The sequence below is a fragment of the Malania oleifera genome, chromosome 7 (assembly GCF_029873635.1).
Source record: "Malania oleifera isolate guangnan ecotype guangnan chromosome 7, ASM2987363v1, whole genome shotgun sequence".
Classification (NCBI taxonomy): Eukaryota; Viridiplantae; Streptophyta; class Magnoliopsida; order Santalales; family Ximeniaceae; genus Malania; species Malania oleifera.
Window position 1 is genome coordinate 95,966,242 of NC_080423.1, and position 136,683 is coordinate 96,102,924.

General features: G+C 35.7%; 4 protein-coding genes across 9 annotated transcripts in view; 3 read left to right on the forward strand and 1 right to left on the reverse strand.

The window, feature by feature from the left end:
* Positions 1-14,769: 14,769 nt before the first annotated feature.
* Positions 14,770-31,883, reverse strand: LOC131159239 (pentatricopeptide repeat-containing protein At5g14770, mitochondrial). Of its 3 annotated transcripts, XM_058113983.1 has the most exons (4): positions 28,387-31,883; positions 27,378-28,269; positions 23,359-23,446; positions 14,770-15,738 (listed from the first exon to the last, which is right to left on the reverse strand). In XM_058113983.1, the coding sequence occupies exon 1, from the start codon at positions 31,677-31,679 to the stop codon at positions 28,566-28,568; it is 3,114 nt and encodes a 1,037-aa protein (XP_057969966.1). In that variant the 5' UTR covers positions 31,680-31,883; the 3' UTR covers positions 14,770-15,738; positions 23,359-23,446; positions 27,378-28,269; positions 28,387-28,565. The 3 variants fall into 3 exon arrangements, with proteins under 3 accessions (XP_057969966.1, XP_057969965.1, XP_057969963.1); XM_058113982.1 differs by lacking the exon at positions 14,770-15,738 and having other exon boundaries at positions 23,139-23,446; positions 28,387-31,881; XM_058113980.1 differs by lacking the exons at positions 14,770-15,738; positions 23,359-23,446 and having other exon boundaries at positions 27,088-28,269.
* Positions 31,884-35,042: 3,159 nt separating this feature from the next.
* Positions 35,043-58,813, forward strand: LOC131159240 (uncharacterized). Its single transcript, XM_058113984.1, has 9 exons — positions 35,043-35,794; positions 36,111-36,640; positions 42,547-42,597; positions 42,684-42,791; positions 57,554-57,649; positions 57,780-57,878; positions 57,961-58,020; positions 58,125-58,193; positions 58,380-58,813. Exons 1-8 carry the CDS (start codon positions 35,260-35,262, stop codon positions 58,188-58,190), a joined length of 1,545 nt encoding a protein of 514 aa, XP_057969967.1. The 5' UTR covers positions 35,043-35,259; the 3' UTR covers positions 58,191-58,193; positions 58,380-58,813.
* A 1,390-nt stretch (positions 58,814-60,203) lies between these two features.
* On the forward strand, positions 60,204-67,663 carry LOC131159241 (probable folate-biopterin transporter 7). Its single transcript, XM_058113985.1, has 2 exons — positions 60,204-60,700; positions 66,349-67,663. The coding sequence occupies exons 1-2, from the start codon at positions 60,238-60,240 to the stop codon at positions 67,380-67,382; spliced, it is 1,497 nt and encodes a 498-aa protein (XP_057969968.1). The 5' UTR covers positions 60,204-60,237; the 3' UTR covers positions 67,383-67,663.
* A 46,106-nt stretch (positions 67,664-113,769) lies between these two features.
* LOC131159242 (beta-glucosidase 12-like) overlaps positions 113,770-136,683 on the forward strand; it is a 45,022-nt gene continuing 22,108 nt past the window's right edge. Inside the window, exons 1-13 of one of the 4 annotated variants that reach the window (XM_058113986.1) lie at positions 113,770-114,076; positions 114,403-114,472; positions 114,988-115,046; positions 115,217-115,292; positions 115,435-115,515; positions 115,677-115,764; positions 115,998-116,253; positions 117,018-117,133; positions 117,251-117,468; positions 117,660-117,691; positions 117,993-118,095; positions 118,184-118,295; positions 118,720-119,014. In XM_058113986.1, the coding sequence (XP_057969969.1) occupies positions 113,810-114,076; positions 114,403-114,472; positions 114,988-115,046; positions 115,217-115,292; positions 115,435-115,515; positions 115,677-115,764; positions 115,998-116,253; positions 117,018-117,133; positions 117,251-117,468; positions 117,660-117,691; positions 117,993-118,095; positions 118,184-118,295; positions 118,720-118,888 (1,647 nt within the window). In that variant the 5' untranslated portion in view covers positions 113,770-113,809 and the 3' untranslated portion in view covers positions 118,889-119,014. Of the gene's footprint in view, positions 114,077-114,402; positions 114,473-114,987; positions 115,047-115,216; positions 115,293-115,434; positions 115,516-115,676; positions 115,765-115,997; positions 116,254-117,017; positions 117,134-117,250; positions 117,469-117,659; positions 117,692-117,992; positions 118,096-118,183; positions 118,296-118,719; positions 119,015-136,683 lie in introns of those variants that run through there. The other 3 variants (XM_058113987.1, XM_058113988.1, XM_058113989.1) reach the window with 3 other exon arrangements.

A 136,683-nucleotide genomic window follows, 5' to 3' on the forward strand; every position in this document is an offset into this window, starting at 1 on the left:
TAAGCTCAACTATGTAAATATGCTCGCAATGCATGAGCATAAAAAGTATTGACATATACAATATAAACAGTAACAAATAAGAAAAGCTTAAATATGTTTGATTATGTGACTTGTATTGTGAAATTGTCTTTAGACTATATATTACACCAACACCAATTATTGGCATAATGAAATGCTTTCATCAACAAAATTTACTTTTGCCGTGTGCAATTTTGCCATAAATTATAAGACAATTTCAACTTGTCATAATTAGTGATTTTTTACTATAAATAAGGTGCTCCTATAGATCTTAAAAAGGATTGAAAAATGTAAATCCATGTCATCAACAAAATTTACTTTTGCCGTGTGCAATTTTGCCATAAATTATAAGACAATTTCAACTTGTCATAATTAGTGATTTTTTACTATAAATAAGGTGCTCCTATAGATCTTAAAAAGGATTGAAAAATGTAAATCCATGTCATTGATTGCACAAATATGTAAAATAAGAACATGCAAAATGTGTTAGAAGCAGTGAAATTATGTTTCAAATTTTGACGCTACTAAAGTTTTTCCAAATGACCATTTGAGTCCTACTAAGCATGGATTATGAAAAGGAAGGTAGTCCATCTCTTATAATGTCATGTTCTAGATCTTTTCCCCAAAATTAGAATATAAAACTTCTAATACAAGAATTCACTCTTAACCATTAGCATCACTCTTTTTTAAGTGCCAATACGTCGGTCCTAGAGGCATATATCAACTGAAAAATCAACCTCTTGGGTATAATAGTAGCACAAGGGTTCCTTTGGAGGTTCCTAGATCATCTAGTTTTTGGGATTTAGTGGCGAAGGGAGTGTCCTAGCATTTAGATGAGTGGAGGGGTCCTAGCATTTGGATGAGTGGAAGGGAGGTCTTTTTTCTTTGGGAGGTACGATTACTCTAATTCAGGCCTATCTTTCTAGTATTTTGTTATATTTTTTCTTTCTATTTCTAAAATTCTAATGGGAGTCACTAGTAGGATTGAAACAAACACTTAGATGGGTGGAAGGAAGGCCATTTTTCTTTGGAAGGTAGGATTACTCTAATTCAAGCATGTCTTTCTAGTGTTTTGTTATATTTTTTTTCCTTTTTAAAAATTCCAATTGGAGTCACTAGTAGGATTGAAAGAATTATGAGAGATTTTCTTTGGTTAGGGGTAGCAAGTTCTAGGGATCATTTGGTAAGTTGGAAGGTGGTTTGTAGGTCTAAGAGGGAAGGTGGTTTAGGTCTTGGAAATTTGGTGTTTAGGAACACAACTTTTCTAGCTAAATGACTATGGTAGTTCCTACAATAGGTTTCTTCATTGAGGCATGAAGTTATCAAAAGTAAATTTGGACTTGATGCGAATGGATGAGATACTAACTTGGATTCTAGATGCTCTTTGGAAAGTCCATAGAAAGTTATATCTCATATTTACCCTCTCTTTATTCCCTATACAAAATTTGTTTTGGATAAGGGCTATTATATTCATTTCTGGAAAGACCTATGGATGGGGTATGTTGATATGTACACCTCTTTTCCTCACCTTTTTTTTTTTTGTTTGTTTTTAATACTTGAGCTCAGGGTAAAATAATCTCATTTCTTCGTTTAGTGTAGACTTGGGTGACTCTTTACCTTCATGGGATTTTCACTTCAGGAGAGCCTTGAATGATACGGAAACTATTGCATTATCTTCTTTGTTGGCTATGTTAAATGATGGTAGGATATCTTCCGATATTGGTTGTTGGATTCTTCAAGAGTTTATTCTTGTAAATCTTTCTTTGAATTCTTGGTTGGGACAATTTTCTCCTCTCCACTCTACAAGGTTATATGGAAGGTCAAAATCCCTCATAGAATCAAAGGTTTCTTTGGAATTGGTTGTGTGCTTAATAGAATAAATACTAATGACTTGTTGCAGATAAGGTGTAACAACCCAAATTTAAATTGGAAATTTGAGTAATAAAGAGAGAGGGAAATAGAGACAAAAACAGAAGGAGGCCGTAAACTTCGTCGACGACAATGCATTTGGGGAATAAAATAATTTTAAAGAGATTGCCTAAATTTGTCGACGAACACAGGGTTTCGTCGACGAAGGCTTAAAGGATTTCGTCGACGAAGAAATGCCGAGAGGGGTTTTTGAGCTGACTGAATTTCGTCGACGAGGAGTGGATTTCGTCGACGAAATTTGTGAAGGACTCGTCGACGAAGGTCGGGCTCGTCAACGAAATCCCCTGTATAAATATGTAAAAACCCGATTTTTAATCACTTTTCACGCTTCTCTCTCTCTCCTCTCTCTCCCCTTCGGCCCTCTCACTCTCTTTCTTCGATTTTGGCCCCACGAGTCGCCAGATCGAAGATTTGAGGCTACCACGACATTCCTGACGAAGTTCATTACGAGTTTGTCGGAGCAGATCGTTAGGAAAACGAAGTTGGAAATCATCCCTGGGTTAAGGTAATACTTTTTAAGCCAAATTAGACTTTGAGGTAGTTATAGAAATTGATGTACGCATGAAAATACAGATGTTTAATACTGGAAATTTTGAGTTTCAGGGTATTGAATAGGAAATCTTACGGGGGTCAGGCTAGGAATTTGAGGGGCTTTCTTAGTAACCAGGTAAAGGAATAAACTAAAGCAGATATTTTCCATGCAAGCTATTATAATTAAGAGTACATTTATTTTCAGAAAAGCATATGTTATATTTTTTTATCATATATGAAATGTATGTTCGGAAAATACTGCTATTATGATTAAAAAGTATATGTATGTACGAGATGCTAGAAATGACGATTTTAGAACATGAAGCATGACTTTAAACGGCATATGTGTGGCATGAACATTACTTTTATGTGAAGTGAATCATGATGTGAATGATTTTACGAGCGAAGCATATTTTCAGATATTATGAAACGATGAGTATATGGTGATAGCTTTGACGATTATTTGATGAACGATATATTTTCAGAATGTAACTACCTGAAACGATTGCGGCGCGAGGCCGTATTTATTATATTGTCGGCACGAGACCGTATTTATATTTTGGCGTGAGGCCACACTTATATTATCGGCGCGAGGCCGTATTTACTATGATTTTGGCACAAGGCCATATGTATGATTTCGGCGCGAGGCCGTATTTATGTTGTCGGCACGAGGCCATGATGATGTTATGTATGATCATGTACTATATGTTATTACAACCAAGATGTTAGTTTAGTTCAGACTAAGAGCTCGATACCGTAGCTATGGGTAGATCAGATTTGGCACAAGGCCGTATTAGTGCTAACCATTCCACGAGAGGATGGGAGATGGATAGTCGATGTGGCTTTTAGTAGAGTGTGGACGTCCACCTGGCAGTCTGGACCAGGGTGCGGTGGGCCTATCGTACTTACAGACATATTTGATTCGGCAGTGGTCGGCCAGCCATTGTCGGGTCCCGCCTTCGGACTGCACAACCCGTCATGGGGGGTAATACATGACATTAGCTAGCTATTCATCCTGGGTTGATTTTCAGTATTACGAGTTATAACAGATGTTTATGTATGTTATGATTTATTAACGAATATGAAAATACATGATTATTCAGTATGATATTATGATTATTTCCAGAGTTATGAAATGTATGGTATATGTATAAACACCTTAAATGTTCATGTTGTCACACGGCTGTATTTAGTTTATTTTCCCTTACTGAGAAGTGTCTCACCCCCAACATTGATATATTTTTCAGGAAACCTAGAGAAACCAGCGGGTCAAGGCCGCCGTTGAGTGAGTGGAGCTTCCCTACTAGAAGGGTAAGCTTTATACTAGGATCAGTAGATTTTTGTTATATGGTCCTAGTGTCCTTTTGATATTTTGAGGATTGTATATATGTACAGTACTAAAAGATGTAGTAAACTCTGGTATTATGTTTTTAGTAATATGTTTTATGGATGGATGTTTGGAATTTTCATGTTTACTGCTGTTAGGTTTTTCGCTATGTATAACAGGTGTCCTCGTACCCACGAGTTCAGGTTGACTATTTTATCCATGATATGACATTTTATGTTAAGAAATTGAAGGACGTTACATAAGGAGACCTTTAAAAGCTCTCCTTCCTGATATTTGTATGATTTGCTTTGATTGTTTAAAGTTTGTTTTACATCTTTTCTTCCGCTACGAATTTGCATTGAAGGTTTGGAACAAGTTACTCAATTACTTTGAGGAAAGTTGGGTTTTTCCTGGAACAGTGGAGGAGTTCTTGGCAATTTCTTCTGTGAGGTTTAGGGTGAAGAAGGAAGGAATTGCAATATGGAATTGTGATTTATTTGTAGTGTTTTGGGGATTGTGAAAGGAACATAATCTGCGTATATTTTTAGGAAAGGAGTTACCATATTGGTTGTTATGGTTTTAAGGCCTTTTTATGGTGTGGGCTATGAAAATTTCGAAGGGAATGTGTTTCAAATGTTCAGTGTAATTGATAGTCTCTTCTTAAGGTATCTTGAGTTCCTTTTGTCAGTTTTTTTTTTTTTTTTTTGTGCTTTTTTTTCTTTTCTAGTTTTCCTAAGGATTACTAGATTTTGCTAATATGTTCTCTCTTGATTGTACATTCTTCCTTTATCTAATGAATTTCTTTTTCGATTAAAAAAACAATAGCACATGACAAAATGGTGAAGAAATTTAAGAAAGTTCAACAAAAGTAGTCTTGCTTTTTCCAATAGGACTATTTTTTAATGTGAGACAAAAATATGTAAAATATTTAAATCCACAAAGAGCACAACCATTAAATTTCACATTTCGAAAAGATCATTTTGTAGTGGCAAACATTGTGCTGGCACACACTTACTTTAGGCCTCTTACAAAATCAAACTATGAGTACCACTATTTTGTAATGACAAACATTGTATTGGGACACACTTACCCTAGGCCTCTTACCGAACCGAAATGATGAGCACCATCGGTCTTTTATATCGTAGTCATACATGGTGAGAGCAGAAAGAAGAAACTAGCATAGGGCCCAACCTCTACCCTTCTCACTACTCTCGTCACGTGAGCCTGCGATGAATAGCATTTTATGATACCTTCATTAAGGACAAAATATTAAAATAAAAATTTGAAAAAAAATTACAAAATAGTAGTAATATAAAAGGAATTGAAGATCATCAAACCATTTTTAATCAATTCACAAACAAATGCAAACCACCTTAGAAGATGAAAGATTCACCATATCATATTTTTATCTCTGCATTCAGTTGTCCACTACAAGAAAAATGGCTTTTCAAAAGTCAAAAATTCATTGTTAAAATATTTTAGGGATGGAAAAAATTTGTTGCAACTTCTTTCATAAAAGGACGTTACTAAATATTTTTATTGAAATTTGTTATATAAAATTAGTCTTTTGAGACAAAATAATTTTGTTGCGGAAGATTTTGATAACTATTATCTCTATTTTTGGCAACAAAAAAATTCATTCCTAAAATAAAGTTACCTTTTTTTGTGACGAAATAAATTCGTTCCTAAATAACATAGGTGATATGCCCAAAATATATCAATTAAAAGAAAGTCAACACTTAACAATCACTCCCCAAGTCAAACCCTTTGGCGAGAGGAATCAGCTCCAACTCAATAAAGAGGGGAGAGATCCACGCTGGTGCCTTAAATGCTCTGAGTAATATATGCTGGGGCCTTATGACCCGGGAGCGATCCACGCCCCCGCGTCATAATGACGAATCACCTTAAGGGTCAACCCTCACCACTATTAAGAGGGGGACGCAAACAAGTAAAGGTATCTCATTCTTAACTCACATTTACTGTTGCATTCAACCTCTTTGAAGCATTCCCCTTACTTAGGCATCAGAGTGATCCCCCGGAATACACCCCGGGTCCTCCAAACCTATTTTGCTTTCACCCTTTTTAGGTCGTTGGAAGTCAGAGAGTAGTCTTGTAGGTCATCACCATTTTATCCTACAACAATAGGGAAGGGAAGCAACTTATTAGCAATTATCATGGTACACCGATTAGTGACAAAATATTTTCATCTCCAAAGGTCGTTAGGGATGAAGAAAGGTTGTCGCCAAAAGTTGTTCGGAATAGTAATATCGTTTTAGCGACAATAATTTGTCATCATCAAAACTAGTCTCATTTTGCCCTTTTTTTTTGGTTTTTTTTTTATTTTCAAATGAAATGTAGTTCCTATACAATTTCAATAATAAAAAACCTAAAATATTCAATAAATACTATTAAAGGGTCAAAATGCATTTGATATTCCATTTAAATATACAATCCACAATCAAAAAAATAAATAAATATTGAATAAAACATCCAAAATGTAATTATATCAAAGAATACATAATATTAATAGAAATACTCAAAAATATTATTGTTTTAACATTTCAAAAGAATGGCTACGGTTCTAGCACAATTAATCCACCATATCTACAAAAAGACAAAAAAAAGAAATATGAGCAGTAACATAATGAAGAAACTAAAACTATAGATAAAAGAACTGAAACTCAACAATAAATTGACTTTATTTGTTTTTAACATTAGAAACTATTTGCCCAATTTGCACTTGACTTGTTCCTACCTGACTTGCTTTGCACGACTTGTACCTACGACTCATTTTATTCACGAGAGTTGTGTTGATAGTTTATTTTTTATGCAAATATGCATGTTTCACATTTCAGACATCTAAAATCCCATTTTTGACTTGTTTTGTAGCTCCTACGATTCAAACTTGGGAACTATTGGCTCGTTTCCGCACGACTTGTTCCTACGGGTCATTTTACTTATGGTAGCTAATTTTTTACCTAAAGATACATATTTCACCTTTCGAGTGCCTAGAATCCCATTTTTGACTTGTTTTGTAGCTCATACGGTTTCGAACTTGGGAATCGTCGACTCGTTTTCCACATAACTTGTTCCTCTAGGTCATTTTACTATGCATCGATTGTGTCGCTAAGCAATGTCCCAATGATACTCACAACAATTGCGGTGATGAGAAGATTGTATTCAATATGTCATTGAACTACCATTGTCATCTCAAACAATGTAATATAAAAGCATTTGCACCAAATGTCACAAGAAGATAAAGAACTCACAATCCATAAAAGGGATTGAATTCAAAAGTTCTTTCAACTCAAAAATATCAAACATGCTAGATGCCATATGTGCCATCCTAAAATATAACACAAAAATCGATCCTCAAGGGCTTAAATGAGGTGTTTTGCATGCTCATTCGAGGCTCAATGCATATACGTCTCCATCTTTTAACTTTGACCTTAAATAAGTTTATGAAAAGTGAGTAGCTACGACTAGGGATGTACACGATTCAGCTTGGTTCAGTTCGGTTTGGACCCAAACTGCTAACCAAACCGAAAAAAACGGTTTTCAAAATATAAAACTAGAACCGAACCATACATCGACAATTTTAAGTAATCGTAAACCAAATTTTTCTGATTCGGTTCAGTTTTTAAAATAAAATTTATATTTACAAATCAAAATTAAAGATCTACAATACCAAGAGCCCAACCCAAATCATGGCCATCTGAACATAGATAGTGCTAGGGGTGTACAAAATTTATCGAAAAATCTCAAACCGAACTATTTGAAACTTTGGTTTGATATTTCAGTTTCGATTTTCCATTTTGATTTTGAGTTTATAAAAAACGGACTTTCGGTTTCAATTTTGGTTTCATTTAAAATCGAACCAAAAACCGATTATAATTTTAAAATTTTTATTTTTATTACTACATATATATGTCCTGTGAAAATATTATTTCTTTAATTATATTATTAAAACATTTAATATTTTATTTTATTAATAATTTATTTGACCAATTAAATTTGTCTCTGGTTGAACTTGTTGGGGTAGTGGGAAATGATTTTATATAAGATGCGTGAGATTCATGCTTCCCATTTTAGCAATGTGGGACGAGTTTGGTGGAGTGGAAGATTCGGCTATTGCTTATTGTTTTGGGCCTTTGGGGACTTGGCTATTGGGAAGAATGAAGAGAGATACTCATACTCCTCGTCCTGGTAGGCTACCGAGTGCCGACTGCCATGCCGACGTGCCCTCACAAGTCACAACACCTCCTGCTCCCTCCAACGCTCACGCACTGGTAGCTGCTGACTGTCGTGCTGGCATGCCCTCACAAGCCACAACACCTCCCGCTCCCTCTGACGCTCACGTCAACACCAATGCCGATACCTTTCGTCCTCACAACACCTCTCGCTTCCTCCCAAGTCCCAAGTTCCACCCCTATGCCAGTCGCCAACGCACACATCTTCCATCCTCGGTCGGTATCCAAATTCTTGCCAAGAATAAAGGTAAATGGGACCTACGAAGAGACAGAGATGGAATTTACCTTTGTTCTTGGCAAGAATTTGGAGACCGACCGAGGATGGAAGATGTGGCTATGTGGGCGTTGGCGACTAGCGTAAGGGTGGGACTTGGGAGGAAGAGAGAGGTGTTGTAAGGACAGAAGGTGTTGGTGTTGGTGTGAGCATGAGCGTCGGGGGGAGTGGGAGGTGTTGTGTCTTGTAAGGGCACGCCAGCACGACAGTTGGCACTCAGCAGCTACTAGTGCATGAGTGCCGGAGGGAGCAGGAGGTGTTGTGACTTGTGAGGGCATGCTAGCATGGCAGTCGGCACTCGGTAGCCTACCATGACCAAGAGTATGAGTGTCTCTTCAGTCTTCCCAATAGCCAAGTCCCCAAAGGCCCAAACAAATAGGCAATAGCCGAATCTTCCACTCCACCAAACTCGTCCCACATTGCCAAAATGGGAAGCATGAATCTCACGCATCTTATATAAAATCCTTTCCTACTACCCCAACAAGTTCAACCAGAGACAAATTTATTTGGTGAAATAAATTGTTAGTAAAATAAAATATTAAATGCTTTAATAGTATAATTTAAGAAATAATATTTTCACAGGACATATATATGTAGTAATAAAAATAATAATTTTAAAATTATAATCGGTTTTCATGTTTTTCAGTTCGGTTTTTAAGTGAGATCGAAACCAAAACCAAAAGTCGGTTTTTTATAAACTCAAAACTGAAACAGAAAATCAGAATCGAAATATTGAACTAAAGTTTCAAACGGTTCGGTTTTGGTCTGATTTGTGATTTTTCAATAAATTTTGTACACTCCTAGCTGCGACATGAGAGAAGTGAGAAAACCTAAAGGAAGAAAGAAACATTAGAGTATAACTTACACATCCACCATTAGTATTATCCGATCTATGACCACCGGGATCAGTGGTTGTGACAAAATACTAAGGTATAGATATCCCAAGGAACAAAGATTGACCCAATGCGTAAATGTTTCTCATGGAGTTGGTGTTCGGAACTGAATAAACGAGATCCCAATGGAAGCTACAGAAAGATTGTGGAAAAACACACTGTGTTAAAAAAAAAAAAAAAGACATTTGTGAGGTCAATGTTAAAATGACAATGAGATACTCACCAACGATGCCAAATAGAACACAGTATATGTTAGCAAATATTGGCAAAGGAATTGATGCTAGAAAGGTATCAAATTTTCCTAAGAAAACAAACAAGGTAACATGAACAAAAAAGAAAAAAAATCAATGAAAAACCCAAAGCACCGCCTAATAAATTTAATAATGGAGGGTAAAAAACAAACCAAATATGGTGAAGAAGATCATGAAAGCAGTTGATATCTGCACCACTTTTCTGCTTCCTATATTTGTCAATCCAAGGAAGCCAACATTTTCACTGCACTATCATTTAACCAAATAAAAAAAAATTACCTACTCTTTGATTAGTAATATTAACTTATATATATAAGACAATTGTCATCCCACTAAAATGCTGACCTTTTATTTAATTTGATCTCTCCTAATACTAGTAGCCTGAATTTAAAGAGGTTGCGAGTGTAAAAGAACTATGGCAAATGTATTTCAAGTGCCAATAACCAAGCAAGCACCTCACTATGTTCAATAAACCAGTAAACCATGGTTCCGGATAGAGCTCGAAGGTTGATTAAATATTCATAGAAGAAGGTAACATATGAATTGATCCCACTTATGAACTCATAATAATTTCTTAAACTGCACATGAAAAATTACAAGTGGTCAAGATAACATTTAAACTTGCCTCCCCTTATCAAACAAAAAAAAAAACTTGCAGAATTTCTATAGAATTCTAATTTATAACTAGGTCTGATGATCACCCACAATGGCTCTTGGTGATGGTCATTTTGACCAAATGCTCAAAACGAAGGTTAGCAAGTCTTTTTTACATTTTTCACCCTTTTTACTTTCTTTTTTTTTTTTTTCCTTTTACGCTTTGTTTTTGTCATTTCTAACCATCCTAGGTGATTCGATATCGTCCAAAACTTTAAGGTGGGGTCCAACACCAGTTTTGACCTTGTGCATGCAAATCGAGATAAACCCCATATCATTTTAAGTATTTCTACCCACTTTCTATCAAATTTGACTACGTCAAGTGAACTGGAGCAGTCCGAAATAGTAAGAAAAAGTATAACAATGATTTTAACCTCAAACACACAAATTGAAGCAAAACCCTTGTCACTATAGACTTTTCCAGTCTCTTTTTGTCAAATCTGACTACACTAGGTGATTTGGAGCATTATAAAATGATAAGGAGAGGTTTGACAGTGATTTTGACTTTGGGCATGCAAATCAAGGAAAATGCATGTTAGTGCATGCTTTTCGTGTCTTTTCTTGCTAAATATTACTATATTTAATGATTCGAAGTTGTCGAAAAGGGTAAGAGGATGTCTGACAGTGATTTTAACTTTAAGCATGCAAATCGAGGTAATACTCTATTGTTTTTTACTTTTCTAGTTTTTTCTTGCCAATTTTGACTACACCAGGTGATCCAAAGCAATCTAAAATAGTAAAATAGTGTTCAACAACAATATCACCCTTCAACACAAAAATTGAGATAAAAACCTTGTCATTTTGGATATTTTGGCTCATTTTTTTTTTTTACTAAATCTGACTCATTGTGTGATCTATAGCAGTTCAAAATGGTAAGGGGGGTTAATTTGTAATTTTAGGCTTTTACATAAAAATCGAGGTAAAATTTTTGACTTTTCTATAATTTTCTGACATTTTTTGATACTTCTAAAATTTTTGACCATTTTTAATGGACCCTACAATTTTTTTTCTTTAATTTAATATTTTTTAAAAAAAATTAAAATTATAATACTATAATAATATATTCAGATTTTAAAAAATGAAAATTAAAATATTTTTTCTAGAAAAAAAAAGGGAAAAAAAGAAAAGAAAATGATTCTTCAAAAAATAATTAATTAAAAACAAGATTGTGCGTGTGCGCATATGCCAACACATAGCGCCCCCACGTATGCGTAATAAACAAAATGGCGTCGTTTCATCTTTGTTTTAAAATATATATAAATGTATACAAGGGGGCAAAATGACACCATTTTGGCACAACGCCCCTCCCCGTATTCTTCCTCCCTTGCACTCCGCGAGTGCCTTCGGCGACCCTTTGCCACTAACGCTGACGAGGGGGCCATTTCTCTCCCTTTCCCATCTCTCTGTCTCTCTCTCTCTCTCTCTCTCTCTCCCCCCGTCACCTCTCGTGCCCCCCACGACACTCCACACTACTCCACACCCACCCCCATCGCCCTCACTCTCCCAACACCCCCCCCCCCCCCCCCCCCCCCGGGGACTAGCTACACTGGTAGTGCGGCTCTGGTAGCTAGGGCGGAGCTGCACTGCACCTCCCCCCCCCCCCCCCCCCAACCCAAACCTTATTTTTTTAAAAAAAAATTTAATCAATTTTTCTTCTCTTCTATTGTATATTTTCCTTCCCTTATCCTTAGGCATGATAGGAGTTTGAATCTTTGAGAATCATATGATTTGAGAAGGGTTAGGACTCCGATCAATAGAATTAGATAGAACGAACTATATGTACTTCTTTTTGCTTTAGGGTCATCTTTTATGCCAAATATATTTTCAAAAATCCCCAATATATATATATATATATATATATATATATTTGTTGACCTAATAGGTCACGCTCAATTTTGATCATGACAAATACTCTTAATACTGATGGTTGTACTAAGGCTTGCATGCAGGTTCACTGTGCACGTGTATTCGGACTGAAAGACATATCATAATGACGTGTGGTGTTCGTGCCAATGAATGAAGAAGTTCTGTGTTGTATTTGTATTTCTTTTTCACTTTCTTCATTTTGGGATGTAATATTATTATGGACTGTACACTCATATGACTTGTAATAATTTACATCATGCATGATAGGTAGGTATGCTCAAATCGACCCTAATTGGACTTTAGGTACCTACACAGACCATAGAAAGACCTTAGGGATCATCCTTCGGTTGACTTTAGTTGACCAACACCAAATTTTTTCGGTGTCCTAAAAGAAGACCTAGACTGACCTTAGGACTCCCTATAATTTATAAAAATATGTCCTATCTTCTTAAATATATATGCTCATATGAATAGGGTTAAGGTATAAGAAACTTAGAACCAAAATGTATGTAAAATACATGTTCGGTCGACCAAACTTAAAAGCATAATTTCTCACAGTCGACCGAACCGGCCTAGGTTAACAGTTTGACCATGGCTCGATCGACCAAACCAGACCAGTTCAATTATGTTGGTCGACCGAACTTCCCCTGGTCAACACTTTGACCTTTCGATTGACCGACTAGGAAAGTACTTCAATGCCCTAGTCAACCGAAGGTCCTCGGGAGATGCCATAACTGCCCGGTTGATCGAACCACTCAGTTCAAATTCACTTGGTCGACCAAACCGCGCTAGAATGAAAAATCGCCCTTGGGATACTTAGTGCGATTGACCGAACTCTCAGTTCAAATTTCTCTCGGTCAACCGAACCTCAAATCCGGTCGACCGGTACTCTCAGGTTTGAAAATTTGTTTACCACAGTTAAATTTTTTAAATGGGGTTAATTGTGCTAAAACATTTTAAAACAATATTAATAATATCCTTGGTATCCCCAGCGGTCATAATTTTGCCAATGCCTATATATATCTCTTCATTTGCAAAATTAAGGCAAAATTAGCAAAATCATTAAGGCCAAAATTCTCTCAAATTCAAAAATCATTTTATAGCCTATACTACTCGCATACACTTCAAAACTTCATTCTTCTTTATCCTTCAAGTGTTGTGAGTATTTCTAAAGTGTTTGTGCTTAATCTCACTAGCTAGTACTCTCATTTGCTATATTATTTGATTGATTTTATTTGAGAGTATAGTCTTAAGTTATTTAACCGATTTTATTTGATAAATCTTGTGTGGGAAGACTTAGAAGGTTGTGGTTCTTGCATTGTCATTGTAAGACACCTAAACTTATATTTTTTGTGTGCAAAATCATTTTCAAAACGTGTATTCAAACACTCCTTATGCTTAGTTCATTGAGAATATCTTATTGAGTTTGTTTGAATCAACTAGCAAGCATATTTGAAACCTTGATATGATTTTGTGATATTCACATACTGTGTTTCAAATCTTGCTTTGATGTACACTCTAGATCTAGACTAATAATCTATACTTATTTGAGTGTTTAGCATACATTAGAGCACTGAGCATATTTACATATCATACGTGCTTGTAATATTGCTTGAGCTATACTGGTGTATATATCTGTTTGTGAAAAAACGCATTTCCATGTACAAAATTTCATATCATTTGTTGTATTCCAGGCGTGAGCCTGAAGAGGGAGATTAGTCATATGGAATAGTCCTGGACTAACTTAGACCTGATTAGGAAAGCTAGGTGTGCCATCCTGGTTAAGTGTGTTGGTTGAGGTCAGCCTCTTGAATTGACCTGATTGTAATCAATGTCGCTCTACCCATTAAGTGAGCCATAGTGAAATATTTGTACTGGTGTAGCTGACTCGTTCTGAGTTATGCTTCCAAGTGCAGAAGTGTCAAGTTGTATCAAGGATGAGTCCAAGATCGTATTCCACAGGGACCACTGAGTATCAAAGTGTTTACGCAAGTTTAGTGAAATCCTGTTGCTGAAAAATGGAGTTTGAAAATCTTTTTGGTCTTTTAAGATTTTGAAAACAGTAAACAAGTGAGAGAAGGTTGAGTAAACTATCAAAATGAAACTAAAATTTTATCAATTTTCTAAAAATGTAAATCTAATAATCCCACCAAAACTAAACAGATTAACTGAAACTGTTTTACCAAACACTCGGGTTATGGGTCAATGTCTGCTTGCTTCCATAGTCTACTAATTCCCTAGGCCTTACTCCTCTTCTTATTAATCCAATCAAGACATTAATAAGATGAAATTTTATTACTAAACTCGAGTAAATTTGTCACATCCAAATGGAAGAAAATATAACTCTCATTAAGCATCAACCGAATGTCGTGTAAATTAGTTGATGAAAATCCTAGATTAAATCAAGGTTTTGATGTGCCCAACGTCAACAACAAATCAAGAAACAAGAGCTAGCGTTTTATCAACGATGCCTTCAATTTTCGGTTTTAACTAAATAAAAGTTTAACAATGATATCATAGGATAACTAATAAACCATGAAACGCAAACGACATCGACCCACAACCCGAGTTACCGAACTTAGTCACTCATGCTTGCAATAGAAAAAAAATGGAAATCCTACGTCTAATCGAGCAAGTATCAAAACACACGTTAACTAAAAACAATAACTTTGAACACAAAATTAAAACACGCACCAATAAAAACTCAATGAAACACATACGTAGACAATAAAAACCGAACCTTTAACAAAAATTACGAATAAAAATAATTAATTTAAAACGAATAAAATTCACTGCTAATATTACTTGAGAATTCAAATAAATAATTGAAATACAATAACATTCAAAATCAATTTTTTTCCAATTAACTTCAATAAATAAAAACATTAATCATAACCAACTTAATAATAAAAGAAGAAATAAAAGAAAAACAAAGGGAGAGAGAGATAGAGAAGGAAAAGAGAAAAAAAACAGAGGGAGGCCTCGGTGGAACTCTCGGGTTGCTGTGGTGGAGACTTGCCGGAGTTCTGGCTGTGGCAGTGATGCTCTCGGGCTAGAGATTGGCTTCGAGGAGGCTGGAATCACGGCTGGCCGTAGGGGCTGCTGTTGCTGGGCTAGAAAATAGAGGGAGGAGCGCTCGGGTTTGCTGTTACAGTGCAAAATCGCCGAGATAGTGTTGCCACTGGTGGTGGTCCGTGGAGTTGCAGAGCTGCTGTGCTCTGCTGTGTATCTGCTGGAGAGGAGGCCGAAGGGACGGGGAAGGATAAAACAGAGAGAGAGAAGGATAAAGGGAAGTAAACAGGGGAAAGAGAAGAATGGTGCCGGGGGGTCGTGGCCGCTGGCTCACGGCTGGTTGGCTGGAAAAAAAAAACAACAGAATGAAGAAAGGTTAGGGAGAATAGGGGAAGAGAAGAGCGTGCCTGGAAGCCCCCAATAGAGGAGAATTTAAAGGGGAAAAAAAAGAAAAACCTAGACCCGGCTAACCCAACCCGACCCGACCCTGCATGGCCGGGTCACATCAACACAAATATTTACATGTATATTTATATATTTTCAGTTTTTGTTCTTCACGAACACGATCTGTTTTGACCTTCCTGGAGCCCGTTTCTCACAAAATTCAAAAGATGAAAGTTGTAGATAATCCTTTCCTCTTTCTCCAGAAATTTGAATCATCTCGATCGGAGTTCGGATAGAAAAGTTATGCACAAAATATGAAAGGTGTCGGTATTGGCTCCCGGGACTTTTCCTGCGACAAAAAAATACCAAAAATTGTGCAATGAAACTCAAGAATACTAAATTCGACACTTTGTTAAAATATTAGATATAATTGGACATTTAATTAAAAATATAAGCCGTAAAGTCCGGGTTAAAGTCGTCCAATTACGCAGTTTCGGCGTGTAATCAGTAGCCAAGGTGGGGACGTAGGCAATTTGGCTGAACCTCGATAACATATTGCATGTATTGTTTACTTTTCTGCACTTTACTTTTACTACACGTGTATGTTTATTTGTTAATTGCATACACTGACCCTAGGTTGTGTAATATTGCTATTAAATTGATTAACCAATGTGATAATTTTAAAATTCTCGTTTCACCCCCCCTCTTGGGGCTGCACCAAAGCTAACAATATTTTGAAGTGTTTTCTTAATTTTCAATAAGGTTGATGATGAAGCCCTAGAATTTCAAAAACTCATACATATTACTACACATTTCAACTCAAACTCTCATTTGCAAACTCACTTATCTCACTTACCCTTTTTCAAATACTGGTAATACAAGCTCAATCCCATTTCCTAAAACTTTGAATTCTTGTTGAACATTTTTCAAACAAATAGTTTTCTTTTCATCAATCACTATCACCATCATGATGTTTTCTTGAAAAAAAAAAAAAAAATTGGGTTCTAAGGTCAATCCCTTTTAAAACAATATTTATATTGAAGTGCTTGGACAATGATCCTACCATTGGATGACCAAAAGGGATCTTTTCCCTCTTCTATTTTCTTTTTCTTTTCGTTTCAAAGGCAACACATACATAATTGCTATAAGCATTCTACAAATAGGTATTGTTAGGAGTGCTAAGATGTTAATCATCACTAAGATGAGTGGCTAATCACCTTCCTTATGCATAAATGTACTCACGAACTCATTTTTTTTTTTTTTACAAAACCTTTTTGCAAGGTTTTTCTTTATTTTTCCTGTGTTTTTTAAATATATATATTAGCACCCTTGGACAAAATTTGGCATTGACAACTTGACAACTCGGCTAGGAAATACTTTGAGAGTCAAACCGCTTGTATATATTGTCTTCGTTCTATTTGTGTTTGTTGTGAACAATTGCACATGTTTAAGTTGGTAGTTAGCTTGATACGCCCTGTGATCTTTGCCTATTTTGTAATGTATATGTGTTATCATTGTGCACTCTTGTATTTTCTCCTTTTCTAAATTGGCTATTCCTTTATGTAGTAGAATTATCTTTTTTTTTTTCTACATTTTTATTTGCATTCATTCATTCATTTGCTCCATGCACACATTATACACTAACACTGCACAAGTTCTATACCTGAACTCTAACCTATTAAGAATTAGGAGAGATGAGAAGTAGTGAGACCTCCGTGGGGCATTGTCCTCCGTATAGATTCTTGGGACATAACAGATAAGTAAATAAATAAATAAATGACATCAATGTGACCCATGGAACAAGGTTAGAAAATGAAAAGGAGAACATATTTAAGAACATGGGAAAGCACATATAGAGCTTCCAATATGAAAAAAATAATATTAGATTTGAGAAGCTGAGGCCTTCGGAAAAAGCAGGGACCATCTGCAAGGAAGGGATTGGAGATGGTATTACATCCTCTGTAATTTTGACAGGTTTCCATTTATTCTGCATAACACTAGCCAAGATAAGTTGAAAAAATTTCTTTACACAACTAAATAATTTGAGTCAATGGGAGAATAAACCAAAGTATTATGTCAAACACATAAGGGGAGGGATCCCACTGCCTAAGGCCTTTTTGAGGTTTAAAGCTTTCCGTTTTCACCCCCAGTCCAGAGCACAATGATCTTTGTAGTAGAGACAACTCATGATCCCCAAATTTAATCATCCCAAATACTAGTATAACAACATTTAAAACCAAATCAGAGTTCAGAAAATCCTACAAGCCAAATAACCCTTAAATAACCTACTTATCTTGATTTTAGGATGGTTCCCAAACTTCTCAAATCGAAATTCTGTTCCGGTTAAATTATAGAGAATCTCCTCAAGATCATCGTGGTAGCTTCTGATCGTCGAACCGGGGAGAAACGGAGCCGAAAATCTAGAGAGAAGTGAGAGAGAGAGAGAGAGAGAGAGAGAGAGAGAGAGAGAATTAGCTAAATTTTCGCTCAAAATTCAAATTTGCGTATATATATATATATATATATATATTGCTGCCACGTGGCTTCGTCGACGAGACACATGGACTCGTCGACGAGTCGAAGAAGGAAGTTCGTCGACGAGGATAATGAGTTCGTTGACGAACCAAAGGGTCTGCATGTCCCCCTCTCGGTATCTCTTCATCGACAAGACACTAAACTTTTTCCACGAACCGTATAAGGGAGTTCGTCGACGAAGTCAGGGCATTCGTTGATGAACCCTGCTTTACCTCCTTAAATTTTCCTTTTCCTCTTTATTTAATTATTCTTATTTTCTAGGTATTTACATTTTCCCCTCCTTATAAAATTTCGTCCTTGAAATTTGCTATCTGTGTTATACACCGTCCTCTAAGGAAAATTGGCTACCTATTTTATAACTTACCCTCACTTATAGCGGAGGAATACCGTGATTACAACTAAAGTTATGGGAGATTATAAATATATACATAAAAAGAAAATTCTTTCATAACCAAAAACACTATCTACCCTTTAATCTAATATACATTCATACTTTAATTACTCCGCATTAAAATAAATAATACTAATTTTCTCTGAATTATCACCCCTGACTACTTTTGATCCCCACCAAACAGTTGTGAGTATTTCTGTCGTATCTCCTCTTCTAGCTCCCACGAGGTCTCGTCCATCGCATGATTTCTCCACAAGATTTTTACTAGTGGAATTCTCTTAGTACGCAACTCTTGTTCTTTTCTATCTAAGATATGCACTAGTGTCTCTTTATATGCTTAGGTATCCCTGAGCTCTATCTTCTTGTAACTGATCACATGAGAGGGGTCCAGGACATATTTCTTTAGCATGGAAACATGAAATACATCGTGCATTCTAGATAGAGCTGGTGGTAAAACTAACCTATAAGCAACTGGACCCACTTTTTCTACCATCTCGAATGAGTCTATAAACCTAGGGCTCAGCTTACCCTTCCTCCCAAATCTCATAGCCCCTTTCAACGGTGCTACTTTCAAAAACACCTGATCTTCCACATCAAATTCTGATTTTCGAAGGTGAGTATTTGTGTAGCTTTTCTGCCGACTCTAAGTTACACTGATTCTGTCTTTAATTAGTCGGACTTTATCATATGCCTGCTGTACTAATTCTGGTCCAAAAACTCACCTCTCACCCATTTCATCCCAGTATAGCGAAGAACGACACCTCCTACCATACAATGCCTCGTAAGGTGTCATCCCAATGCTAGCCCGATAGCTATTATTATACGCAAACTCAACCAACGGTATATACTGGGTCCAACTACCCCCGAAATTAAGCACACACGCTCGAAGCATATCTTCAAGTACCTGAATTGACCTCTCTATCTGCCCATTAGTCTGAGGATGAAAGGTTGTACTGAATGATAACTGAAACCCCAAAGCCTCCTGTAAGCTCCTCCAAAATCGTGATGTGAAATGCGGGTTTTGATCTGAAACTATAGATACTGGCACTCCATGACGTTGAACTATCTCCTGAATGTATATCTCTACCAGTCTGTTCATAAGGTAGCTGACTTTAATAGGTAGGAAGTGGGCAGTCTTCGTCAGCCAATCTACAATTACCTAAATGACGTTCTGTCCATGTAGCGCTAGCGGCAAACCTATGACAAAATTCATAGATATATGGTCTCACTTCCACTCGGGGGTGTGGAATGACTGCAATTGTCCTACCGGCCTCTGGTGCTCATCCTTTACCTGCTAGCACGTCAAAAACTACTCTACGAATTCCACTATCTCTCTCTTCATTCCACTCCACCAGAAGGTTTCTCGAAGATCCCGATACATTTTAGTACTACCAGGATGAACTGTGTATAGGGATCTATGTGTCTCCTCTAAGATAGCTCTTTTAATCTCAATGCAAGAATGCATAGTCTAGTACGAAATCGTAGGGCTCCATAATCTAATAAACTAAACTCCTCCTCATGTCCGTCCTGCACCTTTTCTATCAACTCTACTAATTCTGCATCATTTCCCTGAGTAGTTTAATTCTTTCTTGTAAGGTAGGTTGTATCACCAGGTTGTCAATAAATGCCTAGTGACCACCCTCTACTAACTCTACACCGAACCTCTTCAGGTCCATCCGAATCGGGTGCTGAATCTCCACTGCTAACAATGTTGTACTCACTGACTTTCGGCTCAGCGCATCAGCTACCACATTTGCTTTCCTTGGATGATAACTGATCGTACAATTATAATCTTTAATAAGCTCTAACTATCTTCTTTGCCTCATATTCAATCCTTTTTGAGTGAAGTAATATTTCAAACTTTTATGGTCAGTGAAGATTTCACATCACCTACCATAAAGGTAGTGCCTTCATATCTTCAGAGCATACACCACTGCAGCTAACTCTAAATCATTTACCGGGTAGTTCTTTTCATATTCTTTAAGCCGCTGAGAAGCATAGACAATAACTTTCCCATGCTACATCAACACGCACCTGAATCCCTTTTGGGATGCATCACTGTATATCATAAATTCATCCTCTCCTGATGGTATAGATAACACTGGTGTCGTGACCAAACACCGCTTTAACTCCTGGAAGCTCTGTTCACAATCATCTGTCCATTCAAACCTCACATTCTTCCTCGTGAGTCGTGTCAGTGGACCCGATCATCTGGAGAAACCATCCACAAAACATTGGTAATACCCTGCCAGACCTAGAAAGCTCCTAACCTCCTGAACATTAATTGATCTCACCCAACTCACTATTGCTTCTATTTTACTCGGATCAACTGATATGCCATCTCCGGAGATCACATGCCCAAGGAAAGTGACCTACCTCAACCAGAATTCACATTTCTTGAATTTTACGTATAACTTCTTATCCATTAACACCTGCAATACCATCCTTAGATGATCCTCGTGCTCCTCAAAACTCTTCGAGTAGACCAATATATCATCAATAAATACCACAACAAACTGATAAGTACTAATGAAACACCCGATTCATTAGGTCCATAAACATTACCGGTGCATTAGTCAATCCGAACGACATTATTAAGAACTCGCAGTGCCCATACTTGGTTCGAAAAGTTGTCTTCAAAATGTCCTCTACTCTAACTTTCACCTGGTGGTAACCCGACCGTAGGTCCATCTTAGAATAGACTTGGGTCCCCTAGAGCTAATCAAATAAATCGTCAATTCTGATAAGAGGATATTTATTCTTAACTGTTAGTTTATTTATTTCTCTATAATCTATACACATCCTCGTAATCTCATCTTTCTTTTTCACAAACATAACTGGTGCTCCCCAAGGCAACACACTAGGCCTGATAAACCATTTATCCATCAACTCCTGCAACTGGTCTTTTAATTCTTTCAGTTCAACTGGAGTCATTCTGTACGGTGCCAGGTAATTTCTCTGGAAATACATTTGAAAATTCTCTGACTACTAGAATGTCAGTCTGTTTCAGTTCTTCCATCGGCAACTCCTTTATGTAGGCAATATACCCTTGGCAACTACCTTGAAGTAACTTCCTTGCCTGAATTGTCGATACTAACTGTGGTGAGGCGTGCACACGTGAACCTGTATATCTGAATTCTTATTCACCTAGGGGTCTGAAAATTACTTCTTTTTTATGACAATCTATGCTAGCGTGGTTAGCAGTCAACCAGTCCATACTCAATATCACATCGAACCCTGCATATCTAATACCACGAGATTGGCTGGTAGTACTTTCCCCTGAATTCCTACTGAAAAATTTTTAAACACTCTTCTACACCTCATTACTGATCCAATCGGCGTGGCTACTAACAATTCAACATCTAACAACTGTGCCTTAACTCCAGCTAATTTAGTATATCCCAAAGACACGAAAGAATGAGTGACACCCGTGTCAAATAAAACGACAACTTTATATGGTAAAGCAGTAAGAATACCTGTCACGACGTCTCTAGCAACTTTAGCATCTCCTGACGTTAATGCATAGACCATTGCCGGTGTTGTGTTCCTCTGCTGGTCTCCACAAGGTGTCTGGTAACCACCCTGGAACGGTCTACAAACTGGTATATGAACAGGCGGTCCTTGACATGACCAAGCCCTATGACCGAATCTCCCACACCGATAGCAGACATTTTCTCCTATCCTACACTCACTTTGATGCCTCCAGCCACATCCAGGGCAAATGGGATAAGTCTGCTCACCCTAAAACTCTCGGTGTCCTGTCATCTGCCTCTAGCCCCTTCCATGCCAGTTTCCTCTCCATGGGCCCCGACTGGAACCCGCCTGAAATCCTGGTGGCGTGGACCTCTTCCTCTGGCTCAATACTCCCACATCTGTCTGCTTACTCTCCTTCACTACTGTGGCTCTATCTACTAACTCAAAGAAGTCATGTATCTTTAGAACTGTCACCTACTTATATATATCTCGTCTACCATCTCTCGGCTTCCCCTGCCAACTTATACGTGGCATAAAGAACCCTCTGCTCATCGATGCAGTGGAGCACCATCAATATTTTCTCTATCCCTTGCATCCAGTTCTCAGCAACTGCAGGATCAGCTACTCCAACTGCAGGATCAACTACTCTTGAAAATGTTGGAGGGTTCATCTTCGTGAACTTCTCTATCGTACACCCTTGCATCGTGTATGGACCTCCCTGCTCCTTGCAGTTTCGTGCAATCTCAATCATGACCTGCTAAGCAACGCTGCGCAAGACAGCATCTGAGTCCCCGCCTCCTATGCTAGACGACCCTCTTCCATCATTGCCGCTAGCATGGGCACTACTACCTCCTAGTTTCATCCTACAATAATAACAAATTATTCTAAGAACCTGAACTTCATAGTGTTATTCTAACCAAAATATCTCTATACCACCTATTACTAATTTAAGGTCTAGTTCTACCATATGGAAATAGGAATCGACGATAGTTTGCTATGGTTTTCCTGAAATCGTTACCCCAGGAAAATCACGAAAACCACCCCAAAGTTCCTGCTTCCAAACTATAGAACGGAACCCTAAATTCTCATCTTACTTCCCCAACATTGACTCACTGATATTATGTTCTATCCTAATTTTTATCTTTCCTCAAAATTCATTCCTATATTTTGGTATTGTTTTCTGTTGTACTCTAGAGTTTGCAGAACCTAACAACCTAAACTCTGATACTAAAATGTAACGACCTCAAAATTCATAGCATTTTTTTTTTTTAAATATAAACTATAAATAGACTAATAATCATTTTACTCTGATATTCCTGTAATGACTACTGAAATACACCTATGCAGCGAACAACATAAAACTGTACAATCATATACATTATACACAATACCAGAATTCAGTATCTCCCCAAAATATACATACACAAAAACATAACTCTCCAGTATCATCTATCAAAACTCCTGGAGTCTACCCAAAAATACTTCTCTCTGAAAACACTTAGTCTCAACTAGAGTAAAACATATGAAAAAGACGGAAATTTTTACAAGAGCATAGAACTATGCATGTACCTATAGACCAATGCTTCAGGTGAGGACATGTGTTGGAGGTGGTGTAGCACCTGAAAGCCTTGCTACAGCAAAAATATGTTCCAATTAACTGCATAAGAAGTCATTAACATAAGAGGGAAAATCAATGTTAAAAAAATGGATTAGGGGGCTTGGATCTAAATTTCAGTTTCTGCATCAGCTAATGAACTATCAATTTCAAATTTCATCAAATTTTAGAATTTTCTGTGCGTAGCAAGAAGCCCAACTTTGTAAAAAATACAAAACAATTTTACAGTAAAAGTTTAAAACCAAGAGTCATCTTTTCAAAATTGTGCATAAATTTAAACCTCTAGGATAGTGACTAAAGCTCTGCCAATGAAACAAGTGTTGCCCCCATCTTCCAATAGGCATGGCTAGCCTTAAATACAAGACTGAAATGGATATAGAATTTTGATCCTACATTATAATTTACAGAAAGTAGTGTGTCAAGAAGTGACTAATCTATAACCCAACAGAAGAAGAAGAAACTAGCATTCACTTGATACCATGGAGCGGATGACATAAGGTAGGAGCAATTTGTGCGGCAAATTTGCTTAGTCACATCCCAAGCATTATTGTAAGCACCAACCACATTAAGGATTGCAGCAAAAGCCTAGACAATTCCGACATTTCCATTATGACATGGGCAAGGGGGTGAATGCACTTCAAATACTACACTAAAATATCCACGCTTTCAAGTTCTTTGTTTCATTTAGAGAGACAAATATATAGGTGTAAAATGTAACATTTTAAAGAATACATGTTGGCTAATGACCAACCGAATAAGCATGGGCAGGCTAATCTCCGCACAACTATTGAGTTGTAGAAAACAGAAGAGTGCCAAATAATGGTCTTGTCAACTAAATTTGCAATATTACAGGAGCATGAGAGATATTTGCGTATGGGAAACAATGCCTGAGGAAAGCCCCTCACAAACAGGAAGACCAACCACACAAACCACGGGTACATAACAAGAAGACTGGATAACCTAAGGAGAGGAGGGTACGGTGAAACAATTAGAAACCATGAATGAGAATTTGGATAGTTCTAAAGTATAATGTTTTCAAATACTAGAACCAAGTCTAAAGAGGGTAGGTAAAATGAATTAAATTCAAGTTCATAATTATATTACCTTGTAAGATTCCCCCAAGTTTTGCTAAATCCGAGGCATATGTTAACAAAGGAAGAAACAATTAGGGAGCCTTGGATGGTGCTCATAGTGTGGACAAACCTCCATACATCAGAGTCATAAGAGGGAAAATTGTGTAGGATTTAAAAATTACAAAGAGAATTTAGGAACCGGTGACACCATTTGCACTATTTTCTGCACAAAAATTCATGAAATCGGAAATTGTTTCGAAAATTCATGCCCAGTATCCCAAATGGTCCCATATGCATCACACTAGCAACCACATTTAAGCAAAGAAGACAAATAAATAGCCAATAGTGTATTTTGTTGCTTGCACATGAATTTCCTTTGTGATTTACCTAAAAAAACCAAATAAAAAACCAACACCTGTGCAAGTCAAAAGCCATCATCTAAGCACAATACAACAAATGCAGCAAATTTGATTAGTAGATACAGCAAATACAACATATTGTATGCTCAAATACAGCAAATACTGCAAATACAACATACACAACAAATAACAAATACAATAGACACATTGGGATGATATTGTAGTTGAAAAATAGTAGAACAGCCAGATAAACAAATACAGCAGAACAATTTTGTACGTGGCAATTTGATAAGTTCATGGGCGCAGTCTATACAGCCACATACAGCAGAATAGCAGAACAGAAAAATAGCAGCATATAGTTTCATGGCAAATTTACATTTTATGGTTTCAATCTACTATTAAAAGAGCTGAGGTCTCAAAGCTTTATGCAACACATAGAAACTATAAAGCCAATAATACAAAGATTATTAATGGGCAGGATCAATAATGGCCCTATATAACAAAGGGGGAAAACAAATGAAACCAGAAAGGTGAACAGCCCAATCACCCAGCTTCCAATTTAAGAGACTCTATTTCAGACCCAATCACCCATACACCACTATTTTTTTTTTTTTTAAATTTATACTACATCTCCAAATAAGCAACCCTCGACATATTCATAACACAACCCCGAGCATGCCATAAACTATGATGAGAGGGACTGAGAAAGAAAGGGTGTAATTTGCAACTTAAACAAAATTACATTTGGTTCAGAAATGCCTACTCCTAGGAATAGATTAGTTATATTGAGTTAGTTACAATTAGTCTTATGTTTTTTAATTTTTACCATAAAGAAAATAATAAAGTGAAACTTTTTTACGAACACATTACAAAGAACAAACAAAGAATAACTATTCAAAATTTTCACCATATGAATGTCTATTCCTTTCTTATCACAAGTTGGATGAAATAAACTTAAATTTTTATGTAAAACACAACACGCCGCTCAACTTTTGCTAGACTATCAAAGATGCACTAATTATCCTTCAAGATGCAGGCAATCTCAAGCTTCTCCTTGCTGGTTATGATAGCTCCAGAGGATTGCTTGCCTTCGCACAAAGTGGTGTTGAATACGTGGACAAAGGAGATGTAGCTGGGGAAGTACTCTGGGCAGCCACGGGGAGTGGAGGCATAAGTTATGGTGGTGAAAGAAAATGTTTTTAGAAAACGGGATTGCAAAGGTGCTGCCAGTGCTCACAATGGTAGCAGGGTGGCTCGGGGAAGAGGGATTTCAGAGGGAGAGAAAGCACCTTGGGGGTGGGGGAGACAAAAATGAATAGTGAAATGGGGAAGAGAAGCCACGCAGGTGGAGAGGGGAAAGATGTAGATGAACAGTGAAGTGGGGGAAATAGGCTTTTAAAACACATTACCAAACAACATTGTTTCTTTCTAGTGTTATTCAAAAGGAAAATGAAATTGATGTCGTTTGGTCTCATCTCTTAAGAACTCTTTGGCAATGACAAGATTTCGTCGCCTAAACTATTATTGGAATTGCTAAACAGATTCCGATAACCCGTGAAATAAACTTTTGTTTCCTGCCCAACTTTCAGTGACAAAGTTACAAAACTTGTCACTAGAGGCCTCTGTTTGTAAGGTTTTAGCGATCTGTTTAAATTTTGTCACAAGAAGTTACTTTTACTGATGGAATTCAGTTTGTCGCAAAAGAACAATTTTCTTGCAATGCGCATCAAATCTATGTTTCTCATAAGAAGGAAAAATAAGAAGAATAAATAAAGACACAATTGATAGACAACCTTGAGGAGTGGAAGAGACCAGAGACAATGGAGATAAAAAGGGGGGGGGGGGAATATATATATAGTAAAAGCCAAAAACCGTTTTTGGGTGGGAATACATGCATCTTAAGCATGAGTATGAATGATACTACTGCAGTTAGAGATGTATAAAATGAAATGAGAATTATATCATTTCAAACCAGAAAACAGGTTGATTCAAGTAGTACAGGCATGGTGTTTTAGAACAAAAGTGAATCAAGTCATTTCAGTTATCATGGTACTAAAAGTGAAGGTGTTAATAGTGGTGTAAATGTAACTAAGTCCATACTTGCCCCCCAAACATAGTGGTGTAAATGTAACAAAGTCCATACTTGCCCCCCAAATTTCTTCACATTTATAATTCATCAAATTTCATATGGGATTTAAGCCCTAATCACATAATGGACATGAGCAGACATAAGCATTTAAAAAGATTTCAATAACATAAAGCCAAAATTGATTAAGTTGAACCAGTTAACACTCCAAGCTAAACTTTAATAAATATACAACTAATCTCTCCTTTTGTATCATTCCGGTCATTTACATACTAGTGCACCAGCATAAAGAATCAATGATTTGATATCCTTTACATAAATAATACATGATCAATTTTTTGGGGGCACTTCAACCATACCCCGTAGTTAATAATAAGATAATAATCTCTAGATTTTATATTTTAGTCGTGACATTTTTTTTATAGAAAGATAAGATTAATTAAGAGGAAACATACTTAACAGCAGACTGTTGATGAAATCTGGAGGATTGACAGTCCAAACAATGTATCATCAAATGCCTCCAGCAAAAGCCACGAGACAAGTCGCTACCTCATTCCCATCTCTAGCAATATGGGTGCAGCAAAAGATGAGATATCTTCAAGCAAAAACTTGAATATTTTCCACTAACAATACCACCAGATGTAAGCATACTGAACAGGCATTAACAAGTTTAACCACGTGGACCAAGTCCCATTCAAGCACCAACTTCAGGATACCAACCACAATAGCAAGCAGGGCGCCATAGCAGAAAGCACATTTCCAATATGTGAAGGGCTGATGAAGAGTGGGGAACTAGGAAATTTTCACTGCTGCTGTTGCCGCAAACGCCCCTCCGCAAACTTGAAATAATTATGCCCATAGTCCCATTCCTCTTGAGATATTGGTCAAACTCCAAGAAGCATCGACATTGGTCTTAATCCAGCTTTCCACTGACCTTCAAACTGAAGCTGCCAGCCAAGAAGATGCAGAGTTCCATTGGCTTTCCTGGACTTCACAAGACTGCTCATAGCTACATCCACCATTCTCTGAATCTTAAGAATGCTACTTGAAAACAACATTGTTCTTCTTATTTAATACAGATCTGAGGACTGTCTAAAAAGACCAAATCCAATTTCTCTGAAGACTGTCCACCAAAGTTGTCATGAAGCCAACCTCCGGGATCTATATCCAAATCCAGGATCCATATCCAAAAGGCTTAAAAGGATGATGCCAAACCAAAGCAATGCCAGATATTTGCAGCCCATTTACAAGCCCACAAGCTGCACTCCAAGGTCTCTGAATTGAAATTACATGAGTCACAGGAAGCCTCTTCTTGCAGTCTTTACGAAGCTTCAAAAACTATAATATCTATCACAACATGGTATTAGTAAGTTAGCAACAGGCAGGCAAGAAATAGGTTGCTGGAAACAAACCAAAATTAGAACGATTGATCATGGCTGATGCCAACATATCAAGAATTCTTACCATTTATGAAGCTTTATAGCAACATATCACAGTGATGCATTAGACTGGAGTAGGCAGCAGCAGAACTGTATGCCAGTGATGGATTAAACTACCAGCAGTTGAATAAACATTAATAGTGCAGGAAAGACTGTCTTGGAAACTAGAACAATATTTCCCAATCTTTGCTTTGTAGCCAACTATTAAGTCTTCCCTCCCCGGAATAGCGCATTCACTAATTTCTGAGCATTGCGTTTCTTTCCTGGTCTTGCAAGGGCAGAACTTATACACAAAAGGGTACTTTTGCATGGAATAAACCCTTTCTCATTCATCTCTTTTAGTAACCTTTTTACCTCTGCCTGATATGATGCTCTTGACACCCTATCTAGCTCTACCTGATTTGATAGCTTGCACCAGCCACAGATCAATATGTCATAAGTTGAAGAATTAGGTTGTATACCTCTTAATTGCATCTCATTCACAAGCTCTCTGGCCTGACTCATCTTTCCTACCTTGGCAAAATCACTAATAAGCACATTATAGGTGCTAGCTTTGGGAATAAAACCTTTGGTTACCATTTCACAGTAAAGTTTCATAGACTCCTTTATATTTTCAATCTTTGCATGGCCATAAATCAATATATCATAAGTAGTAGCGTTGGGTACCATGCCTCTTTGCTTCATTTGTTCAACTAATTCAACTGCTTTTTGCATCAAACCAGCAAAGCAGAGACCCCTTAGAAGGATATTGTAAGTTGCCATATTTGGAGAAACTCCTTCAACCAACATTTGAGAATACGTGCTGAAGGCCCTCTTTAAATGACTACTTTTGCAATATCCATGTACAAGGGCATTGTAAGTGATAGTATCTGGTAATATGCCTCTTCCAGTCATGTCTTCCAATATGGAAGTGGCTTTCCTGGTCATACCCAGCCTGCAAAGGACAATAATGAGAGAGTTATAAGCTGACTGATTGAGATTAAGTCCCATACCTACAAGCCGCTCGTGCATTCTCAAAATTATTTCAGCCCTTTTTGTCTTTGAAGATGCATCAAGCAATAATCTATGAGTAGTTGCAGAAGGGCAACACCCCATAACTGACATTTCCTCCAACAAGTTCATTGCTTCATCAATCTCACCAGCTTGACAAAGGCCACCAACTAGAGTGTTGCACGTGATTGAGTTTGGCATGAATCCGCCACTCTTCATTTCTTTCCAAATTTTGAGAGCATTAGTCAAATTCCCCTCTTTGCAGTATGCATTAATCATGGTGTTGTATGTAGAGCGGTCTGGTGCCAAACCCAATTGTTTCATTTCTGTAAAGATAGATTGCACTTCATATTTGCCAAGCCTTGAGAGACCATTAATTAGTACATTGTATGCAACAACATCAAAACCTAAATTTTTCTCTATCATTTCCTGAGCCATCTTAAGAGCAGCTGAATCCTTTCCCATTTTGAAAAATCCATCCACTAAGGATGTGTAATTAACATGGTCAGGCAATAAGCCCCTAGATGTCATCTCTTTAAATAGTCCATGAGCTTCCTCCATCCTTTTACTTCTTTTCAAGTTGTTTACAAAAGCATCAAGTATGAAAGTGTCATCATTTAATCCCCTTAATTTCATTTCCTCGTAGAGATTGACAGCAATATCCAGTTTCCCTGCCTTGAAATAGCCATCAATTACTGTAGTATAAACATGAACATTTGGGAAGATGTTTTGGTGCTCCATCTTCCTCATAACATTAACAGCTTCATCAAGCACCCCCTTCTTCGTGTAGCCATTAATGATAGAGCAGTAAGTGAAAACATTTGGATCAGCATGGTTCTCCACCATTTTTTGCAATACTTCTTCTACACCATTTATGTCTCCCAACTTGCAACGACCATCAATCAATGCAGAATAGGTGACATAACTTGGAACTAGATCAAGCTTCAAAATTGTCTCAAACAACTCCTCAGCTTCATTGGCCTTTCTGAGCTTGAAAAGCCCGTCCATCAAAGTTGTGCAAGCAACTGTGTCAAAGGAAATACCGCGAATTACCATTTGACTTTGAAGGCTAAAGGCTCCTGCAGCACTCCCTTCCTTAAAGAATGCATCCATAATAGTAGAGTAGCTGACATGATTGGGATCCACCCCCATCTTTGCCATCTCCCTAAAAAGCAATTTGGCTTCGGCTAACCTTCCTTGCTTACAAAGACCATATATAATGGAACTGTAAGTAACAACGTCTGGCAAGAACCCATTCATGACCATTTCCTCGTACAAAGACAATGCTTCCTCAAGCCCCTTCTGCCTACAATATGAACTAATAAAAGTGGTGTGTGTAATTAGGTTGGGTTCAAATCCTAGGCTCCCTGGAACAATATCCTTGCCCGCATTATTAGTCCCATACTCAATATCATCGTTTTTCAGAAAACCACCACCATCACCACCCTGGCCCCTCAAAACTTCAACCATCAGATTCTTGGCTGCAGCAAAATCACCCCTCTGGCAGAAACCATTGATCATAGTATTATAACTAATAATGTCAGCGCACACACCCTCGCTCCTCATACTCTGCATCAACTCAAGCGCACCGCTCATATCTCCATCTTTGCAATACCCATCAATCAAGGTGTTCATTCCCACAACATCCCGCCTGATCCCCCCATTAACCAGGTTATCCATGACCCACTCTGCATATCCCAACCACCCAATTCGGCAAAAGCCCTTAACCAAAATATTGCAAGTAAAGGAATCAATGTAAACACCCTTCTTGACCATTTCAGACAAAAACCCAAAACCCCGCTCAACCAATCCTTCTTTACAAAACCCCCAAATAACAGTATTGTAAGTAACAGTGTCGAATTCAACAGTCCGAAGCAAATCTAAAGCCGGTGCCAACCTACCCACTTTGCAGAGAGAGTGAACTACCAAGTTGTGGGTGAAAACATTTGGAATTACACCACAGGAGAGCATCTCGGAATAGATCAACCATACCAGTGGAATCAACCCAGAGGCGTTGAATTGGTACAGCAGCTGATTCCAGGAGGGTAAGTTCGGAACGAAGCCGTGAGTTCTCCGCATGGACAGGAAGGCCTCGGATGCTTGGGAGAATCTTCCGCAGGTTAGGTAGAGGTGGATGAGGGTGCAAAAGAGGGAAGCGTACAGATGGGTCTTCGAAGGAGGAGGAATGGAGGTGAAATTGCTATGGTGGGAATGTGATTGGTTGGGGAAGTGAGGAGATGAGGTTGATAAGTACAGAGGGCGTGAGGGGGGAAGGTGGTGTGCCAACAAAGGGAATCGCTTCAGTTGCTGCTTCAAATGCTGCACCATTCTCTTCTATCTCGAAGGCTTTTGCGGATGCAGTTCAGCTGTGGCCTATGGCGGAGGATTCATGCCTGCATGGCTAATTGATCACAGAGACAGAGAAAGAGAAAGAGGAATGGCGTCGAAGGCAATCGGTGTCGAACGATCCTGTCTGAACGAGATGATGGAGTGGAAAAAACAAGAATTTTCCGTTCTAAAATTCGGCAAATTATCGATTAAATTTGATGTATGGGACTAAAAAAGAAAACACCACATTGTAGTGATGGAACCGGTCCGCATTTTTTAAAATATTAACGATTAAAATAATGTTGGAGAAGATGAATGAACATTAGTGTATTAGAATAAAATTTTATATTATAATTTGCTCAAATTTAGACATAACTAAATTTAAAATTTGAAATTCGCTATTTAGCTAGGTGTTTAAATAATTTTTGTAAAGATTTTAATTGAAATTTAAGAAAATATTCTTCATATTTTTACCCATTATACAAAACATATTAAAAATAATTTCATGTTAAATGTTTCAATAAACTTTTTTTTCATCCTCCTAATGGTGACAATATTATTAATTAATATTTCATAAATATTAATTTATAGAGTGATCGAGTTTTATGAAGTTCAAACCTAATTAATTTTTAGATGACTTTGAAAATAGATATGGATTATGGAGTATGTGCATTTAGTGTTTAAAACATTACAAAGTAGATATTACATGCTTGAGAGGAATTCTAATATTAATTAATGCTTATTTTTTGTACCTTTTTTTAAATCATGATAATGCATCACTCGTGTGATTGAGTTACTTGTTTTTTTTTTCCCTAATTTTGGATCATCTTTTAAATATTCATCAAAATGTGATGTATGCATGTGATAAGTTAGCAAAAAAATAAATAAAAATAAAAAAATAAAATAAAGAGTTAATCATTTGGACTAAAAGAGATGACTTTAATTACCAATTTTTTCTTATTTTATTATGAATTATTGATAGCAACAACACCTGGATGATTTGAATTGCTAAGATAATATGGATTGATAAAATCATCAATGGTTGATGATGAAGAAGGAGATGATGAAATTGGAGCATCAACCATTTGAGAGGCTTGAGAAAAATGCTCTAAAATTGCTCTGATACCATATCAAAGTTTGTGAAAATATTTCTATTGCATTACAATTCAATAAGAGTTTACAAGAAATAATATATATACAAGAAGATAATAATAGAAATCTTAACAACTTAATAACTAAACTATAACTATAACTAAATTAGTCTGCTGTTAATAACCATTTTGCTGCTACTGTTACTAACAAACTGTTGTATGCTTAGGCTACTGCACTCTGTTATTGTTATTGCTTATTGCGGCTACTCTGCTGCTTCTATTAGCTTCGACAGAGGATTTAGATATTGTAGTAGCAGCAAAGCAGCCACAATAAGCAGCAGCAACAATAGAGTCCAATCCTACAATAGTTTGTTAGTAACAGCAGTAGCAAAACAGTTAGCAACAATAGGCTAATTTAGTTATAGTTATAATTAAGTTATTAAGTTGTTAAGATTTCTGTTATTATCTTCTTGTATATATATTTTCTCTTGTAAATGCTTATTGAATTCTAATGTAATAGAAATATTTTCACATATTTTGATATATTTGTCAAACTTTTATAACGATTGATTGCTAATTACTGTCCTTGTTATAATATGATGAAGAGTCTTCCATTTATGCAGTAATTACTCAAGTGGATCATTGAATTATGGTTATGCAAGCGATTTGGTTTTATGCATGTACATCTGTGAGACTTGCTTTGCTTTATTCATAGACAACCTAACTTCTAAATGATATAAGGATTAACCTAATTCTAGCCCTTGTTGATGATTTTAAGTAAAATACCAATTTTCAATTCATTGAGATTGTGGTAGCTTGCAATGCATGTGAAACTTGAAAGTGATTAAAAAAAATGTCTACCTCAACTGCCTGTATTAAAAATTACAAATTTACAAAGAATAAGTAAAATTGAATTTTAAGAGTCTAAGAGAATTCTCACAAGCAAATACATTTGCTTGTATATGAATTCTTGTCCTTTAATGAAGTAATTTTTTCTAGGTGGAACTTGGAAAGGCTACTAAAGACAAAACAACATCCATTCTCAATTTAAAACTCTTAAATTTAAGACTTATAGTGTAAGGTTTTTTTTTTCCCTCCGGATGGGAGGAACATTTAGTAAAGAAAGTAAAAAAGATAACAATGAATAAAAGGATCCCATATTAGGTATTGTCATAAGGATATTCTCTCCATGACTGATATTAATTCATGCGCATCTAATGATTTTGATGTGCCCTTGATATATTGTTTTAAATGATTAAAAAGGTTATATTTTGGCCTAGCAACAAAAAAGTGTTTTGAATTTTTATTTTTCATTGGCTCCTTACCTAAGCTACCTCGTGGCTTGTGCTATAAATTATATATAGTTAGTCATCAAATAAAGTGATAATAAAAATAAGATATATATTAAATTAGTGAATAAAATTTTAATTATTAATTAAATCTCATTACTAGTTGATTTTGATACAAAGAGAAAGTACCACAAAAAATTACTATTTTTAAATTTTTTTTTTTCAAACAAAAGGCTTATTCAAATGTAGCCTTAAATTTACCAAAAGATTCGATAAACACACGTTCTTAATTAAAGGAGAGCATGACGGTTTTCAATGTATTTTTTGCCCATTATGCTTCAAACATGACGTATATTTGGTATAAAAAACATAGATATAAAAGGATGAGGAAATAGTGGTGCATAAATCGATTGTATACCACCACTAATAAACATTAGAATAAGCGATATTCACTTGTCCAAGAGCACTCTCTCGAGTAAAAGCTTCCACAGTCGGTTGACCAAAAAGACTCGAGTAGTTTTTTTAAATTTACTAATTATTTTAGTTACATATAAATCTTACTTGTAAAGAGTTATAATTTAAAATTATATTTTATTTAAGTGTTTGAGAATGTAAATTTTTTTTAAAATAAATATTTATGTAAATTTGAAAGAAATTTAATACAATCTTATACCACATTTTAATTTTTAAGTAGGTGTATGTGAATTCAAATTTAAACTTTGATTTTTTCCTCCCAAACATAGAATAGATGTACAAATTCAAATTTAAAGGATCCCGAGCTATTGGATAGGGCCGAATTCCTAGTTGGTTGCAGGGGAGGGAGATTTTGAAAACCCCAAACCCTAAACAAGCTTATAAAAATTTAATATAATCTTATACAATATTTTAATTTTAAATAAAATGTATACAAATTCAAAGTTAAGCTCAATTCTCTACTCTAAACATAAAATAAATACACTAATCCGAATTTAAAAGATCTTGGATATGGGATCGGGCCGGGTCCCCGGCCAATCCTCACCTGGGTTGCAGAGCGGTGTTGGACCTGGACCGCGGGCGAGGGAGGTTTTGAGAACCCTAAACCCCAAGCAAGCTTGTAACTCTGCGCTCTCATGGCGTAGCTGGAGGGGCTCTCACTCGTTTCTTATTATTCTTCTTCCTATTCGTCTTCAAAAGTTCAAATGACGCAATAGCAACAATCAAATGGCTGCAGCAACCATCTCCAAGACGCAATCCTCCACTTGGTCCCGTCTCATTTGCAGCCAACTCCTCACTAAACCCATCAAATCCCCTCCTCTCTCCATTTCCCGGAAAATCTCCACTTCTCCGCGCTTTCCCCCTCCAACAAACGCGAAATTTTCTTTTCCCGGAAAAGACCGCCATTTATCCTTGTCAGCAAGTTCCGCAAGTTCCTCAAGAACGATCCAGGATCTTCTGGCGGATGTGGAGAGGGACAAACAGAGGGAGAGAGAAGAGAGGAAAAAGGCTGGCTTAGACACTGCAGATATCGATGCCGAAGACGAAGAGGACTACATGGGCGTTGGCCCATTGATCGAGAAGCTCGAGAAGGAGAAGCTCAAGGACAGTGTAGACCTTAACTTGTATGAGGAGCCCACGGACTCTGAAAGTGACGACGACGACGAGAGGTTCACTCCCGACGCCATAAGGAAGCGAACTGAGGTGTTCGAGAAGAAGTTCAAGCACCACAAAGAGTTGCTAAAGAACTTTGCTGAATCGGGTATGTCGCCAATGCCAATGCATTAATGATGATTTTTGTTTTGAGTTAAATGTGCTGGGAAAACAATTGCAAACTAGACAACGATTCCATTTCACTTAGCGTGATGCTACCATTTCACTTACTCGACTTGATTTGTTCCCCTCCCTGCTGGATAAGAACGTAAGATGACATAAAATAGAAAGCCTTTTTCGTTATTTTCTGCATTTTGTAGCAACCACAGCTATTTGCTTGGATCTATTCATTTATGTGGTTCAATTGTAGTTTAGTCTTGCTGTGAGATGAGATACACATATTTTCTCCTGCTTGCCTATGACAGAGACACTTGATGATGCTTTCAAATGGATGAAGAGAATTGACAAGTTTGAGCAAAAACATTTCCAGCTGCGCCCAGAGTACAGGGTCATTGGGGAATTAATGAACCGCCTTAAAGATGCATCTGGAAAGGATAAATTTCTCCTTCAGCAAAAGCTGAACAGGGCCATGAGGTTAGTGGAGTGGAAGGAAGCTTATGATCCTAATAATCCTGCCAATTATGGAATCATTCAGCACGAGCAAGTTGGACCCTCCGAAGATCTTTTAGAGCATTCTGATGGTGAAGAAGAAAAGCAAGTCACACAAGGGGTTGGAATAGATGATGACGATGATGGATTATTTGATGACATGAAGGAGAAAGATGATATATTGTTAGAGAAGATCAATAACATTGACAAGAAACTAGAAGAGAAGCTAGCAGCATTGGATCATACATTTGGGAAGAAAGGAAAGGTTCTAGAGGATGAGATAAGAGATCTTGCTGAGGAGAGGAACTCTTTGACTGAAGAGAAAAGAAGACCACTTTACAGGAAAGTAAGTATATGCATGATCCTTCTGTTTATGTGAAGTTTTTGAAGTCTATAGCTTTCATATAGCAGTATTTATAGGTTAGAAAATGTAGTCTGCCATTGGATTGTTTTTCTTGTCTTACCTTTTCAATTATCATCTGATAAGTATTTAGTTGCTTCGGTCATATATAAATATTTGTCAAATCTCTTTATGTTGCTATTTTTTTCCCTTTAAGAATTTGAAGATTTCAGTATACTGTGGCATTGAATTGGTTTCATCACAAAATATACTTGATTTTTTAATCTTACATCGTACACAAGCACCACAGCATGTGCTTAATTTTTTCATTTTACATTTTATGTATCCTCCATAATTGTCAAATTGAGATTCAAAGTGTGTTCAAATGTTACTTTGTGGATTGGATTAAATGGTAGGATTCAGCACAAATTCTAAAAGTCAATTGTTGCATTTAAAAATGACATCATATTGATGATCATGTATTGTTGCATTAAAAAATGACATCATATTGATGATCATGTGCCCTAATGTGTGTGTGCGTGCGTGCATATGTATGTATGTATGTTTATAAAATGTATATTACTAATTAGATAGATTTTTGTTATATATTGAGTTAGTGGATGCTTTTCCTAGCATTTCTCAAGAGGTTTTTGTTAGGTCAATTTTGGATAATTTTCATCCTTCTTTATTGAGGAATCTTAGGGTACTAGCTTCAGTGAGGGTTGGGAGGTTTGGATTTATGAAGAGGTTGAAAGATCTCAAGGTGGTGTTGAAAAGTTGGAATAAGGAAGTCTACGGTGATGTGAGGATTAAGAAGGCTAATATTTTGAAGGAGATACATAATTTTGATCATTTGGTAGCATTGGTAATGTGTCGGAGGACCTTTGCTAATTGGAGTATCTCTTTTAAGGGCGAGTTTAAAGCTTTATTGCTGAAGAAGGAGATGACTTGGAGGCAAAAGGTAGATTTAAGTGGGCTAAGGAGGGGATTGTGGTACTGTAGATATTTATGAGGAAATTATAGGGTTCTTTAGAAATATGTTCCAGGAGAACACTTGTCAGCCTATGACTGAGCGTTTGGATTAGTGCCCAATTTATGAATGGTATATTGGTTTGGTTTAAGAGACGTTTAAGGAAGTATGTATAGGGATGAAGCTCGAGGTCTGGGTGGCTTTAATTTTGCCCTTTTCAAAGTTGATGGATGTGGTTGGGGTGGATCTGTTTAAGGTGGTTTAGGACTTTCATGCTAATGGGTTTACCCCAACAATATGAATTTGACTTTTATCCCCTTAGGCTTTAGCTCCCAGGAAAGGTCCTTCTGTTAGAGATAGTGATTTTAAACAGATGAGAATGCTTAGATGGATGATTGGTATAACATTGAAAGATAAATTAAGGAATGAACATATTCACGGTAAGTTAGGTGTAGCGTCTATTGAAGATAAGATAGGGGAGGGACGACTCAAATGGTATGGACACTTGCAACGTAGGCCACATAGTCCACCAGTGAGGAAGAGTGAGTTAGTTATTGTGGGGGGCAGTAGAAGTAGTAGGGGTAGACCTAAAATAACTTGGGAGGAGATAGTGAGTAAAGATTTAATATCCCTGAATCTGTCAAAAAAAATAGTTCATGATCACATAAATTGACGGAAAATGATTCATATAGCTGACCCCACGTAGTGGGACTTAAGGCTTGGTTTTGTTGTTGTTGTAGTGTCATTATAAGCGTTTATAAGATTATTGCAAAGATTTTTACTAATGGGATTAATAAGGAGATTGGGAGTATAATTTCTAATTTGCAGTTGAATTTTGTGTGAGTTATTTAGGTAGGTATATTTTGGATGCCATCATTGTAGCTAATGAGGTTGTTGAGGATGTTAGGAGATGAATAAGCAGAGGAGGCGGTAAAATTAAGTGTTGTGCGTTGAATCCAAAATTCCAAATATGATTTTGTTAACGAGTTCAGAATTAAACTTAAATCGGTCACTGAATATAAAATTTGAATTATTTTAACTGTTTGGTACCTAATATTTGAATATGTGTTGTTTTTCAATTTTAACTTTTTCAACACTTAAAGAGTATAAATATTTGATAAAATTAATGAGCAATTACATCAGTTAAAGTTTTTAATTTAACATAAATAATATTTTCTTGTTATATATTTTATTAGTAATTATAAATAAAAATAATATAATTTATTATTATACAAAAATAAAATTCATTATTTTAATTTTAATCACTTGGGTATTGAGTTTTTTGTTATTTTCATTTTTTATAAGGGATACAATTGGAAAAGAGACCTTTGAATTTGAATCAGACATGTTTTCATGCTTGATTGTATTAGAGGAATTTTAAGTAAATTTAGAGTTGTCACCAAATGCTCTAATATCTAATTGGTTCACTTGTTTAGTGAACTAGTTTAGACGTAACCTCTGTTCAGAGGTCATTTAGATCAAACGAACACCCCTAGAATCTAATTTTTAAGCTGGATTGTGAGAAGGCCTATGACAGGGTGGCTTGGCAGTTTTTGGATAAGGTCTCAGATAGGAAGGGTTTGGCGCTAGGTGGGAGGGCTTGGATTAGTGGTCGTGTTTCTTCTACTTCCTTTTCTGTGGTTATTATTGGTCAACAAGTCTGGGTTTTCAGCCTATAGGGGTGTGAGGCAACAGGATATCTTATCTCCTTTCTTGTTTATTTTGGTTGTTGATGTGTTGGTAGGATGATTTAGAGGGCCATTGATAGGAGTCATGTTCAGGCATTGATATGGGTAGAGAGATGGTGTGATTAGGTCCCATTTGCAGATTGTTAATGATATGGTTCTTTTTGTTGGATGATAAGAGCTCCTTTTGTAGTATTTTTAAGCTGGATTATGAGAAGGCCTATGACAGGATCTTAGATATGAAGGGTTTGGTGCTAGATGGGGTTGGATTAGTGGTTGCTTTTCTGCTTCTTCCTTTTTTTGTGGTTATTATTGGTCAACCTAAGTCTGGGCTTTCAGCCTATAGGGGTGTGAGGCAATGGGATATTTTATCTTTTTTTTTGTTTGTTTTTTGTGACTGATGTGTTGGTAGGATGATTGAGGGGGCCATTGATAGGGTGATATCCTCAGGCATTGATATGGGTAGAGATGTTGAGATCAGGTCTCATCTGCAGTTCGTTAATGATATGGTTCTTTTTGTTGGATGATAGGAGCTCCTTTTGTAGTATTTATTCTTCTGCAGGTCATTGAAGTAGCCTTAGAGCTTAAGACTATTTTAGGTAAGTTGGTCTTGGTCTTGCTGCCATTAGTTTTGAGGCCTGAGGTGACTTCCAGTTTGGTTGTTCTTGTCGGGAATGCGATTTGTCAGTGGCCTTTGTCCTATCTAGGAGTCCCTTCAGGAGGGAACCCAAGGTCTCCTAGGTTTTGGGATCTGGTGACCACTAAATTGTCTAAATGTCTTGATGGGTGGAAGTGTACTTTCTTCTCCCTAAAGGTTTGCTTTTCTTTAAGTTAGGCATCTCTTCTTGATCCCTTTGTAATTTATTTCTTTGTTTAAGATCCAAGTGGAGTGACTTGTAAGATGTGGGATTTTATTGGTCAAGGGTGGGTGAGAAGAGGGATCATCTTGTGAGTTGGGAGTTGACCTCCACATCTAACAGACCGCAGTCCTCAACCCTATCCAACCTAGCAGTTTCTGAGAGAATGTTGTTTTTTGACTTTTTAGTACTTCCAAAGATCTCTCTCTTCCATTGTTTCAACTTCATCTTTACATAAACTTTTTCATCAATTTGAATCCCTCCCACCCTTGAATGTGACACTCACCCCACCATCCTTCTGCACACTCTTCAGGATGGGTCCACATTTTCGAAACGAAACGGGGTGGGACCCCAGTCAGAGGGCAATGTTCTAAGGTAGATCTAGGGCAGATTTCCTGAATTAGGTGTGGAAAAATGTTTTTCCAAGTATTACTAAACAGGAATCTATCAATACTGGAGGATGCCTATCTTTTAACACCGAGAAACTACCATTGTGTACTGGAATGTCCCTAAGCACACAGTCACGAATAAAAAGTCAAAACTTATACTTGAAGAGATCCTCTATCCCCCTAATTTATCCATAGGGCTGCATATAATGTTGAAATCTCCTCCTGCTAGCCAGCGTGGACTTCAAAGACCAAAGACACCTTTTGTGAGGAGCAAAGCCACTCAAGATCCATAAAGCATATTGTTAACCTTACCCCACACTTTTTCAGTGTTGTATCTTATTTTTTTGTTGCTTATTTCCTGTGGACAAACTCAATTCGATGTGATTCCACCTTGTTATCATTTTTTTTATTAGCAAAAGAGAAAATTATATAATCAAGGCATCAAAGGAATGGCAACCTGTGTTACAAAACATCAACCACTTTGTAGAGTGTTGCAAATGTCATGGATTACATAATATCATTAAAAATTTTTCCACCAAGCCAGCTGGAGACAGAGCAATCTATTGGTCTTTGCGAGTCTGAAGCAAAGTAGTTAAATCTTTGATGGCTTTTTTATTTCTTTCTTTCCAAGCACACCAAAAGATGGCGAGAGAGATGAGGTTCAAAGCCTTTCGCTTCTCCTTGGTGGCTCTAATGCCTTTCCAAGCCCAATATCCCCTCCCTACTGAATTTTCCGTAACCTTCTGCTGTCCAGTCAAGGAAAGAGCCAAAATCCATTACTACCTTGTCCAGGAGCAGCGGAGAAGAATGTGGTTGATTGATTCTGCATTAACCATACAAAGAAAACACCTATTTGTGACTGTAAGCCCTTTTTTCTGCAGATTGTCAAGGGTTAAAATATTTTTATCTATGAACTCCCAAACAAAAAGGCCACCTTTGAAGGGGCTGCCGTCCTCCAAATGTGAATCCAAGGGGAGTTGTTGCAATTTGTAGCCAATAATGAGAGGAGCTTGTAGAAAGATTTAATGGTGGAAACACCGTTTTTGTCCAAAGCCCAAATTGGTTTGTTGGGAATGTTTTGATAACTGAATTTATAGAGAAATTTGTAAAAGTCCGAGAGTGCATGAAGTTCCCAATTTGCCACATTCCTAGTAAACAGAATATTTTAGAAGATTTCCTGATCAATGGTTTGGAGATGATGACTGATAAGGGCATTTTGTCACAAGCCAAGCTGTAGATGGAAGGAAAAGCAGCTCTAAGATTAATGTTCTTGCGCCACACATCATGCTAAACATTGGCCCCATTCCCCACTTGAAATGTCACAAATTGGAAAAAATCATCCCATCCTTTTTTGATGAATTCTCGAACTCCTATTCCATAGGGTCCTCTTCTATTGTGTTTGTCCAATCATTATGCTTAAACCCATATTTAGAGACAATAATATCTGACCAAAAGTGGTTTTTTTCCTTCATGAACCTCCATAACCGCTTCCGAGGAGGGCTTTATTGAAAGAGAGGAGGGATTTCAACCCCAAAGCTATTTTCTTCGAATTCCCTCCAATCTCCTAGTGACTGAGGCCAGTGAGGGAAGGAGAGACATGAAGTAAATTGGAAGATTCATCAAAGTTCTCTTGATGAGGGTGAATTTGCCTCCTTCATCATGCCAATCTCCTTTCAAACTTTTCAATAATAGGGTCCCGTACTCCTTTGTCTTTGAATTTGGCTCCAAGGGGAGGCCGAGGTAATTAATGGGAAAGGTTCCCATCTTGCAACCTGTAAGGCAAGCAAGGAAGGTCCCACCCTCACCCCCCCCCCCCCCCAACCGGGCGGTGTTCTCTGCAATAAAATTTGTTCAAAGAGCAGCTATATATCTAAACTTTATGGGGAACAATTAGCTGTCTTAGGCTTTGTAGCCATTTTGTGTTTGATAGTTCTCATGCATGTGCTTGTTTATTTGTTTTTATTTCCTTACAATTTTTTTCTTAACTCATGTTGTTATAAAATATTGGCAGGGTTTTGATGTGAAATTAATTGATGTGAATCGAACTTGTAAAGTTACAAAGGTAATATTGACTCTCTCAAAAATTTTTTTTAATAAAAATTTTAATTAGCTTATTCTTTATATTTATTTATATCTTATATGCTTTAGGGTGGTCAAGTGGTGAAGTATACGGCAATGCTAGCTTGTGGGAACTATCATGGTGTCATTGGTTTTGCGAAAGCAAAAGGCCCAGCAGTTCCTATTGCTCTTCAGAAGGTATCTTCTTGTTGCATTTAGCTTTTCATCCAGATTTTTAGGTATTATTCCTGGCGCATTACTGCCCTGGCTTTGGCAGGCCTAAACATGGATCAATAAATGAATCTTGCTCATTTTTCTGAATTAGAAAATTGATTGTGATCTGACAGGTGAAACTTATTTGCTATGATCATGAGAAAAGTTTTAGATATAAGTCAATCCAATCTAGTATAAATATAATATGAGTGGTTTATATATTTAATGAACCTGGTTTCAATGATTCTGTCCGGATGTGGGGATGAATTGGAGTTTTATGGATAGTGTTAGATAGGATGGAGTTTGGCCTGAAACAGAGACACTGGATCAGAACTTGTGTTTCTTTTGCTTCTATTCCTGTGATTATCAATGGAAAACCTAAGACATGGTTTTTTGCTTCTAAGGGAGTGACACAAGGGGATTTCCTTTTTTTTTTTTTTAAATTCTTCTTATTGATATTTTAAGTATGATGATTGATAGGGATGTTAATAGGGTTTTTGTTTGGGAGGGTTGCTGTGGTTTTTTTGCATTGTTAGGTGATAGGTCCTCTTTATGTAGTATACTTACCATTTATAGGTTTTTGAGTTAGTATTGGGGTTAAAAATCAATTTGGGTGACAGGAAGGCCTAGCTATGACTAATTTGAATCTACATGTGATTTCTAGTTTTGCTGCTCTTGTGAATTGTGGAATTTTGCAATGGCCTTTGACTTATCTAGGAGTCCTTTTAGGTGGTGATCCTTGCACTTTTCAGTTTTGGATCCTGTGGCCATGAAGGTTTCTTCGTGCCTTGATTTTTGGAAGAACGCTTTTATTTTCCTGTAGGTGTTGTATTACTTCCAGGATTGTGTTTCTTTGATTCTCCTTAATATTTTGTCATTGTTTAATATTCTTGTTGGGATGGTATCTAAGTTGGACAGGGTTATGAGAGACTTTATTTGCTTGGGTGTGGTGAGAGGAAGGATCATGTTGTGAGTTGGGAGGTTATTTGTAGGTCGGAGGATAAGGAGGGTCTGGATCTTAGGAATTTGGTGTCTTAACAACATCACCCTTGCGAGAAAGTGATTGTTGAGTTTTACTTTTAATTTTTGGAAGAATGCTTTTATTTTCCTGTAGGTGTTGTATTAATTCCAGGATTGTGTTTCTTTGACTCCTTAATATTTTGTCATTGTTTAATATTCTTGTTGGGATGGTAGCTAAGTTGGACAGGGTTATGAGAGACTTTATTTGCTTGGGTGTGGTGAGAGGAAGGATCATGTTGTGAGTTGGAAGGTTATTTGTAGGTCTGAGGATAACGAGGGTTTGGATCTTAGGAATTTGGTGTCTTAACAACATCACCCTTACGAGAAAGTGATTGTTGAGTTTTACTTTTGGGACCAATTCTCCTCGGCATACAGTAAGCAGGAGCTTGCTAGAGAATGAGTGGGATGTTAATGTTGGAACAAGAGTTTCTTGTTAAAGCCCATGGAAATTCATATCTTGTATTTCACCCATTTGTTTTTGTGCACTAAGTATAAAGTGGGGGATGGATATTGGGGACCTTTGAAGAGGGAAGCATAGTTTTCTCTGCACCTATTTCCTCTTTTTTTGATTATTCACGGGTCTTGTGTTCTCTGAGATTTTTGTTTGCGCAAGGATCTCAGTGATGGGGAGGCCAAGGGGCTCTTTCTTTGCTTCTTAATTATCTTTTCAACCTTCTTATAGAGGGGATATCAAGATTTGGACCCTGGGTGTCTTTGTGTGTTCTTTTTTTAGAACTTTTATTCTCATTGATTCACCCCTTTAATTGTTTTCCTCTTTACAATCATCTGATGAAGCAAAGGTTCCCTCAAGGTTAAGGTTTTGTGGATGGCCGGTCTTAGTTGCATAATACAAGATCTTACAAGGTTTTATCTCTTGATGCATCTGTGATGTGTTGTGAGTCTTGTAGTCACTTGTTTCTTCATTGCTCTGCACCTCGGTTTATGGAATAAGCTCTTTCATTTGTTGTATGATTGTTGGGTGTGCCCTAGCTCTTTGAAGGCATAAGGATGTGAGAAGGTTATGGTGGTGTTTAATTTTACTGTTTCATGGGTCGTTTGGTTGGTTGGAGAGAAATGCTCGCATTTTTTAACAATTGCTTTTTGTCTATTGATTTGATTCTGGACAGGATCCTGTGGCGGTTATTATTACTATTTTTTTTTTGCCTTCTGGCTGTTTTAGGCTTTGTCAGCAATAAAAAAACTTACTAAATATGTACTAGAGCAATTATCTTTAGTCATAAGCTCTAAATGTTAGAAAATGAGTATTAATTTGAATAATAAATTGCCTCAATAATTTATTTACAATAAAAGCAAAAGACACCAACTTTCCTTGAGGTTCAGCAAAAAGGCATGGAGCTCGCCTATGGTTTCAAAAATCCTACAGCTTGACATTTGATTTTTGGGACACTTATACCCCTCAAAAATGATTTTGTCTTTTTGCCAAATATAAGGGGAGGTTTGTGTCGTTTTGGTTAACCTAAAGGAAGGATTATGCAAATTTTGAAATCTCAAGAGAGGTCTTGTTAATTTTTGAATCACATTATATAGTTATTTGTTGACAATTTATACTCATATACTCATATATATATATATATATGTATATAATATTATGATATTAATCTAATAGTGCAATATAATAGTATATAAAGATATGCTCATTTTAGTATATTATAATATCATCTATTATGCTGTTGTGCTATAATATTTTTTATAATAATATAACAGTATTATAGACTAATAATTATTGTAACATGTTTTAATACTATAAAACACTTTTAACTATACTATAATAATATTATATATAATAATACTGTATGGTGCTTTAATAATAATAGTAATATTACTATTATAATGCAACAACTGTTTTAATACTATTATAGCATAATAGTTATTCCATAATTTTATTATAATTAATGCAACACATTTTAATGCAATAATATTATATTATTATGAAACAACAAATCCATAATGTGAAAGTTTCCGAAATGAGAAGGCTAAGGTGGATGAGCAGTTAACACTAAAAGATAAATTAAGGAATGAACAATATTTGCGATAAGTTAGGTGTAGCTCCTGCAGAAGTCTAGAAGATAAGATAGGCGAGGGGACTGCTCAGATGGTTTGAACATTTGTAAGTATGCCAAATATTGCATCAATAAGGTGTGAGGTATTTATTGTTAAGGGCAGTAGAAGGGGTTGGGATTGATCTAAAATAACTTGGAATGAGATAGTAAGGATTTAATACCCCTTAAATTGTAGGAGGAAATTGTCCACGATTGTGTAAATTGGCGGAATTCATGTAGCTGAATCCACCTAGTGATACTAAAGGTTTGGTTTTTTGTTGTGGTATTATGACATAAGAATATTTCTCTCTATTGTCAATGTTTTAATTAATTATTATAATTATAATAGCATGTGATAATATTTTTTTTCATGAGAAAATATAGTATTAATTATTTTATTTTTTTATAAATATAATAAGATTATCTATATAATATTGAAATGTAATATTATGTTATGATACAATATGTTATTATACTATAACATCAATATATTATTGAATAATTGTATAACATAAGTATGTATGATTCAACCTCTAATAAGCGACTATAAGCATCTCTAGACTATTGTTACGAAAACCTCTTTAAGAGGTTTGTTTTAGAAGGTTTGGCTGAGGTCTGTATCCCCTGTTTTGGTGCGACCAAAATTGTACATTTGGAGGGATGGTGTTTTTCCGCACGGGCTCGCCTCCCCTCCCCCTTCACCTCGACGGGGTCAGGCCAAAAAAAATTCTACGCTAAAATATTTTGTAAGAATTACAACCAAAAAGATGAAGAAAATTCCACTCATGTCCTTACCCTACCCTTTATAGGTGATAGACCAAACATGGGATATGATAATTATCATAACCAATTGAGTCTAATACTATTCAGTCCATTCTTGACCTGTGAAACAAGTGTACCCTGAAGTTTTAAGTACTTTAAAATGAACCAAAAACTCTTATTTACTGCTAGTAGTTCTTATAAATGATGCAAGTACTTACAAAAGTGGTACTGGATTGTCGCTTTAGTGGTTTTAGTTTCTTTCTTCAATGTGATTGGATGACTTTGTTTGCTTGATTTTTTGTGCGAACTTTTCGCTTCATCTTTCTTTTTTGTATTTTGTTATATTAGAAGAATTTATGTCCTATGTTCTACCTTCTATTACTACAATCTATGTTATTCCCAAAAAAAGAGTATATTTGCGATATATGCATGTGTCAGACATGTGTACTATGTGTTGCATGTCAAATAAAGTGTTGCAGTTCAAATAAAGTTAGGATAAAATAGCCAAGAGAGAATGTGGGTAGAGAGAGGAGAGAAGGTTGATGAGCAAACAATGGTAAAGGTACTGCCCTGGGGAGAATAGGGGATGGAGAGGGGAAGAGGAAGGAAGAATTGAGGAGGAAGGAGACAGTTGGGGGAAACTTACATTCACTTTGTAATTTAATTTATCAAAAATTGGCTCTTACATGGCTTTCACACCCTATTTATGAGAAAGCCTAAATTGTGAGAAATTACACATAAACTCCTAAAGATACATGAAATTACAAATGATTCAAAATAAACCCCTAAAATATACCTCTATTACAAACAAAATCCAACTACAAATAAGCCTACTACAAATTAAACTAAATATGCATAATAATGACTAATTATCTAAAGACATTTGGGTCTAGGACCCAGCAATTCTCTGGCTAAATCAGTCTCCTACAAGGGTCTACCCATGGTCCAACTTTTTGTTCTACATCAACAATTCTCCTATCTTGCTGCTAGATTCACTTTTAGGCTGCTTCTATTTCAGTGGCCAAGGTCCACAGGATTGGACTAGAATGAATAGTACTTGACTGGACTAGCTACGATACTTATCATGTCCCATGTTTGGACTGCCATCTATAAAAACAGGCTAATCATTGAGAAGACAAAAACAGTCTAAATGGAAAGAAACAAGGCAACAAAAAAAGGAAAATGGAAAAACGAAAGGCAGTCCATCCTTTTATTGCTTAGCCATTGCTGACGGATGGGGGAAGACTGGTGACTGGGGAGCTCCCTGCATCTTTTAGGTCACGCATCACACTTAGTTGTAGATTTAGGGAATTGTGTTTGCTTTCTTTATTGTGTAATTTCCTGTTTATTGGGGATTGTTATGTAAATATGTGTTAGTAGCGGGTATAAATACTGGGCTTGTAAGTTATTTGAACAATTATCATTTGAATCATATTGCAGTTTCAGCTTTCCTCTCTCTCTCTCTCTCTCTCTAATGCAGCCTTCCCCCTCCTATCCTTCTTCCTTCCTCCTCCTTTCCTTCTCTTCTGTTGTGTTCTGGCCCTAATCGTCTGCTGCCCAGGAGCATTTTGTCCTCTTTCTCTACTTTCTGTTCCGTTTCTCCTTCTCTTCTTCTACTCTTATTTCTGATTCTCTCTCCCCCCCCCTCTCTCTCTCTCTCTCTCTCTCCTACATCAACTTGGTATCAGGGCCCAACCACCATTTCCATGCCATAAGCAAACAACACACCTTGCAGCCATCAAAGCCAGAGAGCAGAGCACTGCCATTGTTGTAACAGGCCAGACAAATAATTTGGTTCAACTCCAATCACTATAAGGATTGTTGCACAATTACAATTCATATGACGCATTCCAAGTTCAGAAAGCAAGGAAAATTCAAATCTGATGCATTGTTCATCAACTGCCAGCTTTCCAGAAAATTACAGTCGTTCCTGTGATGTTGAAACCCAAATTTCCAGGCATCAATTTCCTACACCTCCTTCACAATCGCAGATAGACACCATCAAACCCCACCCCTGAAATTTCACTCTCATGTGACCACGGTTGTAGCCCCACATGCCACCATAACCTCTTCCAGCTGCCTACTCCTCAAAATCCTGTACTGAAACAAAATACCAGCACTGAAACAATCACTACTCTATATGCCACCAGCTGGAGAACCATAGCCAGAGGCACCTTTCCGGCAGTGCATGCGCTTCATGCGCTGGCGACATGCGCGAGGGAATTGCCAGAATTTCTCCTGCTTCCCAGATTTGTGAGAAGTTGTTCCTGCCATGATAATTGGGGTTTTCTTTGAGATATTGAAGCCAGATGGAGGAAATTTCAAGTGTTAGTGTTTTGTACATATTGTGGAGTAAAATTTCGAAGTCAACACTGGATTCAGGCCTATTTGGTGCTGTTCCAAGGTTGTTTTCCAAGGATTTGAGAAATTGGGAGTAAAGAAATTTTGCATGACTATGCTGAGAGCTTGATAATCATTGCAATTTGTGTTCAAGATCTTTTGTTAGGTAACCAAACTCTCCCATTCATGTTGATTAATGTTTGCATGATTCGGGAAATTAGTAATTTGCATAATTCCAAGTTTCTTGTTACCATTTAAAAAAAAATGGTAGCTCTTGCCACCAAAAAAGTAAAAGATCCCTAGTAGGTCTTCATCTTAGGTGAATGAGTCTCGTCATTCCAAGCCTTTCCAATATAGGTCTATCATCCCTAAGTCTATCCCTAGAGGGAGTTTTGCGAAGCAAGTAGAGTCTCATCAGGTTGTTTGCTTTGGTGGGTCTAGTATTCCTCAAGCTAGCAGCTTATATGTGTAGTGTTATCATTGCCATGCTTAGGGACTTAAATTTCATTTTTTGACATAAATTTTGGTTTCAATTTCAATGTAAAGAAATGACAGAAGTTTGTAGTAAATGATGGAAATTTACTATGAAACTTTAGGAAACATTAAAATAGATTATTATGCATAACTTGGAATCAAAATAAATTTAGAAAATGCATACATCACAAGTTTTTAGTGTATAGGGTAAATATATTGTGTATTGTGAAGCAGGCAAGAATAAAGAACATTTATTCCAATACTAATAGTAGTAATAGTAGTAGTGGTAGTTGTAGTAGTTGAAATTTGACAGTGAGTTTTGATTTGATACCCTTCTAAACTTGAAATTTCAATGTTCCGGCCAAAATTTAAGTCCTTGAGTACTTGGGAGATGAAGGTGAGCTTGTTGATGATTTTGAGCCAAAATTCAAGGCCTTGGCCATGCTAGAGGTCACACTGCTGCCCATGTCCCCAGTGAGCCTTACCTTTAGAGCATGAGGTTGGTGATATTGTGAAGATCAGGTTGTAAATGCCGTTGAGTACTTGGGAGATGTAGGTGAGCTGACAGCCACATTAGTCTGGTTAGGTGCGTCTTATCACTATTATGGACAATAAGAAGTGGAAAACCACTGTTTTTCACATTTTTCTTGATGTGAGGATAGGACTTGCAAGCTAGTTATTGACGGGGGTAGTAGCATAATTGTGGTCTCTAAAGCTGCTCTAGGAAGATTGAACCTTAAAGGTGAGCCACACCCCAATTCATTTAAGGTGAATTGGGAAACATGACAAATCTACTTGTCACTAAGAGGTGTCTTGTGCCTATCCAAATGGGAGATTATAAAGATAGGGTTTATTATTATGTACTCCCAATGGGTGTGGCCCATGTCTAGTTAGGGCGTCCATGGGGAATTGGGGATATAATCATGATGCACCAATCATGGTAGGGAAAACACTAATATGTTTAGGCATAAAGATAAGATCATCTTGACCCCTACCAAGCTCACTCCTAGTATGCCAAGTTTAGGAACAAGATAGCCCGTCAAGTCCCAGTTAAAGAAGCATTCACTTGCTAGATTATAGGGATTTTGAGTGAGAGAGCTTAGAAAACAAGTGTATTTAAGCAATCATCTTGAAGTTCCTTTTAGGGATCTAGAGTTTTCATGTATCCACCTGAGGTAGGAGAATTGTTCGCCGAGTTCTTTGATGTAGTATCTAGTCAGTTGCTGGGTGAGCTACCACCTATGCAAGACATTCAACATGCCATAGATCTCACTGCAGGTTCACAATTACCTAGTTGCCATGTTAGCATGTTGAAGGGGAACTCCTTGACGAGGGCTTTTTGAGACATAGCCTCAGTCATTTTGCAATACTAGCTCTTCTAACTCCAGAAAAAGAGGATGGATCTTGCAGGATGTATGTGGATGGTGGAGTCGTCGATAAAATTTCCATCAAGTATAGGTTCCTTATCCTAGACTTGAGGATATGCTTGATATTCTATCTAGCTCTAGTTGGTACTCCAAGATTGACTTGAGTAGTGGGTATCACCAAATTAGAATTTGATGAGGAGATGAGTGGAAAATGACCTTTAGGACCTAGGATTGGTTGGTCATGCGACTCATATCCTTTCTGGATTTTCCAATGCTCCCAGCACTTTTATAAGGGTTATGACACATGTTTTGCAGCCATTCATAGGAAAATTTTAAGTGGTTTATTTCAATGATATATTGGGCTATAGTAAGACCAGGGAAGAGTACCTAAAACTAGTCTTTATTGCTTTAAGGGAAGCGAAGTATTTTCTAATCTCAAGAAATGCAGCTTCTTAGAGTCTAGTATGATCTTTCTTGGTTTTGGGGTCTCAACACAAGGAACAATCATTGATCTTGACAAGGTTAGAGCCATTAGAGGGTGGTATGAGCCTACGACTATTACTGTAGCTTCATGGCTTTGCTACTTTCTGTAGTCATTTCATAAGGCATTTCGGCACCATCATGGCTCTCATGACTGAGTGTTGGAAGAAAGGGGAGTTTCATTGGACCCTTTGAGTTGATAGAGCTTTTGGAGATGTCAACCAAAAGATGACTAAAGCATTGTACTTGGGCATCTAGACTTCTGTAGTCTTTGAGGAGGTTTGTGATGCCTTTGAGGTAGGTATAGTTAGAGTTTTGAGTCAAGAGGGACACCCATAGCATTCTTCAGTGAAAAAATCTTAGAAAGAGTTTTATGCTATGGTGAGATCCCTTCAACATTGGAGATATTGTTTTTGATAGAAAAAGAAATTCATTTGATAAAGATGGAATGTACAATCAGGAGAGAAGACATCTCCTTATGAAATATGAGAATCCTCTAAAAACAAAACAAAAAGGGAAAACACAAAAAAAAAAAAAAAAACAGCAAACTCAAATCAGCACGCCCTTAGAAGTTATTTCCAATCCCGCTGAACATCTGTTAAACACATCCTTTTTAAAGTTCCACTGCCCACACACCACAAAGATGCCATAAAAAGCACTTTCTCCCACACCAACCAATATGGAATCTTCTTTTGTTAAAAAATATCTATATTCAACATTGGAGATATTATTTGTTACCTAGGAGTTTGTTCTCTTTTCAGATCACCCTGCTGACCATCTTGTTTTGCAATATATGAGTTCATAGAAAGAGTTGAGTGCGGAGCATGCTCATTGGGTAGAGTTTCTTAATGAAAGTTTGAACATTATTCTAGTTTTGAGAATAAACTGGTTGATGGTCTCAGTAGAGTAACACTTAGTCTCCATATCACGAGGGCTGAGGTCATTGTGTTTGATTGAAGGATGAGTATTGCACTTGTCTCGATTTTGGTTAACTTTTAGGAGGTGAGGGAGGGCTATTGTAGAGGTTTTGTATATTTCATCATCCATAAGGGATATCTATTTAAAGGTACTAGGTTATGCATCCCCTGTATTTCTTTTAGATATTTCTTAGTTTGGAATTGCATGCCGGTGGGTTAGTTGGTCATTTGGGAAGGGATAAAATCATTGCTATAGTTGAGGATAGGTTTTATTGGATAGATGTTGCTAGGATAGTGTCTTAGTGTCATACTTGTTGGTTAGCCAAATTTAGGAGAGAACGTTGGTCTTTACACCCCTCCTCCATTGCCACATATACCTTGGAGAGACTTAAGTATGGATTTTGATCTTGGACTCCCTAAAACTACCAGGAACATGATTCTATATTTGTTGTTGTTGATAGGTTTTCTAAGAGGGCACATTTATCCCTTTCAATATGACTTTTCTTCCATTCCTACACATACCTTGGAGAGATTTAAGTATGGATTTTGTTCTTGGACTCCCTAAAACTACCCAAGGACATGATATGTTTTCTAAGATGACACATTTTACCCCTTTCAATATGACTTTTGGTAACATCTCATGTGACTAGAAAAGAGGTTGTCAAATTGCATGCTTTGCCAACTTCAGTAATCCGTAGTGTTTGATAGGGCTATTAAGTTTTTTAGTTGCTTTTGGAAGACACTTTAGGAAATGTGTGGGACTTGATATTTTCTTTTGCTTGCCACCCCAAACTACTGATAATGTTGTGAATCGTAGTCTCGGTAACCAACTTAGGTGTGTAGTGGGAAGCACTGATACTACATGAGATACAAATGTGAAACGATACTGATATGGAAATATGACAATTTTACAAAAACAAGGATAGGACATGGCCATGATACCTTAATTAACATAAAAAAATTATATTTTTAGGTATGCTTTTCCTTTTAAAAGAGAAATATTGAGGTGATCGGCATTATTCATGCTCATTTATGAATTGCATTCTCATTAATAGCACTTGTATTGGAGAACTCAAGGAACATTCATTATTCATCAACAATCAAAAAATGGTCCAAGTCTTGCAAGAAAAATACAAAAATATTTGTCTGACTGACACAATAAGAGTCATAAGACATCCATTAACTATGCACCATCATTTTCATCATCACCATCTTTGAAAAATCCAACCTTACTAATGGAGAAAAATAAGGTAACTGGGACTTGTTGCTACCAACTCTTGAGTTTGTTATAATAATGATGGGGATTAGCATGCCCTACTTATGTCATTTTCAGATGTAACACGTGGACAGCCTCCCGATGTCTACATTTCCTTTGCTGACATGATGACACGTGGACGACCTCTTGATGTCCACATCGGTTCATAATCGTTTTTAGATTTTGAATGGATTATTTAAAGACTTATTTTTGAAGACTTTCCAGTGTGAGAAAGACCCGAGTAGAGATGCTGAAGCAAGTCCGAGTTCAAGACCCATGTGGGCCCCACATGGTCTTGTGGGCCTCACACATGGCTCCATTGGGCCCCACACGGAATTGGGCCTCCCTTTGACTTTTGTTTTGTATTTAATTTGTAAACATGCAAGACAACTTGCTTGCTTGCATGTGCATGTCTTAGTAAGGTGTGTGTGTTGTAAGTTGTGTTAGCATTTATTGTGTCTAGTAAGTTGGAGTGTTAGTAAGTTGTGCTTAGTATTTATTATGTCTTTTAAGTTGTTTTATATACTTTCTTTGTCTCCCATGCTTGTATGGGAATTGTTAGTGTCCCCCATGCTAGCTAATCTTGTCTCCCCATGCTAGCTTATATATACCCCTTCATTGTAAGAACTATGTAGAGAGAGAAAAGTATTGATATTGAAAGGATTTTCCTTTGCTGAAGCTTGTTATAGCTTTGTCCCATATTTGTGATTGTGTAGTGAGAGGTTACGTCGTTCTCTTCGGAGATAAGGTGGTGAGAGATCACTAACCTATCCAGCAATTCCATCTCCACATCCTCCCTCTCACTCATGCGGCCACCACCAAAGCTACATCCACACGACCAGCACTTTCATATTAGCACACGGAAACCATCAATCATTTGCATTGCTGCGTTCAATTGGTTTCTCACAAGTTTGATCCAAGGACCTATGGTGTGATCCAGCTGCGTGTTGGGCAACGTCTAGCATCCATTGAAACTCTTGGTAAATCAGTGTCTTTTTGAACCTTTACTTCTTGTTAAAGCCCTATCTTTGATTTTTGAAATTTCATATTTGATAAGCCTTTGCATCCATAGACTTCAATATTTCAGCTTGCTAGCTTGAAATCAATTGTGGAATATTGCTGTGCTAAACTTAGAATTTTATTCTTGAAATATTGAAATAACATCCTTGTTGCATCTAACTTAATACCTTTGTGAAAGAACCAATTGGGACTAAATTTTGGACAGCATCTTTCAAAATTTTCCAACATGTGAAATGTCCTCTGATTTATTGTGTTTATGTTTGTTAATCTAATTCTTAATTTAAAGTGTTTCGAATGTATGTGCTTGTGAGGGTTGAACCATAGGACATAGGCCACCCTTTCCCGTCCTACATCAAATTATTTTGTGAATAGGTCCATGGGCAAGAGTTCTTTTGAGTGTGTATTTGTTATAAACCCCATGATCCCATAGATCTTCCTTTGCCACCAGATGCCTGTAGTCTTTTGTTCATCATATTCATGAGTTGGACGTGTAGGTTAGGTGAAAACTTGCCATGAGTAATATTGATTGCAAATTTTCTGTAGATTTGCATCTTAGAGCTAGAGATTTTAAGGTAGGTGATAGTGTCATGGTTCACATTAGACTTGAATCCTACCCTATAAATTCATTCAGAAAGCTCCATCCCCTTGCCATTGACCCTTTCTTCATCCTTAAACTTGGTCCTAATGAATATTTACTTGATTTTCCTACTCAAATGATCATTAGTCCAGTTTTTAATGTGGAGGATTTGACCCCTTACTGAGGCACCTTTGAGCCTCTTGCTTTGCCATCTGGTATGCACGCAGGGATAGCAGCTCCTTAGCCTCCTATTTCTTAGCTATTGGGGACAGTGGAGCCTATTTTGGATGATGAGTTCATGACATTTCCTCAGAATTGTTTTTTGAGCGGTACTTGGTTTAGTGGAGAGGTTTTCCCGATTCATGTGCTACGTGGCTTACTCAAGATGCTGCCAATGAGAGTGCTCCTGAGTTGTTAGGGTCATATTTATAGTCACACTCTTTGGAGCAGAGTTCTTTTCAGTGGGAGAGTATGACAGAGGACTGCCTACGTCTCTTAGGCTGCCCATTTGGCACGCTCATGTTAGGTGTAAATTAGGAAATTGTGTTTGTATTAAACTTTTCTTTGTATTGTGTAATTTCCTATTTTAATGGGTTTTAATGTAAATATGTTTTTAGTTAGTAGTGGGTACAAATACTGGGTTTGTAAGTTCTTTGGCCAGTTATCATTTGAATCAGATTGCAGTTTCAGCATCCCCCCTCCCCTTCTCTCTTGTGCAGCCTTCGCTCGCTTCCCTTCTTCCTTCTTATTCCTCTTCTTCCCCTCTCTTCTGTTCTGTTTGTCTCTAATCCTCTACTGCCCAGCTGCATTCCGTCCTCTTTTCTTCTTCTTTGTTCCCTTTCTCCTCCTCTTCTCCTCTTTTTTTCTAGTTCCCTCTATAAGTCTCTGTCTCTCTCTGCGCTCTGATATTCAATCGCTGTCCTAAATCAATGGACCAGCCGTAACATGTAATGGGCTAAGACCCTCTCTCTTAGCCTGTCTTCTCTGAACCTATTTTCGCACCCATTGTCGGAAAGAGTGAGCGGCTGTACTTCGGTCAGGGGTATCCAACCAGGGTACGAGGCCCTTTTGTAAACTTACTCCTTTTGGGGTCAAGGTGAATTTTTAAAATAATTTTTCTATTTGAGTTGTCTCGGATTGTTTTAATTTTTTCCTCAAACCGATCTGGGTTCAAAATAAAAACCAAAATCACAATAAAGTGTAGAAACTCAAATTGCAAGAAATCCTTTTTTTTTTTTTAAATTCAATTAACCTTAACATTTCTATAGTTGCAAAACATGACGAGTCTCACATGACAAATGCTGGTAACACACATGTTTTGTGTACCCACTACACAATATACATCATAAGATGGTTTCAAATATAATTCATGCAATGAAGCCTCGTCATGAACTTCATTGGCACTCAAGCCTGCAAGATAGTAAGAATGAATCTTGCTGTCCTTACCTTCTTAAACATTTTGAAAATATTTTTGGTATACATGTGATATAAATGTATATTAAAACAAAATATTTATCTATGCACTTCTTCCAAAATAGAATACCTCAGCAACTAAGGACCGGCCAGATAAACTTTGTATAACACTAAGATTTTATTTTAAAACAAAACATCAACTGAATAAACCAAATAAACCAAGTCATTGAGGGATAACAGAACTAATTATTCATGCACACAGGAGAAGGTTGGCATTTCTTGCTTCATTGGCACTTAACCCTGCAAGATGGTAAGAAGGAATGAGCTGTCCTTACCTTCTGAACTGTTTTGAAAATATTTTGGGTATGCACATATATATGTGAAATAGGTATATATGAAGACAAATATTTATGTATGTACTTCCTCCAAAATAGAACACCTCAGCATCTAACTAAGGACCAGATAAACCTTACTTAACACTATTATCTTATTCTAAAACAAAACATCAACTGAATAAACCAAGTCATTGAGGGACAACACAACTAATTATTCATGCACACAGGAGAAGGTTGGTATTGCTTGTTTCCTTGTGGATTCTGCAGCAGGGCTTTTAGAGGAATCTGCTTAATGGATAACTGATATTTGATAGGATTGGAAAGTTCTGTTCTTCCAATTTTTTCTTGTTTTCTCTATTTGTTTGTGCTGATTAGGAGCAGGACTTATCCTCTTTTTTTTTGATACTATTTTATTCTTCTCTAATCTTCTTAACTAATTTTTTTATGTATATAATCTCTTATTTTTAGTAGTTTCTGTTGGAGGGCTGTTTCTAGGTGGATCTGATGTTGAAGTCCCACTTAAAAATCCCATATTATCCTCAAAAGAAATTTCATGGCGATGAAGAATGGGTCTTTAAGTTTTCATTTTTAAGTATAGAAATACCTCCATATAATTAATATTATATATATTTTTGATGGGAAGTTAACATTTATATTTCAATATATATATATATATATATATATATATTTCCAAAATGTTGTAAACCGATTTATCTATGACAAGCAGGCATATGAGAAATGCTTTCAGAATCTCCATTATGTAGAACGATATGAGGAACATACAATTGCACATGCAGTACAGACAACATACAAGAAAACCAAGGTTTTCAGCTATTGTATTGATTTCTTCTAGTTTGTTTGTAATTAAAAAAAAAAGCATTCTTATTTCTTTTTCCAATTTTCTTTTGTTTCCTCCTGCGAATGTATATTGGGCTTCACCTCTTCTGTCTCAGGTTTATTTATGGCCGGCATCAACGAGAACAGGTATGGTGGCAGGCAGAACAGTCCAAACCATTTTACATCTAGCTGGTTTCAAAAACGTGAAGTCCAAGGTAATTGAGTACTAAACTAATCCAGATAACAATTTGGTTGCTGTAATCTTGGTTCTTGTTCCTAATCTTTCTGTTTCTGTAGGTTATTGGCTCAAGGAATCCTCATAACACAGTGAAAGCTCTTTTTCAAGCCCTGAATGCAGTAAGTAACCCACCTAACTGAGTTACTGAGGCAATGAAGTAGCTTTTTGTTTCTTTCCAGTGCCTGAGATTTCGCGCGAACCATTTCTGTTTTGGTTTTTTCAGATTGAAACTCCAAAAGATGTTCAAGAGAAGTTTGGTCGAACTGTGGTTGAGTCATACTTATTGTGATAGGTATGCACTGTGGGAGTTTGGAGTTTAGATTACTGAGTTGTTTTTTTTTTCATAGAATTTTCATTATGCCTAGAGGGAATCTTGATCTCTCACCATAAAAGAAATTAGACTTCTTTCTACATGATCCTTATGAAATCTAGGTTTTGCTTCGCATTAATTGACATCTTGAACCGCCTCTCCACGCAGAACATCATTGTGAAATCTAAGTCCCTCCAACATTAGCCGAGATGTACCCGGAGGCCCCGAGGAGCAAAACCTTGATGTAAAGGATGGGGGAACTGGAAAAACCATGCATAGAAGAATGGATGAGGGTGGGAATGGAAATAGCGGTTGAATGGGAAAGAAAGTTGCAAAACTAAGTGCATTCTTTTTTTCTTTTCCGAGGAAGAGAGTAGAAAACCAAAAGCTCTGTAGAATTGAGGATTAGTTGATGAGCCACTTAGTTTCTTCTCCCAGAGAATTTAGTCATTGTATTCTCGATGATTATTATGGTGTCTTCAATGTTATTCACTATATCTCACATAGAATTTGCGGTTATAGATTGAATTTAAAAGCTTAATAGAACAAAAGTCCAATCGTGGGTATTGGCAGTATATGAAATTTGAAAGTATTGTATTAAATTTTGAACTGTCTACAATTTTAGGGATTGAACTTTGTTGTTCGAAACACACTATTAATGTTGGGTAAAGTGCAGTCTTGGAGTCTATACAACATGATGGGAAATGTATGGTAAATATGGGTCAATTAGTGTTTTTAGGGTTGAAAATTTAATCATGAAAATCCCACTAGATTATTAGACAAAGTGTAAATTTACCAGAAAAGTACATAAAAAATGTCATGTGTTTTTTTAATGGGAAATGCATAGTAAATATGGGTCAATTAGTGTTTTTAGGGTTGAAAATTTAATCATGAAAAACCCACTAGACTATTAGACAAAGTGATTCACTTTGTTCTTGAGGGCCAAGTGTCCCAACAAAGGCGGAAAAAGAGGATAGCTTTCGGTGAAATTGCCAGCCCAACATCCACTCTTCATTTATAAGCCCCCCAAAAGTGCAAAGCTTTGCCCTATGGGCTGTGGCCTTTTCAATAAAAATACATTGTAAATTCAACTTGAAGCTATTCCTACCAAACAAAAAACTGCGCCAACATTTAGATTTCTATTAGTACCATGTTACCATGCTCGAGGAGTCCTCAATTTAGGAGTAAAGCTGAAAAACAAATAGTAACGTATGATGGAATAGATATTTATTTGTTCGAAATATAATGAAGTATAATTGGTCATTGTTTTATTTCACTTTTTATTTTATTCCTATCTATCCTATCAAACAAGTTCATAATTTACGGGCTTTTTGTTTTTTGACACCTTGAGTGCAGCCCCATATGTTTTTAGTTCATACACAGTTGAACTAGAACCTTCATGTCACCTAAGGCTTCCTAAAGCCTGCCATATGCTTTTGAGCGCATTATGGCTGTTCATTTGTTAGGTGGAAAGTCATTAATTAGGGTTTATCAAATAAATAATGTTGATGCATTTGATACACAATACTAGACATAAAAATTTTTCACAAAGAGTAGGAAACTTTTTGTATGTTAGGCACATGGTGATGGTAAATACGGAACACCGAACATGATAAAAATTTTTGTAGTATGAAAACCTACTTTATAATGAAAAAAAAAAAAAAAAAAATAAAAATAAAAAGGAAGTGAAATGATTCTTCTAAGCAAAATATAAAATAAATATAGTGGAGCTTATTGGGTCGAAAACATGGACCTTGAATTATTATTGTATCCTAATTCAATGATGAATCTAACCGTGCATCATACTCATCAAATAAATAGTAGTTCATCATTCAATACCAAATCCAAATGCATAAATTTTTTTTTAATGAAACACAAAAAAAAAAAAAAAAAAAATAAAGAGCATGTGAAACAAGTTTTCATTCTTAAAAAAAGGGAAAAAAAAAATCTGAAAATGAGAGACCACCTCTCTGGGCTGATCCATGGAGCTTGGGTCATTATCGCAACCCGACCCGACCCTGTTTACATGATATCATTCATGGCATCATCATCAACGGTCCCTCAGCTGCCCAACGCGCACACTTCCCCAACCAGCTCCGAACTATATATATGCACACAAAAGCCAAAATCAAGTATTACTGCTTGCCACAGGACATTTACATCTCTCTTCACTTCGCACTGTGTGCCGGACACCGCAGAGAGAGAGAGAGAGAGAGAGATGGTGGCGTCGGAGCCGGTGAGGGATGGAAGGAGGAAGGATCCGATCCGGGAGCTGCTGGGTTTGGGGTTCTGGGTACAGGGCTTCAGGTGCTTTCCATGGATGGCGGTTAACTTCTTCCTCAAGGACGGCCTCCGCGTCGACCCCTCCACCCTCCAGCTCCTCCAGAACTCCGCCAATCTTCCCATGGTCGGCAAACCTTTCTACGGCGTCGTTTCCGACGCCGTCTACATCTCCGGCCAGCACCGGATTCCCTACATCGCCATAGGAGGTATTTACCTTTGAATTCTGCCTTGGTCCGTTTTAATTCATGCTTCTGCTTCTCTGTAAGTACCTATTTTTTTAGTTTATTAATTAATAATTGAACGATTCCCAGCTTGATCGAATCGAATCGAATCGAATGGTTCTGGGCACTGTTCCCGTTCTTTTTAATTGTTAGTTTTAATCTCGTTTTATTCAATTTTACGACGAAATGAATCTTTGCTTGGGTTGATTACCTCCGCTTTTCTTTCCCCGGAATCACTCTGCCAGCAAAGAGCCAAAGGAAACGGATGATAAGATGCATTTCTTTTTAGAAGAATATAGAGCTTTTCCTTCCTTGCTCGAGAATAAATATTATTCGTTTCCCTTTTCCCACTTTATTCAATGGATCTCATTTATCTGTTTCATTAGTTAATAAACTTGTTGCTTCTATTGTTTCTTTCTTAATGTGATTTCAAATTTATAGAAATGCTAGTATGAAGGCGGCATGACACCAACTAAACTCATGTAATGAAGTTTTATGCTTAATCCTCTTCGGCTTGACTGTTTTTCGTCCTAAGTTGATCATGCATATTCTTAAACCATCCATTGTGGTTAGATATGGTTTGATGTTGAGTTTTTTTTTTTTTTATAAATTAGTTTCTTTAGAGGTTCAGAATTTGTTCTTAAGTTGTTCATGTTAGTTGCATTTATAAAATTTATTAGGTCTTCTTTCGTACTTTTTGAGCTGTTATTTGGTTACGCTTCCCAAACACGTATACTGTTTATAAATAAAGGGAAATTTTTATTAATGGAAAATTAAAGGCAGATATGAACATGGAATAAATAAATCTTCCGTACCATGTGATAGCACTCTGTGCTATTAATTATGAAAAAGTGGGTTGAGCAAAAACTTAGCCATGTTGACTGTACTATGATAAGGTTGAACATGCTTATGGAGCTGCACAATATTTTAAAATTTATGTATCTCTCGTAACAAATCCGAATTTGATTTTTCCAGATGGGAACTGCTGAGGTTTACTAGATGGTTGGCAGGATGCCAAGGTGTAATTATTCAAACATCAGTGCATAATAAATAGTCTATAAATAAAACTGTTAATAGGAACTAGGATTAATTTCATATGGATAAAGAATGTTTTAATGTATACTAATTCATCACATTGTGAGTACTTTTAATTTTTTTGGGGTGATATTTTCTCTATGGTCTATAATAAATTTCAGTCAGAATGCTTGTTCTCCATTTCCACATAAGTAACTAAATGTTATCATAATTCTATGATAAGATTATTGCAACTCTTCCAACCCTTTTCAAATATGGAATGCAAAATTGTGGGTGAAAGCATGATCTCCAACTAATAGAGAATTACTCTTTTTGTTTTGTTAAGTGAGTTTTGGTAATTAGAATTCTTGGGTTTGACAGTTGAGATGCCACATTTAGTAAAATACTGCTACTTTCGTCCTGAATTTACTAAAATTTCGCTGGATGTCAACTTTATATTTAGATCAAAAGTTAGAATATTTTTGTGTGTTTGTGTACATATATAGGGAATATCTAGATTTCTGGTATTGTAGAACTTTTGAAGACTTTAACATATTCCCTTGAAATTGAAGTGCTGGTAAAATCCAAATTCTTAATTAGTAAATTTTAAAAAGCAACTTTGAATTGTTATCTGAAAAAAAAAAAGGAAATCTCAGTTGTAGATTTCTAGCTTTTGTGAATTCTAGACAAATATGGAAAAAAAAAAAATAGAAGAAAGGAATAAAGAGGTTAGGGCCATTGCCTGGCAAGGTGGTAAACATATTAAGCTATGTGTCACGGACCCCCAGATTAGACTCAAGTAAGGGGCCACTCGGCACTCGTTGAGGCTCTCCCCAACAGAGTCAACCAATAATCACTTGTTCAAACCTGCAAACGTGAGCATCACATAAATCTTGGCAACCACTCATAATCATGAAATATCAATATAGACATCAATGGATCAGGAAGGCAAGAGACATTCGTGCTCAATGATAAAATAGAGACTACTTATTTTATTCAAGTGAGAGAACACTATACAAGCCATAACACAAGTAAGTTGATATTCATTTACAAATCCCTGGAAAATACATGTAAAACCATCTCTCTCCCCCATCAAATCCCCATTACATTGTCGCCCCCTAACATTCTCCCCCACTCAATCTATTGTAAGGAGTCTTCAATCTTCAGGTCCTGTTGTTGTTGTCTTAAAGTTCATGAGTTCTTGGATCTTCTATGTGGGATGTTGAAAGTCTTCTGTCGTGTCATCACAATTCTTCTCCTAACCAAGTGTTGTTGTTGACGGCCTTTATCGTTGTTCTTCTTCAGAGACATGGAGCTCTCCAAGAACTAGGTCTCCAGCTTCAAATTGTCATGGTCATGTTGGTTATTCATCTGTCACCACCTTAACAAGACACTATTAGTTGCAAGATAATTCAAAAGGATTACTGCAGAAGTAATACATCTAATATGAAACATAAGTCCACAAAAAGTTGCAAGTATTTTCCCCCCATTTCACCCCTCTAGTTGGGCTCTTGAGGACTCTCCAAAAGCCTTAGGGCGCCCACCATACACTTCTTTTCTCCCACATCGGTGTTCAAGATTTTTGTTCCCTCTTGGATTGTTTTCAAGGCATTCAAGGCCTTCCACTCAGGGCATTCTGCTACACGATGGGGCCCCATGCACAGAAAACAAGTGGCGGTCGATGCGCCCCTTTCCTTTCATCTTTGTCATTCCACTCTCTCGTTGTTCTGGGTCCTTTATCGCTCAAGAAGCTATTAGATCCCTTGTCGCTCCCCCTGCCTATAGATCTATGCACCTAGGAAGATCTTTGTTCATGATTGTCAGATGTTGAGTATTTCCTTTTCTGAGAACCATTTGGGTAGTCATTTAATTGTCCACTTGTTGCAAGGGTCCGGCTTGAGAAATCCTCCAACCGTTCAGTTGCTGCGACAGTCGAGGGAAGGTCACGAATCCCTTGCCTTCGCAGCTCATTCTTCGGCCATGTTTTGAATCCTCGAAGGAAATGGAAGAGTCTGTCAGAATCCACCATATCCTTAATGTCGAGCATTAGGGCTTGGAATTCCCGTACTTAACTCCCTATCGAGCTTGTCTGCTGTAACTCATATACCTTGCAATGCGCCATGTACTCTGTATTTCTTGGGTAAAATTGTTCTTTCAAGGCATGTTTCAACTCTTCCCAAGTATTGATGGTATATCGGTTGTTTTGCATGTCTTCACATTTGGTTCTCCACCATAACTTAGCATCCTCAATAAGATATACTGTTGCAATGTTAACTCGGTCCTCCTCTAGGTCTATCCTTGAGCACTTAAAGTAGTGTTCCAAATCGAAGACGAAGTTGTCTAACTCCTTTGCATCTCGAGCACCCCCAAAACATTTAGGTTCTAGCACCTTAATCCGAGTTCCCCCACAAGTGTCAGGGATTGGCCTTCGAGACATCTGGGCCACTGCATTTAGCTTAGTACTCACTTCTCGTAAGTCATTCTGAAACTGATCTGTTATGTTTCGAAGATTACGCACCTCCTTCAAATCCTCTTTCATGATGCTAATAGATTCTTTGACATTATCTGCAAGCACATAGAAATCATCAGTTAATTCCCGTAGGGAAGCCTTAAGCTCTATTGGCTCTCCCCCTTGGGATTTAAGAAATGGCATTATGCCCTCAATTTGTTTAAGCCTACTCTCGAAGGCTTCCAATTGCTCAATGTTCCTCTGGAAGACCTCAAGCTCTATTGGTCTTTTCTCCATGGATTTGATATGCGGAATGAATTTCTCAAGTTCCACAATTCTCATCTCAAGCTCAAATACATTATAGAGGGTTCCTTTAGTGTTCTCTCGGGCGGCCTCAAGTTCTATTGGCACGCCTCTCTCTTTTGAGAATTTTGTCACAAATGCTTGGAGTTCGAAGAACTTCGTCTCCAAGGTTTCAAGGTTTGCCACTCTTGCCTCAGCGCCTCAATGCGCTCTATTTTTACAAACTTTGAAGTTTTCATTCTGTCGTTTATGGTGCTCACGCACACCGTGCTCTGATACCAACTGTCACGGATCCCCAAATTAGACTCAACTAAGGGGCGCGCGGCACTCGTCGAGGCTCTCCCCAGCAGAGTTAGCCAATAATCATCTGTTCAAACTTGCAAACGTGAGCATCACACAAGTCTTGGCAACCACTCATAATCATGAAATATCAATATAGACATCAATGGATCTGGAAGGCAAGAGACATTCATGCTCAATGATAAAATAGAGACTACTTATTTTATTCAAGTAAGAGAACACTATACAAGCCATAACACGAGTAAGTTGATATTCATTTACAAATCCCTGGAGAATACATGTAAAGCCATCTCTCTCCCCCATTAAATCCCCATTACATTATCACCCCCTACCTAACACTATGCGTTTTGAGCTGGGATGGCTGGGATGGAGCTTTTTTTGTGATTTATTTTTTCAACTATTCATTTTTTGGGTGAGGGAGTCCTACAGAATTCAATTTAGTGTTTAAGTATTATTGAATTTTCCTGTTGCATTTCAAAAGGGTAGAGAATTTGGGAAAGAGGAGTGATGTTTTGTTGGAAATTTAGATTGACTCATGATCTCATTTCAACTCCAAAGACAGTGCTGCTGTTGATTTTCCATATCTTGCACATGGTATAGGTTCCAGGATTTTTTGTGTGGTTATAATAGATTAATTTTCCATAAAAAAATTCCATTCTTATAATTCATTCTTGGAAACTAACCAATCTTTAAAAAATCGCCTTTTTGTGCTTGTGCATTTGGGAGACTGTTCTTAGTTTTGTATTATGCACTTGAAATGCCTTAATTCATTGCTTTCTATAAATAGGAATTATAAATTTTAGTTAACATCCTACACCTGATTTTTTTTTTCCTTTTTCCTATGGAATTAGAAGCTGCAAATCCTTGCAATCTCATCGGTGATTTATTTTTCCTATTTGAAATTGTGAGAAGTGAACCTCTGTTTTATTGCTTTTGCAAAAACAGGCTAACTATTCAAATCATCCCCCAATTCATGGTGTTTGACTCAAGATTTTTAGTTATAAATTCAAAAGTGAATTTTTTTTTTTTCAATAAGTTAAGAATGAATCCTTTTTTTCAAAATAAAATAGTGATTGGATTATTTGGTTTGTCTGATTGATAGTTGAGTGAAGTAGTATAAATGATAAGTCAGGATTTTCTCCTGGTTTGCTTCTAATCCATCTTGATCCTCCTTGAGCGATTATGGTTTTCATCTGTTAGAATACCCTTTTCTTGCACAAAGGTATGAGAAATTGTTCTGAATTTTTGGGACAGAATATTAGGGCAGTTTGGAACCAATAACTCGTTTTCTCTGTTTTGCATACAGTATTATGAACAGGGATCATCATCATAAGTGTACATAATTGAAGTGGTTATCTCCCTCAGCAGATGATGTTCTGGCCATATATTAGAGAAAAATCAGTAGATCATGTAGGATAAGGGGGAATAGAGCAGCAGGGAGAAAATTTGGTCTGATACTATGACAAATGATGAATCTGGAATCTGCACTTAGTCTTAAACTTGATTTTTACTATTTCCCTAAATTTATTTATTTATCCTAATTTATGATTTTCATTTGCTGGTGCAGCCTTGTTACAGGCAGTGTCTTGGCTAGCTATCTCAATCCTTTCCCCATCAAGCATATCAATTTTCTCAATGACCCTCTATCTCCTCCTTGGTAATCTTGGTGCTTCAATAGTTGAGGTTGCAAATGATGCTATTGTTGCAGAGACGGGAAAACGGCCTGGTTCATCAGGTGAGCTCCAATCATATGTTTGGATGGCTTCCTCTGTTGGTGGAGTACTTGGAAACCTGCTGGGTGGTGTTGCTATTGATCAATTCTCCCCCAAGACAATGTTCCTTCTGTTTGGCCTTCTCCTAACCATTCAGTTCTTGATAACCATTTTTGTCCGGGAAAGCTCCCTTAACCTTCCAAAGAGTCCATCAGATATTGGGGTTAGAAAGCAGCTTTCAGAGCTCTTAGTTGCATTGCGGAAACCTGAGATTGCTCACTCAATAGTGTGGTTTGCAGCCTCTTATGCTGTAATTCCAGTCCTGACAGGCACCATGTTCTTCTACCAAACGCAGTATCTGAAGATTGACTCATCGGTTCTGGGGATCTCAAAGGTCTTTGGCCAGGCAGCGATGCTTCTATGGAGTGTCCTGTACAATCGACACTTGAAGTTGGTCCCTCCGAGAAAGCTAATATCAGCCATTCAGGTCATGATGGCTGTCTTCATGGTTTCAGATGTGTTGTTTGTGAAGGAGATTTATCGGAAGATGGGGGTTCCAGACTCGGTTTATGTTGTGATTTTCTCAGGGCTTTTAGAGGTTCTCTTCTTTTTCAAGATCCTGCCATTTAGTGTTTTGGTACCACAGCTCTGCCCACCAGGGTGTGAGGGATCTTTGATGGCATTTCTCATGTCTGCCATTGCACTTTCCTTTATAGTGAGTGGGTACCTGGGTGTTGCACTAGCTTCATATGTTGGAGTCACAGGTAATGATTTTTCAGGACTGCCACGTGGCCTCCTAATACAGGCAGTATGCACACTTGTGCCTCTCTATTGGTCGTCTTGTATTCCAGATGATGTGAAACCTAAAACAAGGAGGAAGAAGGATTAGACTTGGTGGCAGTAGATAGAGCTATGAAGCAGTAGATCCCTAATTTGTATATTTTCCCTTTCCTATTATTTATTTATTTATTTATATTTTCACATTTGTTGATCGATGCAGGAGCACTCTTGAAGGGTGCAGCAAGGTCACTAAATATCAATGTGGATGTAGGTCTGCTCTTTATTCTTTTTATTCATGCTGTGATACTCGGCATGAATGAATACATGTAGACTTGTAAACATATCGGTATCATTGTGTTATGCAGGGATTTTGCATTCATATAGGTCAAAGCTTGGACTGTTGGAACATGAGCCATAAATTTTTGTTACCCTCTATATAAGTTAAATGATATGAAACCACGTTTGATAGGAAGGAAAGATTTGAGGAATAGAAGCCATGGAAAAAAGAACCGAGTAATGGTTTTCCCTGCTTTGATAAAGTTGAAAGCAAAGGAATGAGAAAAAAGAATTGTAGGAGCATGGCCTTTTTACTCCTTTCAAAACCATTTCAAGGTAGAGGAAAATGAGTAAAAAGTGTGCTGGTGCTACTACTATTCTAGTACAAGCAAATGGCTGTCTATTTTGTTCTTCATATTACATTCTTGAAGTCTAACCATAATGATAGGGTACGAGCTCTCAAAATGATACTTAGAGCATTGACAATGGTACTCAAAAAGAGGAGAAATGTTGCTACTAGGAAACTGCACTTGTCTTCCATCCCTTGTATATCAGTAAATTGAGATTAAATCTGTTCAGATAAAATCCCTATGTTCTTCACTTGACCTTGCTTCTCAATCAATTCGTTGTTGGTTCCCTAACTCATCCAATGGGGAAACGAAGTTCTTGGCCATGAAAGTAAGAAGCATGTGCAGCCATTCAGGCCTTGCTCCCTCGTTGGGTATTTTCCTTTGTGAAAAAATATCTGAGCATCAAAACCAAGTGTATAGAACCTGTTCATGCTCAACAAAATTTATACTAGTAGAGGGGGTTAAGTGAAAGGGGATGACAGCTTGCATCGTAGACGAGTGACAAAGGCTCTAGAAATGGCTCGAAGAGATCAACCAAGCAATACCTAAGGTCAAGCATAAGGGGTTGTAAGATTTTGATGGTTGGAGAAAACTTCCAAATTGAAGGGACTCCAACGTCAAGGTGGATTTTAAAGAGTGAAAAAGAGAGTTTGATAGGCGCACACCCCAATTGAAGTATGTTGGAGTCGTTTTGAATTGAGACTTAAGCATATCTGCATTGGGATCCTCCAATGAAATATTGTCATGTCTGGTCTCACTCCATGAAAATGGGTTGGGTTGTTTGTTAACTTTGTTTAATAGGATGGGAACACATGGTTAGGGCGAGAGGAAAAAAAACAATACATGTCTTCATGACAGAAGTTGGGGATTTCAATACCCTCAAGGGCATTCTTAGAGTAGCAGTTGCATTTTAGTGACTAGTCTTATTAGTATAGGTTTTGGAAAATTTCTATTGGCGACTCTTATCTTGAGCACTTTTCTTACATTGGTCTTCATTTCACTTGGTCTATAAAAGGAGGGGTTTAAATTCTAGAGAACTTTATTGGCCATAGAAGCACGGGCTGAAGTCTATGGTAGACTTAATTTCAGCAACATTATGACTATCCTTCCTAGCCAAGACCAAGAGTTAATAGAAATGATGTGTATGATGGGTCCCTCCATGTGAAGGGAACCAATATGTGTGTCAAAAGTTGGCGAAAGGGGATAGGAGAGTTGTTTTCTTTTGATAAATTTCAGAAGAAGAAAAATTTCTACAGCCTATCCATTTTGACAAAAATAGCAGACCCATTTTGACAAAAATAGCAGACGTGTTTTTTGTTGAAAGAAGAAAACAATCCATCACTACTGACAAAAGCAGAAGCTTCTATACGTAGGCACACTGTCTATAAATAGGATGTTTCATATGCATTAATATATATATTAGAGAAATTCAGAGAAAGTTAAGAGTATTTAGTATACTCTTAAAGATAAATAGTTAGGTAGCCAACTTGTGAGGGACATTATCCACAAATTGAAGAATACGTTTTTTTTTTTTTCGTATTGCGAGTGGTATCCATCTTAGGGTGAAGTTTTGTAGCCCCATTATCATCAAAGTGGAAGTTTGAAGTGGACTACGGTCTCGTGGGTTTTTTCCTTTACGGGTTTTCCACGTAAAAATTCTCGGTGTCATTTTCTTTACTCTATTTATTTTATCGCATTTAATTTTATCTATTTTGGGCTTGGGAAATTTATCATTTCCAATATTTTTTCCCAACAAAGTGGTATCAGAGCGAGATTCCCAGTTTGTACAAATTAAATGGAGGAGAGCACTGACAACATGATCAGATTGACTGCATTTAACTATGCAATCTGGAGGCCAAAGATGGAGGATCTTTTATATATTAAAATTTGTGGAAACCCATCATAATACTAATCTAAAAATCGACGACTGCGATGGATAATAAAGATGACAACAAATCGACAACGCCAGTTGTCACCGATGCTAGTAGCAAACCTCCATCATTTACAGACAGTGATTGGGCGGTGCTAAATTGGAAGTGTGCCGCCCAAATCTGCCAATGGATTGACAAGAGCATTTCCCAAAATTTTGCCAATGAACACGATGCTTACGTTCTTTGGCAAAAATTAGAGAAAATGTATTCGAGGACAATCGCATAAAATAAAGCGAATCTGATGTGACGACTTGTGAACTTGATGTACAAAGATGGGAACAGTATCTCTGAACACATGAGTGAGTTCCAAGGTATCATAGATCAACTCAAATCTATGAAAATGATGGTAGATGATGAGTTGTAGGCATTATTGTTGATAAGTTTCTTGCCCAAGAGTTGGGACACACTAGTTGTGTCTGTCGGCAACTTAGCTCCTGACGACAAACTTACCATGAAAATGGTCAAAGACAGAATGTTGAATGAAGAGTCTTGGAGAAAAGACGAGGGATATACTCCTGAGTATGACGCGCTTGCCATAGAAAATCGAGACAAGCTAGAATGGCACAGGAGAAGCAAAAGTCGAAATTCTTGTGGCCAAAGTAAAAAAGGATGATCAAAGTCAAACTTCAGACACGACAAGAAGTGTCATCATTGCAGTAAGCCTAGACACTTCATTCGAGAATGTAGGAAATTAAAGGTGGAATGGTCCAAAAATAAGGACTGAAATAACAAAGATGAGCCTCGTACAAATGACACCACAACCATCGCTGATAAAATTGTCATTATAGGAGATGACAATTGTGTTAATCTTGCAAGTCAAGATTCAACATGGGTAGTTGACACCTGTGCTTCTTACCATGTAACCCTAAGGCTGGATTTTTTCTCATCTTACACTAGCGGTGATTTTGGACGCGTGAAGATGGGAAATGAAGGTATATCCAAAATTACTGGAATCAGAAATATTGATTTAGAAACTAACCTTGGACGCATATTACTTTTGAAAGATGTGAGGCATGTTCCTAACATCCGCCTCAACTTGATTTCGGTCGGAAAACTTGATGATGATGGCTACGGTAATTACTTTAGTGAAGGTAAGTGGAAACTCACAAAAGGTAATTTGGTAGTAGCCAAAGGCAAGAAAGAACCATCTCTCTATATTACAGAAACTAAGCTATTTAAAGGAGAGGTAAATGCAGCAAGAAAGGAGGTTCCCACTGAGCTATGACATAAGCGACTTGGCCACATGAGCGAGAAAGGGATTAAAATCCTTTCTAGGAAAGAACTCTTGAGTACACCCTTGAATACCTGTGTTGACTATATCATGGGGAAACAACACTGAGTTGCTTTTCATAGCACCCCACCATATAGATAAGCTAATATTCTTCTAGATTTAATACACACTAATGCTTGTACAATGCGATCCAAAACACTTGGAGGCGCTATTTATTTTGTAACATTTATTAATGACCATTCTAGAAAGGTGTGAGTCTTTGCCTTGAAAACTGAAGATCAAGTGCAAGATGTATTCAAGCAATTTCATGTAAAAGTTGAAAGAGAAACTGGCAGATAGTTAAAGTGTGTACGTGCAAATAATGGCGGTGACTACTATGGGCCTTTTGAAGAATATTGTAGAAGCTTTGGAATTAGACTAGAGGAATCAGTACCAAAGACACCTCAACACAATGGTGTTGCAGAGAGGATGAACAGATCCATCTGTGAGAGAGTTAGGTGTATGCTCTAAAATGCAAAACTTCCAAAACCTTTTTGGGGAGAGGCAATGAGGATAATGGTTGATTTAATCAACCTTTCTCCATCAGTTCCATTGAATTATGATGTATTGGAAGCAATCTGGACAGGTAAGGATATTTCTTACAAACATAAAAAGTATTTGGTTGCAGGGCTTTTGTTCATATCCCAAAAGACGAAAGGTCAAAGCTTGATGTAAAGGCCAAGCAATGTATCTTTATAGGTTATGCTCATGAAGAGTTCGATTATAGACTTTGGGATCCTATCAACAAAAGGATCATTAGAAGTCGAGATGTGGTGTTTCTAGAAGATCAAACAATTGAAGATTTCGAAAAATTAGAGAAGTCATAGACAGATGAAGCTCCAGTCAATCTGGAGCCTGTATCCCCATCTACAAGTTCTGTTGATGGGGGAGCAACATCAGAATCTGATGATCATAGTTTGACAGATGATAGTGCTGAACCAGAACCAATCCCAGAAGAGGTTCTAGTAGAACCACAACCTAGAAGGTCCACTAGAGAGCGAAAACCAAGTTGCTGATACTCTCCCAGTGAGTATGTGATGCTCATTGACAAGGGAGAACCAGAGAGTTACTAGGAAGCCATTAATGATGAACACAAGAATGAATAGGTAAAAGCCATGCAAGAGGAAATGAAATCCTTGCACGAGAACCACACATTTGACCTGGTAAAGTTACCCTAAGGTAAAAAGGCTTTAAAGAACAAATGGGTATTTAAAGTTAAAAATGAACAAAACAATTCACAATCATGGTACAAGGCAAGGTTGGTTGTAAAAGGTTTTGGTCAAAAGAAAGACATTGATATTGATGAGATATTCTCACCCGTGGTAAAAATGCATTCGATTCGAGTTGTTCTTGGTTTAACAGCTAGCCTAAATTTGGAAGTTGAACAACTTGATGTGAAAAGTGCCTTCTTACATGGCGATCTTAATAAGGAGATCTATATGGACCAACCTGAAGGGTTCCAAGATAAACGTAAATAAAAACTTGTGTGTAGATTGAAAAAGAGTTTATATAGATTGAAACAGGTATCAAGACAGTGGTATAAAAGGTTTGACTCATTCATAGAGCAAAATGGCTACAACAGAACAACTGCTGACCACAACATTTTCACCAAGAAATTTTCTGATGGTGACTTTATAATTTTGCTACTATACGTTGATGAAATGTTAATTGTTGGTCATGATGTTAGCAAAATTAACAAGCTAAAAAGGGAGCTAAGCAAGTCCTTGCCAGGAAAGACTTGAGGCCAGTTAAGCAGATTCTTGGCGTGAGAATTACTCATGATAGACATAAGCGAAAAATTTGGTTATCTCAAGAACAATATATTAAAAAGGTTCTTGAAAGGTTCAATATGAATAATGCTAAATCTACAAGTTCCCCACTTGCTAGTCATTTCAAGCTGAGTGTTAGATAGTGTCATTCAAATGTGAAGAAAAAAATCAGAAATGACGAAAGTGCCTTATGCATCAGCAGTCGGCAGTCTGATGTATGCTATGGTACGCACAAGGCTAGACATTGCTCACGCAGTTGGCGTGGTGAGCAGGTTCCTTTCAAATCGTGGTAAGAAATAGTGGACAACTGTCAAATGGATACTCAGGTATCTTAGAGGTACAACCAGTCAATGTTTATGTTTTGGTAATGCTAATCCTATACTTGAAGGTTTTACAGATGCATATATGGCTGGTGATGTGGATACCAGAAAATCCACATTTGGATATCTAATGACATTTGCAGGGGGAGCAATTTTGTGACAATCACGACTATAGAAGTGTGTTGCTCTACCCACCACAAAAGTATAGTACATCGCAGTTATTGAAGGCTGTAAGGAGATTTTGTGGATGAAGAAGTTCCTAAAAGAGTTAGGAAAAAGCCAAGAAAGGTATGTCCTATATTGTGACAGTCAAAGTGCAATCCATCTATGCAAGAATCCAGCTTTCCATTCCAGATCCAAATACATTGATGTCAGGTATCATTGGATACATGAAGTGTTAGAGAAAAAGCTATTACAACTTGATAAAATTCACACAAATGATAACAGATCTGATATGATGACAAAATCTCCACATAAAGAAAAACTAAAAATTTGCAAAGTTACTACATGACTAATGGAACCCTCCACATAGTCGGGAGAGGGAGATTTGATGGGTCCCTCCATGTGGAGGGAACCAATATGTATCAAAGAGTTGGCAAAAGGGGGTAGGAGAGTTGTTTTCTTTTGACAAATTGTAGAAGAAGAAAAATTTCTGCAGCCTACCCACTTTGATAAAAGTAGCAAACGCGTTTTTTGTTGAAGGAAGAAAAATAATCCACCATTGTTGACAAAGGCAGAAGTTTCTACATGTAGGCATACTGCCTACAAATAGGATGCTTCATATGCATCAATATATGCATAAGAGAAATTTAGAGAAAGTTAAGAGTATTAAAAACTAAGGTGTAGTCCCAAGAGGAGGGGGGTGAATTGGATTTAAAAAATTTCTTTTAATTCTTTTCAAGAATCCTTCACTTCTTTTTTTTTTTTTAATGAATTCTTTACTTCTTGTTGATTTATTTAAATAATAAATACTTAAAAACAAAATTCAATCCACAACCAACAAAGTACTTAACCAATCAATCAACCAATCAACCTTCCAATCATTCACAATATTCAAACTAAGATAGAAGATTCAACTTGTGTTTGTTTGTAGCCCCGTGGTTAATGAATTTGCTTTCTTAAAATGAGATGCAAACCAATACTCTTTCCAAAAACTTAGACGTTAAATAAACTTTCAGTTTAATGAGTCTTTGAGTGTTTCACCAATCAATGTACTCCTTTACAGTTTCCGCAAAGAATGGATCAACTAACATACTCCTTTTCGGTTTTCACAATCCCAAAAACAAATTAAGCTTAAGTTTACTTAATATCAAATCCACGTAATGTTTATGATTAACGAATTTAAAACATCCACGCAGTTTGTATATGCTGTAAGTAAAGAAAGTAAGGGAAAAAGAGAGTGAGACCACAGTTTTTACGAGGTTCAATTTATACCCAGCCTATGTCCTCGCCTTTGGTAAACCACCAAAGGATTCATTAAAACCAATTTCTTTGTCGGGTGGAACAACACCGTTTACACACTCCTTTGATTAGGTTAGAGCCCGCCTCTCCAAACGATATACCTTCGTTCAGTCACTCATTCAATTAGGTTAGAGCAGCACCTCTCTAAGGGATATCCCCTCACTTAGCCAACGACCCAACAATCCTGGAATCGTCACAATCTACAAGAGATAAAACAAATAGATGTGTACAAAAAGTGCTCTCACAAAGAGCTGATTAGTACAAGTTAAATCTATATACTTCAATCAAATTCACAATATGAAATACAATTGAAGCTTAAAAGAGATTTAACCAAATTTTCCTTCTAGATGAGAATCAACAATTCAGAAAGACAGAGAAGGATTGATTAGTTGCTTCCAAAAAAAATCTTAACAATTCAAATGTGATGAGGGCATGAGAGCTTTTAAGAGTGAGAGTTTCAGGTTTGAGAATTGATTTTCAATTGCTTGGTATAATTTAATTGACAAAACCATGTATTTATAGAGTGAGTTTCTTTGTCTCCCAAGTTGCTTGAAGTATCCCCCAAGTTTTTATAACTTTTAGATTTAAAAAACAAACTAATTTTTAGAATTTTCTCGTTAAAGTTCAAAATTTAAATTTTCGTAAGGTTAGTTGCTGACTAGGTGACTGGGTGGGTGTTTATACAAGGTCAGCTGGCTGGACAGGCGACTGAGACCTTTCTGTCTCCCAAAAATTAATTCTGTTAATTGGTCAGTCGGCTGATTGAATACAGTTCATTTCGGTCAATTAGCTGACCAGACAATTTGCTAAGTTGCTGACAACTTCAACCCCATTTTAGTATTTTGGTCATAACTTTTTCTATATAACTCTAATTTTGATGTTCTTTGTGTCAAAAGAAAGGTAAAAGAAAATACTACAACTTTCATGTTGAACACTTTTTAAAATAATGAGTTTTTGATAGAGAAAAAGACATATCAATGCAGATGTAAAAAAAATAATAGCATTTGGAAAATCCTTTTTTTGGTGCTTTTAATTCCAAAAATAATTTTAACCATTTTGAAATATCTTTTGACCTTATAAAAATATTTTCCAAGTATTTTAAAAGGTATCTAGGTCCAAGAAATTAACTTAAGAGCTTCTTGTATCCATATTGAAATCTAATGAAGTACTTACATAATGACTTCTTAGATTTTTTTGATATTCTTGAACACTTAGGTCTTTATGCTTTGTCTTGACCCTTTCTTCAAGCTTTAATATCAAGTTTATCCTCTCATAGTCGTCAAGCTTTAATATATTATCAATGCTTGTAAGTATTCTTTAAGCTTCATATGATCATGTTCCTTTGAAATATAAACTTTAATTGATCATTGTGAGTACTTGACATTGCTTTCATATATGTGAGATCTGAAATATCATCACTCAACCAAATATGTTAAGTTCCACTTGTTTGTTATTATTAAAACAGGATGTTAAACCTTGTAAGACCAACAATCTCCCCCTTTTAATGATGACAAATAATGAGCAAAATTATGAGTAAGCCTTAAAAATACTCTCTTTTTCAATAAGCATCATCTTCAACATATTTGCAAAGATCATTCAATATCATGCATATCAATACCAATTTCAAGATCATTCAATATCATGTACTTCTCCCATTTGTCAAATACTTCTCTCCCTTTTGAAATATAATTCTCATGTTTCAAAATTTCAAAAGATTTTAATACCAAACTCAATTTTCTATTTTTGCTCAAAACTTCTTCCCCTTTTAACATCAATAAAAAAGAGTAGGATATAAACAAAATAAATCATATTTTTGAGCATATGAATATTAATAATGCATATCAAGTATATGATGCCGATTTAGATTTTATTAATTCTAATTCCAATTGAACTTTTGAATTTTTAATACCAAACTCAAATTGAAAAATTATGATACCAATAAAAAATAATTCATGATACCAAAAAAAGTTAGGGAAAAACAAAATACAAATTATGAGTCATAATACTCCCCCTAAATTTAATACATTCAGATTTGATACCAATTATACTTTCTAAATTTATCGTCCATGTTTCAAACATTTGATGTATATGCTCATGGATATCAAATACCAATATCGTATCAATTTCATAATTTACTCATAGGTATAATTATACTTATCATGCTCAAATACCAATTTATATATTCATGGATACTAATACACTTTACAAATACCAATGTTAATGTCACATCAGGCACAACTCATGAATACTCTATTATTTAGATTCAAATTTATCCATTTATCCATGTGATTCATCATAAACATACATTGCCAAAAATTTATCAAATCATATCAAAATTCATGTTTCTAAATCATGCTTCATAATTTTATGTTCAAATTTTTAAAATATAGTGAGCCATAAATTATCAATATTTTCATTGTCTTTAAAAATTTCAAGATACCAAATTTAAGATGTACACATGTATCATATTGCATTCATATAAGCATAGAGTAAATCATATCATGTGCTTTGTACTATACTCTTGCTTGGATTGTTCTTATGTTCCTCAAGTATTTTATTTCAAACTTGTTTAATAGTTTTTCCTTCAATCAGTCGGTTGAGCTTTTGTCCAGTCGATTGACCTATACTTTCTCTTTAAAGGTTTTGTTCAGTCAGTCGACTGACAATTCTTCTGCCAAACTTTCTTCTTTATCAATAAGTTCTATTTGCTTCAGATTTTTTTTTTTTTTGATTTCATTTAAACATCCAAACTTTATGTATCCTAATTCTTTCTATTTTATGTCTTGTATGATTCATTCGTTGATTTGAGGCCAACAATTTTCATGAGTTTCAATAAGATAAGGTTGAATAATTTTATCCTTATTCTCTATTTCAATTTATTAAATATATTTTTATGATGTTCCATAAATTTAATATCAATTGAAGTTTTAGTATTTCATTTTTGGTACCCATATTTTCTTGGGTTTAAATGGTTTAAAAAGGGATGTTTCTTTAATTCTCCAAACTTGTTTAGTCTTCACACCCTTTTTTTAAATGGACATTCAAACTTTATATGCCTCTTTTTCTTACATTGATAGCATATGGTGTTAGTGTAGGCATTAGAAGATGAGCTAGCATAATCTTTGAATGCTTTAGAAAAATAACCCATGTAAAGATTCTTTTTATTTTTATTTTCAATCCCATTAAATCCAATGCCTTCTTTGTTTAAGGTCATCCTTTGTGAGCCTATCATTTTGTTAAAGTTTTCCTTTCCTTTTGTGAAATTGTAAATTATCTTTTCTTTATCTTCCATTTGATTTTTGAGATTATTTATCTCAATATCTTTCTTGTCATCAACATTCTTTTGTGATTTCTCTAATTCTTGAGATAATTTTCTAATTTTATCCTCTAATTCAGAAATACATGTCTTTCTCATATTCCATAGAGGATATGGATCGAAGATCTTCTATCATCATTTCATTCTTGCTTTCTAATTTCTTGATTTTCAAGCCTTTTTCTTTTTCAGTAAGATTTTTAGCTTCTAATTCTTTTATTGCAGTTTCATACTTATTTTCTATTTTCTTGAGTTTTGAATCTTTATCATTTTCAGTAATCTTAATTGATTCTAGCTCTTTCATCATCCCATCATTCTTGTTTTTCAACGATGTGTTTTGTTTAGTTACTTTGATTAGCATCTTATGTACTTTGAATAAATCATTTTGAAATTTTTCATAAGATGACATGCTCTCATCATTTGATTCATCACTGCTATAACCATTAACCGATTAGGATGAGGAGCTTCCCTCATCGTCCCTGTAGACACCCTATTTTTGCCCTAACCAAACAGAACAAGGGGTCTTTTATTATTATTATTATTATTATTATTATTATTATTATTATTATTATTATTATTTTATTAATATTATTTTCCTATATTATTAGTACTTTACTTATATTTTTATTATCATTATTATTATTATTTTTCATTTTTTATTACTAGTACTTTTATTATCTTTATTTTATTTTTACTTTACTATACTTATTTTTATTTTTCATTTATTTTGTTGTTTTTGATATATCATTATTATTATTATTATTACTTTTTGTATTATTACTCTATTATTATTATTATTATTATTATTATTATTATTATTATTATTATTATTTTACTGATAATACTTTATTTTTATTTTTACCATAGTTATTTATTATTATTTAGTATTATTATTATTATTATTATTATTATTATCTTATGGATACTTATATTATTATGATACTTATTATTAATATTATTTCCTTTTTCATTATTACCATAAGAATAAAAGCATAAAAAAAAAGAGAAAAAGAAAAAATAAAATCAAGAAAGGAAAGTTTCTTAGGGTTTTTCAATTTTTTTTATAAAGCAAAGGGGGCAGCGCACAGCTAGAGGCGCACAGGAAACCAAAGAAAAAAAAAAGAAAGAGTCTGCTTCTTCTTCTTCTTCTTCCAGAACACCCGTCATCTTCTTCCCTCTTCCCCTTGATCTCTGGCCACTCCCATCAACTCCGACAACCCCAGCAGCCATTGGAGGTACGCACACAGCATCTAACACACGCAGCAGCAACAACCACCGTCACCCCAGCTACCACAGCCGAGAGCCACTCAGCTTTGCAGCCCCTCTGCACAGCTCCAGCAACACCATTGCTACCTCCTTCATCCTCACACTCCACCAACATCCAGCAGATTCCACGGCCACGCAGCTCTAGCAATCCTCCCAGCCACCGAAGCCTGCTGCTTCTTCTCTGCGCACAGGTCCTGCTGCTGCTGCATGAACCGCCACCTCTTCGGCCACTTATAGTCGCCGCCGCTTCCCCATGAGCCTCCAGCAACCATCGCCGTCTCCGGCATCCGTCCCCATTCCTTCATCCCACGGTGAGTCTCCTGCCCTTCCGCATGCAAACACGTGAATACACACGCACACAAACACGATGCACATACACACACACACGCTGAAACTCACAGTGAGTTTCCTGCCTTCAAACACACACACAACACTCATACCCTTTTTTTTTTCTTGTATTTTATTTTATTGCATACCCCTTGTGATAATCCATGATCAGTTTTCATTTTATTTTATTGTAGGTTTTATTTTTATTTTTTATTTTTTTACTTTTCCTGCAACATGTGTCTCAGAATTTAATGTCCATGTTCATATTTTGTGATATTTATTGCAATCTTGAGGTTTATATTGTTATCATATGAGTTTAAAGGTTTTAATGTTAATATCCATATTAATTTTTTATTTTTATTTTTTTCTCTGGTGTATCATTGTTTATATAAAATAATTACTGTCATGTTGTAAAGTATTTATTGAGGTGTTTTTCACATTATATGTGTATTATTATTATGGTCTTATTTTATTTATTTATTTATTTTTTTTGGGTATTTATGATTTATTGTTATAAATTAACTTTAGTATTGACATCATGTTTTATATATGTGTAAACTTTTTATATGTTTTAATGACTAGTATACATGTTCATATTTTCACTTCTTGTTATATTATTCAAAGTTCTAGATTTGCAGTTGTATTATTCAAACTCTCATTATCTTCATATTATTGCATATATTGTATATTTATTTTAGGGATTGGCTAATTCCATAATTTCATCTTATTTGTTTTCATGTTTGTTTTTAACTTTTAGGGTTTGATTTATTGGCGAGTTCTTAAATGTTTCCTTTATTCTTAATATTAGGGTTTTGTTAGTGCTATGTTAAAGTTTTGATTATTTATAATTAGGGTTTTTGCATGTATTTGTTAAAATGTATTATTATCATATTGTATAGTTATTAAAATTATGATATATATGTATTATTAGTATAGTAGTATTATTATGGTATAATATTAATATTTACGTATTAAGATATGTATATTATTGTGGTATATGTGTATAAGTATTCTAGTAGTATTGTTATAATATATGTGTATTACTATTGCTAATAGTGTGATATAGGTATATTATCATTCTAATAATACTATTATTGTACAATGTTAGTACTTACGTGTTACGATATATAATATTAAAATATTGTTTTAACATTTATATGTTATTAATATTATGAGATATATATATATGTATCACTATCATAGTAGAATAGTTATTACATGTAGTGTATTATCATTATGATGTATTAGCCTTATTATTATCATATATATATATTTTTTATTTTTTACTATTTTCTATGTTTCTATTGTATTGCAATATTTACTATTTCTAGTATTTTTGTATTATTGTATTAAGTATTTTCGTATTTATATCCCTATGATTTAATTGCGGGGGGTATTAGCCTTTGGGCTTCACGTACCCTAAGCTCTGAGGGAATATATATATGTATATATTTATTTATTTATTTATATTTTACATGTATTTATAAATTCATAAAAAGGAATAATTTAAAGAATTATTAGATTAACTTAGGGATAATTTCAAATTAATTAGGTACCGTTCGTAAGGACGGGCGCGTAGGGGGTGCTCGTACCTTCCCTTCGCGTAACCGAACTCCCGGCCCCAACTCTGGTAATGTAGACCGATTCTACCCCTAATGGGGTAGTAATCATGTGTTCTAACCGCACTAAAGGTTAGTGGCGACTCCGATATCCATGTTTTTCCATGAAAATATTAAAATGATTTTAATTTCGCCGCCCGGGGCACACGAGCTCCCGGGACGTCGTGACAGTTCCATACCATAAAAAAAGTTTAAGCAATCTCTTGGTCACTTGATTCACATTCTGAACTACTTGTACTATCCCAAGTAGTGGCTTTCATGGTCTTTTTGTTTTTTTTCTTAGACTCTTTTTTAAGTAGTGGACATTCTGATTTTATATGTCCAACTTTGTTGCAATTATAACATGTAGGAGTTTTATTTTTAGATTTCTTTTTTCTAATTTCTTATTCTTCTGATTCGGAGTTTTGGTTTCTTTTTTTTAATTTGTTTTTCCTTCTAAGGATTTTTGCAAGTTTCTTAGATATGAAGGCTAGTTCATCTTCATCCATCTCTTCTTCACTACTAGAGTTTTCTTTTGATTCTTGGACTTTGATTTTTCCATTCCTTGACATTTCACATGTGAGTAGAGAACCTATTAGTTCATCTAAAGAAGTGGTTTTAAGGTTCTTACCTTCCGTTGTTGCAGTGACCTTTGGTTCCCATATAGGTGGCAGCCCTCTAAGAATTTTTCTTATCATCTCATAGGTAGTGTAGGTTTTTCCTAAGACATTTAGAGAGTTTATTAGTGTACGTGCTAGTTATAGATTCATTTGAGTTTATCTTAAATGCTTCATATTCGCTTGTAAGCATATCAATCCTATTATCCCTAACATCTATAGTGCTTTCGTAAATTACCTCAAGTTTGTCCCATATTTCATTGGCTGATTTGCAAGTCATGACTCTATTAAATTCATTTATATCAAGAGTAGAGTATAAAACATTCATAACACTAGAATTAACTTGCAGCACCTTATGATCTAAGTCTGTCATATCAATTGTCTCCTTAGGAACTTGTTTTCCATCTACTAGTTTAAAGGGAATTAGGCAACCATCCATGACAACCTCCCAAGCTTTCCAATTCATAGTTTGAAGATATATTCTCATACACTGCATCCAAAAAGTATAGTTCAAACCACAAAAGATAGGTGACCAAGTTGAGGATTGACACTCTTCGAAGGGAGTTACTCTTATGTGTGCCATTAGATCTTTCTATAACTACTTATTAAGATTTGTTATAATCCCTCTCTGATACCAATTGAAACTAAGGTGTAGTCCCAAGAGGGGAGGGTAAATTGGATTTAAAAATTTTCTTTTAATTCTTTTTAAGAATTCTTAACTTCTTTTTTTCTTTTAATGAAATCTTTACTTCTTGTTGATTTATTCAAATAATAAATACTTAAAAACAAAATTCAATCCACAACCAACAAAGTACTTAACTAATTAGTTAACCAATCAACTTTCCAATCATCCACAATATTCAAATTAAGATAGAAGATTCAACTTGTGTTTGTTTACAGCCCTGTAGTTAATGAATTTGCTTTCTTAAAATGAGATGCAATCCAATACTCTTTCCAAAAACTTAGATGTTAAATAAACTTTCAGTTTAATGTGTCTTTGAGTGTTTTATCAATCAACGTACTCCCTTATGGTTTCCGCAAAGAATGGATTAACTAACGTACTCCCTTTTGATTTTCGCAATCGCAAAAACAAATTAAGCTGAAGTTTTCTTAATATCAAATCCATGTCGTGTTTATGATTAATGAATTTAAAACATCCACGCAGTTTGTATATGCTGTAAGTAAATAGAGTAAGGGAAAGAGGGAGTGAGACCACGGTTTTTACGAGGTTCGGCTTATACCTAGCTTATGTCCTCACATTTGGCAAACCACCAAAGGATTCACTAAAACTAGTTCCTTTTCCGGGTGGAACAACACCGTTTACACACTCCTTTGATTAGGCTAAAGCCCGCCTCTCCAAACAATATACCCTCGTTCGGTCATTCCTTCAATTAGGTTAGAGCAACACCTGTCTAAGCGATATCCCCTCACTTAGCCTACAATCCAACAATCCTAAAATCGTCACAATCTACAAGAGATACAACAAATAGATGTGTACAAAGAGTGCTCTCACAAAGAGTTGATTAGTACAAGTTAAATCTATATACTTCAATCAAATTCATAATATGAAATACAATTGAAGCTCAAAAGAGATTTCACCAAGTTTTCCTTCTAGATGAGAATCAACAATTCAGAAAGACAGAGAAGGATTGATTAGTTACTTCTAAAAAAATCTTAGCAATTCAGACGTGCAAAGATGAGAGCATGAAAGCTTTTAAGAGTATGAGAGTTTTAGCTCTGAGAATTGATTTTCAATTGCTTGGTATAATTTAATTTGTAAAACCATGTATTTATAGAGTGAGTTTCTTTGTCTCCCAAGTTGCTTGGAGTGTCCCCCAAGTTTTTATAACTTTTAGATATAAAAAAAAACTAATTTTTAGAATTTTCCCGTTAAAGTTCAAAATTTAAATTTTCATAAGGTCAGTTGGCTGATCAGGTGACTAGGTGGGTGTTTATATAGGGTCAGCTGGCTGGATAGACGACTGAGACCTTTCTGTCTCCCAAAAATTAATTCTATTAACTGGTCGGTCAGCTGACTGAACACAGTTCATTTTGATCAGTTGGCTGACGAGACAATTTGTTGAGTTGCTGACAGCTTCGACCCCGCTCAGTATTTTGGTCATAACTTTTTTTTTTATATAACTCTAAATTTGATGTTTTTAGTGTAAAAAAAAAAAAGGTAAGAGAAAATACTACAATTTCCATGTTGAACACTTTTTAAAATAATGAGTTTTTGATAGAGAAAAAGGCATATCAATGCGGATGTAAAAAAATAACAGCATTTGGAAAATCCTCTTTTTGGTGCTTTTCATTCCAAAAATAATTTTAACCATTTTAAAATATCTTTTGACCTTATAAAAATATTTCCCAAGTATTTTAAAAGGTATTTAGGTCTGAGTAATTAACTCAAGAGCTTTTTGTATCCATATTGAAATCTAATGAAGCACTTACCTAAAGACTTCTTAATTTTTTTTAATATTCTTAAACACTTAAGTCTCCATGTTTTGTCTTGGCCCTTTCTTCAAGCTTTAATATCAAGTTCATCCTGTCTTGGCCTTTTCATCAAGCTTTAATATCAAGTTCATCTTCTCATAGTCGTCAAGCTTTAATATATCATCCATGTCTTTAAGTATTTTTTAAGCTTCATATGATCATGTTCCTGTGGAATATAAGCTTCAATTGATCCTTGTGAGTACTTGACCTTGCTTTCACATATGTGAGATCTGAAATATCACCACTCAACCAAATATATTAAGTTCCACTTGTTTTTTATCATCAAAACAGGATGCTAACCCTTGTAAAGCCAACAAGTATTTAGAATATTCTTAAAGATAAATAGTGAAGTAGCCAGTTTGTGAGGGACGTTATCTACAAATTGAAGAATACATTTTTTTGTATTGTAAGTGGTATCTACCTTAGGGTGAAGTTTTGTAACCCCATTATCATCATAGTGGAAGTTTGAAGTGGACTATGGTCCCTTGTTTTTCCTTTTACAGGTTTTCCACGTAAAAATTTTCGGTGTCATTTTCTCCACTTTATTTATTTTATCTCATTTAATTTTAGAGAGAGAGACTCCATTCTGCAATTAGCTAGAGCACTTGATTCCAATATGCAATTGGCTTTAAACTCAACCCACTCTCCTTAAAAGGTTGATAAACATACACCTCCCTATATTCTAATCATTGTCCTTTAAGAGGAAAGCCTTTAAAACCTGATTCAACTTGTCAATGATATAGCTTGAGGTAAATTTGCCTTTAGATTGGTCACCTCTAACAATTTGTGGGTAGGTTTTTTTAGGGCTAAATATTGCAGAAATGATCATTTATTAATAAGAAAGGGGAGACCAAATGACTCTCGGTTCTGAAAATCAATTATGACCACAATTCTAGAAGTTATGGATAATGTTAAAATTTTGGTGAGAGGTGGGAACTCTTTTTTTTGGTTCGATAGGTGGCTGTCGTCAAGCCCGTTATCTATGAGCGCTGATGATATTTTGAACAAGAAATTGTGTATTAAGGATTGCTAGTTAAATAATAATTGGAACTTTGATTTAGTACTAGAATTGGTTGGTGCCGATAAAACAAGGGAAATTTTGCACCAGGTGCCAGCGGGTAAAAGTGGGCAAGATATTTTTGTCTAGAAGCCTGCCCCAGATGGTAATTTCTCTACAAAAATGGCTTGGGAGGCAGTGAGGAGTAGAAGTGATAGTTTTGTATGAAATGACTGGTTTTGGCATTCTTTATTGCCTAGAAGAGTCTCAATGTGTTTATGGAGAGCCTAGTTTAGATGCTTGGCTATAGATGATAGATTTTAGGCCAAAGGAATATCGATGGCTTCGACTTGTGATTGCTACGTTCAGAGAAGCTAGGAAAACATTGGTCATATTCTTTCTTTAGGTAAGGTGGCTTCAGAGGTTTGGCGTCGAGCTAGTGTGGCGTTGGGGATTCCTTTCCAACGATCCCTTCCCTGGAAAAACAAAATGGCAAATTGGTTCTACTATGCTAAAAAATTATCTATTAAAGGTATTTTAATCGGGGTGATTCCGTGTTTGATTACGTGGAGCCTCTGGAATCGAAGATGTAAAGCGAGAATGGAAGGAGTTTATCAAAGTGCAGATCAGATGTGGAGAAGTGTTCGATTCTGGGTTAGTTTTATTGCTGAATTCCAATTCTTTTAAACAATTGAAGAAGTTGGACATTAAGATTTTGATTGAGTTTTAAGCATCAGGGAGTTTGCGACAGGCCTGAAAAAATTATTTTGTGGGTTGAATCTCCAGTAGGGTGGATAAAACTTAATTATGATGGGAGTTGTAGGGGCAATCCGGGTAATTCAGGAGGTGGAGGAATTATTCGAGATTGCCATGACATGGAAAAAGTAATTTTTTCAAGTTGTTTTGGCAATGGTACGAATAATAGTGCGGAATTAAAAGCAATCAGTGAAGGAATTCATTTGTGCAAACGTTTGCATTATTTTAATGTGATTACTGAAAGTGACTCACAAATTGTAGTTGATTGGCTTCAGGAAGGTAGATGTACTTTGTGGTATCTTTGGGAATTTTGGGAGGAGTTCGTGGTGGAGCTAGAAGGAGTGAACGTCATAGTGATGCATCAATATAGAGAAGACAATAGTGTGACTGATTTTCTTGCTAAAGAAGGAGAAATGGGTAACAATGTACTCTACGAAGAACAATACCTTCTACCACATTATCTAAAAGGTATTCTTCAGATGGATATGTGGGGTCTCGTTTCCATTTGTCGTTAGTTCAACTTTAGAGTTTCGTTTGGTATATTTTGTTTTGATTTTGGTTGCTTTTATGTTTTTATCTTCTTTGTTAGTTATGTTTAATTTGGTTGTCCTAATTTGATTGGTTGCTGATGTTGGTGTTTTTTGGAAGGATTTTTCTGTAATCTCCCTTTTGTTTTATCTTGTAACCACGGTATTCCTCTGCCAAAAGTGAGGGTATATTAATAAATAAATCGAGGTGCTGCCATCTTTCAATAAAAAAAAGAAAAGTTGAACACTAATACTTGGAAAAACTGATTTCATGAGCCGAAAATGACCAACATAACAGAAAAAGTGATGCCAATATTTATGCATCTTGGAAGAGATTCTCTTAATTAAAATAGCACAACCTTGCTTAAACAACTTTCTTGGTTACTAGAGGAAATCCAAGATATTTTCATGGGAAGGTGTGATAGGGATTCCTAGAATTTTGTAGATTTCAAGCTTATGCCACAAAAGAAAATTTTAGTTTTGGCAATGTTAGTCTTCAAACTAAATAAAATATAAAAGGATCTAGTAATGGCCGGTATGGGCTAATGTTCCACGTTTCCAAGGTCGAGATCGAGTTCGAGTTAGTTGTAACCTGAAATTGCTTGAGGGAGTAGTGCTTCACCTTTGAATGTGCAGAGGGGTTTCTAGACCATCTAATGCTTTAGTGGGGTTGCGATTATGGGTATGATCTTCTAATCATGCAACCATGGCACAAGTCGAGTAGGGTCACCAATGATGGGCTATTTGTGACCCTTCTGAGAAAGGGTAACCAATGACTATTTTGTGAGGGTAGGTATTGGATAAATGGTAAGGTTGCTTCTTTGTGACTAGTTAGTCATGAGGTTTGAGTTCAACGAAACAAGCTCTTTGCTTAAAAGTGATGGTAAGGTTGCATACACTGTGACGACCTTTCCTGTATTCTCGGCAAAGGAGGATTCTTATAGCTTGAGGATGCCATTTTTTTATTTTTATTTTTTATGATGGCTTTCACCAAATTCAGTGCAAATAACTATTTGTGACACTTTTCTTATTATTAGAAATACTGTTGGAATTGGTGTATTCCCCAAAGGGGAGGGGGGTGAATTGGGTATTTAAAACTTTCTACCTAGGTTAAATCCTTAACTATTATTGCAACCTAGGGTCTTTCTAAGCGAATTCCAATTACCCACTAATATAAAACTGAGCAAATGATCAAGACAAATATAGCAAGCTCAGTATACCCCAAATAAGTATGTAAGCAAGTATTTAAAGCAATTAAAACATTCACAGCAGTTCAAGTACTAGCATATATGTGTGGAATTGAAAGTGCGGAAATTAAACAGAGAGCCGACACAAAATATGTTATTGGGGTTTCTGCCAATACTGCTTACGTCCCCTCCTCAAGCTCACAAGTAAGAGGATTTTACTAAATTGCTCACTTGCGAGTGAAGTAACACTGTTTACAACACCTTACCAGGATGGTGCACCTAGTTCTCCTAACTGGGTCTGAACCAGTTCGGTGCTCACCTGACCGAATCTGAGCAATTCGGGACTATTCATAGGGTTAGTCTCCCTCTTCCGACCATTCGTTGGGAATACAATAATATTCAACTAAAATATTTTTCGTACAACAATGAATGCTTCTATACTAAGAAGATGTGTACACAATATGCACAATGCCCTCACGTATGATATGAAATGAAACTCAATGTGAGTATGGTGATTTTCTCACTAAAATAATCCTTAAATAAAAATATATATGATGGATGCTCAAGGATTTAAACCCTAACAAAATATTTTTCCAAAAATATTTTTCCCAAATAAAGTGCAGGAGAATTTAGAGTTTTTGCTTACAAATGAACTTGCAAAAATAGTATGTGTGAGTGTAAGCACGATTGCAATAAGACTTTCCTAACACAAATTATTTGTGCTCAAGTATTTCAAAAATAACTAATATAAATTTTCTCCCAATAATATTTATTAATAAAATATATAGGAGATCTAAGAAGCTAACTCTTAAAAATAAGTGTAGACACCCCATTTTTACCCAAACCCAATATATTTATTATCATTATTATTATTATTATTTTATTAGTATTTTTATTATTTTATTTATTCTTATTATTATTATTATTTTTCATTAGTATTATTATTATTATTTTTATTTTTATTTTTACTTCTATTTATATTATTATTATTATTATTATTTATTATTTTCATTATTATTAATTTATTACTATTTTTATTAATTTTCTATTATTACAAATTACTTTCTTATATTACTTTGTTATTATTGTTATTATTATTTTTATTTTCATATATTATTATTATTACTTTTATTATTATTTTTATTATTTTATTTACATGGGTCTAGGGTTTTTGGGGGATGCCTTTATAAAGGCTTAAACACGCACAGGGAAAGAGGGGGCGCTGCGCACAACACAGCCACAGAGCCAAAAATACAAAAAAACCATCTTCTTCTTCTTCTCCGGCCACCCCATCACCCGCTGATCCTCCTCAGTTTCCCACCTTGATCTCTTCTCCCCCTCTTTCTTCCATCTCCACTACGCCAGACTAGCACCCGAGCGCGTCCCTTTCTTCTTGCTCACGTTCTCAACCAACAACGACTGGCCTCCTCTGCCGCCAGTCCATAGAATCTAGCCGCCACAGCTCCTCTGGCCATCCCCTACAACTCCAACCGCCTCATCCCAGTACCAGAACAGAAGTAGCCAGCCACCAACTCCCCGAGCCCTCCATCACGGCATTACGGGTTTTAGGTGGGAAGGCACCAACGGCATCGCAGGAGGCTACTCTAGAGGTCTTCAGCTAGAAGTCCTCTGTTGGAGCACGAGGCACCAAAAGCAACAGCAACCCAATAGCCCGGCGCTCGTTTGTGTTTTTCAGCGGCCATCTTTCTCAGTTTTTTTTTAGTTCCGTCAACAGCACCAGTCATCTTCTCCGGCGCTCGCTACTGTTTTTCTTCGGTGTTCGCTTGTCTTTCCGGCCACCCCTGCTCCGGTCACCCATCTTGATCACCACCAACCGTGAGTCGCCTTTCACTGCACCGGCATCACCTGCTGCACACACACACGCACCCACTTGCACTCACTGATACACTCACCTCTGTTATATTTTAACTGCATTGTCATTAGTTTTTTTTTTTTTTTTTTTTTGTCATGTTTTAACATTTAAAGTTTAAATCCTTTATTATGTATATGTAGAAATTAAATGATTAACTGATTTTTATTAGTTGTGTTTTTTTTTAAATATGCAGGATTAAGCTCTTGATTGTATATGTTAAATATTCAGTTTATGATATTTGTTCATGCTTATTTGTCTATTTATTTATCTCTAGATATTAAATATAGCTGTAGAAACTCCATTGTAAAATTCGTTTTAATATTTAAAGTGCGCTTTTTTTTGCTGCGTTTATTATATGTATAAAATATTAATACTATTGTTGTCTGTTACATTGTTTGTTTTAGTTTTTAATATCCATGATATATTTTTCTTGTTATTATTATTGTATACTTTAATATTGTTGTCATATTATCATTGTGTATTTATTTTGCATATTATTATTATTATTACGTTGCATATTTTTTTTATATATATTTTTACATACTTATGTGATTGTTATTATTATGACCTTATATATATTTATGTTATTATTGATTGCATATCTTAAATTGTATATCTAATTTGCATGCATAGGCATTATTGTCATAGCCTTAATTATTTATTGACATATTTATATTATTATTTAATTGTATAGTTTACATCTTATTATTGTGATCACCTCATATGTTTAGGTGCATATTCATATTACCTTTACCTATCCTTCTTATTGTATATTTGATTACCTATTTAGTTTCGTATTATTACTGTATTTCCATGTTAGATTTTGGTATATTTCCTAATTATCACATGTTTATATATTATACCCATATATATATATATTCACATAATAGATTATAATTTGAATTGTTCCCATAATTTTACTTGATTTGTTTCCAAATTGTATAGTTTACATGTTAATTATAGGATTAGTTTATTATTTCCATATTGTACATGTTTTTATTAAGGCAGGTTTAGTATTATTAATATATGCTTATTACTACTAATAGTATTATTGCCATAATTATCATATATATATACACATGTATATTTTTAGAGGTGGGCTGATATTATAAATCTTGGAACGCGGTGGTATTATTCTTACTATCCTTTTTGTGCAAGTATATATGTATGTTAGCATGTATATAGTCACAAATTATTTCCATATATTAGGGTACATGCTATTCATTATTATCAAACGTATATATACATGTGTCAAGTTATTAATATTATTATTATTATTATTGTAGATCACTACTATTACTATCATTATTATTATTTTATGATCATTTATTATTATTATATTATTATTATTATATTTTTTGTTATTAAGTATTTTGATTTTTTTTTCTTCCCTATGATTTTATTGCGGGGGTATGAGCCTTCGGGCTTCACGTACCTTAAGCTCTGAGGGAATATATGTATATATTTATTTATTTATTCATTTTCATGTGTGTTTATTAATTCATAAAGGAGTAGTTTAAAGAATTATTAGATTAACTTAGGGATAATTTCAAATTAATTAGGGTACCGTTCGTAAGAACGGGCGCGTAGGGGGTGCTCGTACCTTCCCCTCGCGTAACGGAACTCCCGACCCCAACTCTGGTAATGTAGACCGATTCTACCCCTAACGGGGTAGTAATCATGTGTTCTAACCGCACTAAAGGTTAGTGGCGACTCCGATATTCCATGTTTTTCAATGAAAATATTAAAATGATTTTTAATTTCGCCGCCCGGGGCACACGCGCTCCTAGGACGCCGCGACAGCTTGGCGACTCCGCTGGGGGACTTAGAGAGTCGAGCCATTAATTAATTGAAAATTATCCCAAGTTTAAATTTAATAAATCTTTTAATTACTCATTATTTTGTAAATATTGTAATTTGTCAATAAACTTTGATTAATTGTAAATATTTTACTTCCATAATTTGTAAATAACCAAAATTAGTTAAAAATATTTTGTTTCCTAATTTTGTGAATATTAATTGTAGATATTTTGTTTCCAAATATTTTGAATAAAGCATATTAATTTTAGATATTGTGAATAAGCATATTAATTATAGATATTGTGTATACTAATCATAAATATTTTGTTTCCTTATTTTTTGTTTCCAAATTTTTTTTTGAATAAACATATTAATTGCATATATTGTGTTTCCTTATCTTTTGAATATATATATTAATGGTAGATATCTTGTTTCCATATTGTTTATAGCATGTGAATAAATGTGGGGATAGCGGGATTAGGTTAATTCAAATGCACACACTTTCACGCTCTATACCCGAGCTTTCCTTACTAGGATTAGATAGGAGTGTAATAGCGTTTGTCCCCACGTGGCAGGGCTTGTGGGGACCCGCGAACCACTCCGCTCAATTTAAACTTCGTCCAAACCCCTTTTGGGTGAGGATGGAGGTTAGATTGGGAACCTTTGTATATAGGGATTAGAGCTTACCCACACATACTTGTCTATAGTCTTCCCTAACTAGGATAGAATCATGAAGAACCCTGTATATATATACCTACCCTGGGTTGGGACAGGAGCCACATCCTACTCCATGTATAGTATGTTGTATATATGTTATGAGATACTTTGTATTATATCATACATTTGACATCCATTTTAGACATACATACTACTTAGTCAGTATTCAGAAAAGCCCAATAATGAGACCATGGCCTATCCTTTTAAAAAAAAAAAATGAAGCACTTGACCTGAGCATTTTAAAATATGGGTCGGCCAAACCCTTTTCAAATAACTTGGGTCCAATTCTTTAAAAACAAACTAAGGCCCGACCTTTTCCTAAGTAAAAACTCAGGCCAAGCCTGATTTTCAAAAAGGGTCAAACTCAGATTTCCAAAAATGGGCTTCGGCCCTATTACCCAAAAATATGGGCCAACATTTTTCTAAGCAAATCCAAGCCCAAGTCCTTTTAAAACTAGGGCCTAATCCCATCATGAAATATATTGAAACCCATATTTTAAAATACTTGAAGTTCAAGTGCATGTTAAAGTCCACAAGCCTGCATTGAACAAATCCAAGGGGTTGACTAGCTTGGGTCAACCCCAACCTCCGATCATAATTTGACCTTTCATAGAATACGAGGTACATGGACCGTCATTAAAGAAAGGAATGGTTAAGGGAAGAGTTGAATTGAAATTGTGGCCCATCAATGGTCGTCTTAATCTTGAAATCTTTCATTAGCGGGATGTTTTCAAAATTCTGGCAAAGTAGTCATTTAGGTTACATTGCATTCATGCATTCACGCATAATTACACGCATAACCATGCATGATAGGCTGATGCATGTTCATATCCTTATTGTATGTATTTGTGCACTAGTTACCCCCACGCATAAACACCCATTGCATAACATAATCATGCATTCCATGCTCAATTTCATAACCATGTATGCATAATCATCTCCAATGGATCAATAATCACATTCCAATTTATCTTTAAAGCCATGGTCCAAGGTGATAGAATTGAGATCCAGGATTCCAATATTGAGCAAAGCAAGATGATCTCTCTACAGAGAAAGGACCCATTGCGTGATCATAGTAGGAATGTAATAAACGCCATCGGGTTAGAAGATTGATTGGTATTCAACTTTAGAAGTGAGCTCACATGATACAGAAATGCTGCTTGATCACCTAAGGCTGATAACAAGAGGAATGTCCATGCTTTTTATTTAAATCATTTTGAAATTGAATGAAATAAGAATGCTTTTCAGTCTCATCTCATTTCATCCTCCTTGAATCACCACTTTATGCCAAATTTTGTCTATTTTTGCTTGTATTTTGTGTAAAGTGACATAGGTAATAGTTTTGTCAGTACAAAGGACTTGGAGCCATTAGCTAGTTTTGGAAGTTATTCAATGGGGCAAAAAAAAAAAAAAAAAAAAAAAAAGAAAGAAAGAAAAGAAAAAAAAGGATGATGAAGGAAAAGTCTTGAAGACCCCCCACTTCAAGACATTTTCAAGAGCCTGGTTGAGATATGGATTTCAAAACGATGAAGAGTCATAGGAGAAATATACAGAAAGGACTCATCAAGTTTTGTTCTACATTCGCTTGATAAAATCGACGAAAAAGTCTCTTGTCTTTGTTATCTATGATTGGTGTCTTAAAGGTATGATGATTATATTCTGATCAAATGAAGGGTGGCTATCTTTGATTGACCAGTTTTTCCATAAAGAACCAAACGATGATTTACCATTTGCTAACCCATTTCGAGCCTGAATGTTAAACCAATCTTTTCTTAAAAGTTAGTTCATCAAAAATTCAACCTGGGTTTGGGTCTTGTAGTGTTTGAAAAGTCATTTGAGGCAATGATCATTACCAAAATGATGGCAGGCCATTTTTCTGCTACCCAAAAGAAAGTAAAAGAAGAAATCCCTTGACAACCCTTTTGAGCCTGAAAAATTCATTCCTTGATTAACATGTTGAAGGATCACACCCCACACTGGGGCAGTTTTTTGAAAGATTGGTCCTAATTGAAGTTCAAATGAAAATGAAGTTAAGATTTCTTCATAAAAGTAAAAGAAAAAGTTACATTAAAAGAAGAAGAAGATGATGATGAAAAAAAAAAATGAGAAAAAAAAGAGAGCAAAAAGAAGAAAAGGAAAAAAAAATGAAAATATGGGACATACTACATATGTGATCTTTGACCAAATTACCCTTGATGAAATTGATAAATTTTGAGCCTTATTTAAATCTTTCTTTCTTTAACCCATACCATTAGCCTACATTACGGTCCAAATGAAAGTCCTGACCAGATTGGTATACATTGTTGTCTCAAGTGATTTATCAGACTCAATGATGAGTCTGAACTATTTAATGACCTGATCCTGAAAAGGTATGTGGGCAGCTTGTTCAAATAACAAGTTCGGTCAAAATTCTGCGAATATGGCACCACAAATTGGAGCCAAAAATTTTATTATGGAATGGGAATTTTGAGCCTTAGTTTCCTTATTCTTGGTGAAACCTCAATCCTAAGCCTACATTTCGTCCCATGTCTTAAAGTCCACCTTGAGATCGGAATATTGATCTGACTACCTAATGAGATACTAGTTATAATTCAAGACAGGGAGTTTGAAACAAGATTGAAATAAGCAAGAAAGAACCTCTAAGCGGTGATATAGTGGAGGAGTTATGGTTATGAGGCTAAAAAAAAAAAGGTTTTGCCCATTGATATGATTCTCTAAGCTAGCAAACTTATATTAGTGTCAAAGTACTGGTAAAATTTGTCTCCTATTTAACAAGCACAAAAAATCAAGCAAAGACAAGCAAGTTTGTGCATTCCATTCATATTCCTATTGAGATTGAGTTATCTGATTGCATGCTTATTCATTTAAATTTCAAAGAGATTTTAAAACATTAAGGATGCAATCCAAAGAACGTCCTTGTGAAGAAAATATGAGACGGACAAGATCAGCTACAAATGCATATACTAGGCTAGGTGTCATGCCAAGTTTCAGAGGAACACATTTAGAGACATCTATGTTAGTTGGGAATTCAAGATCATAATTGGGTTAGTTACAAGCTCGTTAGTAAATTGGCACGTCATCATATAAAAAAAAAAAACTTCTTGCCCTTCAAAGTTTTAAAGGAGGATGGATAGTCAAAGGGTTTTAGAATCATCAGCAGTTTATATAAAGAAGATCCATGTAGAGAAAGAGCAATCTAACTAGGGCAAATGTCATGTCAGGTTTCAAAGATCTGCTTATCAAAAAGAATTGAGTTTCAGTGGACCCATTCGAGCACCTTCTTACCAGATTGGCATATGAAAACAGGGTCAAGATCAGTTATAGATCCATTCAACTGAGGCATATTTTGTGATCGAGTTTCATTTGAGCCAAGCCAATCACCTCCATGGCCGGATGAGTCAAGAAAATTGAAGCCAATATCAGTAACAAATGATGGTAACTGGGGCAGATGTTGGTTTGAGTTTGACTGGACTAATTTCGATGCTGTCATATTAGAGTGCACAATGATAACATAGCCAAGATCAGTGGACAAGGATCGAATCTGGGGCAGCTTTTAAGTTCTATTGGAGTGAATTCAGGAGCTTTCAGAACAGAATAAAAGTCGAAAATAGGGCCATGACCAATGGCATGTAAACACTGGGGTAGATTTTGAGCGCCTTTTGGAATTTGAAACATGGCTAGAATCAGTGGCAACTTGGAATTTGAAGGCACACCCGAAATCAGAGATTGGGTTGTTGATTACAAGCACGTTGGAAAGAGAAAAGATTCATGCATTACCATACATCCCATGCATTGCATAAGAAAGGAAATACGAAGGGCATCTCATGCGACATGCATACATCTTTGCATTCACACTTCACTATGCACACATAGCAACATTTCACTGCATTCTATCATCTTAGGTAGCAACATGCATACATATCGCAATAGAGCACCATTCAATCATACTTGTCTGGTTGAATAAACTTCTGAATAATTCTTTTGCCTCATTGACTGAGCCATTCTTGTCTAGACATATTTTGAAACTGGGGCAGCTGGCCCCAATGCACAGATTAACATACTTTGAATTTGTGGCAGTTGACCCCTTGGTTGTTGAGTCTCAAAGAGGGTAATCTAAATACAGCCAAAGAAACTCATGTTTTCATTCCCGATTGATAATCCCCAATGGAATAATTCTGAGCCCTATGCTTGAGGACACTTTCCAAAAAATCTCAAGACTTCGTACCCGATTCATCATCCCCCATACAAAGTAGCCATTTTCCTGGTCCAAATTGAGTCATCTACCTTAAAATTAGGGCATCGACCCTCACATCCAAAATTGGTGTTGTTCACGACGAAATCGAGGTGTTGGATCACCTCAAAGCTTTCTTGATTACCTCATTCATGAGAGCATTTTCATCCAAATTATTCTGATTATCTTATTCACTTTTATTTGACCCTTCGCGGTCCCACCTTATTGACCTATCACGGTCCCATCTTATTGACCCATTGCGGTCCCACCTTATTGACCTATCACGGTCCCATTCTTATTGACCCATTGCGGTCCCACCTTATTGACCTATCACGGTCCCATCTTATTGACCCATTGCGGTCCCACCTTATTGACCTATCACGGTCCCATTCTTATTGACCCATTGTGGTCCCACCTTATTGACCTATCACGGTCCCATCTTATTGACCCATTGCGGTCCCACCGTATTGACCTATCACGGTCCCATCTTATTGACCCTTCGCGGTCCCACCTTATTGACCTATCACGGTCCTATTCTTATTGACCCATTGCGGTCCCACCTTATTGACCATTCGCGGTCCTATTCTTATTGACCCATTGCGGTCCCACCTTATTGACCTATCACGGTCCCATCTTATTGACCCATTGCTGTCCCACCTTATTGACCTATCACGATCCCATTCTTATTGACCCATTGTGGTCCCACCTTATTGACCTATCACGGTCCCATCTTATTGATCCATCGCGGTCCCACTTTATTGACCCTTGGCGGTCCCATTCTTATTGACTCATCGCGGTCCCACCTTATTGACCCTTCGTGGTCCCACCTTATTGACCTATCACGGTCCCACTTTATTGACCCTTTGCGATCCCACCTTATTGACCCATCGAGGTCCCATCTTATTGACCATTCACGGTCCCACCTTATTGACCCTTCATGAACTATAGTTCGGGTTCCTACACCCGGTGCGAGTCACCCTTCGTGAACTATAGCTCGGGTTCCTACATCCGATGCAAGTCATTCTCATGTGCTCTTAATCATACATGCAAATCGGTTTTCACAAATCATTTTGGTCTCTTTTGTTACATTGGGCCCGGTCCAAAATCAGCGTCTTTTATCTTTGCAGGCTTGTTGCTACAAATAACGTAGGAGAGTTCCTACTTTTACTTTGAAGCGACGAAGCCTACAAAGAGGGGCAGCTGTAGACACCCCATTTTTACCCAAACCCAATATATTTATTATCATTATTATTATTATTATTTTATTAGTATTTTTATTATTTTATTTATTCTTATTATTATTATTATTTTTCATTAGTATTATTATTATTATTTTTATTTTTATTTTTACTTCTATTTATATTATTATTATTATTATTATTTATTATTTTCATTATTATTAATTTATTACTATTTTTATTAATTTTCTATTATTACAAATTACTTTCTTATATTACTTTGTTATTATTGTTATTATTATTTTTATTTTCATATATTATTATTATTACTTTTATTATTATTTTTATTATTTTATTTACATGGGTCTAGGGTTTTTGGGGGATGCCTTTATAAAGGCTTAAACACGCACAGGGAAAGAGGGGGCGCTGCGCACAACACAGCCACAGAGCCAAAAATACAAAAAAACCATCTTCTTCTTCTTCTCCGGCCACCCCATCACCCGCTGATCCTCCTCAGTTTCCCACCTTGATCTCTTCTCCCCCTCTTTCTTCCATCTCCACTACGCCAGACTAGCACCCGAGCGCGTCCCTTTCTTCTTGCTCACGTTCTCAACCAACAACGACTGGCCTCCTCTGCCGCCAGTCCATAGAATCTAGCCGCCACAGCTCCTCTGGCCATCCCCTACAACTCCAACCGCCTCATCCCAGTACCAGAACAGAAGTAGCCAGCCACCAACTCCCCGAGCCCTCCATCACGGCATTACGGGTTTTAGGTGGGAAGGCACCAACGGCATCGCAGGAGGCTACTCTAGAGGTCTTCAGCTAGAAGTCCTCTGTTGGAGCACGAGGCACCAAAAGCAACAGCAACCCAATAGCCCGGCGCTCGTTTGTGTTTTTCAGCGGCCATCTTTCTCAGTTTTTTTTTTAGTTCCGTCAACAGCACCAGTCATCTTCTCCGGCGCTCGCTACTGTTTTTCTTCGGTGTTCGCTTGTCTTTCCGGCCACCCCTGCTCCGGTCACCCATCTTGATCACCACCAACCGTGAGTCGCCTTTCACTGCACCGGCATCACCTGCTGCACACACACACGCACCCACTTGCACTCACTGATACACTCACCTCTGTTATATTTTAACTGCATTGTCATTAGTTTTTTTTTTTTTTTGTCATGTTTTAACATTTAAAGTTTAAATCCTTTATTATGTATATGTAGAAATTAAATGATTAACTGATTTTTATTAGTTGTGTTTTTTTTTAAATATGCAGGATTAAGCTCTTGATTGTATATGTTAAATATTCAGTTTATGATATTTGTTCATGCTTATTTGTCTATTTATTTATCTCTAGATATTAAATATAGCTGTAGAAACTCCATTGTAAAAATTCGTTTTAATATTTAAAGTGCGCTTTTTTTTGCTGCGTTTATTATATGTATAAAATATTAATACTATTGTTGTCTGTTACATTGTTTGTTTTAGTTTTTAATATCCATGATATATTTTTCTTGTTATTATTATTGTATACTTTAATATTGTTGTCATATTATCATTGTGTATTTATTTTGCATATTATTATTATTATTACGTTGCATATTTTTTTTATATATATTTTTACATACTTATGTGATTGTTATTATTATGACCTTATATATATTTATGTTATTATTGATTGCATATCTTAAATTGTATATCTAATTTGCATGCATAGGCATTATTGTCATAGCCTTAATTATTTATTGACATATTTATATTATTATTTAATTGTATAGTTTACATCTTATTATTGTGATCACCTCATATGTTTAGGTGCATATTCATATTACCTTTACCTATCCTTCTTATTGTATATTTGATTACCTATTTAGTTTCGTATTATTACTGTATTTCCATGTTAGATTTTGGTATATTTCCTAATTATCACATGTTTATATATTATACCCATATATATATATATATTCACATAATAGATTATAATTTGAATTGTTCCCATAATTTTACTTGATTTGTTTCCAAATTGTATAGTTTACATGTTAATTATAGGATTAGTTTATTATTTCCATATTGTACATGTTTTTATTAAGGCAGGTTTAGTATTATTAATATATGCTTATTACTACTAATAGTATTATTGCCATAATTATCATATATATATACACATGTATATTTTTAGAGGTGGGCTGATATTATAAATCTTGGAACGCGGTATTATTCTTACTATCCTTTTTGTGCAAGTATATATGTATGTTAGCATGTATATAGTCACAAATTATTTCCATATATTAGGGTACATGCTATTCATTATTATCAAACGTATATATACATGTGTCAAGTTATTAATATTATTATTATTATTATTGTAGATCACTACTATTACTATCATTATTATTATTTTATGATCATTTATTATTATTATTATTATTATTATTATATTTTTGTTATTAAGTATTTTTGATTTTTTTCTTCCCTATGATTTTATTGCGGGGGTATGAGCCTTCGGGCTTCACGTACCTTAAGCTCTGAGGGAATATATGTATATATTTATTTATTTATTCATTTTTCATGTGTGTTTATTAATTCATAAAAGGAGTAGTTTAAAGAATTATTAGATTAACTTAGGGATAATTTCAAATTAATTAGGTACCGTTCGTAAGAACGGGCGCGTAGGGGGTGCTCGTACCTTCCCCTCGCGTAACGGAACTCCCGACCCCAACTCTGGTAATGTAGACCGATTCTACCCCTAACGGGGTAGTAATCATGTGTTCTAACCGCACTAAAGGTTAGTGGCGACTCCGACATTCCATGTTTTTCAATGAAAATATTAAAATGATTTTTAATTTCGCCGCCCGGGGCACACGCGCTCCTAGGACGCCGCGACAATAAGTTTTCACAAACAAAGAACAAGTGAGAGTATGAGCTTTGGATGAAGAAAATAAATGCCCAAAGATTAATCAAATGCTCTCTTCAAAGATGATTTTAAAACAAGGAGTGTAAGAGAGTATAAGTAGCATGCTTTGAAAAGATTGGAAGAATTTGAGCAATAAGAGGAGTATGAGTATAAAAAATTTCAGATAATTTTTCTTAATGATTTTTGCTAATCTTGACCTAATTAAGACAAATGAAGGGGTATATATAGATATTGCAAAAAAGATAACCGTTAGGGCTTATTGGGTATTTTTGAAAATGTTTAATTAGGTTTAATGAAAAATAACTTTGTTTAACCACGATAAAAATTTCACCAACCCAAGAGGTTTTGTTAACCATATTCAAGGTTCGGTCGACCATATTACTAAGTTCGGTCGACCATATTACTAAGTTCGGTCGACCGTGTCAATTTTGAACTACGGATTTGGCCAACCGTCTTAGGGCGATTTCGAATCTTTCATAGGTTTGGTCAACCATGGCTAAGGTTTGGTTGACTGCTCATATGGTTCGGTTGACTGTGGCCAGTTTGAACTACACAAACGGTCGGCCGAATAGTTGGGGGTTAGACACGTTCCTGTATGGTTGAACAAGGATGATACGTTCATTTTAGAACGGTCGACCGTGAGAAGTCAACTTGTTGACTTCTGACCAGTTCAGTTGACCATGGCTTTTAAACTGCTAGGGATTTGGTCGACCGAGACTTAGTCTTCTCAACCAACAATGTACTCGGTCGACCAAGCTGGTTATTACCGGAATGGTTTGGTCGACCAGGGCTACTCAGAGGTACAATTTTAGCCCTCAATTTGACCCTAAAAATCGGTCGATCGAAGTCTTTGTAAAATTATTTTTGGCCCTAAATGACTTTCTTAAAAATTTGTTGATCCCTAAGGTCTGTCTACGGTCGTTCTGAGCTTGTCATTCACATTATGCATGCAAATGCATTATTACAGACCAAATTATAAGACAAAATGTAATAAAAATGAAATTTAAATGTCTTCAATCTTATTTACTCTTGTGACTTCCTTGGAATGCGCAAGATGATATGGTCTTTATGTTCCTCCTGGCTTCCATCTGTTCCTTATGTGTGCGCTAAAGTATTAAGTTTACTTCAAGCACTGAATACATACATAAGTAACTTGTGATTTGTCATAATCAAAATCAAGGATCAGAATCAAAAAGTCAACAACCTCCCCTTTTTTGATGATAACAAATGCACCAGAGCAAAATGAGGTTTAGCCTAAAAAGGCTCCCCTAAAAAGTATGCATAATTTAAATATAAACATCATAGCTTAAGCATATATATCAAAGAAGATATTTCAACTTATATGCATTTAGTTTTAGCAGTAAGACACAAATACATACATGCATGCAGCTCAGATAAGTACCCAAAAAAAAAATCCCGTTTGGTCAAACATTTTGCTCACAAAAGTTCTACCTGTTTTCGTATCAGCAAAAAGGTTAGGTTAAGTATAAAAATTTGGTCATTAAAAAAAAACTTAGTCAAAGAGAAACTCCTTTTTGAAAAACTTTTCGCCTTTTTGGCGTTTAAGCACGCAAGAAAAATTCTACCCCTTTTTCATATAGCATTTGGGCATAAAAATTTGCAAGTGTTTAAAATTTATAGCAATTTAACACATAAGCAAGAAACAAACTATGTTTCATGTAAAATCATTTCTTGCTAAGAAAAGTATATGTAAATAAATATATATGTATGTATGTAAATATATATCCCCCTTATGATATTTTCAAGAAATGCTGGGGGTGTGCTTGCTGAAAAAGAAACTTTAAAGAGCATGCAAGTAAAACTTTTCTGGTTTATCATTTAAGCATACAAATAATATGACCATAGAAAATAACCACAAAGATCCTAAAGATATTAGTCAAACTTAACATGAGGATCATATGGCAAAAGAAACAAAGAACTTGTGGCAAGGCAGTATATTTTCATTTTAAAATATTCAATAAGATCTTAACAATTAAGCGCATGCAACAAAGGGTTCAAACTAGATTTAAGCTGAAAATATTGGTGAGCATAACATGATAGGAATTTATGTTTAGATGCTCCCATTTCGATTTGAATTCTAACTTAGATACAGCGAACTACTTATACTAGCTCAAGATTAAATTCATTTAACATGCCACGCAGTATAAGCCTTCATATTTAAGTCTTTTAAAATGAGTATATTGGATTAAGATTTATTCATTTTACTATGCGGCCAATATAATCATGCCTATAGGTTACAGATGCAACAGAGAAAATATATTAAGACATACAATAATGTCCATAACCAAGAACAATTCGTATCTGTTCATAAAGCTTTAAGCGCTGGATATGATGTTCAAGGTTCTCAGAAGAACCTCAATATTTCAATAAATGAAAGTGATGTGTTTCCTTTAAGTTTTTTCTATAGGGAAGGTTCTTAGCTCTCTAAATACCTGATGATTATGTAAGGATTTTTTTATTTTTTATTTTTACTAAAAGAGGGCGGCACCTCCATTTAATTATTAATATACCCTCACTTTTGGCGGAGGAATATCGTGGTTATAAAATAAGCAAAAGGTAGATTATAGAAAAATCCTCCCAAAAAAAACAACACCAGCAACCAACCAAGTTAGGACAAAAAAAATTAAACAAAACTAACAAAGAAGATAAAAACATAAACAAAACTAAAATCAAATCAAAATACACCAAACGAAACTCTAGAGATGAACTAACAACAAATGGAAACGAGACCCCACCTATCCATCCGAAGAATACCTTTCAGATAACATGGTAGAAGGTGTTGTTCTTCGTAGATTACATTATTTCCTATTTCTCCTTCTTTAGCAAAAAAATTAGCCGCATTAGCCCGACGCCAAACCTTTGAAGCCACCTCACCTAAAGAAAGAATATGATCAATGTTTTCTTGACTTCTTTGAATGCACCAATCACAAACCGAAGCCATTGATATTCCTTTGGTTTGAATTCTATCATCTACAACCAAGCATCTAAACCAGGCTCTTTATAAACACATTAAGATTCTTCTGGGCAATAAAGAATGCCAAAACTAGTCATTCCATACAAAATTATCACTTTTGCTCCTCACTGCCTCCCAAGCCATTTTTGTAGAAAAATTACCGTCCGGGGCAAGCCTTTAGACAAAAATATCCTGCCCACTTTTACTAGTCGGCACCTGGTGCAGAATTTTCATTGTTTTATTGGCACCAACCAATTCCAGTACTAAATCAGTGTTTCAATTATAATTCAGCCAGCAATCCTTAATACACAGTTTCTTGTTCAAAATATCCTCAGTGCTCACAGATAATGGGCCTGATGACAGCTACCCGTCGAACCAAAAAGAAGAGTTCCCACCTCTCACCAAAATTTTAACATTATCCATAACTTCTGGAATGATGGCCATAATTGATTTTCAGAACCAAGAGTCATTTGGTCTCCCCTTCCTTATTAATAAATGATAATTTTTGCAATATTTAGCCCTGAAAAAACCTGCCCATAGATTGTTAGAGGTGAGCAATCTGAAGGCAAATTTCATGAGAAGAGATTTCTGAACTTCCTTAAGATCTCTCAGGCCCAAACCCCCTTCCGAGGTAGGTTTACAAATTTTCCCCCAAGAGTGCCAATGAATCTTCCTTTTATCTTTCACCTTTTCCTATAAAAAATTAGAAAGAAGAGAGTTAATGCGAGAATATGTGACCTGCGAAACCTTAATAATAGACATCAAATGAATAGGCATGCTAGACAACATGTCTTAATAAAATCAATCTTCCACCTTGTGAGAACAACTTAGATTTTCATCCTGCAATTTTCTTTCTAATCTTCTCCACAAGAGGCTCCAATGTCTTGGAAGACAATTTTCTAGACACCAAAGGCGCACCCAAATATGTAACTGTAAATTTACCTTCCATGAAACCCGTGATTCTCAATAAACCACGCTTTCGAGTAGAAGTGATGTATTTCGAAAGGAATAACGCTAACTTTGTCTTACTAATTTTTTGACCCGACCACTTCTCATACATTTTCAGAGCGTAAACTAAATTTCTAATAGACCTCTTCCCACCATTCGCAAAAAATAAGAATATCATCCGCATATAGCAAATGCGAAAACAATGGGGCCCCAATCGGATGATTAAATTGACCAATCTGACCAGTCTCATAGCTTTCCTAAGCAACCTTGTCAAAACCTCCTCTATTATGTTGAATAAATAAGGAGAGAGTGGATCTCCTTGCCGCAAGCCTCTCGTAGATTGAAAAACCCTTTAAAGGTTCTGTTTATCAAGATAGAAAACTGTGCGGACTCCACACAATTTTTTATGAGCTTGTAAAACCTCTCAGAGAAACCAAAAGCCTTAAGAACCTCCAAAAGAAAATTCTAATTCACTCTGTCATAAGCCTTAGCCATATGATGATTATGTAAGGATGAAATTCAAAATTTTTCAATTTTTCACTTATCATTTCAAAAATATTTTAACATTAATTTTATCATAATCATCTATGAACAAGATTTTATTTTGGGAAAATTCCTGTCAAAATTTCGACAACATGCCGTCTGTAAATCAGATATTTTCCCATAAAACCTGTACCTAATAGATGGTTGTTCTCAACAAAATATTCATATAAAGCATGTAACAACCTAAAATTCTAGTACCATTATGTAATTCACATCACTGCATTCGCCATGCAGGAAACTTTCAATACGAGCATGCAATCCAGTAGTAATCAATAGTTCATAAAATAAAGCTATCCATCAAAGATATTTAACCAATCAGCATGTTATGGATAGTAATTTGCAATGCATTTATCATAAGGGCATATGAATATAAATATCATGAGAGCATTCAAAGTATATAGGCATGAAATAAAAATGCTCCCCTTGAGTTATGCACTAATTCATTTTATGCCTTTTCTCTATTTTTGAATTCCATCAGCCAAGATTTTTAAGATTTTCAGTGGTTTGGTCTTGGCCCTGAATGCATAGGCTTTAACGGACTAAAAAGTTACAATCAATACTCTTTCAATGTATAAAGCCTATATAGCCTCTTTTCTTGTGAATCTCAATTCGTGAGAGGCTCACGTTCAAATGACTTTCAATTTATACCACTCGTGTATAGGATAGGATTCCTCAAAGCTCAAGTTTGTTTAATGGACAAAAATATGCTTAACTTTAGATTGTCATAGAGACATGGGATAAGCATTAAGCATTATATACCAGGCAAGAATGCCCTGTCCAATTGGAAGTGGGTGTGTATGCTATAGCCAATGTTTTCATATTTTACCCAATTATTGTGATATAGATGCATTAAGTTCATATTGGATATCTTACATGTATTTCCACATTGGCGTGATTCTCTAATGGTTCTTAGTAAAATAATATTATATAGTCAATGCAAATACTAAGATTTGATATTTTAAGCATAGACCACTTTCTAACCTTTTGATCATCACTACCCCCTAAACCTAGGAGCTAAGGAAGAAATTAAAACGAATATCTAATTCTTATTTGATCCCACTGATCTTCCTCAAGTCCTACGGGGTTTGCTTTCATAACTACCCACGCCATCTCCTTATCTAAGCCTCTGACACTTCTAGATGGACAAGTAAACTGAATGTGCCATTTCATTTTTCAACATAAGCAAATTTTGGATTTTCGTGAAGGGCAATGCTTATTTGTCCTATTTTTGCTCGATGAGGCCAGACTATGGGTTTTATGCGAACAACCTGAATCCTTTTTGAAAATAATTTTATTTTTGAGTCCTAAGGATTTATCATCTTATATTTCTTATTCTAGACAGATAATTTTCAATATTTTCTTAATCTTTTTCTTCTCTAGAGTGGCACGATATTCTTTTAATTCATTTAATTGTTTTGCCACCTTTTGATTTTCATTTCTTAGGAAGATTTTATGATTAGACATCCTAACTAGAAATTTATCAATTTTGGATAAAGCATTTTCCAGTTTTTCACATGAAAGCATGCTTTCATTTATCAATTCAGCACATGATTCATCATAGGAATTATTATAATCATTAACAAATGAATCATTGCATGCAGTAATATCATCAGAAACAATAGATGATTCATCATAAGTTATATCATAAGATTTTTCATAAGAATCATCACATGCATTATCAACAGAACTATGATTATATTCATTAGATGATTTAGCATATAATATATCACAAAATTCAGCGACAGAATCATCTATAGAGGCTGAGATATGATCATATACCTCTCTGTCAGTTAATGCAATTGCCCTATCATTTACCTTTCGAGTTCATCCCAAATTTCCTTTGCACTTGTACATGCCATAATCTCAAGCAAAATATTAGAATTTAAAGTGCAATACAATAAATCCATGGCATGAGAATTTGCATGCATTAAATTAATATCATTTTCATTCAAAGGCATACGAATTCCCTTAACAGTCACCTATCGAACCCTCCAATTCATAGATTTCATAAAAACGCTTATTCGAATTTTCAAGTGTGTATAGTTAATACCACAAAACAATGGAGGGCTAGAAGGTGACTGACCCTCGCCGAATGGGGATACACCAATGTGAGTCATTGTGATATTTTACAAAGACGTTTAAGTTTAGTGCAACGAGGCTCTGATACCAATTGTTGGAATTGGTGTATTTCCAAGAAGGGGGGGGGGGGAATGAATTGGGTATTTAAAACTTTCTACCTAGGATAAATCCTCAGCCAGTATTTTGCAACCTAGGGTCTTTCTAAGCGAATGCCAATTACTCACTAATATAAAATTGAGCAAATGATGAAGACAAATTTAGCAAGCTCAGTATACCCCAAATAAGTATGTATGCAAATATTTAAAGCAATTAATACATTCACATCAATTCAAGTACTAGCATACATGTGCGGAATTGAAAGTGTGGAAATTAAATAGAGAGCTGACACAAATTATGTTATCAGAGTTCGGCCGATACTGCCTACATCCCCACCTTAAGCTCACAAGTAAGAGAATTCCACTAAGTTGTTCACTTGTGGGTGGAGCGAAATCGTTTACAACACCGTACCAGGATGGTGCACTTAGTTCTCCTAACTAGGTTTGAACTAGTTCGGTACTCACCTAACCGAGTCTGAGCAATTCGGGACTATTCACAGGGCTAATCTCCCTCTTTCGACCACCTGTCGAGAATACAATAATATTCAAATGAAATATTTTTTGTACAACAATGAATGCTTCTATACTAAGCAGATGTGTACACAATATGCACAATGCCCTCACGTATGATATGAAATGAAGTTCAATGTGAGTATGGTGATTTTCTCACTAAAATAATCCTTAAATAAAAATATATATGATGGATGCTCAAGGATTTAAACCTTAACAAAATATTTCTCCAAAAATATTTTTCCCAAATAAAGTGCAGGAGAATCTAGGATTTTTGCTTATAAATGAACTTGCAAAAATAGTATATGTGAGTGTAAGCACGATTGCAATAAGACTATCCTAACACAAATTATATGCGCTCAAGTCTTTCAAAAATAACTAATATAAATTTTCTCTCAATAATATTTATCAATAAAATATATGATAGATCCAAGAAGTTAACTCTTAAAAATAAGTTTTCACAAACAAAGAACAAGTGAGAGTATAAGCTTTGGATGAAGAAAATAAATGCCTAAATAATAAAATATATGATAGATCTAAGAAGTTAACTCTTAAAAATAAGTTTTCACAAACAAAGAACAAGTGAGAGTATAAGTTTTGGATGAAGAAAATAAAGGCCTAAATATATATATATATACATATATATATATATATATATATATATATATATTCAAGAAATGTATATATAGAAGAAAAGTGGTGGGTGGGTGTTTTTTGCTTTTTCACATTTTTTTTTTTTTTTTTTTTCTGGGCTTTTTGAGAATGGGGGAAATGTAGGGACGCTTTGGTTGTTTACATCAAATAGTGGTGGTGGGGTTTGAATAGTAGCAACAAGGTTATCTTTCTGTGTAGGGGTCGGAGCATGGTTTAGGGCAGCCAACTACTGTGTAAGGGTTAGGCTGTGTGTATGTTGATGGATTATGGTAGCACGGCTGCCGTGTAGGGGCTAGAGCATGGGTTAGGCTCTGTGTATATTGCTGTGTAGGGGCTGAAGACTAGGGTTAGGGTAGCATCATCTACTGTGCGAGTGAAAACTAGGGTTAGGAGACTTCTTCTTGGCTGAAACAAACCTAGCTACCATATGTAGCAGCAGCTGTGGGGGATGTGAGGAGCAGCACTTGTTCCAGTTGTGGCGGCTATAGGCTGCCATGGCTAAGGTTCTGAAACCCTAGCTTTATGCTCGAGAAAGAAGACCCTGGCTTGCAAAGCCCAAGTTCCTTTTAAAAGATCTTGGAATTTCCTTTAAAAAAAAAAAAAAAAGGCTTGCTTCAATGGTAGAAAAAAATTTGAGGTCGATTTTCTAGTGTGCAATGGTTTGCCTATTGATGACATTTTATTAGAAACAATTTCATCTTCTTTCTTTTCTCAAATGATTAGTTTGATTTCCTTCCATAAAAGAACACTACAAAAAAGAAGGCTTTTAGTGACACTTTTATTTTAATACAATTAAAATAAATTTTTAATTTAGTTCTTCAAAGATGATTTTAAAACAAGGAATGTAAGAGAGTATAAGTAATATGTTTTGAAAAGATTGGAAGAATTTGAGCAATAAGAGAGTGTGAGTATAAAAAATTTAAGAGAACTTTTCGTAATGATTTTTGTTAATCTTGTCCTAATTAAGACAAATGGAGGGGTATATATAGATATTGCAAAAAATATAACCGTTAGGGACTTATTGGGTATTTTAAAAATATTTAATTAGGTTTAATGAAAAATAATCCTGTTTAATCACGGTAAAAATTTCGCCAACCTGAGAGGTTCGGTCAACCATATTCAAGATTCGGTTGGCCATATTACTAAGTTCAGTCGGCCGTGTCAATTTTGAACTACGGATTTGGTCGATTGTCTTGAGGCGATTTTGAACCCTTCGGGGGTTCGATCGACCATGGCTAAGGTTCGGTGGACTGTGGCCAGTTTGAACTATACAAACGGTCGGCTGAACAGTTGGGGGTTAGACACGTTTTGGTTTGGTCGACCAAGGACGATACGTTCATTTTAGAACAATCGACCGTGAGAAGTCAACTGGTTGACTTTTGATCGGTTCGGTCGACCAAGACTTTTACAATGTCAGGGATTCGATCGACCAAAGTTTAGTCTTTTCAGCCAACAATGTATTTGGTCGACCAAGCTGGTTATTACCAGAATGGTTTGGTCGAATGGGGCTACTCAGAGGTACAATTTTAGCCCTCAATTTGACCCCAAAAATCAATCGACCGAAGTCTTTATAAAGTTGTTTTTGACCCTAAATGATTTTCCTAAAAATTTGTTGGTCCCTAAGGTTTGTCTACAGTCGTTCTGAGCTTGTCATTCACATCATGAATGCAAATGCATTATTATAGATCAAATTATAAAACAAAATGTAATAAAAATGAAATTTAAATGTCTTTAATTTTCTTTGCTCTTTTAACTTGCTTCGAATGCGCCAGATGATATGATCTTTATGTCCCTCCTGACTTCCATCTCTTTCTTATGTGTGTGCTAAAGTGTTAAGTCTGCTTTAAGCACTGAATACACACATAAGTAACTTACGGTTTATCATAATCAAAATCAAGGATCGGACTAAAAAAATCAACAAATACTTGGATGTTTCATAAACGGTCATGCTCGTTATGTTGAACAAAAATCATAATCTTATAATTTAAAAATTTTGATGTGCAATTTCAAAATAAGATAGCAGGAAAAGTGATTTCTTCGACAAGCATTCCGTAAGGTGATATATGGTTTGCAGAATAACTATTTTTAGGAATAAGATAAGATGTAGAGAGAAATTTGAGCATAGATATTCCCATAGGCCTTGTTTGGAATTAAAAAAATATTAACGAAAGAAAAACATGAAGGAATATACTATTTCATATTTGATTATTAAGGAAAGTGAAAAAATATATAATAAGTCAATGAACATAATTTAATGTTATATATTCTCTTAATTTTTACCTACATTAGAACAAAAATCATTCTTAATATTACTTTGATGTAGAAATAAAATACATTAAAAATGAATATATTTCGTAGTTTCTTCTCCTTTCCTTTCCTTTTATTAAAAAAATACTTAATTTAAACAAAACCATAATAATAGTGAATAGGAAAAGAATATATATATATATATATATATATATATATATAATTTGGGAACTATACATTTTTAATTTATTTTTACAAAATTATAAAAATTTTGTATAGTTATTGGCTTTATGATAATAGCATATGTACATACTATCACATTTTCTATTTGTTTTTTTAATGATAACCCGGGAATTCCAGTCCCTATCGCGTCTCTTTGGACACTATGGTGTAGCACCAAACTCGGGGGTGAAAGCCGCCCACCTATCAACGCACCCCTGAAAATTCACCGGGGTGAACTCTCAAGAGGGAATCGAACTCGCGATCTTGGGGTTACTATCACATTCTCTATTATAATTACTTTGAGAATAAACACTCCATAAATAAAATGTAATTTAATTTTTTGTCAATGTTCAAATTTGATTTAAATTGATCACGAGGCCTAATACCATGTGTGCATGGTTTCATTTATATGTTGGATTTGTCGTTTGCTAGCCAAACAGATCATATCTTCTGCCATGCATTTAGTAAAAAAGCAATATGTGCAGCAATTTCTCTTTCTGCCCATAAAGCTTTTCGTAATTTTCTTTGCTTTTCCTCCTTTGGTAATGCTGTTCCCTTTTCTTTTCTTTCCTTTCTAATCTGTGCATTACTTTATCTGTGCTCTCCACATGGAGGAGAAAGTCTGCAGCCTATCTTATATATATATATATACCTTTTCAAAAAAATTTATATAAAAAAATCTGTTGTACATTGTACGGTAAATTATCTTAATTACTCAAATGTAAAACTTTCATGTCGAAAGGCTCAGATTAGAAACCCGGGAACTATAGCAATATTTATCATCACATACCCCTTATCGCTAAAACACGAGAACATGCATTTAATGTCTTGAGGCATACATATAGGCTTGCCTTTGATAAAACAACACAGTATAAGCAGTTGCATACAAAAATTTACGCCATAGGAGAGATCTTGGGACATAGTTTTTTCTCTAAACAAATATGAATATCAAATACTGCCTGTATACATGATCTCATGAAATCGATTTAAAAAATAAATCTCACAGATCGAACAGTGCTTAAGCCTTAAAGATCGTACGTGAAAACTTGGATGCGTGGTTGGCCTTAAATTGAAGGTACATGTCAATAAATAATTGATGTGAATTTGCAAGCAAAGGAGGGGAGCCTCTATGCCCTCTTTTCAGCCTTATCCGGACCTACATTGCTTTTGGTTTTTTCTTTTGCCTTCAATTATGGAGAATGGGACGAAGGCTTCACCATGCATTAATTGATGAATTATCTAAGAGCCAAAGTAAATGAGTATGCGTCCAATTTATGTTCACAAAACACAAGGCTGGTTAGGTTATCTATGTCAGTGGGATGATATGTGTGCACAGACCCACAGCCTAGAAAATTTAATAATAGAATGGGCAGGGATTGGTGTGGTCGGATTGATTGAAACCAATAGTAATAGCATTAATTGATTTGAATATTTGATTCTAATACATTAGTATGTATGAAAAAAATATATACTAATTTCTATGTTACTTTTTTAGGTATATGAAGATATTTTTTGCATATTTTTTATTATGTAACTGATAGATGTGCTATGTTTAAATTGTTATATATATATATTATATATATATATATATTATATATATATATATATTATATATATATATATTTTATATATATATATATATATATATAATGGCATAAGAGATCTTTGCAAAAATTAATTTAAAAATATTATAAAATACTGGTCACTGCCTCCATTATATATAATTGTTAATCATGATTAAAGAGTCACCACTGACTACATTATGAGCACATTAAAATGATCCATTAGAAGATGATGAAAACAAATTATCTACTAATAAAAAAAAAAGAAAATTTGCATGGTACAATATATAACAACAAAAATGATGAATGATGATCAAGAGCACATAAGTGTGAAGGAAATGTTATTGTGAATATCTGATACCATATTAAAAACCTGATACAAAATAAAATATAATTTTTAAAGCATCCTATTATGCTTGAGTTGCACAAAAATTCAAGTAGTCCACTACTCATCTCGTTTTTCTTTCATCTCCCTTTTGGTTTTTTTTTTTTTTTTTTTTCAAGAAAAGGTAAATTTATTAAAGCGACAAGAAAACAACTTAAATCCTCCCAAGCAGAAAAAAATGACAAAGCGGGGAGAAATGAGCGAAATCACCCTCCTAAATCAGAGTAAATATAGAAAAACTCTTCCCAATCCAAATAAAACAAGAAGGAATTAAGCATAGTCCAAAGGTACAAATTTGATAAACAATTATCACACATTTACGAGTGTGGAGTAATTTTCCCTAAAGATTCTTCCGTTTCTCTTCTTCCAAATTTCCCAACAAATGATTGTCGAAACAACTGTTTTCATCCTTCTAAAAAACCTTTAAGCTTTGATAAATTCAATGCTAAGAACATTGATTTCAAAGAATTCGGCATGATCATGTGATTACACATCCTTTGACAAACGAGAACCCAAATTTTCTTACTAAAAGTGAAGGAAAATGTAATCAACTCTTTCGCTTTCCTTCTTACACAAGACACACATCAAAGCCATCCTCCATCCTCTTTTTTTGCAAATTATCTGTTGTTAGAATTTTGTTATTAATTGCTAGCTAGCAAAAAAAAACTCATGTTTGATGGGATGAAAGATTTCCACAACTGGTTGTATGGGATGCTTAGTTTCTTTCATCTCTCTCTTTTTTTTTTTTTTTTTTTTGAAACAGATAAAAGAAAAAAAAGGAGATGAGAGAAACTACGCATCTCATACAACCGGTTGTATGTGACCTCTAATATATTGTACTGGGTGTGCATTATTAAATTATTTTTTAAATTGCAAAAAAGGAAATTAAATCATGAATGCATGGATTGCTAGCATTAATGAAGAAAAGGCTAACTCTTTTTATTTTTTATAAAAAATAAACTAAGAAAAGGCTAATAATGGCCATATACATGCATACATGCATGCAAGTGGCATACAAAATTTGTGGCACGAGAAAGCCATGGAAGGATAAAGTTTTTTGGATACAATAATTAATCAACCCTAGCTAGCTCTATATAAAGGAGAGCTTGAGCAAGGGTTGAAGCACACACCACCAAAGCTAATTGCTCAGTGGGTATATGGCTATGGCAGTTCAGGGTGGTTCTCTTTGCTTCTCCTCTGTAGTCTTGTTACTATTTCTTGCACAATATGCCAATGCTACATCCTTGAACTGTGATCGCTTCCCAGAGCTCTCTTCGCCGGCATCTGGGCTTCGGCGCCGAGAGCTTTGGGCTAATCGATTCTCTTCCCCTGGCTTTCTTAGGGAACCCTCCTCTGATGATGCCCTAGTCAGGAGTGATTTTCCACCTGACTTCATTTTTGGTTCTGCAACAGCTGCTTACCAGGTATATCAATTCTTCAAACTTCTAAAATGAAAAAAATAAGATAAAAAATGGTCTGTTTAATTAGCGTGAGGAATATTCAAGAGATATGATCACTTGGAGCATGATCATTACCATAAAAGCTTAATTAATTTATTTAAAATTTTACAATTGAGAAATTAATTTATATCATGTGGGTATGCATGTATTTAAAGATTGCTATATATTATATTATATTATATTTTATATATGTGCATTGCCATATATTATATTAGATCTTATATATTTGCATGGGGTTGAAAGAATTTCGCTATTGATCTGTTACTATTTTCTTTTCCAATGATGATTAGGTGGAAGGAGCAGCACACGAAGATGGTCGAGGGCCAAGTGTTTGGGACATCTTCAGTGAGGGATCTCCTGGTTGATCTCTCTCTCTCTCTCTCTCTCTCTCTCTCTCTCTCTCTCTCTCTCTCTCTCTCTCTCTCTCTCTCTCTCTCTAATTTTATAGCTAATTAATTAATAAAGAACAAAGTAAAATAAAACTCCGGAGAAATATATAGGATGAAAATTGTCCCCCCTTCTGCTGCAAGAATCTGGACTTTACATGTGAACAAGGAATTTGAAAAAGCATAATTGATAAGCCATGAAGTCCTATGCATTCATGCATGCAAATTTTGATTTTTTTTTTTACAGTTATATATCAGTTACACCATTTACACATATATAGTATAGTATTCCTTAATTAATTTTTGTCTTTCTTTTTGTGTGTGTACTTTATTCTTCTCTCTTTCTTACTATAATTCATTCTTGCCGACTTTAAAAAAAGAGAGAGATTGTTTTACACAAAAAGGAATATTGTATGTGCATTAATGTTGTGCTTTTTGTGAGTTTAAATCTCTATGAATTTGTCTTTTGATTGATCAATGTCATTGTAGAGAGGATATCTGATGGAAGCAATGGAAGCGTGGCCATTGATTTTTATCATCGTTATAAGGTATAAATAGTTGAATATATGAATGATCCTTCCTCCTACTTATTTCTCTCTCTCTCTCTCTCTCTCTCTCTCTACCTTATGCTATTCTTATATTTCTATCTCCACATGCGCTATTTGTTTTGATTGAGCTCAATAATAAAGGAGAGAAAAATAACTTGCTGCAATTACAGGATGACGTAGCTTTGATGAAGGAAATAGGAATGGATGCTTTTCGGTTCTCCATCTCTTGGTCTAGAGTATTGCCTGGTATTAGCTAATTAAGATTGATACCCACTAATTGCAATATTAAACCTACTAGTATTTTATCTCTCTCTCTCTTTCTCTCTCTCTCTCTCTCTCTCTCTCTCTCATAGCTAAATATTACTTTTTTAATTTCTATATTATCAAGGTGGAAGCCTAAAAAATGGGGGAGTAAACCCTCAAGGAATCAAATTTTACAATGATCTTATCAATGAGGTTATTAGTCAAGGTCCTCTCTCTCTCTCTCTCTCTCTCTCTCTCTCTCTCTCTCTCTCTCAAATTTAATATATAATTTATCTCTATCAATTTTATATAAATTAGTGTGTATAAATATTTGTGTGTGTGTATTTATATATATATATATATATATATATATATATATGCATGCAGGTATGACACCCTATGTCACCCTTTTTCACTGGGATGCTCCTCAAGGTTTAGAAGATGAATACAATGGCTTTCTAAGCCGAAAGATTGTGTAAGTTTTTGTTTATGTAATGTATATTGAAAATGTCTCTTAATTACGCGCTTTAATTAATGATGTTCAACTAATTACGATCACATGCCTGTGTGTTTATACTCGACTAATTATGATTATATGACTTGCGTATTTATTGGTTTGTTGGTTGCTTATTTTGGACCTAGGGTCCACCACAAAAGATATGAAAATATATTAATTTGTATCCTATACGCACACACACATATATGCAGGAAGGATTTTAAAGATTTTGCAAAAGTTTGCTTTGATAATTTTGGGGACCGAGTGAAGCATTGGATTACCTTGAACGAGCCATGGACTTTTAGTGTTTATGGGTATGACTATGGTTATCATGCACCGGGCCGGTGTTCCACATGGGTGAATGAAAACTGCACAGCTGGGAACTCATCTACAGAGCCTTACATCGTAGCGCACAATCTCCTTCTTTCTCATGCAGCTGCTGTCCAACTATATAGGAAGAAGTATCAGGTACTATTAATGAGAATTTAAAGGCCTGTTTGCTTTGAGTTTTAAGAAAATATAGGATCTAAGAAATATATAAAAATCACATTTAATTAGTATTTTGTAAATTATTAATTGAGAATTTAAAGGCCTGTTTGCTTTGAGTTTTAAGAAAATATGGGATCTAAGAAATATATAAAAATCACATTTAATTAGTATTTTGTAAATTATTAATTTTAAGGGTTGTATTACGAAAATATATAACACTGTTCTGCATACATTTGATAGACTTTGGGACAATGCAAATTTCCTAGTCCTTTTCTCCTTTTATATGCTATGTTCCATATATATATATATATATATATATATATATATATATATATATTTATATATATATGTATTTTTATTTTTCTCTTATTACTATTGATCGTTATCTGTCTACCAATCATCATGAAATTAAAGAAGAAGAAAAAATAAATAGAAATTTTTTTTTTAAAAATTATATATTTGGAAAAATATTTTATTCTTATATTTAAATAAACAAAATGTGAATATAATTATTTGAATGTGTTATTGAATATAAAATATGCCTATGACAATTTATTTTTTCACTTTTTAGAACCAAATTGTATGCATGTTTTCATTCCTTAATTAACCAAATGGTGCCTAAAATATATTGTGAATAACTCCCCTTGCTCACCTTACAAGAAACACATATATGCAAAGACACAATAATGTGTGTGCTTTTAAGCTTATATATATGGTATAACATATACTAAATTATTTCACAGGCAGTTCAAAAGGGTCAGATTGGATTGACCCTAAACCTGTTTTGGATGGTAAATTACACCGATAGTCAATGTGACATAGAAGCAGCTGAAAGAGCCACAGATTTCATGTATGGATGGTGAGTATATAGATATATTTCTCCAAACATATATTGATCTCTATATGCACGTACAATAATTTTAAGGTGTATACGATAAGCATGCTGATTAATTATTTTATTTCCTTGCACTTATAGGTTTCTCCATCCAACAACTTATGGAGATTATCCATGCAGTATGAAAGATATTGTCCAAGATCGGCTACCCAAATTCACTGCTAAGCAATCCAAGTTGTTGAAAAAATCTTATGATTTTGTTGGAGTAAATTACTACACAGCTCGTTATGCAGCAAATAATCCATACTCTAATCGGGTTAATGTTAGCTACATGAACGATTTCCTTGTTGACCTCGAGAGTATGTTCAAGTACACAATACCCTAGCTTAGTGAAGTTAATTTTATTAATTAAAATGCCTTTTGGGGAAAAAAATGATTTGTGAGAAAAACAAATTTTACTTGGAAAATTTTAGTGGTATTAGTGCAAATTAAATTAAATTTATCTATTTTTTTTAATTTCGCTCCCTTCTTGTCTATTATTGTTTTACAGCGGAAAAAGATGGAGAACCCATTGGTACAGCGGTATGTTCAAAATATATTTGCATAAAATTTGAATATTTATTCTTGCACACCGAACAATGTATACACTAATTTTTACTGTCACGAGACTACAATAATTCATCTAGCTAGAGAAATTGAAATACGATGCTTTTAAGAATATTTTTTATGCATGTTAGAAAAGTTTGAGCCAATGAAATTAAATAAATGTGTATATTTTTCTTTAAACATAATTTTGAGCTACATACTTAATTTAGATGTTTTTTTTTACAATATATGAGTGCGTTCTGTGCGTGCGCAATGAATGAATTATTTTGATCTGCAGTCGGACTTATCATGGCTCTATGTCTATCCAAGTGGAATTAAGGATCTTCTAAAGTACACCAAGGAGAAATATGACAATCCGACAATTTACGTCACTGAGAATGGTAGGAGAATTTTTTCATTGTAAAGTGATTATACTTTTGACCAATTAAAGAAGTTTAAATAATTTTTCCTATTATTGTTAATTTTCAGGGTATAGTGAGTCAAATAATAAGAGTAAACCGCTCAAGGAATCCCTCAATGACACTACGAGAATAGACTACTACAAGTCTCATCTTGAATATGTTCAAGCTGCCATTAATGAGTAAGTCCCCATCTCAAATTTAAATTTGATGTTTATTTTTCGGGATATATATATATATATATATATATATCACATTTTAATTATTGCTTTTTTGAAGGTATAAATTAAGAGATTCAGTATAATTAGGAGAGTATATGATTCCATCAAGGATTTTGTAAGAGACTTATTTATTTATTTATATATTTTCACCAACTCAATATTTTTCAAATATAATTTAAACAAATAAAATCAAATGTTAATTAATGAGCTGTGAAATAAATTATTTATTTATTTATTGATTTACACTATTTTTCCTCATTTTTCTTAATTACCAAGCAAGTAAATGTGATTTTTTTTTTTAAATTATTTTTTAAGTTTTAAGGTAAATGGAATCCTATGTTACTTAAGAATTTGTGCTAATGGATAGCATTTAATTAACTTATAGGGATGAAGTTGATGTCAAGGGTTTCTTTACATGGTCATTTGCGGACAATTACGAATGGAGTGATGGGTATACTGCAAGGTTTGGGATAGTGTTCATAGATTATGATGATGATTTGAAGAGGTACCCGAAAAGCACCACTTGTTGGCTTCAAAAGTTTCTCCAGAATTAGGAGAGAATGTTTCAAGAATAAAAATGTGCCTTTTCCTTATTCTACTTGGATGTACTAAATTAGCAAGAGGAAGACTATAGCTTCTTTCTCATTATCTATATTTAATAAATAATGACTTTGTGATCTCTATATATGTAGCCATTATGACTCTCTCTCTCTCTCTCTCTCTCTCTCTCTCTCTCTCTCTCTCTCTCTCTATATATATATATATATATATATATATATATAAAACACCATTGCTTGTTGCTAAATAAAAGTTGTAATTCAAAGATTTGACTCACAAAAGATTCTTGGTAATTAACAAAGTGAATCAGTGAATACTTTTAAAAGAGAAGGAAGAAAGAATCTAAAAGGAGAAGGAAGGATAATAAGCACAGAGCAATAATAATAATAATAATAATAATAATAATAATAATAATAATAATAGAGGTGGGTGGGAGGTTTTTGCTTTTTTTTTTTTTTTCTGGGCTTTTTGAGAATGGGGGAAATGTAGGGACACTTTGGTTGTTTACATCAAATAGTTGTGGTGGGGTTTGAATGGTTGCAACTCCTGTGTAAGGTTCAGGCTGTGTGTATGTTAATGGGTAGGGGGGGTTCGAGCACGGATTAAGGAAGCATGGCTGCTGTGTAGGGGCTAGAGCATGGGTTAGGCTGTGTGTATATTGCTGTGTAGGGGCTGAAGACTAGGGTTAGGGTAGCATCATCTACTGTGCGAGTGAAAACTAGGGTTAGGAGGCTTCTTTTTGGCTGAAACAAACCTAGCTACCATATGTAGTAGCAGCCGTGGGGGATGTGAGGAGCAGCACTTGTTCTAGTTGTGGCGGCTATAGGTTGCCATGGCTAAGGTTCTGAAACCCTAGCTTTATGCTTGAGGAAGAAGACCCTGGCTTACAAAATTCCTAATCATAGGAAAGCAAGGGCTTCATGTACCTTTTCCCCCCCATCTTCGTTTTAATTGGTTTAGTGGGCTCACACCAAAACTCAAGTTCCTTTTAAAAGGTCTTGGAATTTCATTTAAAAAAAAAAAGGCTTGCTTCAATGGTAAAAAAAAATTTGAGGTTGATTTTCTAGCGTGCAATGGTTTGCTTATTGATCACATTTTATTAGAGACAATTTCATCTTCTTTCTTTTCTCAAATGATTAGTTTGATTTCCTTTAATGAAAGAACACTACAAAAAAGAAGACTTTTAGTGACACTTTTAAACCGTCACTAATAATAGAAAACTATCACTATTAATTATTAGTAACGATTTGGTGACGCTTATAAATTGGTGACTATAATGGCTGTCACTATAAAAAAACTGATTTTTGGTGACGAAAGCATTAGTGACGGATTCAATTTCATCACTAATAGTGTCATATTAGTGACAGTTTTAGCAACTGTCATTAATACGACACTATTAGTGACGATTTCAAAATCGTCACTAATAATTTTATCACTAAAAATCGATTTTCCTGCTCAATCTATCGCGGGAAACCATTTTTCGAGTAGAAATTATTCCAGAAAAATATTAGCGACGATTCTTAGGATATTAGTGACGGATTATATTTGTCACTAAAAGTCAATTATTAGTGACGATTAAGTAACCGTCACTACTATTATTGTATTAATAAAAAAATAATTTATTTAACACTATTAGTGACGGTTTAGAGGATTTGTGACTAATAGCCAATTATTAGTGACGGTTTTAGGAACCGTCACTAATAATTTACTTATTTAAAAAATATAAAAATAATTTATTTAACACTATTAGTGACAGTTCAGAGTAGTCGTCACTAATAGCCAATTATTAGTGACAGTTTTAGGAACCATCACTAATAGTTTTTTTATTTAAAAAATATAAAAATAATTTATTTAACACTATTAGTGACGGTTCCGAGGATTCGTCACTAATAGCCAATTATTAGTGACGGTTTATAAAATTGTTACTAATAGTTTTTATTTAAAAAATATGAAAATGATTTATTTAACTATATTAGTGACGGTTCCCAAGATTCGTTGCTATTAGTTTATTATTAGTGACAGTTTATGAAACCGTCACTAATAGTGTTTTGATTTTTAAAATATAAAAATAATTTAGTTAAGAATATTAGTGACGGTTTAGAGCATTCGTTACTAATAATAGGGTATTATTGACGGTTTAGAGGATTCTTCACTAATACCCTAACCTATTAAATTTACCTTCTTCACACGATTTCCCAATCTGCCTCCATTTTTCCTCGCATTTCTCCCTCATTTCCCCCCTCCCTCCTTTCCCAATCTCCCGGGTCAAACCCCCCTGCAACCATTGCCGCTCGCCTGAGTTCATTCCGTTAGGTTCTTCTTCTTCTTCTTCTTCTTCTTCTTGTCATTGCTGAAATTTTTTTTGCAGTTCCTCGAGATAAGTTTTTCATTCCCTGTTATGGATTCTGTTACTTTTTTGGGGTTCTTATGTTTCAGTTACCATGATCTCTATTTTTCCTTCACAAAACTAAGAAAATATTGAATTAGTGATTTAATTGAGTGGTCTTATTCTCCCTTTGTTGTAGGTTTTTTGTTGAAGTAGAGAGGTGGAAAGGATGGAGAAGATGAAGCACTGAAGTGACGTTTACGATTATTTTGTTAATTACCATCACTTAGAATGCGATATTCAGCAGATCTTCCATGTATTAATGTAAGGAAGCCAAAGCGACCCACGTTGTAATGACCTGGAGAATTAAAACTATAAAATAATTAGGAAATATCATAAATGAATGGATTAATGGATAATGAGGGGAAAAGGAAAGAAATTAGAAGAGGAATAGTAGGTCTCATCGACGAATGTCCTGTCTTCGTCGACGAGAGTTCTTCTAGAGATCGTTGACAAACTCAGTCCCTCGTCGATTGAATGTATTTTCTCGTCGACAAACCCACGTGTCTCATCGATGAAGCCCTGCCTATAAGTAGAGTTTTCTTTCATTTTCAGCGAGAATTCGAGATCCTTCTTCCCTCTCTCTCTCTAAAACGGTTTCCTAGCCTTCTTTCTTTGATTTTGGGTTGGATTTGACCCAGTTTGACAATCTGAAACCACCACGAAGTTCGTAGATAGGATCGTTCTCTGTAAGGCTGTAGGAGCTAATCGTTGTTTGGAGAGGTTTGGGAAACATCCCAAAATCATGGTAAGTGAATTATTTTGGGATTTTCTTAATGAATAATGTTTATTTGAAGCCTAGAAAGTAGGCAAATAAGTGTTTTTCTTAAGATTTGAGTAGCTGGAATTTATTTTAATTAAAATAGGATTTTTGGTTCAGGGTCCAAGTAAACACTGTGGGTTTTGGTTCGGGGATCCTGCCAGCGTAGTTCTAAAGTCGGGTAAGTGGAAATGATATATTAAATCAGGTTTTTATTAATTAAATCAAATGGATCATGTTATATATATGTATATGAGTTTTCATTTGGGTATAAAATGCCAATCATGTAAAATTATGTTTTCTGAGCTTAGGTTTGCTTATATAACTATGTATATGTGAAAATTAACCAATGAAAGTGAATAATATTTTCACAATAATTATGTAAGAAATGAAAGGTGTATTTTTAGTATATGAACATTAAGAGTTGATTGGCCTATTTTACAAGAATGTGTATGAATTTTACTGTTAAATTGTGTGGCATGAGTAAATGTAAATTTTGTGCAAATATATGTTAAATGTATGAGATGCAGACTAAGTAAGTAAAGTATTAAGAATAAAATATATTATGGACTATGCTGCTTGTGTATGTTAATGCAACCATGTAAATGTAAGACAGCTGAAAGAAAGTCATGTTAGCAGATCTTGCATATTTCTATGTAGACTAACTGATGACAGCTAAAAGGAGCTGTAAACTAACTGATGATAGCCAAAGACTAGCTACAGTACGAAGGAAAGAAAGAAAAAGGCAATGTAATGGAAATGTAATGATCATGGAATGAAATATGAAATGTGAATGATATAAATGGAAAGAGTCACTTGAAGTGAAATGCAATGTTATGTTTAGCTATGAACATGAACATATGTGTATGATTGAATAATGACAGAAAGAATAATGACAGAAAGAATAATGTATTATGATATTAGAAGTATCTATATATGTAGAACATGTTATGATTGGGCGGGGTATACTCTTCGCCTGAGAGCTTGCTGAGTAAGGCGAGTGCACTAGTAACTTTAGATGTGAATGTAGCTATATAACGTACTAGGACAGAGGGAACCTACTTGTATGGGTAGATTTTCCTATCGATAGGGCATTTGATAGTAAACCATTGTTGAACTGTGTGAGTACGAGATTATCTAATACTTGAGGGCTTAATGAGTAAGGTGAGTGCTCTGGTATGCTTTAGTAGTGACCTTCGGGTTGTTATGTATCAGAGCAGAGGGGTGCTACTTGTATGGACGGGTTAATCACCCCTATCCTTAAGTAATCTCGTGGGGTTTAAATCTTTGCTTGTGATTGATTAGGTTTAGGAGAATGTTTTTAGTGTTACGCTAATGATTTGCAAATGTATTTAAAATGATGTCTATATACCTCATGTTAGCCACACGTTGTTTTAATATGTATATTTCTTTCCTTTACTGAGATGTGTCACACCCGAATATGAATGTTTCTTTTTTGGGACATCCTCGAGGTCGGGCTTAGGGAGCTTGAGGGTTTATAGTCTTTTGAGGATTGTAAAAGAGAAAGGGTATATTTTGATTATATGTGGGATTGTATTAAGTTTAAGTATATATGTTTATGTCGTTATGTTTTAAGGATATTGAGTAAGGAATGGTTATGAAAATATTGAAATGTTTTGGGAGTTATGTAGATTTATGGAAATACAGGTGATGGATGAATTATATGGAATTTAGATAGGAATAGTAAACTCTGGTATTACGATATTATGGTATTATATATGGAGATTATGTTTATATTTTCCATTGTGTATATTATGATTTATGGATCATTAGGATATTATCAGGTATAACGCATTGGACTTGAGTTTAGGGGTTCGGGGCGGGTTACACACGTTCATTCCTCTGAGGTGAATTGTTGTGGTTTTTTATTTCTTTTTGTTTGAAAGATTTTGCCTAATGATTGTTGTATATATGGTTTAAACAGGTGGGCACTTTTCTTTTAATAGCTTTGTTCGTTGGTTTCATTGCAACAGTATGCAAAGCTCTAAGCACCCTACAAATTTGGCTTCTCTAGTTGGAGAAATCAAGACAAAAACCCCAAAAAAAGGATCAAAGTTTTGGGTGATGTAGGTGTCTTGACTGAAATTATAACTGATGATGTAATACAGAGCATGATTTGCTTAAATTTTTGGTCACTACTTCAAAAGTTTCTAGAAGGCTTTAAAAATCAACAATTAAGATGCTGGGCCCATGCTACGTTCTTGCGAGGTCTCAATTAATTCCCAGTTACTCAAGTAGAAGGTCAGGTTTCTATCGGCACCCAGGGTGCGTATGTTTTTCATTTAAATGAAATATTGAAATAGGTTGCTAAAATTATTTTAGTTGTACGTACAGATTGAATTTTAACTTTACCTTCCCTTACATGGAATGCAAAGCTTGGTTTTGTATCTTATTTGATCTTATTTTGTTTTATTGCAGTTGAAAGTAGGAAATGGAGAGGATTTCTTCCCTCAAAATGGGAGATGGAATTTCAACGATAAGGTGCTTCTCCTTATGTTCTGTCATATTAGGATCTTTAGTTCAACTGATCTCACAATATTCTTTGTGCTTTGTTTTAGAAACTAGTAAAGCAAGTAAAGATTAAACATGGGCTGTTGTAAATTTCTTAGCTGGATATGATATCGTGGTCTTGTGAGGAGATCTAATCAAATGTGGAGAAATGAAAGGAATTGTAAGTTTTATTATTATGTTTTCTACAATATAAGAGTTGAGATTAATAGAAGTTCTTTGTCATGTGTTCTGTAGGTCATTGAACCTCCATTCGATATATTTGAAGAGAACCCTCAGTCTAGATGGGCTCCACCTATTGTTAAAGTGGAGAAAATGTTTGAAAATATACAATCTAAACTTCCCGGAGCTCCAAAATTCCTTCTTTGCCTTCTTTAGGGGAGGAAGAACTCCAATTTTTATGGTTATGGCTAGTTTTTTTTGTATTTATAAAGTTAATTTTTGGTTGGTGCTAATGAATCTATCTAATGTTTAAGGTCATTGGAAGTGAAAGAATCTTGCCGATTTTGGAATTGTCACTCAATGCATTGCTCCTACTAGAGTTATCGACCGTATCTTACAAATGTTCTACTCAAGATCAATGCCAAGGTGTATGCTTCATTAATTTGTGATTTTTAATTATGCAATTGAAGCTAGTTTGAGAGATCTTTTGAAACTGTTCATGGAATTAAGATGATTACAATTCAGAACTTGTCCTAGGTTTTATGGGACCAGAGCCCATACACATCATATTAATTATATAACTTGTCCCCCAATGAAGTTCTAGTACTTTCACCATCTGAGAAATATTTTTTCAGCTTCTTTGAGAGAGACTTTGTAGTATTGTGCCAAGGTTTCAAGTAAGCATTACTCATTTTTAGTTTTTAGCTCTCTAAATGAATCAGGTCGATCATGAAAATCTTTTCTTACTTTTCCTAGTTAATAGAAGTAACCTCTTTTCAAATCTGAAGGAAAGATTTATATGTTTGGCAATGGACTGAGATTATTGTTCTTAACATAGTGGATAGAAAAATTTGGGAGAGATGTCATTGATAGTGAACCAGGCGAATATAGGGCTTACCAGGAGCTAGCTATCTGAGCGAAGGATTTTCGAGGTTAGTATCAGCCGTTGTTAAGCCGGAATGAGATTCATTTTTGCAACAGCCATGTCGGTTGTGTGCATGGGTGGGTTGCTCGTGAAGATGATTACAATTTAGATGAGTCAGTATGAGACCATCTTTGTAGCATGTGGACAAATAGGAAATGTTGCTATTATATATTGTCTAAGAAGAAAGATCGTCAGTAATAGTCTTATAGTGTGACGGTTTTCATCAAATGTCATAATCAGTTCAGCGCCTTAGTAAACAAGCTAATTAATCCATTAATTCTATTATTAATAAAACGTAAAAAAATTAAAAGTTAGTGACTCGAAATGATTATCAAAACACTCCAGAGTAGCGTTAAGCATTACTTTATATTAAATTATATAAATATTAATTCGGGGGGGGGGGGTTAATCGAATCGATACCGATGAACCAAAAATTGGTAAATCATAACCATGAATCGACCGACCCTAGTATTGACTGAAACCGAATTGACTGAAATGTCTCTTATTCGGTGAATTCGGGTTTCTGAAAGTATGCATGCTCACTCCAATTGGTACAATATTTTTAATTTTAGTTCTAAAATGATAGACTATAGTGACAGTTTAGGAGAACCGTCACTAAAACAGCCTACTAGTGAAAGTTAGTTTTAAAGAGTTTTGTGACGGGTGTAATCATAATATTCGACTAAAACCCCAAATCCTCATAGATGTGAGAGAAAAATCTCCATCTTAAATTGGGAAAAATGCATTTATGGTGACACAAGGTATTGTGTTGAGCCCACATTGGTCTCCTAGTGATATAGAGGTAGATAGACAAGTTCAGGTGGAAGGAACTTATTCAAAGTTCCTACACCAAACTTGCCTCTAAGGACGTTGCGGTCCTTCTTGGACACGCAGAGGTTTTATAGAAGTTTATTAAAAAAGATTTCAGTGTCATTGACATCCTTTGTGCCTACCTTTTGCTAAGGATTGTTCCATTGAGGGGACAAATGCAGTGAAGCGGCTTTTTTCAAAACTAAAAAATGTTAATTCTCGCCTTAATGCAACACCAGATTGGAGATGCCTTTTCGAACTTTATTTATGTGATGCAGGATTATGACCATTGGAGCGGTGTTGCTGCTAGGGGAGAGGAGAGATTAATAAGTTTTGCGTGGTGTTTATACGTTCGTAGAACCTAATGAGCAACAAATGAATTACAACTATCACAGAAAAGAGTACTAGCAAAGTTTGCACTGGACAAGTTTCGCGTCATAATCTCATTGGTTCACCTATTGTTGTTTTTACCGATCATGCTGACCGTCAAGGATCTGCTCTCGTTAGCAGGGATGCTAAGCCCAAAGCTCATCCGGGGGTGGATTTAACTCCTCAAGAATTTGCTTTAATATGAAAGACACAAGAAAGGAGTTGAAAATGTTGTGGTGATCATTTTGTCCCGACCTGGATTTGATGAACCCCACAGCACATCCCTATCAGAGATAGTTTCTCGGGTGAACATTTGTGCTTGTGGTGAACCTACATGGTACGCTGACATTGTTAACTATCTCGTTGTAGGCAACTTCTTTGAATGGAATGCCCAAGAAGAAAAAAATTTCTAGCTGAGGTCAACGTTTTATTTTATGATGACCCATCCTGTTTAAATATTGTCCAGACCAGATTTTGAGAAGATGGATGCCAAATGAAGAGGACTCAAGGGCATCTCATTCTATCATAGTGGAACATATGGTGGGCATTTCCTTTTCAAGAAAAAACCCACTGCAAAAAATTTTACAAAGTGGGTTTACTGGACCCACTCTTTTTAAAGACGTTCATGAATTGCAAACGGTTGTGGAAATATGCAAAATAGGAGGGATCACACATAGAAATATGCTGCCCTTAACCCTTTTTGTGATTGAAAAATTTGATGTTGGGGGGCATCGATATGAGTCTTTCCCTTCCCCTGTGGCTATCGGACATTCTTTTAGCATTGGATTATGTATCCAAATGGGTAGAGACTATTCTAACGAGAATAACAACACAAGTTAGTGAGTAAGGTTTTTTTTTTAAAACTGTTATCTGTTTGGGATTGCCTGAACAATCATAGCGATGACGGTTTGACATTTCGGTAATTAGATCTTTGTAAACTTTAATGAAAAAATATGGTTATGCTTTAAAAAATATTCAACGGCATCACCTGAAACTAATGGGCAAGTGGAATTGGCTAAAGGGAGATAAAATTATTTCTTGAAAAAATGGTAAAACCGAAACTAAGAATGGTCTTGAATTCGTTGCTGCGCTTTGGGCATATCCCGCCACTGCTTCAAAACTATTTTGGGTATGTTCCTTATAGGCTCGGTTATGGTTAAGACTTGCCATTTAATTGTGCAAAGGAAAATAAAGCCCGATGGGCCATTAAAACTTTGAATTCCAATTGGGAAGGTTGGTGACCATGCGTCGTTGCAACCCTAAAGAACTGAAGGAATAAGAGAGATGTTATGAGAACTCAGAATTTATAAAGAGAAGGTAAAGGGTTATCATGATGAACATTAGTGAGGAGCAATTTGAACCTAACAAAAAGTCTTATTTACGATTCTCTGCTTCACGTGGTTCCAGGGAAGCGAAGATCCCGTGGATGGGTTTCCTTACATAGTAAGGACGGTTACATCATGGCCAATGTGGATATTGGAACATCCAAAGATGGGAATAATTTTGTTCAAGGTAAATGGGCAACGTCTAAAACCATTTTAAAAGATTTTCCTAGTGTTAGCATGGAGAGGAATTTGGTGGATCCAGTTTACTAGCGACCTCTCACTCATTAGACCACATTTAGTATCGGGTCTTGGATATATTTCATTTTCTTATTTATTTTTATGGTTCTTGTATCTTTTATTTTTATTGTTTTTCTTTTCTTTAATTGTTCTTGTTCTTCGATTCTTTAAACACTTTCACAGGTTTGATCATGCCATCACCTTTGGACAATAAGGAAAATAACATTTTAAGGAAAATGTACATTCGCAGTGGGGGGAGAGGGTGTACACACCTTGGTACTTGGTTATTTGTGACAAAAAAAAAAAAAAGAGCACAACAAAAAAAAAAAAGAAGACCTTATCGACGAATCTCGGTCATGCCTTCCCCCACTGCAAGTTGGCAAAAGCAGGAGGCTTGACCTTTCTTTACCAATAACTTTGAGTTCATTTAGTCCTTACTGGAAATGATCCAAAATTTTTTCGTCCAGACCTTACTACCACTAAGCCCAAGATCGTTGGAAGGTAATTCTCACAGTTTCCTTAGTTCATGGACTCGCTTAGCTCTTATTTTCTTGCAGCAAGTTCTTTTTTTATTTTTTGTTGGTATTTCAGGATTTCTGCGCAGAAAGAGAAATTTCTACCTTTTGGAGGCGGTTCACAGTTAGGTTTCGACTCTAAGACGTTGGGGTACAAGTGAGATGAGATATCGATGTGACCACTTGAGCACTCAAAGTAAATCGCATGGGACGGAAGCTTACTTGTAGCGGATATTGTGGACATTACCATTTCGTCCTCATCACATCACCTGGAGTGCGGGGAAGAAAAATAAGATAGACCAAGAGGATATATCTTAGTAGCTATTGGACGGGTGTCACATCTGGTGCCAACATTCAGATCCAAGAAATTGGGTTGGAAGATGATCGCCATAGGGATGATTGAGAGGAAAGTCTTTAAGGAAGTAGGAAATTTGGAGTGCAAGATCAACTGATGTCTTTGAGTTCTAACCCTTGTGCATTCACTTCCATTATAGGCACAACTACATCTCATGATTCCAGACCTTTTGAAAGGGTGGATAATCGTCACTTATCCGTCGGTTGTGTTGGTTGCGGGGTTAGATCATTCAATCTGGAAAGGACAGAGAAAGAAAAAACCTCATCAAAATAAAGGCTCTTTTCCAAGTTTATTCAAATTGTTGTCAGGATAAGATTGCCGGCGTGCGAGCCCAGACATTTACTTGATTTTTGGTGTTTTGTCTGTTTTTAACCCATAATGTAGATATGTCGTAGATTCATTCTCAAGGTGATACTTATACTTCACTCTCAAATTTTTCTTGTATCATCTATATTACATGAGGGCAACGCTTATAATTTAAGTTCGCGGTGTGGGAGTTGGAGAGATCACATGCAATTTTTTTTTATTTGAAAAAAAAGGAGAAAGTAGAGAAGACTGTTTTGATGAGTGATTAAACTTGTTTGATTTCTATGTATGCTTTATGTGATTCTAGACTTAGTGTAATACTTTGTTTGAGACATGGCTTAATCATCAAATTGGCCTTCTAACTCATGCATATCTACAAGCCATGAAAACTATTTGAGTGAATAATGCTTGTGAATGAAAATCCTTAACAAATCGAGTGGAGACTTAAATCCTTCTTGATATATTTGTGCCTATCGTCATGGGGCGTAACGTTATTCAATTTTCAATACATAAATTTTCCAATGTTAGGGGACATATATTTAAGCTTATTATTATTAATACGAATCATGGCAATACTAGAACATGATCCAGGCCTTCTTGAAATTGGGAGCCTTATTTTAAAACTTTCAATATTCATGTACCATTTTTTTGAGCCATTAGTGTTTTTCCCAATGCTTGCCAAGACTAGGGAAAAATCTTTATGGGTTAAATATTGTTCCAGGTTGGCAATGTGGATGGATATCCATGTAGTTGGTTGTAAAAGTTGAAGGAACATAGGACTGGGTAAGAGTCGTTCAAAAACAAAAAAAAAAGAAGAGGAGAAGGGAAGAAAAAACAAAAAAAAAAAAAGAAAAGAAAACTCAAGCATACCTTTATAAGTAGCACGTTGGTGCTGGTATTTAATGCCCCATGTAGCCCTCTCGCGCAATAGCTTCTGAAGATTGTGGTTACAACCTGTATGGTTGTGTTCTTTCAAGCCCATTGTATGTGGGTGTTTTAACAGTGTTTGGAGAGGTGAGAATTGTGATCGTCCAGAGGGAAGTGTCCTTATAGCCACTTATTAAAGGCATTTCCCAATTTGATTTCCTGTCCGCTTACCGAATACATTACAAACCAATGAAATCCTTTTTGATTCTAAGATGCCGTGTGTTTCAATTGTTGAATAATTTTAATGAATCAGTGCCGCAACATGCACTTATCACTATTGTAATTCATTACTAATTTTTTGCGACTTGTTCCAATGTGCCCATTTTCTATTCAGTTGCATTATACTTGAAAAATTGCTAGTCAAAATTACCTTGTTCACACGAGTCTGGGGGATGTTACCCTATTTCAATGAGAGGTTTTATTTGTGAGAGAATCCATGGTAAGTGTATTGAGTCAACACTCAAAAATGGCATGATCTAATTCATATGCATTTGGATAACTGAATTATTTTAATGCTAAATTCCCTACAAACGAGAGGTTGGATTGATAAATTGAGTTTTTCTCTAAAACTTTGTATATAAAGTAGTAAATAATTAATTGAGGCATTTTATATTTATTGGGCTAGTTTAAAAATCATAAACTTGGAAAGGGGAAGTGCGGTTTTTTTTTCAGTTTATTTTTGGTTTTGAGGGTAGTAGTAGTTTATTATTTTATTTTTTGTGTTCTTTCTTTTTATTTTACTGTTAGTGTCATTTCTATTTCTTTTGACAGCATGGAAATGTTGTGGGTACATCTCTACAAGCCGCAAGAGACTTAACTCGTCCACTAGGGGACATCGGGGTTTAAAGGCTGGTTGCAAGGCGCTAAATGCAAATCGTTTGTCCCTACGAAAGTGGCTTATTTTCAAATTTTGTACTTTATTTGAAGTTTTCTTTAAAACCTTTTGATTTGCTAGGGATAGCAATGTGCACGTCGGAGGGGGGGTGTGATAGTACAAAATTGCATATTTATGAACATTTATACGCCATCTTAGGGCCAAAATAAAATAAGTTCAATCATCTACGTAACATGCATATAAAACTATCGTGTGATTTTTGGCTCAATTGTAAGTAAATTTCAATAAAAATGATTAGCCCTGTGGGAGTATGGAAGGCCTAAAAACGACTTAAAGATTCAAAGTACTAATGGTCTGAGTAAGGAACGATGTTTGGAAGAATGAATAACAGCCAAAGTGCTTTAATTGAGGTCAATGAAGTAAGTGCAGTTTTTGCAATTTTGGTAAATCATCTAAACCTTGACTGGGTATCCAATTTACAAACTGGTTTCCTTGCAAAAAAGACTTAAAGCCCTACAAATTACATTTCACGAGAAGTCCAATTACAATGTTAGCTGTCAAACACTTGAGCTGAAGAAAGGTGACGAGATTAATTAAAAATAAATTTCAAACAACATAAGGAGTGCACTACCATTTTTTGGTAGGTGGAGTGTTGTGGTTAGGTATAGGAGTGTTGTAACTAAATAAAATTGTGTAGGTTTTGGAGTGGAGGGGAGTTAGGTCGTTTGTTTTTCAAACTAACAAGAGGTTTGTGATTAGCCTAAAAAGGAGGAGCTACTCATTTTCTTGTATTCTCTCTCTCATTTCCTTGTAAACATTCAGAAAAGTAGTCATTTTAAGGTATTTCTTTCTTTTAGTTCTAATGGCCAACTAAATTTTCAAGTTAGGCTAGGGTGAGGTCATACATTCCCTTTTATTGGGAATTTTCACCTCAGTCGTCAGTATTTTAGGTTTAAAATTGATACATTGTTGCAATGATCTTTTTCTAAAAACTTTGAGTTTTGTAAAATCTTGATTGATGTAGACAAGTTAAATCTGGCTAACCAATGCTTTGTGTTCTTATATCGCGAAAAGTTTGCTAAAAATTTTTCATTTACATTAGATCAACAATTTGTTAGATCTTGCATTCATTGATAATTTTTCGATCAAGTCAATAGTATATTGAGTTGTTGAGTTAAAAAGAGTGAATTTGATTACCATTAGCGATTAGGATGAAATCTAAAAGCCTAGCGCTTTAATTAAATGTTATAACCAGGATAGTGTATTCAGTAAAATCAATCTCCCACACATCCACTCTGAGGTTAATCTGGAAGTATCGGACTCTAAAACTTCCCAAGTGAAATCCTTGGGAAAATGCCCTCGGACTCCAGTTTTACTGCTTGACAATGGAATTTTCTACGATTGGGAACTGGACATTGATGAACCCAAAATAAAATGACAAGCATTTTTGCGCCGGTGCTGGATCTGTGTAAGTTGGAGAAAAAAAGGCATTAATACATATATCTATATATATATGTACATACAATGGCTGGTTTTTCTTTCACTATTGTACTAAATATTATTATTGATTACTTTTTTTTGCACATTATTTGATTTACATTTCCGTTTTCCATGGGGAGGTTGTACCACCTAAACGTTTTATATAACTTTGTAGTAAACATTTGTTTCTTGGCAGGACCTAATTAGTCTTATTTTTCTTCATTCGGAAATTGTTATCATAGGTATGTCGAGTTGTGGTTCATGCGGAACTAATAGGTAGCTTAAGGAGTGGCCTTCTAGATTAGTTCAAACGTCACTTAAGAATTCTCAGAAGAGCCCATCGAATCATCTCATCCAAAATTCCAAAAGAGGGACCCTCTCCTCTAGAAGACCCAATGGCGTTGGAAACCCGAGAAAATAACCAAAGGAATGCCAAATGAGAGGATGGAAATGGAGGCCAATTCATTCTCTTAGGATGCTACACCCTAATATGGAGAAAGCCAACCTATTCGCTCAAGCTAATCAAGGGGGTTACAACCACCAACCCCTTTCACCAAGGTCAAGTGGGGGCAAGGGCGGCCAAAATGCCTTTCTGTGGAAATCAACGCAATATGCAAGACCAAGAGACTGGGGGGCACAACAATTTAAAATTTCAAAAACTTTAATATGCCCCAAATTAAACAAAATGTCCCTAATGTTCCCGTCGCATTCAAACATGCAAGAAACTTAGGAGATTATTTTCAATCCCCTTCCCCATCCACGGTCTATTAAGCCCTTGTATCGTTACCATTGCAAGCTCGGTGCAACATGTGTTGAAACCCTGAAATGATTAAGATGGTGCCCTAAATTATGGGGATGGATTCCGAGTACCCTTATTTACATCTGAAGGGAATGTGAAGAGTTTGTTCAAACTCTTTAGCTAACCCGTGTCCCTGAGATATGGTTAAACTGAGCTTATCCCTTTTTCTTAAAGGATAAGCTAAGCATTGTTATATTCCCTTAAACCTCATTCTATTACATTTGGGAAGAGAATGCAAGAAGGAAAACCTTCTGAAGAGTTCTTCCTACACAAAAAAAACCATGATTTGACCTAACAAATTCAAAATTTTCTGAACAACCTTAATGAAGGAATTTCATCAAGTGTGGAAGGGAATGCCTTCAAGGAGCTTTTACAAAACCCATTCCACATCTGGTCTGGATACGTCGGCAATTGTGAACTTTTTCATTGCAAGGGCTGACATAAGATCACAGTCTATAGACTGAGGGCAAGTGCAATGGCGAGTTTTTAAACAATCACCCAGGATGATAGATACTTTGATGTTTTGCTGAACGAGCCCACCCAAAATTTGGGGCACTTCCAATCCGTTGGAACATTGAGGCACTGGTATTCGGGTGCGGAGGGCGGGGAGGGATTACCAATCAAAGAAAAGAAAAGGAAGATATGTTTATAAGATGCAAACACACAACGCAAATGGAGGTTTTGCAAATTGAAAAAAACGGTTTACCACTGGACCTAATGGAAAAGGTTTGATGGCATATTTGTGAGACAAGAACACTCGCACTAGTGAGTGGTCCGACCAATCCCTCCCTAAAAAGAAGTGAGTGATTAGTGGTCTAGGCAAAGTGGAATTCTTTGAACAATTCAAAGGCTCTTCAACAATCCCCTACTTGAAACTTACAAACAATAGGGGGGTCAACAAATCACCCGAAACTTTAGTTGGAGGAATCAAGAGGTGGTAAGCCTTCATCCCTCAAAGTTTCAATCACCATGCCCCACAAAATTTTCTAAGGGCAAGGAAACCCAATTTCATCAAAGCCAAGGTCTAGGGGGGTATGCTCAAAATCATCCTCAAGCATTGGCCCCTCCACGGCAAAAACTGTTCCATCCACCATCCAACCCCCTCATAAAGAAGTCTAGGGATCAAAAGAAACAGTCATAGCCCAACGAGTCAATCAATTTCTTCAAATCACATTAATCTTTGGGACCTGAAGCTTACATATAAGTTGAACATCGTTGTTGGGGTTACTTCAATAAGAAAAAGGTAAATTTCCATCCCAACCCCAAGCTATCCAGTGGGTCAAATAGTATTGCGGAAGAGTATACTAGTGGACTCTGACGGTGACCTATGGAGCATGCTAAATCCATTTACCCTTGAATGGTAAGGAAAAGTTGAAAGAAAAATTCGCAAAAAGAGATTTCCAAAAAGAAATGAGAAGGCTTTTCAAGCAATGTTTTTCAAAAGAAGACCTATCAGAATCAAGAGTTAATGAGGGGGTGACGCAAGAGCCTAAGAGATTGAGGGTGGGAGGACTGTGTTGCAAAAGACCAATAGTCATCCTGTACCCACCAAAGAATAAAGGCTCTTCAAAAGGGAAGGACGTAATGCTAAAAAAGGCTTTGAATTGTTCCACAAGTGAAGCGTAAAAAAAGACCTTAATTGAGCCATAAAGCAAGTGCCTGAATATAGCTAATTTTTAAAGGATCTATGCACTGTGGAAGAAGTGGAGTGTAAGCATAAGGGGCATAGCCAGCCTTTTGGCTGACAAGTGAGATCAATTATGAATGAACGACACCGCAAAATACAATGACCCTGGGAACATGATCATTTCCATAGGAGGGGAATTCAATTCGAGCGTGCATTGCTAATTTGCGGGGCGAGTGTTAGTGTTAATCTTCTCCCCTACTCTGGTAATGAACACACTTGGGTTGGGGTTGAAGCAGCAAGATGGCTTTAGACGGCAGATATAATAATAGAATTCCTAAAGGAGGCGTGGAGGATGTTTTAGTTTCAAGGGATTAATTCTTTTACCCGTTGATGTGTGGTCTGGACTACTCAACAAGTTGGTGACCAAAAATTACCATATCCCCAATTAGCATTGGTAACCATTCCCTTTATACGAGAAATTCAAACATCCAATGAAGGAAGGTTTGATGGAGGTGAAAATCTCATTTGGGAACATGACGGTGGAACAAAACATTTTTAATGTCAAGAAGCAAGTAGGGATGATGGTGATGATGGTTGATGTGTTTGAATTGAAGCTAATAGCCTTGATGTATTCTGCGGGAACACTTGGATGCTTTCTCTTGTGAAGACCCTCTGAAGCATGTTGGTAAATTGTTGAGAGGACGACTGGTGAGAACCCCGAAGCGGAGCACTTCCGATCTATTCTCTGATATAGTTGAGGTCTGTGAAGTTCACGGTTTAGACTCCAAATGAGGAGGTACATACATTCATGCTTCATAGACACGTGAGACAAATCAATGAATGAAGTCAAGATATGTAGGGCATTACTAGTAGACTAAAATTACAATTGACTATGTTTATGATTGTGTTATTATGATTCGTGATGTTGGGCTTATGGAAGTCAGCAGTCCACTGTTGCAATGGATTATTCAGTGGGGCCCTTGCGCGAGGATTGGATGTGCCAGCCCGTCAGCACCCCTTGCTGGAGTCGGTGCAGCCCTCATGTCCATCTGATGCTTAGTGTGGGCTCTTGCCTGCTGTTTAAAGGAAAATGTTTCACCCTTTACCACCAATGGTTTTAGAAGAACGGTAGTGCTTGATCTTACAAGTGGTATCAGAGTGAGGTCATAGGTTCAAGCGCTCCCAGGGTAGCAGCTGGGGGGGATTGTGGGCGATGGGAAGCAGCAGGTCAGTCCACCTAGTTGTGATGGAGAAGGAGCAGTGGCTCTAGCTCGACAGGCTTGGCGTTGCAGCCCATCGGCACCCTTGTGGAATTGATGCTATCATGCCCGAACCTAGTAATGGGACTCAGGGTGATAAGTAGTAAACTAACTGTCCTTGTATCATACAACACATCATGAACGCGTATACTGAATGAGGGTCCGAGGTCGTAGGCGGCTCCTGTT

What these genes read in the sequence shown, in the direction of transcription:
- LOC131159241 (XM_058113985.1), top strand. Translation starts at nt 60,238, where the DNA reads ATGATATCATTCATGGCATCATCATCAACGGTCCCTCAGCTGCCCAAC. An exon ending in TCCCTACATCGCCATAGGAG is followed by an intron (nt 60,701 to 66,348) that starts GTATTTACCTTT and finishes TTGCTGGTGCAG; the next exon opens with CCTTGTTACAGGCAGTGTCT.
- LOC131159239 (XM_058113983.1), bottom strand. Translation starts at nt 31,679, where the DNA reads ATGGTGCAGCATTTGAAGCAGCAACTGAAGCGATTCCCTTTGTTGGCA.
- LOC131159240 (XM_058113984.1), top strand. Translation starts at nt 35,260, where the DNA reads ATGGCTGCAGCAACCATCTCCAAGACGCAATCCTCCACTTGGTCCCGT. An exon ending in GAAGACCACTTTACAGGAAA is followed by an intron (nt 36,641 to 42,546) that starts GTAAGTATATGC and finishes AAATATTGGCAG; the next exon opens with GGTTTTGATGTGAAATTAAT. An exon ending in TTCCTATTGCTCTTCAGAAG is followed by an intron (nt 42,792 to 57,553) that starts GTATCTTCTTGT and finishes TATGACAAGCAG; the next exon opens with GCATATGAGAAATGCTTTCA.